Below are 144179 nucleotides of genomic sequence, written 5' to 3' on the forward strand. Positions count from 1 at the left end.
GGTGATATCATAAGTTGGGAAGACAGACACAAAGAACAGTGTTGTCGTATTATCATATGAAAAGGATTTGTACCCTTAGTAAGCATCGAGGGGGTCAGTGTGGAGTTTACTCCCCATGTTTAATTTTTTTTCATGTACATGTACAGAAATTTAAACCTTATAAGTGTAAAATTACATTGATCGAGTTCTAATAAAAGCTCAATTAAATTTTATTTCATAATACATATTATAGACACAGGATGTTTTAGAGTGAGTGAGTGAGTTTAGTTTTACACCACACTCAGCAATATTCCAGCTATATGGTGGCGGTCTGTAAATAATTGAGTCTGGACCAGACAATCCTGTGATCAACAGCATGAGCATGGATCTGTGCAATTGGGAACCGATGACATGTGTCAACCAAGTCAGCGAGTCTGACCACCTGATCCTGTTAGTCACCTCTTACGACAAGCACAGTAGAAGGATTTCATTTACAACATTCACATAAAACATCAGCAAGAACAAGACCAAGAAGTGTAGAGCATTGTATAAGAAGTACCACAGAGCCGTCTGTCACGTGGAAGGTATGGACACAGCCCTAATGGGTTAGGTGGGGCTGGTGTCAGGCTGTTGACCACCATTGTAGCCGCACCTGTATTGCTGGAGCAACAGGATTGATGGGATTAATGCTCAATTACGTGTCCTGCAAAATACAACACAAAGCAAAGAAACATGATGAGATCAGAGTTCTAGCTGAAGCAGAGCTGAACACAGTTGATGACCATATCTCCACTGCACTCATGGATAATGAAATCTCAGAAGAGGAGTTTCATTTGGTATTGTCTGAAATAGACAAGTACAGCAACATGAAACGAGAGATCTGGTCCAAGTCTTGTAAAAGCACCGTCATCAGTGAGGAAGAGAAAAAAAAGTACATAGAACAGGGAGCACAACAAGCTTGACAAACTCTGAAAGAACTCATAGGAGATTCACATTAAATTGTTTAGCTGAGGTCACCATAACCGAGGGATACGGGAAACATGAGGATTCTCGTAATGCGGACTAATTGCTAACCCTACTATAGTGCCAAAGATGGGGTCGAGGGAAGCTAACATTTGGTTAGATACAGCCGTCGGATTAGCGAGAACCCCCATTTCCAATACTACTCCACTGCATACCACATCAACCGAAATTTGTTGTTCTTATAAAAAAAAGTTTTAGATCTTTTGCACTTACATTTTTGGGTGAAAAATGCTAGCGTACCGTTAGCAAGACTTCTTCTGAAAGGAATATGAAACCTGACATTTCGAAGATAGTCCAGTAGCCAAGAAGTAATCATTTTGAATTAAAATTTCGATCATGATAACATGTTCATGTTTAGCTACCTGTTCTGATTATTGAGGTTGAGAGGTGTTCTCAGAACATGGTGAAAACAGAAATTGTGCAGACAGCAACAGAACAATTGGAGAGTAACAGTGTCTTAACTGTTCCTGCGGCACCAGGATAAAAAGTCAACAGTTGCATATTTAAACTTGATGCTTTTTTGAAAGAGGGATGGAAAGTATTTGTGCTGAAAAGTTCAGATGAATTTTTTCAAATGCATATTCAGTCTAAGACAATTGTATTACTTAAAGGTCACATGCAACCAAAAAATCAAATATAATTCAACCACAGTTATCACTTGTTCGTAATATATATAATGCACTGGTGATAGTGAAAAAAACAACAAATAAACAAAATTATAAGCGTATAATCACAAATCATAAGTGCAATATTTTGTACTTGGGTTTACCTCCCTCAAAACGAAGCAGCCGCGATGTCGAACCCAGTCAGTGCCACTGGTTGTGCAGTCAGGTATAACGGGGCTTTTTCATTGGCCACTGGTTCATTTGCTTACGCTTACGCTTACGCTTTTTGCTTATCACAATCAACACGTTTTTTTTGTAAGTAAAGAGTAGATTATTTACTTGTTTATGTACACAACCAAGATTAGACAGCTGCTCACGACCCCATAATCCAGGCAGGCATACTGTTTCAAGCTACGCGAATCTGCTCCCTGCCCATGCGTTATGAGCGCAGAGCAGCACAGCTTTTCAAACCACTTTTTCTCCCCGCGCTGGGGGAAATTAGTGAATTGTTTGAACTTCACGGGCTATTTTCTTCGCGTTTTTTTTTCAAGTTTTTAGGTTGAATTGACATTTTTGATGGTTTGTTTCGGTAAGTGCATACCGAAAGGTATCAGAATCTGCAAAGTTGTGTTTTACGTTGCATGTGACCTTTAAGGTTATGCAGATAGCTTGATACTTACACCCTTGTGACAACTGTCTATATTCATTAGTCCTGTACATACTTAAGGTTATACAGATAGGATTGTATTTATATTTTGTGACAGCTATATACATGAATTGTCCATGTACCTACTTAAGGTTATACAGGTAGGATTGTATTTATACTTCGTGACAGCTATATACAAGAATTGTCCATGTACCTACTTAAGGTTATACAGATAGGATGATATTTATACCTGTGTGACAATTAGTGTGACAACTAGTGAATTGTTTGAACTCCGATTTCACGGGCTCTTTTTCATCGCGGTTTTCTTTCAAGTTTTTAGGTTGAATTGACATTTTTGATGATTTGCTTCGGTAAGTGCATACCGAAAGGTATCAGAATCTGCAAAGTTGTGTTTTACGTTGCATGTGACCTTTAATGACACATTTGAATGTTCTGTCAATTTTGACACTGCTGCTAGTTATGGTCTGAAGCAAAATGTAATTACACTTATGAGGCATGGAGCGGATCTGAACATGTCAACCAGGACAGGAGATACAGTCATTCTTCTTGCAGACACGCACAAACAGTGGAAGCGCTTAAAAAAGCTGGGTTGAGCGTCAGTGCAAGGAACAACATTGGTTCAAATTCAGTGTATGTGTCTGCTATGGGTAACCATGAAAGTGTAGTCAACGTCATCGTTTCTAGTGGAGCGAATACAAATGCGAGACTGAATGATGGCAAAACACCACTTCATACAGCTTTTGATACGGGCAATATAGAAATTGTCAAACACTTGATAGCACACGGCGGAGATGTCCATATTGCTGACAACAGGCTCTGGACATCTTGCCACTTTGCAGAGCAGAGCGGCCATCTGGATATACTAAAGACACTATATGCTGAAGGTGCGAACCCCGATGCAACATCTGTAGAAGGACTGACACCCCTTCATGTTGCATGCATTAGGAAAAATGAAGAGACAGCAATATCCCTTCTACAAATGCATTGTGATGTTCGGCATAAAACTGCAAAGGGTGTGACTGTTCTCCACTACGCAGCGACACTGCCCGATAGAAAGCTGTTTATGTTCCTCTTAGCACTGGACATGGATATCAACTCCACTTGTCAAAAGGAGAACACTCCACTTCATTACTCAGTTCTTTCAGGCAGTACGGATGTGGCTTGTGAGCTATTAGATCGAGGGGCTAACGCTAATGCAAGGACAGTTACCAATGAGTCTCCCCTCAGTCTAAGTACATATTTGGGCCATCCAGCGCTGGTTACACTCTGCGTCCAACGTGGTGCAGATGTGAACAATGAAAATATGAAGGGAGCAACACCTCTCCATATTGCATGTGCCATCGGGAATTCTACTATCGCGGAGATACTCATCCAGGCTGGGGCTGACGTCAACCTCAGGACTAAAGACGGGCTAACGCCATTGCATATTTCAGCCAGGAAAGGTAGAAAAGATATAGTGGAGATACTGCTAAGCGCTAACGGTAACACGACACTGCTAGATATGAGAGGTCTGCAGGCTTGGGAGTATGCTCTCTTCAGTCGACATTTTGACTTGTATCCCATGCTGACTGAAAGGGACCCAGGATTGCTACTTTTGAAGAAGCTTCCCATCACAGCAATGGGACTGTTAAAACCATAGTCCATGCCAAAATCAACACAAGATATGTGACATGTGGCATCTATATCAAGTGCATGAAGAAAAGTGACGTGAAAAGACGTTAATCTGAGTTGCTAACCTGCACACAACGTTACTCTTGACGTATTAGCACAGAAATGTGCCTACATTGTATATGATAAAGTACACATATTGTTCATGCAGGAATACCTACGCCCAAGAGCATAATTGCTGTATTTCCTGTGACTATGACAGCATGTGTCTTCAGATCAAATGAGCTAAGTGACTCCATTGATGTTATTTGATCGAAGATTAAGGTTATGCTAACAACGTTTGATTTCAGCGTGTAGATGTAGTTTCTACAATGATTGTAGGATATGAACATGACATGATATCAACTGATGGTGTTGTTGTACAGGGTGTTTACTGTTCAATTCATGTCATTATAGATACTATTAGATGAATAGTAAGTATATATGGTTTGTACTTCAAATAGTTAGTTCACAAGTGTGTCACATGTTGAAGTAGCATATCTTTTGATTATAGCACATGCTATTTTTTAATTTTTTTGTTCTTATCCCATTTAGAATTATGTCTTTGTGAACTGGTTGTATTTACATAAATGTATATGAAATCATATCTCATTTGCAAAAATGCCGTATGGCAATGAATACTAGCACGAGTGATTGTGCATCTGCACGTGCGCGTGCGTGAGTGAGTGATTGTTAGTGGGTTTGGTCCTTATCTTAGGTGTTTGTGCGTCTTTGTGTGTGTGCGCGCGACCAAGTTTTATACGTGCAGTGAATACTAAGCCCCGTGAGCAGAAAGTATAGGGCTACAAAATATCCCTGAGCGAAAACACTTACCAATATTCAAGCAGAGACTAATTAACAATCTACAACAAACCTGGAGTGTTAATTTTAATAACTTAAAATGAATTCATGATCATATGAACAATATAAATCTCTACTGACTGTTGAATACTGTACTCACTTCCAATATTGAAAGGTCAGTTGCAAGTTGTCTTAAGAGCTACTAACAGACATGTTGTATTGGTAACAAACAATTTCAACTTAAATTACATCTTTAATGTAGAGCAAATATTTTTATAGCAGCATCCCTCGCATTAAATGAACGATTTACGATTTTACAGAGAGGTACCCTTACAAATCTGAAAAGAAAATCATAGAGTCGTAAGATAATCAGTATCTTGTGTAGCCATCCCTTTGGTCAAAGACAATTTTACACTGTGACCTGACGCTTCGTATCAAGTTCATGAAAAAAGGCTTGTGGAATCTGATGCCATTCATAGATGAAGAGTCGTTGAAGCTCGTGGACAGTCCCCGGCTGATGATGTCGCCTGTAAACTCTGCTACCCAACTCGTCCCATTGAGAACATGCTGGCCAGTCCATGTGGTCAACACTTTGCTGTTGCAGATGAGCATTGACTATTCTTGCCCGGTGTGGCCTTGCATAATCATCCTGTGAAATGGGAACACTGCTGTAACACCCATGCATAGCCTGGAGGGATGGTACTGCGATGAAAATCTCATTTCGATATCACTTACCGTTGAATTACCATTGATGATGTAGAGGTCAGTGCGTCCAGTTAATGAAATCTCGGCCCAAACCATTACTGAAGCACCACCAACTCAGTTGTGGGTAGCAACAGTTACATCTGTGACACGTTCACCTCGACGACAGAAAACCCTGCGACGATTATCATTAGAGGGCAGATTAAACCTGCCTTCATCTGTGAAGAACCTGCCTTCATCTGTGAAGAACATGACTGACCCCTAACACTGGGATACCTATTTATTGCTATATAGCACCTTGAACCTTCTATAATGGAAACTAGTATATCTGAACTCTTCACTTCCATAGCGCTTAAAGGTGATTTTATAACGCTTCAGTTGCAGTAACTTTAGAATAAAAACACTGGAAGACACCAAGCTACACCATATCAAGAAAGACACTGCCCTCTGTTTATCAAAGAAAAGTATTTTATTGAAAATGAATATCATGAATATCTGCCCACTTTTTATCAAAGGAAAGTATTTTATGGGAAATGAATATCATGAATATCTTTCAATCGTAAAGTTATTATCCCGTAATTACACTTAACTGGTTCATATATCAAGTCTACCTCTGAACAGAACTTTATTTCTATTATTTTTCTCATAATTCTGGTACTTTGCATAAAACTGCAGTCTTTTATATAAAGCACAACATATAGGGAAAAGTATTATATAATATGTTTATATCATACATGCGTGCTATATAATGCTGTGGAATGTATGTGAATACATATTGGAATATGCAGGGATATTTTGTAGCCCTAAACTTTGGCAGTTTGGGCCAAAGGCTGTATACTGAATAAATCTGTCTGCGTGTCTGTCTTCCTAGTCTCCTGAGCGAATGATCGTTTTATTTTTGGCACACTAGAAGTTAATTTGAAATATGTGATGCGTGAAAGTCAGCGTATAATAAACCCGCCAGCCCGACCGCCCGGAACGGTCTATTTTCATCTCGGACTGCCTAATTTCAAAAGTAGCCTGTCCGGTGGTCTGTTTGACCGGACTGACCATGCGGACTAAGATTATGATTCAGTTCTCTCTAATTTTGACCGTGCGGCAGAAAATGCAACACATTTCTAGTCTTTAAAGAAAATCATGTAGCATTGTCTTAACGTTATGAAATAATACACACAGTATAATATTACATATTTGTTATTTTTAGATTGTTGAAAACCTTGACTTTTAAACACTGAATGACAGATAACTTCGCACCTGCAAATTGTTATTATTATACATGTTGGATGGTGTTTCTGTCCATATGACAGATACCTATTTTCATCATCCATCTACTTAAGATTATGTACAGAGGATGACATTTACACCTGCGTATCAACACTCATTAGCCCTATAGGGAGGATGACAGCTGGGAGACAGCTTACTATCCATGTCAATAGTTGAGATTATGCAGGTATGATAATAGTAAAATCTATGTGACAGCCAACTTCATTCATTATCCATGTACCTACTTAAGGTTATACCTGCGGGATGATATTTGTACCTAAGTGACAGCTTTCTTATCATAAACCATGTACGTGTAAATACTTGAGATTATCTAGATATGATTATATCTATGCCTTCATACCTTCATACCTTTAATTTGTGACAACTATATACACGAATTGTCTATGTACCTACTTAAGGTTATACAGATAGGATTATATTTATACCTTTGTGACAGCTATATACAAGAATTGTCCATGTACCTACTTAAGGTTATACAGAGAGGATTATATTTATGTCTTTGTGACAGCTATATACAAGAATTGTCCATGTACCTACTTAAGGTTATACAGGTAGGATGAAAAATGTACCTAAGTGACAGCTTTCTTATCATAAACCATGTACATGTAAACACTTGAGATTATACAGATATGATTATACCTATGCCAGTGTGACAATTCTCTACGTTCAATATCCATGTAAATACTTAAGGTTATGCAGATAGCTTGATATTTACACCCATGTGACAACTGTCTATATGCTTTAGCCTTGTACCTATTGTGGTTATACAGATAGGATTATATTTATACCTTTGTGACAGCTATATACATAAATTGTCCATGTACCTTCTTAAGGTTATACAGGTAGGATTATATTTATACCTTTGTGACAGCTATATACCTAAATTGTCCATGTACCTTCTTAAGGTTATACAGGTAGGATTATATTTATACCTTTGTGACAGCTATATACGTAAATTGTCCATGTACCTTCTTAAGGTTATACAGGTAGGATTATATTTATACCTTTGTGACAGCTATATACATAAATTGTCCATGTACCTTCTTAAGGTTATACAGGTAGGATTATATTTATACCTTTGTGACAGCTATATACCTAAATTGTCCATGTACCTTCTTAAGGTTATACAGGTAGGATTATATTTATACCTTTGTGACAGCTATATACGTAAATTGTCCATGTACCTTCTTAAGGTTATACAGGTAGGATTATATTTATACCTTTGTGACAGCTATATACATAAATTGTCCATGTACCTTCTTAAGGTTATACAGGTAGGATTATATTTATACCTTTGTGACAGCTATATACATAAATTGTCCATGTACCTTCTTAAGGTTATACAGGTAGGATTATATTTATACCTTTGTGACAGCTATATACATAAATTGTCCATGTACCTTCTTAAGGTTATACAGGTAGGATTATATTTATACCTTTGTGACAGCTATATACATAAATTGTCCATGTACCTTCTTAAGGTTATACAGGTAGGATTATATTTATACCTTTGTGACAGCTATATACATAAATTGTCCATGTACCTTCTTAAGGTTATACAGGTAGGATTATATTTATACCTTTGTGACAGCTATATACATAAATTGTCCATGTACCTTCTTAAGGTTATACAGGTAGGATTATATTTATACCTTTGTGACAGCTATATACATAAATTGTCCATGTACCTTCTTAAGGTTATACAGGTAGGATTATATTTATACCTTTGTGACAGCTATATACATAAATTGTCCATGTACCTACTTAAGGTTATACAGGTAGGATTATATTTATACCTTTGTGACAGCTATATACATAAATTGTCCATGTACCTTCTTAAGGTTATACAGGTAGGATTATATTTATACCTTTGTGACAGCTATATACATAAATTGTCCATGTACCTTCTTAAGGTTATACAGGTAGGATTATATTTATACCTTTGTGACAGCTATATACATAAATTGTCCATGTACCTTCTTAAGGTTATACAGGTAGGATTATATTTATACCTTTGTGACAGCTATATACATAAATTGTCCATGTACCTTCTTAAGGTTATACAGGTAGGATTATATTTATACCTTTGTGACAGCTATATACATAAATTGTCCATGTACCTTCTTAAGGTTATACAGGTAGGATTATATTTATACCTTTGTGACAGCTATATACATAAATTGTCCATGTACCTTCTTAAGGTTATACAGGTAGGATTATATTTATACCTTTGTGACAGCTATATACATAAATTGTCCATGTACCTTCTTAAGGTTATACAGGTAGGATTATATTTATACCTTTGTGACAGCTATATACATAAATTGTCCATGTACCTTCTTAAGGTTATACAGGTAGGATTATATTTATACCTTTGTGACAGCTATATACATAAATTGTCCATGTACCTTCTTAAGGTTTTACAGGTAGGATTATATTTATACCTTTGTGACAGCTATATACATAAATTGTCCATGTACCTTCTTAAGGTTATACAGGTAGGATTATATTTATACCTTTGTGACAGCTATATACATAAATTGTCCATGTACCTTCTTAAGGTTATACAGATATGATTATATTCATACCTTTGTATCAGCTAAATACATGAATTAACCATGTACGTACTTAAGGTTATGCAGGTAGGAAAGTATATATTTTGTACTTGGGTTTACCTCCCTCGAAACGAAGCAACCTCGATACCGAACCCAGTCAGGGCCGGTGGATGTACACTCATGTGTAACGACGCTCTGTCATTGGCCACTGGTTCATTAGCCGATACACTTAGTCGGCTGGTTGTTTGTGGCTTATAAGCCCTATAGGTGTTAATTTCAAATAGCAAATGGTCGGTAATGGAACTTATACATTGCATACTGTCACTAGCAGACAGGCAACAGACATACAGAGAACCTCACCAAATCCCATTTTTTACATTATAAGTTCCAAAACATATTTGTTACAGTTCTGATGACAGCAATCTCAGAATTAGGTTGCAAATTCATTGATACTATTTTCCATTTTTATACAGTTCATAGTATTACAATATGCAGTTTTGCCATTGAATAACGAAGGAAAACATCTGTTGTGAATACAAATATGTGTATGTTTTAACTGATCCTATGAAGATGGTCACAAAAACTGCGTATATGTTCTTTACCCAATATACCGGTTCTCAGGAGAAATATTGCAGTACATGTCGCTTGAAAAGCGTATTACGATATACTGGTATAGTCACCTCTTACGCCACGCATTGATTTTTGAAGATCAGTTCTAAACGTCACGGGTAAGAGGTAAAATCTGTGTTGGTGATATAACTAAAGCTAATACTGTTTCGTTTATGTTGTACTTGAAATGATAGCATAATGACCTCTATGTGTTATATTTGGAATGATAGAATAATGTTTCCTTTGTAAATATATTGAATGTTATAATCACGTTATGATCTTTGAAACACGATAATATCTCCGTTGTCTAGCAAATGTATATATTTGTTGTTGTTTTTTTCAAATGCAAGCATGTCAGTTATAGACTCATGATCTCACCTAATACTTTATAGAAATATAAAGTTCGGGTACGGTAACTTACTATTTAGCATGGGAATGAAGAAGCGAATTAAGGGTTAAGTCATTGTGTTAGTTTGGGAATCAACAAGTCAGTTATGGGTTAACCAACTGTAATGATAATAGGCTAACTTGAAATTAGCTTGTTGATTCCTAAACTGAAACAAAGTTAACCCGAAATTTACATGTTGATTCCTAAACTGAAACAAAGTTAACCCGAAATTTACATGTTGATTCCTAAACTGAAACAAAGTTAACCCGAAATTTACATGTTGATTCCTAAACTGAAACAACCCAAAATCTCTTCCATAAGTGACTCGGCGTGAAAACAGAAACAACAAAGAAATGGGATACACTTCAAACTTGTATTGTTAAGTTAAGTAAAGTTAACAATTCTATACAAATCACTTCGAGGGAATTTGGTGAATGGAATGTTAGGTCATTTGAACATGCTAATACCTTTCGCATACTGGATCGAATCGTGTTTTTGCTGATATTCCAGCTTTGCAGTAAGTATGTAATGAGCTTAGGCCACTTGTGTTTCAATTTCGTGTACCATTTAAGGCTGATATATAAATTGTGGTATGCACTGTATAGTATAGGGATACCTACCCAGAAAATAGTGTTTATATCCATGTGACAGCTGTCTACATTCATTAGCCTTGTATATGCTTAAGGTTATACAGTTATGGTGACATTTATGGGTATCTTACTTCTCATTATCTTTATAAATACTTATAAATACTTTATCTTTATAAATATTTTTATACAGGGGAGATGGTATTTATACGTGTGTGACAGCCACCTACATTCATTATCCATGTCAATACTTCATGTTATACAGTTGGGATGATATTTGTACTTATGTGTCATCTTACTATTTATCTTCATTCTACATGCTTAAAGTTAAACAGGTAGGATGATATTATTACCTAATGTGACATCTTAATGCTCATTATCCTTATGAATACTTAAGACAATACAGTCAAGATGATATTTATACCTACTACATTATTACATATATGTACGTACTTAAGGTTATAAAGGTTAGATGGTACTTATACCAACGTGGTAGTCATTGCCCTTGTAAATGTTCAGGAGAATATGTTTACTAAGGACTAGAATTGAAAGTCCGTGATATGAATGTATGAAGTCACATATCTTTAGTCTGAAGTGAAGCCATCCCCCACCCCCATCCCCCACCCCCACACCTGTTATTTTGCTGGAGGCGGCGGGTTAGCCTAGTGGTTAAGGCGTTCGCTCGTCACAATGTATGAAGCTCATTTCTGATGCTGGAATATTGCTAAAAGCGGCGTAAAACTAAACTCCTTCACTATTATTCTGCTGAAAATTCCAACGATGAACTGCAGTCTGTCGCCAGATGAAATATATGTGTTGCCTTTCCATCAATGACACAGTGAACGTTCCATCAATGATGGTATACCAGCAGTTCATATTGTGGTTAAAGCTTGTTCATTTAACACTAACTGGGTGGACGGTAACAATATACACAATGGGAAAACGCGTAGTTTATGCGTGGCGATTTTTTATTTGTAAATATTTACTTATGTTATTATTACACACGTTGCTTATTTCAATTTAGTTTGCGATATTGTAATGATTTAGTTTGTAGTATTGAGATTTGTTTCTGATATTGAAATGCGAACAGCATATGCGATGAAACGTTATCATAGTATGTATGAAGTGATTTTATGTTTGTAAATAGTTACTTACTCTATCAAAGTTGTTTTTCCATTTTCTCTTTGTGTGAAGTAATATGTATGACAGATGAATTAGTCATCTGCATGTATTTTCTGGTAGCTGGATAGATAAAGTTTCCGATATTGGATGCAGATGCTAACGCTATAATTACGAGCATTATGAGTGAGTAGAGTTTCTTTAAACCGTCTATAAACCAGTGAGCACTCACCAATGCAAATGGGAACCGATGTCGTATCAACGTGTCAAAGTCATCGACACTGACCACCCGATCCCGTTAGTCGCCTCTCACAACAACACTTGGGTTTTTGAAGATCAATTCTAAACCTCACGGGTACGAAGTATCATCGACACTGACCACCCGATCCCGTTAGTCGCCTCTCACAACAACACTTGGGTTTTTGAAGATCAATTCTAAACCTCACGGGTACGAAGTATCATCGATGCTGATCATGCATTACAAAAGCTGATAGCATTTTATTTGTGTTATATTTGGAATGATAGGATAATGTTTCCTTTGTGTATATATTGAATGCTTTAATCATGTGATCTCTGAAACGTGATATCTCACTTGTCTTGCAAATGCGTATGAGTCATTCTCACAAAAAGAGACTTTTCTTGTACAACTGAAATTGCAACCATTACACAATATTTATCGGTAATACGTTTTGCAATATATCTATTACAAAAGTTTGAAATTGGTTATAATTTTTATAAAAAAAACCCCAAAACTATAAGGATAATAAACAGGAACAGTAACAGGATGTATTATATTTGGTAACAACAGAGAATATTGTGCATTAATGACATGTAATATGTAAGTGGGTCAAACGTAAGGGAAAACCAAATCATCATAGAATACGAGTCCGTGGTCAGAAAAAAGATGAACAGACAGAGATTGATGACACAGAGAACGGTAAGGAGAAACAAGATTAACAGAGATGGATGACACAGCCAGTGGTGAGAAAAAGAAGATTAACAGACAGAGACTGGTGACGCAGACAGATGACACAGAGAGTGGTAAGAAGAAACAAGATGAACCGAGAGAGGTTGATGACACAGAGAGTGGTAAGAAGAAACAAGATGAACCGAGAGAGGTTGATGACACAGAGAGTGGTAAGAAGAAACAAGATGAACCGAGAGAGGTTGATGACACAGAGAGTGGTAAGAAGAAACAAGATGAACCGAAAGAGGTTGATGACACAGAGAGTGGTAAGAAGAAACGAGATGAACCGAAAGAGGTTGATGACACAGAGAGTGGTAAGAAGAAACAAGATGAGCCGAGAGAGGCTGATGACACAGAGAGTGGTAAGAAGAAACAAGATGAACCGAGAGAGGTTGATGACACAGAGAGTGGTAAGAAGAAACAAGATGAACCGAGAGAGGCTGATGACACAGAGAGTGGACCGAGAGAGGTTGATGACACAGAGAGTGGTAAGAAGAAACAAGATGAACCGAGAGAGGTTGATGACACATAGAGTGGTAAGAAGAAACAAGATGAACCGAGAGAGGTTGATGACACAGAGAGTGGTAAGAAGAAACAAGATGAACCGAGAGAGGTTGATGACACAGAGAGTGGTAAGAAGAAACAAGATGAACCGAGAGAGGTTGATGACACAGAGAGTGGTAAGAAGAAACAAGATGAACCGAGAGAGGTTGATGACACAGAGAGTGGTAAGAAGAAACAAGATGAACCGAGAGAGGCTGATGACACAGAGAGTGGTCAGAAGAAACAAGATGAACCGAGAGAGGTTGATGACACAGAGAGCGGTCAGGAGAAACAAGATGGACAGAGAGAGATGAACAATCAGAAAACATACAGTGATCAGAAGCAAAATATTTGGACAAAAGAAAAAATATTGACCGATTTGATGGAAATTTAGGAACATACCAGACAGAGACGTAGAGGTGAACTGGATAAACCTGAGTCTTTTTTTTAGAATCAATAGAATACTTCAAATTAAATTACGGATGTATTGTTGTTGTTGTTGTTGTTGTTGTTGTTGTTGTTGTTATTGTTTTAAATGCACAATGCCCTTTAAATGTGGTTAAATGCAACAAGCTGTATTTTCATTGACAAAGTGTAAACCCTAAAATATCATATGTTTCGCAATTTGTTTTCAAGATATGCGTAACTAAAGTGCAGGGGTTGATTCAAAAAGTCCGTTTCAGTTTAACGTATTGTTTTAGCAAGTCAATTAAAGGTTGTAATAAGTTTGGAATTAGATTAGGCCATTTCCGTTTCACTTTATTGTTTAACGCTGATATATGAATTGTAATATATTTTGCATACTGCTGAAGTGCCTACTCTGAAAACATATACTGATAACAAATCTGATATATGGTATTCACTCATATTCAATTTGCAGTTCCCTTACCATGATTGTCATATATACTAATTGCTCTAATTGTCTATCAATTTGTGCCATGTTCAATAAGCTAATAAACTTGTTGGTTTTAAACCCAGGTTTTGCTCGTACTTGTGGACTGAAGTACAGAAACGGACTTCACATATGTGGGGAATCGAACTTTGACCTTCGGGGTGGCGACCAGCTCTTTAACCACTGTGCTACTCAACTGACCTCATATACAGGTCCTCATGGAGATATCTAGTGTTCCTTTCCAAGGCAATAATTTTTGGAGATTCATTGGCTGGAGTTACATTTTAATTTTCAGTCATTATTCAGCCTCTAAATGGTGACTACCGAGGTAATGAGTAACAGATGGAAGGTGTCGCAGGTGCACATGTATGGAATCATTTAAGAGAGTGAGTGAGATTTTACGGCGCTTTAAACGGGCGTTTTGCCACCAGGCTGCCCAAACGCCAGATTGTCAGACTGGCCTTTCTCCAAGATCTGTATTTTTCATGCCGCAGAGCAAAAATATTATTTTGTAAACAGGGTTACCCCATAAGTGTTTAATTTGTCACTCCATTGGTGTCCTATACCTACCTGAAGAACTGACAAAGCGGGAAGGTGACTTGTGACTAAAGGTTGAAAAGCTCCTGGCTTTGGTTGAAAATCTGATTGTTTAAAGAAACCAGTCATTGTCATAACGGTTGTTTGAGATAGTTAGTTGGTGAGTAATGTCCCTTCATTCTGATGGGTAACGTAACTGTCTAATTAGGTTCAGTATCGTTCGTTACACTGCCATACTGCCATACTGTCAAACACTGGGAAAAAGTCCCATGTAACCTATGACCGACCTATGACCGTCCCATCAAATTCGAAACGGCCGAACTGAATGAACCAATCGGAGAACGACTGAAACGCACGGAAGCGTATTAGGGCCACTTTGAAATTGTTTTAGTCTCATTATCTCCTATGTAGGAGATACTGTCTCCCACGTAGGACTTAATATCTCCTACGTAGGAGATACTAAGTCCTACGTAGGAGATACTAAGTCCTACGTAGTGGATACTAAGTCCTACGTAGGAGATACTAAGTCCTACGTAGGAGATACTAAGTCCTACGTAGGAGATAATAAGTCCTACGTAGTGGATACTAAGTCCTACGTAGGAGATACTAAGTCCTACGTAGGAGATACTAAGTCCTACGTAGTGGATACTAAGTCCTACGTAGGAGATACTAAGTCCTACGTAGGAGATACTAAGTCCTACGTAGGAGATAATAAGTCCTACGTAAAAGATACTAAGTCCTACGTAGGAGATAATAAGTCCTACGTAGGAGATAATAAGTCCTACGTAGGAGAACCACACTTCATAATCCGAACCTTTAAAAGGATATATTAAGTAATACGTGGAAGATAGTATGTCCTACGTAGGACTTGGTATCTCCTACGTAGGACATTCTATCTTCCACGTAGTACTTAATGCAGGACGAGTCATTCATTTTCGCAACAGATTTCGAGTATATGCGTTTCTTTTTTTGATAGTATATTAGCTTATATTACCTCAAAATGACATCCTGGAATATTGACAACAACACTATTTTCAGAAATTGTTTATTCACTGCTGTATACCTTGAAACGGTACGTGCGAAAGTTAACTTTGGCAATTTATAAAGCAGTGTTCTGATTGGTCAGTTCAAAACGTTAGTCTAGTGGAAGGTTGCGTCAGCTTTGTTGGACTCAGAATGGCAATGTACTTAAGCTGTACTGGTGGTGCCGGACTGGTAAAGGCAGCAAGCCGGCATGTTATTAGCGGAAATATGACTTCGGCGTTAAAAGCGCTAACGCAACTTTAACTTTGCATCTTACATCAGCGTCAGACCACAGCAACGTCGACCAACGTCTGTGACCTAACCACGGGTAGATGTGATGTTCTTGCCCACTATTAAGCATGTATATACCTTTCCTGAAGAGGTTATGACTGAATTTGACAAATATTTTAACAGATAGATTTCATACAGAGAAATGTAAAAGAAAAATACTTATACGATCTAAGGAAAAAGCGACAGAAAATTGTTCATATCCATAAGAAGAATATATCCATAATATAATATATACATATCCATAAAAAAAAAAACATCAAAAGTTTAGACTGACTTAAAACACCCACTACATGTTGAGTATGTATATATCGTTACATCGAAGATGGATGTATCCACTGACTTGGGGGACCAGCTACAAACCTTATGCAGATTATTTGCACGAGGACCATGCATCAAGTTGCTGAAAAGCATGTGCAAATGTCGTGCATGTTAACATCTGCTTTTTGTGTAACGTTTTGATACGAATTCGCCATTTTTCACCCAGTTTCATTATATTTTGAAAGGATGACAATGATCTCTTCAACGTTACGAATTAGTTTTACAATATATCAGTAAAGCAGTGTGGATTTTTTTTCAGTTTTGTGGATTTTTTTGCCAAATCTAGTTTAGAGTTTGTGACTGAAGTAACTGGCTACATTTACATTAGTGAATCTAAACTTTAGGTGGATAGTGTATATTGACGAAAAGCAGAGGCAACTGTGCGCTTTACATGAGAAAGCGTTTACAGCGTCGTCTCACAGAGATAATACCAGGTGTGCTCTAGGAGGATGCATCTATCCTGCAAAGCCGTCGATACCCGTCACAAACACATGCTACGGCAGGCCAAGTGTTTACCAATGAGTGAGTGAGTTTGTTTTTACCCCGTTTGTAGCAATATTCCAGTAATTTCACGGCGGGCGGACACCAGAAATGGGCTTCTCAGATTGTATCCATGTGGGGAATCGAACCCGGGTCTTCGGTGTGACGTATGAACCACTTTAAGATGTAGGCTACCCCACGGCCACTTACCAGACATGAAACATGTGTGCAAGTCAGAATGGTTGATTACATCTGACCACTATCTTTTCATGGGTGAATCAAATATGTACATAGCCTCCACTTGTCCATCATATAAAGATTTGAAAACTTTAATAAGACCTTAAGTGTTCTTATAGTGATCAAACACGTACGTTGTTTGACGTATGGCGTTCATCGAAATCTTCGTTCACAAGGCACTCCCAAAAATATATCACTGTGATCATAATGTCTTAATTATTCTTTACGTGGTACTGTGATTCTTTACGTTCACAATGTGTGAAACCCATTTCTGTTTTCCCAGCCTGATATTACTGGGATGTTGACGGAAACCTAAGCCCACTCAGTCACTCAACACAATACAGACATCAACGCCAGTAAATGAAAATTACGGGCCATTCGCAGAAAGGTGGTTGAGTAAAATGGCGGATGGACAGACGAATCTGCAAGTCATTTTTAAAGTGAACATGTATACAGTCAACACTGTTCCCGGAGTGTGTTACAGGAAGGTGGAGGGATGGAACATTTAAAAAACAATATTTTGATATCGAGACCTTCTTTCGTATTTCACTTGCGCACGTGCTGCTCAGTCTTGGCCTATTATGTGTACCTAAATCTAAAAATCGTATGTGCTCCCAAGGGAGTTGAGACTGATAATATCATGTGCTGTTGAGACTGACATTCAATGAAAATACCAGCGCCTTGAGAGATCACTAGTTGCTTGGATCTGAGCACTATATAAATATCCTATAAAAATAGTTAGAATAAAATAAAAATATGCCAAGTAAAGAAACATGTCTTTATGATCAAAAAGGTGAAAAACACGAAAAGACATACTATTTTTATTTTACATATTTCAATGTAATGTTAATTTCAAAACACAATATACATTGTACATATTTTCAACATACATTGCTAAACATTACTTTTGCAATTCATATCTGTGTTTATATGGTTGATACCAATGGCGCAACATATGACGGACGCTTTAGACTCAAACATTATGCTGCTGTTTACCCTTTTCCTGTGGGATTCTAACATTTTGATTTATAATATATCGCATTTGTCTGAGAGTATAGCCACTACATACCTGACATTGCATTCTGAATGCATTTTCAGTAACGGGTCATCAATAGCCTTGTATTAAATAAATTCTATCTACACATAATTCATTCATTGAAAATATGATTCACATTTATCTTGAGTCTTCAGAACACATGTTCAATCAGTTACCCCTTATCATTCAACCTTCATAAACATGTTCATATACATTTTATATTCGGGCAACTACCGACGCCTACAGCGTAATGATCTATCACACGAATTACGCTAATGCTTATGGCTGTAATACCAAATTAGCGCATTAACCGTGTTCTTGTTGCGAAAATGATTCATGTTTGAATCGGATGGTAGTTCATGTCTGAATTATGGTTCCTGTCGATGTCATCAAGCTGCGGTTGTACCTGCAGCCTTCGTGGTGGGCTGGACCGTGTTAATGTGCTCTAGGATCTCTGTTGTGTCCAAGGCTTCTCCGGGTTCCAGTACACTCTTGGTAGCGTCGTCTATACAATAGCACGTGCAGTGTGTGAACTCGCACCTGTTGCCTATACAGGAATGACTGCAGTATTGCTTCAGATCCGTAGCATTTTGGAATTCCCATTTCTCCCCTGGGTAAATTGCAGGTGGGCTAGGGTCCCCTGAAGAGGACTGACACCAAAGGTTGATCCTTGTGGGAGGACAGTTGGGAATTAAGGGATCCTGAAAGATAGAAACATATTTTGTTAAAGCACAATCTTGAACATATTTCGATAGTACACTGTTAAAGATGTTTCGAAACCACCATCTCGAAGATATTTAGAATGCTAATTGGTGAGAGAGTGAGTGAGTATGGTTTTCTGCCGCTTGGAGCAATATCCCAGCGAACGCTTTAAGCCCTAGGCTACGACATCGCCCACACTATCATTGAGTGTCAGTCAGACACACTGAAAATGACATGTGTTGAACCAACTATTTAATTTGTTTTTATGTATCTTTTTGTTTCACTGAGTCATGAATGAAGCGTACTTGTAGTCAAATTACTAGCAATACAAAACTAAAACTCAAAGCTCTTTGTTTTTATTTTCACAATTTATCATAATTATTCGCGGAGGTTTTATTTTGGCGGATAATTTTTTGCGCGAAAAGCGCGAACATTAAACCCCCGCGAATAGTAATGATTTTACAGTATGTACTTTGCTATTTGCACATGTATCAGGTGTAATTAGCGAACAACAGACATGTGTGGTCTATATGGACATGCAGAAGATTGTTGCATGAAGTCCTAATTGGATGATCACTGGATTGTCTGGTCCAGACTCGATCATTCACAGACCATCGTCATATAGCTGGACTATTGCTGAGTGCGGCATAAAACTCACGATAGTCTCACGATAATGTTTGTTTGTTTGCTGTTTTAACGCAGCAATCAGCAATATTCCAGCTATGTGACGGTGATCTGTAAACAATAACTGAGTGTGGATCATTCTTGGCATGTACACTTGTTGAAGCGGATGGCGTCAAGTGCAGTTGACTGACTGACCGACTGACTGAACGAGTGACTGATCGACCGACCGACCGACCGACCGACCGACCGACCGATCGACCGACCCACCCAGTCACCCACTCACCCACCCACTCACTCACTCACTCACCCACTCACTCATTCACTCACTAGACTGCACATGACGCCATCCGCTTCAACAGTTTACATGCCAAGAATGGTTGTGCACTTAGTCCGAAAATCTGGTACCGGAAGTAAACTTGGCCCCATCTCGCATATCGCAAGTTGCCGCGCTCAAAGAGAGCTGGAAGCCAGCTTTGTACCGGAAGTAGAGCCTCGCGATACTCACAGCCCCTAGAAGTCGCACTTACTACTGTGGTAGTGGTCGGTGCTGGAGTAGTCGTGAAGTACACCGGAACGTTCCTGCTGATGACGTCAGCAAGAGGAGACTGGAGAAGTTGATTCGCCCGGGAGCCCCCAAGAGCGACAACCTGGTGGTAGAGACTGAGGAGCTTGTTGATCGTGGCCGCTAGGAGGCTGTCCTGAGTTTGGTGGATCTTCTGTTGGAAATGGGAGTGGACGTTGTTCGGTCGACCGAACCTGTCGTACTGGATCATTTGACCTGAACTTGAACCTGAGAAAAAACAGAATAGTGAGGGAGATTATTGTGTCTCCACTTTTGCAATAGTCCTGCAACATCACTGCGGGGACATTAGAATTGGACTTAATACATTGTACCCATGTGGAGAGTCGAACCTCTGTCTGCGAGCAGACCAACAAATGCTTTAACCACCAGGCTAGCCTAACGCCTCAGAACATAACAGCACCACCGTTGCGGTTCGGTTGAAGACTTGTCTGGCAACGCTTACATAATGTAGAGCATTTGGAGTATAGTAAAGGTAACACTGCATGTACATTTCGAGAAACTTCATCTTTAACTATTTACAGTGAGTAGTTTAACTATTTACAGTGAGTAGTTTAACTATTTACAGTGAGTAGTTTAACTATTTACAGTGAGTAGTTTAACTATTTACAGTGAGTAGTTTAACTATTTACAGTGAGTAGTTTAACTATTTACAGTGAGTAGTTCCAGACAAACTGAGAAACAATCTATTGAAGCAAATCATTTGTTCAACGTATGCGAGAAACAAATATACGTCCGGTTTTACAAATTATTTGTTCGCTTGAAAAGGATATCCCAAACGTTAGCTGAGAAACAAAAGAGTAAAAGCGAGGTAAGTCTAATATTTCTGAAAAAAATAGGATTTATTCCAGAAAATGGCTAAAAAATAATTATGCTTCACTCTTGAAAAGAATCGGAAATAATGTTGAAAAGAACAAATTGACGATCTTTTTATAGAAAATCAAATTGACTGCTGATAAAAATGTAGAGTAAAGAAACAGTTAAATCAGGTTAAGGTTAATATTTTTGATAAAAAATAGAATTTACTCCAGAAATTGGCTAAAAACAGTTATGTTCACACTTGAAAAGAAATAGAAATAATTTTGAAAAGAAGACAACTATTATTATTAAAAAAAAAAAAATCAAACTGACTAATGCCTTATGACGATAAAGTAGATTTTACTGTTGATAAACACTCGCAAATAGTACTCACCACCCAGTGAGTTCATTGAAGGACCTTGTTGCGAATTGGGAGCCAGGTACTGGCTGACACTGCCAGAAGGATTGGTTGGGTACCGACTTGCTGGATACTGCTGGTCATGCTGGAACTGGGTGGTATGTGAACCGGTCACACCAGACTGAGAGACTTTTTGCACAGGATTTAGATGGCTTGATGATATATGTTGAGTAGCTGTTCCAGTTTGTTGAACACTGTTCATATAGTTTCTTGTGCTGAACGAGCCATGCGTTGGTGCCACAGTGTGTTGGGCAGTGTTGGTCTGGCTTCCAATCATTGACGTGTCAACGGCAATTGTTCCAAGGATTTGGGCAGTTTTGGTCTGCCTTCCAATCGTGGACGGGATAGACGCAGGTGCTCCTGTCTGTAGGAGAGTGTTCGTCCCCCTTCCATTCATGGATGGGGCACCCACAATTGTTTCTGTCTCTTGGGCAGTATTGGTCTGACGTGCAGTCATGGATGTGGTAGGAACAGGTGCTCTAGTTTGCTGGGCAGTGTTGGTGTAGGTTCCAATCGTGGATGGGGCAGATGCAGTTGCACCAGTTTCTTGGGCTGTTTTAGTGGAGCTTCCACTGTTGGACGGAACAGACGTAGGTGCTTCAGTTTGTTGGGCAGTATTCACGTAACTTCCAGTGTTGGACGGGGCAGATGCAGTTGCCCTAGTTTCGTGGGCATTGTTCATGTAGCTCCAAGTGTTTGACGGGGCAGACGTAGGTGCTCCAGTCTGTTGGACAGCGTTGGTGTAGCTTCCAGTGTTGTCTGGGACAGACGTAGGTTTTCCGGTTTGCTGGGTAGTGTTGATTTCAGGTTCGGCAGTCGGTCCTGTACTTTCAGATCCACCAACAGCGGTTGCAGTGGCAGTCACAGGTGTGACCTTGACACTTGTAGTAGAAGCAGTTTCAGGTGCAACCGCTGGTCCCGTACTTCTATATCCACCAACACTGGTTGCAGTATCTGACACAGACGGAGCAATCTTGACACTTGTAGTAGATGACATTTTGGGTTCGGCAGTTGGAGCTGTCGTTATGGTGGCGCCAACTGTGTCTGGAATGCTCACCGTATTAGGCGAAGAGTTAGCAGAAGTGGCAGGTGTGCCAATTCTGTTTGCAGTTACCGATGACGTTCCAACGTTGTTTCTTGAAGCAAGCCATTTCCCAGTAAAACTCATCAGTGTGCTAGTTCTCACCCCTCCGACTGAATTGGCAATAACATCGGATGCAATACGAGCTTCAGGAGTGGGAGTAATGTCCCTTGTAGCAGTCACGCCGATATTCAGAACTGTGTTGGAACCAGATGTCGCTTGCTGGGCAGTGAATGGGGTGGCATCAGCATCCAGAACAATCTTCATTGTGTTGGCTGTTGGATACTCTACTTTAGGAGTAGGAGTTCCTGCGTCAATGACAGGCCCAGAGCTGCTGGGAATAGGTGCGCCGCTAGGTACTGGATACTGTCCAGAGACCGTTGGCCCATTATTTCCAGTATCTGCTGCCGAAAAGCTGGCATCATTTGTTGTCTGTGCGTTTCCATTTACTGCATTAGCACTATTTAACCTATTGGAAGATGACTGAGTGTTTGATCCAATATTTCCAGCTGTTTCTCGTGTTGACTGAATGTAGAGAGAGCTAGCGCCTGAGCCTGGTGGAGTTCCAACTTGCACATTTGTTGCAGCTGTTGCTGTGTCTAAAAGTGTGTTACTCACCAAGACAGTATTTACGGGAGCTGTGGCGCCATTACTGCTTAAAGCAGAGGCATAGTTGGTTGTGGCCGCTTGTCGGGTTCCAGCAATGTTGGCTGCTTGTTTCGTGGAGGCAAAGTTGGTTGTTGAATCTTGTGTGGCCCCTTTACTAACAGTAACAGCTTGTGCTGTGGGAGCATAGTTGGTTATTGAAGCTTCTTGTGAGCCAGCGACCTTTATTGTTGAAGCATGTTGTGAGCCGTCAACGTTCATTGTTGTAGCATGCTGCGTGGCGTCATTACTGACAGGAGCATCTTGTTTCGTGGAAGCATAGCTGGTTGTTGAAGCTTGTGTGCCATCAACGTTCGTTGTTGAAGCTTGTTGTGTGGCATCATTACTGACAGCAGCAACTTGTTTGGTGGAAGTATACTTGGTTGTTGAAGCTTGTTGTGTGCCATCAACGTTCATTGTTGAAGCATGTTGTATGCCATCAACGTTCGTTGTTGAAGCCTGTTGTGTGGCATCATTACTGACAGCAGCAGCTTGTTTCGTGGAAGCATAGTTGGTTGTTGAAGCTTGTCCTGTACCAGCAACGTTAATTGTTGAAGCTTGTTGTGCGGCGTCACTACTTGTAGTAACAACTTGTGTCGAAGAATACTTGGTTGTTGAAGCTTGAGTGCCATCACCGCCGGTTGTTGAAGCTTGCTGTGTGGCATCAACGTTCATTGTTGAAGCTTGTTGTGTGCCATCATGGTTCATTGTTGAAGCATGTGTACCATCACTTCTGGTTGTTGAAGCTTGTTGAGAGTCATAAAAATTCATTGTTGAGACTTGTTGCGTGCCATCAACGTTCGTTGTTGAAGCTTGTTGTGTGCCATCAACGTCCGTTGTTGAGACTTGTTGTGTGGCAGCAACGTTCATTGTTGAGACTTGTTGTGTGTCAGCAATGTCCGTTGTTGAGGCTTGCTGTGTGGCGTCATTACTGACAGTAGCTTGTTTGGTGGAAGCATACTTGGTTGTTGAAGCTTGTTGTGTGCCAGCAACGTTTTTTGTTGAAGCTTGTTGTGTGGACTCATTAGTGACAGTAGCAGCTTGTTTGGTGGAAGCATACTTGGTTGTTGAAGCTTGTTGTGTGCCATCAACGGTCATTGTTGAAGCTTGTTGTCTATCAGCAACGTTTATTGTTGAAGTTTGGTGTGTGCCATCAACGGTCATTGTTGAAGCTTGTTGTGTGCCATCAACGGTCATTGTTGAACCTTGTTGTCTATCAGCAACGTTTAATGTTGAAGCTTGTTGTGTGCCAGCAACGTTCGTTGTTGAAGCTTGGTGCATGGCATCATTACTGACAGCAGCAACTTGTTTGGTGGAAGCATACTTGGTTGTTGTTGAAGCTTGTTGTGTGCCATCAACGTTCGTTGTTGAAGCTTCTTGAGTGGCGTCATTACTTGCTGTAACAACTTGTGTCGAAGGATACTTGGTTGTTGAAGCTTGAGTGCCATCACCGCCGGTTGTTGAAGCTTGGTGTGTGGCATCAGCGTTCACTGTTGAAGCTTGTTGTGTGCCATCATGGTTCATTGTTGAAGCATGTGTACCATCACTTCTGGTTGTAGAAGCTTGTTGTGTGCCATCAACGTCCGTTGTTGAGGCTTGCTGCGTGGCATCATTACTGACAGCAGCAGCTTGTTTGGTGGAAGCATACTTGGTTGTTGAAGCTTGTTGTGTGCCAGCCACGTTCATTGTTGAGACTTGTTGTCTATCAGCAACGTTTACTGTTGAAGCTTGTTGTGTGCCAGCAACGTTTTTTGTTGAAGCTTGTTGTGTGGCATCATTACTGACAGCAGCAGCTTGTTTGGTGGAAGCATACTTGGTTGTTGAAGCTTGTTGTGCACTATCAACATTCGTTGTTGAGACTTGTTGTGTACCAGCAACGTTCGTTGTTGAAGCTTGCTGCGTGGCGTCATTACTGACAGCAGCAGCTTGTTTTGTGGAACCATAGTTGGTTGTTGAAGCTTGTTGTGTGCCGTCAACGGTCATTGTTGAACCTTGTTGTCTATCAGCAACGTTTATTGTTGAAGCTTGTTGTGTGGCATCATTACTGACAGCAGCAGCTTGTTTGGTGGAAGCATACTTGATTGTTGAAGCTTGTTGTGCACTATCAACATTCGTTGTTGAGACTTGTTGTGTACCAGCAACGTTCGTTGTTGAAGCTTGCTGCGTGGCGTCATTACTGACAGCAGCAGCTTGTTTTGTGGAACCATAGTTGGTTGTTGAAGCTTGTTGTGTGCCATCAACGGTCATTGTTGAAGCTTGTTGTCTATCAGCAACGTTTATTGTTGAAGTTTGTTGTGTGGCATCATTACTGACAGCAGCAGCTTGTTTGGTGGAAGCATACTTGGTTGTTGAAGCTTGTTGTGCACTATCAACATTCGTTGTTGAGACTTGTTGTGTACCAGCAACGTTCGTTGTTGAAGCTTGCTGCGTGGCGTCATTACTGACAGCAGCAGCTTGTTTTGTGGAACCATAGTTGGTTGTTGAAGCTTGTTCTGTACCAGCAACGTTAATTGTTGAAGCTTGAGTGCCATCACCGCCGGTTGTTGAAGCTTGCTGTGTGGCATCAACGTTCATTGTTGAAGCTTGTTGTGTGCCATCATGGTTCATTGTTGAAGCATGTGTACCATCACTTCTGGTTGTTGAAGCTTGTTGAGAGCCATCAACGTCCGTTGTTGAAGCTTGTTGTGTGCCATCAACTTTCGTTGCAGAAGCTTGTTGTGTGTCAGCAACGTTCATTGTTAAAGCTTGTTGTGTGGCGTCATTACTGACAGCAGCAGCTTGTTTCTTGGAAGCATAGTTGGTTGCTGAAGCTTGTTTTGTGTCAGCAACGTTCATTGTTGAGGCTTGTGTGCCAGCAACGTCCGATGTTGAAGCTTGTTGTGTGTCAGCAACGTTCGTTGTTAAAGCTTGTTGTGTGGCGTCATTACTGACAGCAGCAGCTGGTTTCGTGGAAGCATAGTTGGTTGTTGAAGCTTGTTGTGTGCCAGCAACGTTCATTGTTGAGGCTTGTGTGCCAGCAACGTCCGATGTTGAAGCTTGTTGTGTGCCAGCAACGCTCGTTGCAGAAGCTTGTTGTGTGTCAGCAACGTTTATTGTTGAAGCTTGTTGTGTGCCATCAACGTTCGTTGTTGAAGCTTGCTGTGTACCAGCAACGTTCGTTGTTGAAGCTTGTTGTGTGCCATGAAGGTTCGTTGTTGAAGCTTGTTGTGTGCCATCAACGTTCATTGTTGAAGCTTGTTGTGTATTTTCAACGTTCGTTGTTGAAGTTTGTTGTGTGGCATCATTACTGACAGCAGCAGCTTGTTTGGTGGAAGCATACTTGGTTGTTGAAGCTTGCTGTGTGGCATCAACGTTTTTTGTTGAAGCTTGCTGTGTGCCATCAACGTTTATTTTTGATTCTTGTTGTGTACTATCAACGTTCGTTGTTGAGACTTGTGTACCAGCGACGTCCGTTGATGAAGCTTGCTGCGTGGCGTCATTACTGACTGCAGCAGCTTGTTTGGTGGAAGCATACTTGGTTGTTGAAGCTTGTTGTGTACTATCAACATTCGTTGTTGAGACTTGTTGTGTACCAGCGACGTCCGTTGTTGAAGTTTGTTGTGTGGCATCATTACTGACAGCAGCAGCTTGTTTTGTGGAACCATAGTTGGTTGTTGAAACTTGTTGTGTGCCATCAAGGTTCATTGTTGAAGCCTGTTTGCCATCAACGTTCGATGTTGAAGCTTGTATGTCGACGATGTTCGTTGCAATGTTTTGTGTAGCCTCATGACCTGTGGCAGCATGCTGAGTGGCAGTATAGTCTGTTATGGCAGTTGACTGCTTGGCGTTATAACTGCCTGCTGCAGATTGTTGTGTACTATCAAGAATAGTGGATTCAGCTTGTTGTGTGGCGTCATTACTGAAAGTAGCAGTGTGCGTGATTTCATTATTGCCTGAAGCAGCTTGCTGCGTTTCAGAGTAGTTCGGTGAAGCTCCTGGTTTCTTGACTCCATTGGCATTGACAGACGGATGTGTGGCCGTTTTTAATGCTTGTTGTGGCGAGACAGTAGAGAAAGAAGGATGAGCAGTTGATCCATCCTTTAGTACAGATGCTGCACTTGAATAAAGTAGACTGGAAATGTGACTAGTTGATGCATACACAACTCCAGGACCTTCTTGAGTATTCAAGGCGGACTCTGAAGGGTTTGTAGCTGCTGAGGTAGTATAAGACGAGAGAGGAGCATTTGTGTGACCAGATCCGCCTGCAGTTGGTCCAACCAATGCTGTGTGTGTTACAGCGACAGATCCCGAGTCCGCTTCAAAGGTAGGCATTAGGGTGATGCTAGAAGCACCGGGAGCGGTACCTGTTGATGGTTGGTTTGCATTTAAGGCGCTGCTGGATCCTAACATCCGTAAGTCCGTATGAGATGCTGATGTTTGGATATTTTGCACGCTTGACGTGATCGGCATTCCTGATGATTTTCCAAAACCTTTTTCATATTTTCCTTGCTTAACGTCCTTTAAGACAATTCCTGGGTGGATTACGTTATCTGCATTGGCACCGGAGACATCTTTGAGATTGTTGTTTTTGTCAGTTTTGGATGGTTGTGCATACACGACTTCAGAGTCACGCAGGAATGTTTGCTTTGAGCTACTTGAAACTGGTGATGAAGAGAGTGTTAAATCACTCTGTGATGACGTTGATATAAGATTGCTCTGTGAGGCTGAATCGCTCTGTGAGGTCATACCACTCTGTGATGTTGAACCACTGTGTGATGTTAACTCTCCCTGAGAGGACACAGTACGACTCTGTGATGTACTGTCGCCCTGGGAGGCCATTGAACCGCTCTGTGAGGAAGCAGTGCCGCTTTGTGATGATGTTATGCTGTTCTGTGATGAGACTGATCCACTTGCAGTTGATGTTGTACCATCGTTAGCTGTAGACGTATCAATTTGAGATGCACTTTGGTTAGAGGAATAAATTTGGCTTGCAGTTGAATGGATTGAGGCTTGCTGGTGTGTAGATGCAGATGTAGATGTTGCCGACGAAAGCGGTGTCAGGTTAGAGGCAGGGTCTTTGTTCACGTTTGGCATCATTGATAACCTGTCTGGTGTTGGTACAACGGGTATGTGAGACTTTTCTAATGCCACAGGGTGAGATGGGTTAGCTATACTATTCAACTGGGTAAGTCCTTCCATCGATACTGTATTAACCACCTTTGTGTTGGCAGCACTTTGTGGGTCTGGAACTGGAGCATTGCTTATATCATTGGAAAACACTGAAGCATCAGAGTTGTCGGGACGTCCTGCAATAATAGGCATGAACCCGAAAATAGAGTTCATATCATTCCACGGCCGATTCAAAGGACCGTTGCTTCCGCTAGACCCAACAGATGTGGAGCCTGAACTGCCAATAGTGCCTGAACCGCCAGTACTGTCTGATGTACCTATAGAACCTGCACCTGCAGTTGCAGAGACTGAACCGCTGTTAGAGCTGGATCCAGTTATGGAGGATGAACCGCTGTTAGAGCTGGACCCAGTTATGGAGGATGAACCGCTGTTAGAGCTGGATCCAGTTATGGAGGATGAACCGCTGTTAGAGCTGGATCCAGTTATGGAGGATGAACCGCTGTTAGAGCTGGGCCCAGCTATTGAGGCTGAACCGCTGTTAGAGCTGGATCCAGACGTAAAACTTGTTCCAGTTGCCGAGCCGGATCCAGATTCTGTTCCTGAATTTCTGGTAGAGCTTGAACCGCTGGTAGAGCTGCCCTGGTCTGTGGAAATTGATCCACTCACAGAGCTTGATACGCCGGTAGAACCCGAAGTGATGGATCCGGTTTCTGAGTTAGATCCAATCGATGTACCTGAACTGCTGTTTGAGCCTTCACCGGTTGTAGAGCCAGAATTGTCAGCAGAGCTGGATGCGAAATTGGTAGAGCCTGATGTGCCAGTAGAGCCTGACCTGCTGCTAGAGCTTGATTTGTTTGATGTTGAACTTGACCCAGTACCAGAACCGATCGCAGAGCTAGATGCAATCGTTGTGCCAGAACCTTTGGTGAGTTTTGATGTGGTTGTTGTGCTTGAAACGCTGGTAGGAGGTGAGACTGTGGTAGGATATGACACGGTTGATCCGCCAACGGTGACAGAACCCCTTGGTGCAGATGTTGCTTCACCTACAACAGACTTATCCGGAGAGACTTCATTCTGGGATAGATGTGACGGTAAGGCGGCCCGGGATAATTGGATAGGGATTATAGCAGATGTTGAGAAGATATTCCCAGTGTTTTGTGCCGTGCTTATGGTATCAGTCTGGAAGTGAGTGTGGGAGTGGCTGTGGGTATGTGTCTCGCGCACGGTACCACTGGAGGATGCGTGCCAGTCATTTGGACTCCAAACAACATGTTTCTGTCCAGTCAGATCAGTTACAACAGAGTTCCCACCTGTCTTGGTGTCTTCAGGTTTGTACAAGGGCGCAACAACGATCGTATTGTCAGCATTGAAACCAGCATTGTCCTTAACAGTACTTGTCATGTCAGCGGTTGTATTTGGAGGCGCTGCATAAACGTGGTTCGGGTCAGACGCTGAATCTGCGGCACCACCGGCTGATGTAGTGGAACCTTTGTGAACATTCGTTGAACTGGTTTGATCTGTCGCAACTGCATGGTTCATTGTTGACCCAAGTGTGCCTGTGTGCACTGAACTGGTTCCAGATTGTTGTGAAGAGCTGGATTGATCTGTCGAAACTGCATGGTTCATTGTTGAGCCAAGTGTGCCTGTGTGCACTGAACCTGTTCCAGATTGTGGTGAAGAGCTGGATTGATCTGTTGAAACTGCATGGTTCATTGTTGAGCCAAGTGTGCCTGTGTGCACTGAACTGGTTCCAGATTGTTGTGAAGAGCTGGATTGATCTGTCGAAACTGCATGGTTCATTGTTGAGCCAAGTGTGCCTGTGTGTACTGAACTGGTTCCAGATTGTTGTGAAGAGCTGGATTGATCTGTTGAAACTGCATGGTTCATCGTTGAGCCATGGTTCATTGTTGAGCCAAGTGTGCCTGTGTGCACTGAACTGGTTCCAGATTGTTGAGTAGAGCTGGATTGATCTGTTGAAACTGCATGGTTCATCGTTGAGCCAAGTGTGCCTGTGTGTACTGAACTGGTTCCAGATTGTTGTGGAGAACTGGATTGATCTGTTGAAACTGCATGGTTCATCGTTGAGCCATGGTTCATTGTTGAGCCAAGTGTGCCTGTGTGTACTGAACTGGTTCCAGATTGTTGTGAAGAGCTGGGTTGATCTGTCGAAACTGCATGGTTCATCGTTGAGCCAAGTGTGCCTGTGTGCACTGAACTGGTTCCAGATTGTTGAGTAGAGCTGGATTGATCTGTTGAAACTGCATGGTTCATCGTTGAGCCAAGTGTGCCTGTGTGTACTGAACTGGTTCCAGATTGTTGTGGAGAGCTGGATTGATCTGTTGAAACTGCATAGTTCATCGTTGAGCCATGGTTCATTGTTGAGCCAAGTGTGCCTGTGTGTACTGAACTGGTTCCAGATTGTTGTGAAGAGCTGGATTGATCTGTCGAAACTGCATGGTTCATCGTTGAGCCAAGTGTGCCTGTGTGCACTGAACTGGTTCCAGATTGTTGAGTAGAGCTGGATTGATCTGTTGAAACTGCATGGTTCATCGTTGAGCCAAGTGTGCCTGTGTGTACTGAACTGGTTCCAGATTGTTGTGGAGAGCTGGATTGATCTGTTGAAACTGCATGGTTCATCGTTGAGCCATGGTTCATTGTTGAGCCAAGTGTGCCTGTGTGTACTGAACTGGTTCCAGATTGTTGTGGAGAGCTGGATTGATCTGTTGAAACTGCATGGTTCATCGTTGAGCCATGGTTCATTGTTGAGCCAAGTGTGCCTGTGTGCACTGAACTGGTTCCAGATTGTTGTGAAGAGCTGGGTTGATCTGTCGAAACTGCATGGTTCATCGTTGAGCCAAGTGTGTCTGTGTGCACTGAACTGGTTCCAGATTGTTGAGTAGAGCTGGATTGATCTGTTGAAACTGCATGGTTCATCGTTGAGCCAAGTGTGCCTGTGTGTACTGAACTGGTTCCAGATTGTTGTGGAGAGCTGGATTGATCTGTTGAAACTGCATAGTTCATCGTTGAGCCATGGTTCATTGTTGAGCCAAGTGTGCCTGTGTGTACTGAACTGGTTCCAGATTGTTGTGGAGAGCTGGATTGATCTGTTGAAACTGCATGGTTCATCGTTGAGCCATGGTTCATTGTTGAGCCAAGTGTGCCTGTGTGCACTGAACTGGTTCCAGATTGTTGAGTAGAGCTGGATTGATCTGTCGAAACTGCATGGTTCATCGTTGAGCCAAGTGTGCCTGTGTGCACTGAACTGGTTCCAGATTGTTGAGTAGAGCTGGATTGATCTGTTGAAACTGCATGGTTCATCGTTGAGCCAAGTGTGCCTGTGTGTACTGAACTGGTTCCAGATTGTTGAGTAGAGCTGGATTGATCTGTCAAAACTGCATGGCCTGTGCTGGAACTGATTGAGTCCGTCTGGATTGAACTGGTTCCAGATTGTTCTGTGGAACTGGCATGAAGAGTTGAGCCTGTTAGTATTGTGGTCGAACCTGAAGAACCTGATATCCTGCCATTCGAAATGAGGTCAGTTTGCTTTGGCCCGGGAGTAAACGTTGTACCAGTGCCCTGGAACAAATGAAAAAAAACCCACTTTATTGCCGGGGTTATTTTTTAAAATCAATAAACTAAACGAAAATGTTCATTACGTATTCGAGAAAAAATATTTGATGCAAATAAAGCTAAATATCCTTAACAACATTGACTATTCGTTTTACTTCACAGGAAAACAGTAACGTTTGTATTAGTTCTACAAATACATAACTCTGTAATATCTATGTATTTATATACTGATATTTATCATAACAATTAAAAAATTGTTGTTAGAAATTAGGTAGTGAGTTTGAAAATGAACGGTGCATCACAACGAATTACACATGTAAGCAAACTGTAACAGGGAACAGTCAAGCAAGTTGATGGCAAATGTGAACACGTCTAAATCTAACATGTCAACGTAAACGCACACTCTGCCATAGCAAACAGCAATACGTGACACATGGGACCTGAACATGCAGACATATACTACTAAAATATGTTAAGAACAACCTCGACTGAAAGGCTGCTTGCTGCAAAAGCCTTCAGCCGTTATACATTGACTATGGTCACAGTAAAAATAGAGTAAGTGTCTTCTTATTTTTCTGATTTTGGTCGATAAAACCAAACTTAACCCTTGCAGAAGTGTCAAGCTGATGAATGGCTCGGACTAAACGTTTACTCCCTGACTATTCCTCATTTATCATTATTTGACGGTTACGTCGAGTCCTGGATAAGTCGAATTATTACTCTCCCGTGGAAGATACTGCAGTGTTATATTTCTTCGGCAATATTATACCAATGTAAAACCAAATACCTTTGACGTCATAATGATTCACAGTTTTGACGTCACAATGATAATGTCGCAATGGCGCTAGACCTTGCTCGAATTATTCAACTTCGACACAAACGTCTTTGACAGTGTACAACACGTAACATATAAATACAGAACATAATAGACATATGTGACATTGATAAATGAGTTAGGAATGTAGGTATACGTTACATTCAACACACTAAAATGCAAACATAACACATAAAAGAAATATACCATACCGTAAGCTTCTGCACAGTGACATAAAACAATGCATTCGTTATCCATCCATAGATACATACATATACTGAGGGAATCAAATAATGGAATAACACTGCGTGAGGAAATCTTAGAATAAATATGTCAACACTGCCTTGAATTGGTGTTCCCTTATTTGTTTGCTTCAGTATATATACACGACTTTAAACTGTACATTACACGATTTTAGATATCGATGCACAACAAATGTGAATTTCATACAGTCAGAAATATATATAATGCTATCACTATAGTAACGACGATGTAATAAAACATAAGACTATGGGTTAATTGTAGAACCCGTGAAGATCCGGGTTGAATCGATCTTCAGAAAATCATGGCGACTAACGGGATCAGGTGGACAGGCTTGACTTGGTTGACACATAACATCGTATCACATTTGAGTAGATCTATGCGGATGTTGTTGATATAGCTAGAATATTGCTGAGTGCGGCATAAAACTAAACTCACTGAAGTGTAGATGATGCACAAAAGACACAGGTATAACATTTACACAAAATGCATGCTCAACAGCATATCAACATGAATTCAGTCATTCAACAGCATAAGGTGACATGAAACGTATATCAAACTAAAGCATGCAGGAACACATTTATAACACTTGTCAATAAGTGTGGTCAACATCGTAGAACATCACATTCACACTGACATGTATCAGTCATTCAACAGCATAAGGTGACACATGAAACGTATATCAAACTAAAGCATGTAGAAACACATTTATAACACTTGGCAATAAGCGTGGTCAACATCGTAGAACATCACATTCACACTGACATGTATCAGTCATTCAACAGCATAAGGTGACACATGAAACGTATATCAAACTAAAGCATGTAGAAACACATTTATAACACTTGGCAATAAGCGTGATCAACATCGTAGAACATCATATTCACACTGATATGTATCAGTCATTCAACAGCATAAGGTGACACATGAAACGTACATGAAACCAAAGCATGCTGAAACGCTTGAGAACAAGCAAAATCAAAGCATATCACCTTGCAGTCTCCAGTGATAGTTAGCATGTCTAAAACACAGAATGACGACAAATGTGAATGTTAACCATCTGTTTCCGAAGCTGACAACCGAAACATGACGTCGTTCTAGAAGACGAAGCAGTACTCGAAACAAGCTCAGCTGTCTTTTAAACATTCCAAGCACACCATTTTTAGTTGAGACCACACTGACATTAAGCAAGCACTCGAGAAGCAGTAGCTGTCAGATAAAAAACAAACGACGTACAGTTCCAGGTGTCTGTGTTGTGACAACGATGGCTGTTGTCGTTGTGGGCGACGGTGGCGAGGGAAGCTCAGTTGTAGTCCCCTCTGTCATGGTACTGGGGCTGAGGCTATTTGAAGATTTGGTCTTGGTAGATGTTGTTTCTGTTTTGTTTATAATGCTAGCAGTGGTTGAAGTCTGGGATGAATTTGTTGATCGTGTGGTCGTGCCTGCAGAAGATGATTTCTCTGATACCTTTGTTGTGGTAATTGTAGGAAGCTGTGTTGAGATTGCTCTAGTGTCTAACGAGCTCGCTGAAGGTTGGTATTGGTCATGAGGTGAAGTTGTTGCATCTGTTATTTCGACCTGTACAGACGTTGCTGCTGTGGTTTGATCTTGGGCAGTAGTGGTTTCATCTGACAGTAAAGATGTCCCAAAATGATTGGTTGTATTTGACCTTTCGTCTTGTGCAGCAGTCGTTGTGCCTGGTGCTGAAGATGTCGTTGTCCCCGAGGCCTTAGAAGGATAAAAATAGAGAGTTGTCGTGTTTGTGCTCGATTTCTCACCTTGGGTAGCACTGGTTATGGATGGTGGTGAAGATGTTTGTGCTGATGTCTCAGGTGGAACGGGTTGGGAACCTGCAACGGTTGTGTTTGACGTTTCTCCTCCTGCAGCAACGGTTGTGCTTGAAGACTGACCTTGAGCTGCATCGATTGTGCCTAACGATACACCTGTAGTAGCAACAGTTGTGCTTGGCGATTCACTTTGAGCTGCAGTGGTTGTGCTTGGCGTTTCTCCTTCTGTAGCAATGGTTATGCTTGACGATTCACACAGAGCAGCATCGGTTGTGTTTGACGAGTTGCTTACAGCCGTAACGGTTGTATTTGCCGATACGTTTTGAGCTGCAACGGTTTCCGTTTCGTTAATCTTTAAGTGTCCACTCGTACCCGATGAAGCCTTATATTCGTCTAATTTCAAAACAGCAAGGACTAGCTCGTAGGGACAGGTTTCAACACCACCTGACAAAACTGCCCGAGCTCTTTCTAACGTCATATCTTCAAACCTACTTGCTGCTTTGGTATTGGACACCCTGGTCATCGTAGTCGAGGAGGCGGGCTGATTAGGGACGTGGACACTGGAGGGTGAAGTAACTGTGGTTTGAGTGACAGGTGTAGTGACTGTTGTTTCACCTCCAGATAAAGTTGTCAGCGGTTCTACGCTTTTCCTTGGAGGCGGTACTATTGTTTGCTTTTGTTCGAGTGAGGTTACCTGCTGATACTCGGTGGGATCTAGCGTGGTTCCACCTTGAGGTGAGTTTAGGTTTGTTTTGGTTTCATGTACACTGGATCCTTCTGTTGTTTCAGGTGTTGATGGCGATGCTGTTTCGACTTCAGGTGCATAGGATGTGACAGTTATTTCTTCGTGGTTTGCAGGTACTGTTGTTGATTGACCTTGCGTGGTCTCACTTTCTGGGGCACTGAATTCTATTGTTGTTACGTTTTGAGATGCAACGGTAGTTGGCAACGTTGTGTTTTGTACTGCGGCAGTTGCTCCTGACGTTGCGCCGTGGGCTGCAGCAGTTGTCCCTGTTGTTTTACCTTGAGCTGCATCAATTGTTTCTGTTGTTTGGCCTTGAGCTGCATCACTTGTACCTGCTGTTTGACCTTGAGTTGCAGCAGTTGTTCCTGCTGTTTGACCTTGAGTTGCAGCAGTTGTTCCTGTTGTTTGACCTTGAGGTGCAGCAGTTGTTCCTGGTGCTGCGCCATCAGCTGACTTATCACCTTGAGCGGGAACTATAGTGTCTGTGGAACTATTCACTGGAACTGGAGCCTGTGCTACCTCCAGTTCTGTTAAGTTGTACTGCCCTTCTGACACCGATTTAAGACTGTTCTGATCAGCCCCAACAATGTTTCCATAACTAAACAAGTCACTAATCAACTGCTTCATACCGTCCTTCAGTGACTCCGCTGGACTTGTGTAAATGTGATTAGATGTTGAATCAGACAATGTTTTGACATGGAGAGTGTCTTTAGCCATTTCCCATGATGCCTGATTATTTGGAAAGCCAACTGTCTGCTGTGTCGCTTTTCCCTGTGCTCCTTCTGTCGTACCAGGTGTTACTCTCATTCCATTTGGAAATGATTCAAGTGTCAATGGTTCCTGAGTAAGGTTTGACTCTGGTGTTGTATCATTAACATCATTAAAAGCTTCTGGCATAAAACCATCTACTTTCTGATTTGTCAAGTACCTCGTGGTGTTAGTGACGGTGATCGTCCTTTCTCCATTACTCGATACAGCCGTTGATGTTTCATTTGTAGTTTGATTCCCTGGTTTAGTGGCGACAACCATTTTTTCAGTTTTAGAGGCATTCCGAGTCGCCACTGTTGTTGAAGATGGGGGAGACGTCGATGTATTTAATGAAGATGCTGAAGAAGCACCTGTCTCATTTGAAGAAAGTGGTCTTGCTGGAGTAGCTGCATCAAGGATCCCGGAAACGTCTGATCCAGGCAGTGTCATCGACGTCGTGCCAACGTTATGGCTTAACGTCTTGTGCCCACTGCTGTCCACCGTTGTTGATGTTGACCGCGTCTGTTGTATTGTAGATGAATCTGAAGGTTCGTCTTTGCATGGTTTCAGTCCTGCCTCTAGCAGCAAGCGTGCCAACTGAGATGATAGTTTGGGGAAACGTGGAAACCAACTTCCAGCTTGGTTTAGGCCCTACAGTTGTAAAATATCATAATTACAACTTCAATACGGTATTAAAAGAGGCAGAATTTCTGGTTCTTTTTCACGTTTTTCATTGCGTGTTTCCTGTAGAGGGGCAAGTAGGGACATGTACCTTTACCATACAAACGTCTCTTTAAAATGGGGTCTGAAGTCCACGCCAATTCTGTCTCCCTTAAGTTTTAATTTCTTAAGAACCGCTTAAATATCACACACAAAGTATTTCATCTGAAATCACCTGTGTACACACTCTCTAGAATTTATATATATATTGAACGTGGTCACAAAATAATTTGTCAATCTTCCCGAACCTGAAATAGGAACGGATTAAATCGTGCCTACAAACAAAATGAATACAGTGATTAAAAGAATCAGTCTTCGTTGTTACTGTTTCGCCCTGAGCTGTATCAGTTGTTCCTGTTGTTTCGCCCTGAGCTGTATCAGTTGTTACTGTTGTTTCGCCCTGAGCTGTATCAGTTGTTCCTGCTCCAGGCAGGGACGAGTGAGAGGTATTCAAAATCTCTATGCATTAATATGTTGAAGATTTATTTTAAGCTTAAATATAAAGCTCCAATAATGCAATAAATTGTAATATATTTTCATGATCATGCAGACCTGTGATAAAGTGATAGGTAATTGGACGAAGCAAAGCTGAAATAATGGGCGTGTGTTGGGGGTGGGGCGGGGTGTGGTTGTGTGGAGAAAGGTGTGGGGGGTGGGGGTTGGGTGGATGGGAATCATTGATACTTCAATGGGATATAGAAGGAGTATTTACTTCAAACCTCAGCTTTGATAATACATTGTGGTAGTTTACTTTTATAGTTCCTTGGCGTTCACAATACCATTTAGTAATGCAAGTGGAATTAATTACTTAAAAGCTTAGATTGTAAACATAGATAGTAAAGTGCGGTACCTTAAGTTTACAGGTTAGAATACTTAGCCTTTATGATACAGTCTGGCAATAGGATATCAATTTTTAAAGCGAAGGGATAATAATACCATGTATAAACAAAACTTTCTACACAATAATACATGAAGCAATAGTTTACAGAGAAGCATCAGTACCACTTTTCAAATTAGGTGTATAGTTTGAAGTGAAGCCCTGCTTACGTAATTTCGCGTTAAAAACGTAAATCATATATTATAATTATCATAGGTTGTAGTAACATAGTTAAAGTTGTATGTGTACAGTGGCATATCGTGGGCAAGAATAAAAGCTCATCCAACATCTATACTGCAGTCTTATTGAGATGGTATAAGCTGATATTATCCTTACTACCGTGACTCAGAATCTTTTATACCAATCTTTCATAGCATCCTCCTCCATATATCGGTAGTTAAATGCCGACCACTTTGATATACTAGATGTGGGGTGATGGAATTTAAAATTATATGTATAATATATATACATACACACACAAAAAAACAACAACAAAAAACCAAAAAAAACCCCCAAAAAACCCAAAAAAACAAAACAAAAACAACAACAACAACAACAACAACAACAAAAAAAACCCCAAAAACTGATTAAACTATAACTAGCATAATATCAGAATCAGCATAACAGGGTCAGTTTGAATCACTTCGTTTTTTGGATATCTAAACACATGGAAGTCAATGAAAATATAGCATAGTTTGGATTATTTGTAAACGTGACGACAAAGAGATAATTGTGATCTCTTCAAGGCCTGTTAAAAGTAACACATTGTAATATAATACAAATTGTTACTACATATTATACAGGTATAAAATGAAAACAACGTGATTCAATACGGCACATAGGGCTGGAAAATAGCATCATGTCGTAATTTAACACATATTGTTAATGCATATTAGCCAGAGACGAAAGCAATTATACAATGTAATTCAATGCAAAGTGTTACAACAGATTGGGTGGGGGAAAGGCAATATTGTTACGACACATTAGGGAGGAATGAAAGCAACAAAATGTGATTCAATGCCAGTTGTTAACACATATTAGGCAGATATAAAGGCCGTACAATGTAATTCAATGCAAATTGTTACGACACACTAGAAAGGGATAAAGCAATGTGACGTCATTCTCATTGTAAATTGGCACGGGAGATTAGTCAGGAATAAAAGCAATAGAATGTAATTCAATACAAATTGGCATGACAGATAATCAGGAATAAAAGCAGTGTAATGTAATTCAATACAAACTGGCATGACAGATTAGGCAGGAATAAAAGCAACAGAATGTAATTCAATACAAATTGGCATGACAGATTAGTCAGGAATTAACAGAATGTAACAGAATGTTATTCAATACAAATAGGCGTGATAATCAGAATAAAAGCAGTGTAATGTAATTCAATGCTAACTGTTATGGCACATTAGGAAGGGACAGAAGCGATGTAATCTACTTCAATAGAATTTGTTACGACACATTAGGGAGGGCTAAAAGCGTTGTGGGTTTATCCCCCACACCCCCATAACCAGCAACATGGAGCCGCCTTCGGGATGTCATTCACCAGGGGTCAAAGGGTGTCCTCTACATTTCATGATCTACCATGACACTCCTGAAATCAACCATATCACAGTCATCGTTACATGTCCCCTGATCGAATAATGTTTCATGGCAATGGTTTAAATATCCCATGCACCCTTTTCTAAAATGTCTGGAAATCGAATCACAGTATTTATTAATATTTACTTAGTATTTATCAATACACTTACTTCTGTTAACTGTTCTAAACTAGATATTGCCAAATATTCCATACTGCTTAAAGGTACTGTTTTAACATGAACTGATGTATTGTAGAACACATTCATTACGCTGAAAAGAATATTGTCACGAGTTTAATAAGTGATGAAGCCTATAGAAAATGGGCGAATTCTTAGTAAAACTTTGCACCAAAACGCACCTGTTCACATGCATCATATTTGCAGATGCTTTTCATCAATTTGATGCATGATACGAAAACGATTATGCATAAGACATTCATCTTTGATGTAACCATGGATATGCATGTAACACACAGAGAGTGCTTAAAATAAACCTAGGATGTTGATGATATTCCGTAGATAATTAATACGGATGATTTTGGGGTTATTTGCGAAAACATATTGTGCTGGATTTGCAATATACCAGAGAAAAAAAGTTTGAAGCAATTTAAAAAAAACAAACCCAAAACACCTCAATCATCCAAAATGAAACATAGTAGTGTGCTGGACGTACAATCTACCAGAGAGCATGCGCAGTTTGAAGCGATTTCAGAAAGCGCAAAAACATCCCAATCTTCTAATACTAAATGGTAGTCCTCTGAGAGTTGTGTGAACGCAGACAATGGGGTCTCTCTGAGCACTTTTTTCAGTCCTTATCTTAAGCCGTAAAGAAATGCGCTGCCGTACGTATGCACGATACACCGAACATTCTGTGAACTAGCGCAAACCATTGGATTATACATTCTTCAAGGTGATACATCTCCGGTTATCGCCGAAACTGTGGCAACACAATGGTCTAATGGCGGCAATCCAGTATACATGATTCATAGAACTGTTTGTCGCCAAGGCCCACAGTCAAAACTCAATTTTTGTCTGTTTGCAGTGAAAACGTACAAATGAATTTCAGCGACACTAACTGTGAGATGCAAGATGATTGTCAAAATTAATGGTCTTCAGTCATTTATCGACTTTCTTTAAAACAGTTAATATCAAGAATGACACCTCACGCAAGTGCACGCTGTGGACGTGAAATTTATGCGTTGTGTTTTGGAGTGGTGATAAAGAGAAATGGTGGTGTGTTCATAACTTGTCAGTCTTTGAAAACGCTTACACTTCCTATGCAAACTGAAAGTTCAGATTCCCCTACTTTTTGGTAAGAGTATAGTTTCGTATATTCAAGAATATTAGTCATGACAATTTACAAACATTTATACAGTAAATACTTCCAATACAACGTTAGGAATTGTCCGACTTTTCAACATAACACATTAAGTGAGATATTTTGGAGAACGGCTGGTCCGTCTTTTTTGTTTGTAGAATATATAGAATAGAATCAGAGGTTTAATCCAATGCAGCCTATCTAAATTCAAAACGTTATACTTACAGTGTGCGGTGTCTGTGAAGAGGATGAGGCGGCGCTGTTGTTGGGTTCATTGGGTAGAGGTGCAGAGGCAGTAGCAGTAGGATTATCAACCGGTTGAACCGTATGGGCGTCAGTTGGTTCGGTCGTCTGGGCGTCAGTAGGTTCAGCTGTATGGGCGTCAGTTGGTTCGACCGTATGGGCGTCAGTAGGTTCAACTGTATGGGCGTCAGTTGGTTCGACCGTATGGGCGTCAGTTGGTTCAGCCGTATGGGCGACAGTTGGTTGAGAGGTATTCGCGACACTTGGTTGAGCGGTAAGAGCGTCAGTAGGTTCTATCGTATGGGCGTCAGTTGGTTCAGTCCCTTGAGCGTCAGTTGGTTCAGGCGTATGGGTGACAGTTGGTGAAGAGGTATTCGCGACAGTTGGTTGAGCGATATGGGCGTCAGTAGGTTCTGCCGCATGGACGTCTGTTGGTTCAGCCGTATGGGCGTCAGTTGGTTCAGCCGTGTGGGTGACAGTGGGTTCGGCCGTTTGTGCAACATTTGGTTGAGCTGTAGAGCCACCAGGTGACTCAAACGTAGAAGTCTCAGTTGGTTGAACAGTAGGGGCGCCAGTTGGCTGATTGGTTGGAACGCCAGTTGGTTCAGCCGTAGGAGCGCCAGTTTGTTGAACGCTAGGAGTGCTAGTTGTTCCATCAGTTGGCCCAACGGTAGCAGCGTCAGTTGGTCCTGCTGTAGCAGCGTCAGTTGGTTCAGCTGTAGCAGCGTTAGTTGGTCCAGCTGCAGCAGCGTCAGTTGGTCCAGCTGTAGAAGTGTCAGTTGGTCCAGCTGTAGAAGTGTCAGTTGGTCCTGCTGCAGCAGCGTCAGTTGGTCCAGCTGCAGCAGCGTCAGTTGGTCCAGAGGTAGCAGCGTCAGTTGGTCCAGCTGTAGAAGTGTCAGTTGGTCCAGCTGCAGCAGCGTCAGTTGGTTCAGCTGCAGCAGCGTCAGTTGGTCCAGCTGTAGAAGCGTCAGTTGGTCCAGCGGTAGAAGTGTCAGTTGGTCCAGCGGTAGTAGCGTTAGTTGGTCCAGCTGTAGAAGGGCCAGTTGGTTCAGCCGTAGAAGCGTCAGTTGGTCCTGCTGTAGAAGCGTCAGTTGGTCCAGCTGTAGAAGCGTCAGTTGGTTCAGCCGTAGAAGCGTCAGTTGGTTCAGCTGCAGCAGCGTCACTTGGTCCAGCTGCAGCAGCGTCAGTTGGTCCAGCTGTAGAAGCGTCAGTTGGTTCAGCTGCAGCAGCGTCAGTTGGTTCAGCTGCAGCAGCGTCAGTTGGTTCAGCTGCAGCAGCGTTAGTTGGTCCAGCTGTAGAAGCGTCAGTTGGTTCAGCTGCAGCAGCGTCAGTTGGTTCAGCTGCAGCAGCGTTAGTTGGTCCAGCTGTAGAAGCGTCAGTTGGTTCAGCTGCAGCAGCGTCAGTTGGTCCAGCTGTAAAAGGGCCAGTTGTTTCAGCTGCAGCAGCGTCAGTTGGTCCAGCTGTAGAAGCGTCAGTTGGTCCAGCTGCAGCAGCGTCAGTTGGTTCAGCTGCAGCAGCGTCAGTTGGTCCAGCTGTAGAAGCGTCAGTTGGTTCAGCTGCAGCAGCGTCAGTTGGTTCAGCTGCAGCAGCGTTAGTTGGTCCAGCTGTAGAAGCGTCAGTTGGTCCAGCTGCAGCAGCGTCAGTTGGTTCAGCTGCAGCAGCGTTAGTTGGTTCAGCTGCAGCAGCGTCAGTTGGTCCAGCTGTAGAAGCGTCAGTTGGTGCAGCTGCAGCAGCGTCAGGTGGTCCAGCTGCAGCAGCGTCAGTTGGTTCAGCTGCAGCAGCGTTAGTTGGTCCAGCTGTAGAAGCGTGAGTTGGTTCAGCTGCAGCAGCGTCAGTTGGTTCAGCTGTAGAAGGGCCAGTTGGTTCAGCTGCAGCAGCGTCAGTTGGTTCAGCTGCAGCAGCGTCAGTTGGTTCAGCTGCAGCAGCGTCAGTTGGTCCAGCTGTAGAAGGGCCAGTTGGTTCAGCTGCAGCAACGTCAGTTGGTTCAGCTGCAGCAGCGTCAGTTGGTTCAGCTGCAGCAGCGTCAGTTGGTCCAGCTGTAGAAGCGTCAGTTGGTCCAGCTGCAGCAGCGTCAGTTGTTTCAGCTGCAGCAGCGTCAGTTGTTTCAGCTGCAGCAGCGTCAGTTGGTCTAGCTGTAGAAGGGCCAGTTGGTTCAGCTGCAACAGCGTCAGTTGGTCCAGCTGTAGAAGGGCCAGTTGGGTCAGCCGTAGAAGCGTCAGTTGGTTGAATGGTAGCAGCGCCAGTTGGTTCAGCTGTAGAAGCGTCAGTTGGTTGAGCCGAAGAAGGGCCAGTAGGTTCAGCAGTGGGAGCACCAGTTGGTTCATGAGTAGATGCACCAGTTGGTCCAGCCGTAGAAGCACCAGTTGGACGTGCCGTAGAAGCGCCGGTCGGTTGGTCTATATGGGTGTCAGTAGGTTCAGCCGTAGGGGGATCAGTAGTTTCGGCAGTAGAAGTGCCAGTTTGTCCAGCTGTAGAAGCGTTTTCTGCTGTGGTGGAACCTGATGCTAGTGCTGTACCTTCTGCCCTGAATATGGTAGTGCCATCCACTCCCGCTGTAGAAGCACCAGAAGCATGTGCTGTTCCTGCAGCACTAACTCCCACTGCTTGAACAGCAATACCCTCCTGTTTTGCCGTCGTGACACTGGACGTATGTCCTGTTCTTGTTGAGGCTCTACCTGCTACGTGAACGTTTGTAGTACCTTCAATTTCTGCCGAAACGACACCCGATGCTTGTCCAGTAGTGGTTTGACGTCCTGAGGCTTGTGATTTCCCAGATGCTCCCGCGGCCCCTTCACCTATAGAATGTGTCATTTGAGAAGAACCTTCTTGTGTTTCTCCTGATGTAGGTGTAGCTGCTCTTTGTGCCCCACCCCCAGCTTCAACTTCAGTCGATGGCAAAGGGCTCGAGGAAGCTGCTTGCTGGACTGACAAGGATGAGGATGAATGGAGTACACGAGCTTGTGGAAGGTTAGCGCTATGTAACTTTGAGTGTATGCTGGACTCACTTACGGTATGTTGACTAGAAGTCATCTGTCCGGATGCATCTGATGTGTGAGTTGAAGTAGCTTTGGTGTGACCAAACATTTCAGGACAGGGTTGAAGGCCGGCTGCCAACAACAATCGAGCTAGCTCTGGTGTTAGTTTGGATACATGCGGAACATCTGCACTCAAAGGTTTATCAGCTTCATGGTTCACAACGTGTGTCCCAGCATTTGCAAGACTTGTCACTGACTGTTCAGATGTCACGGTCCTTTGTGTTTTTAGCTGAGCTCCTGCAATATTGGAGGGTTTCTCGATCATGTTAGTTTCAGAAGCATCAACTGCACTTTGGGCCACCTTTGACGCAGCAGTGGTATCTGCAGTTGCTGCTCTTGTAGCTGTTTTGTAGACTGCTGATGATGGTACTGTTGTTGTGTCGGCCACTCCTGACGGTACAGCAAATGTGTCTGCTACTGGGTCAGGAAGTGGAGCCGAATTTACCCGTGGTGCCGACATTTCAACTGAAGAGGCAACTGCTCTTGCTGTAGTTGTTGTAACAGCTACCGGTACTGCAGACGTGATACCAGCAGTTGCTGGTGGAACAGTTGTTGTGTCGGCAGCTACTGTTGCTGGTGAAGCTGTTGTGTCAACTACTACTGTTTTTGTCGCAGCTGTTGTGTCAGCTTCTACAGTTATTGGTGCCGCTGCTGTGTCTGTTGCTACAGGTGTTGGTACAGCTGTTGTGTCGGCAGCTACAGTTGCTGGTACAGCTGTTGTGTCGGCAGCTACAATGTTTGGTGCAGCTGTTGTGTCGGCAGCTACAGTTTTTGGTACAGCTGTTGTGTCGACAGCTGCTGTTTTTGGTGCAGCTGTTGTGTCGTCAGCTGCTGCTTTTGGTGCAGCTGTTATTTCAGCTGCTACAGTTGTTGGTACAGCTGTGTCGGGAGCTACAGTGGTTGGTGCACCTGGTGTTTTAGCTGCTACAGTGGTTGGTACAGTTGTGTCGGCAGCTACAATTGTTGGTACAGCTGTTGTGTCGGCAGCTGCTGTTTTTGGTGCAGTTGTTGTGTCGGCAGCTACAGCTGTGGGTACAGGTGTTGTGTCGGCAGCTGCTGCTTTTGGTGCAGCTGTTGTTTCAGCTGCTACAGTTGTTGGTACAGCTGTGTCGGGAGCTACAGTGGTTGGTGCAGCTGGTGTTTTAGCTGCTACAGTGGTTGGTACAGTTGTGTCGGCAGCTACTGTTGTTGGTACAGCTGTTGTGTCGGCAGCTACTGTTTCTGATACAGCTGTTGTGTCGGCAGCTACAGTGGTTGGTGCAGCCGTTGTGTCGGCAGCTACAGTGGTTGGTATAGCTGTTGTGTCGGCAGCTGCTGCTTTTGGTGTAGCTGTTGTTTCAGCTGCTACAGTTGTTGGTACGGTTGTGTTGGCAACTATAGTGGTTGGTGCAGCTGGTGTTTTAGCTGCTACAGTGGTTGGTACAGTTGTGTCGGCAGTTGCAATTGCTGGTACAGCTGTTGTGTCGGCAGGTACTCTTTTTGGTGCAGCTGGCGTGTCAGCAGCTATAGTTGTTGGTACAGCTGTTGTGTCGGCAGCTACAGTGGTTGGTGCAGCTGTTGTTTCAGCTGCTACAGTGGTTGGTACAGTTGTGTCGGCAGCTACAGTTGTTGTTATGGCTGTTGTGTCGGCAGCTGCTGTTGGTACAGCTGTCATGTGTGCAGATGATGGTGCCCCTGTGTTATCGACAGCTGATTTGGGAGCAGTGGTTGTTGGTAGAGCTGTAATGTCAGCAACTGAGTCCGGAAGAGGAGCTGAATTTGTTTTTGGAGGTGATGATTCTGCAGACACTTTGCTTGGAGCGTTGTCTTTGACGACACCAGTGCCAGCTGTGGCCAAGCTCACGTTACCATCTTGGTTGTCAACACTGACCGGCACTGACACGTGAGCGCCTATAGTCGGGACTGACGCAGCTTGTCCTGAAGGCAAGTCTTGACCAGATGTTGCTTCATTATCACGGTTACCTTGGAAACAGAAAATGAAAGTGACCCGTGTTATGCTCTACATTAATTATCATGATACTCTTTAAAAAGAATAAAAAGCAATGTATCAATTATATTTTATTTTGCATTGCTTTATATCTTTATTGCGCAAATAGTCACATTATTGCACATTCAGGTAACTGCAGCAACATAATAATAATTATATCAGCCAAACCATTTTCATAATCATAAAAACATATCTCCTAAATGCTGTAGTCTTGATGAGGCATCATCCTTTGCACGCTGTCAATCGTATCTGGAGTTTTTACTTAATCATAATAGATATGTAATGATACCAGGCGATGAGAATGGTATTATGAAGTTCTTGAGAGGGATTTAGACTGATGGTTTATTCATATCGAAAAGCATCAAACCTACATCGATCTACATTTATTGGTTTAGGAGTGTTAATAAAATGTTCAAATGTGTTTCCTAGGCATCCGTGCAGATCCGTGTTAGAACTGATCTTCAGTAACCCATGATTGTCAGGGGCGACTAACAGGATCGGGTGGTCAGACTCGCTGACGTGGTTGACAGATGTCGTATTTACATTGCGTGCTCCTGCTGTAGATCACTGGATTATCTGGTCCATACTCAGTTATTTACAAACCGCCGCCATGTAGCGCTGAATACTACTTAATGCGGTGAAAATCCCAACTCACTCACTCCAATACGTTGACAGTTAAGACAGTTTTGTGGCTGATATTTCACATACCTTGCACGGTTGTTTGTGGTGGTGATGAGGCACTCGATGTTGTGGAAGTCGTTCTCGAAACTCCGCTGTTGTTCTGTAGCAACAGACAACGTCAAACAGTAACCATGCAACAAATTTCGAACGGATCATTAAAATCACACCGGCATTACTTTAGATAATAATGTTTATGTGGAAAAACGAAAAGAACATTATTTACATAGTTTTAAACAACACATGCATTAATCTCGGTGTGAATATGTTTTAACATATATTTACCTTGGAATCATTTAAAGTCAGTATCAGGAAGTGGTGCTAGATAGTGTCAGTCGTCCAATGATATTCCGGTTTAAGACAAGCATGGTGCATCATTGTAACGGCACAAACGCCGCAAACACCTACTCAAAGACGCGCGTCGAGTTTGAATGGCTGCAATTAGTTCATTTATACAATTCATTCACTTTCGTTTTTTTCATTATAAATGTATTGATCAGTGACCAGTGGCTCTGAAAAATGACGCTGAGACATCCATCAGATGTCAAACCAGAAAATACATCAAACATTCAATATCTCGTTTCCCGTTGCTGATCTCATGGTAATTCTATTCATTGCCGTCACGTTAGTCATCATGTAATTCATTGTTTGCTTCAAAATAGAAATACCTCAAACATCTCATAGCTGAAATCACTGGATTAAGAAATCGAAAGATTCGTCACATCCATCATAGACTAGGATGACGGGGAAACATTTAAAAACATTCAGTCTTTAACGTGACAAGATAGGTCTATAAAAGTCTCTCTGGGATTAAAAATAATTCATTAATCAGTTTATTAATATCCGTTTCCCGTGATGCACCAGCGAAGAATGTAACACTGTGCTCATTGTTTTACAATGCACTAGATTAGTCAGAAGATTGACAGGTGACAGGCAAGTGGTGCTGTGTACAATGCAGCTTTCCACATTTATATCGATTTGTCACGACAATGCATCCAGAATGTCCCTTTGTGTAATAAGCGAATTGTATATAACACAAAGAGTTATGAGGGTTACACGGTTGGGTTATCTGCATTGTATATGAATCCTGTTACTTTTAACAGGTACGAATAATGAGTGAGTGAGTGAGTTTGGTTTTACGCCGCTTTTAGCAATATTCCAGGAATATCACGGCGGGGGACACCAGAAAATGGGGCTCACACATTGTACCCATGTGGGGAATCGAACCCGGGTCTTCGGCGTGACGAGCGAACGCTTTAACCACTAGGCTACCCCACCGCCTAGGTACGAATAACAATAACACAAGCACCATGAGTGTTTTAAGATTTATTCAATCATAAACGAAATATGTAAATGCATATCATATACACACTTTACATTTCAACACAGGTTCAATCAGTCAATATCATTTATGAATAACAAAATGATAAAAACATTTTGAATTGTATACGTAAACAAGTGAAATATATCCACATTGTGATTTTTTTCTTTCGTGATTCGGTGAAAATACGTTGCACAAACATCAGTACAGAAAACAATAAATAGTAAATAGATACGAACACAAAAACGATAAATAACGGCGTTGGATAAACAGTATTGGATAGACAGTATTGAAAGTGTTGATCTTTGTCTGGATCAAAACCTTTTATCCGGATAAAAAGTTCTTGTTTTGGCAATAACTTGCATTAGCTGTTTGGTATAGTTTTTGACAGACACAAACACTGAGATTGCATTTATACCTTGCTAAATATTAAATTCAGCTAAACCAGAAATAAATAAGACTCAGGGAAGGTGCAAAGTTGAATACTGCATTCTGTCTTCCACAAAGGCGATAATAAAACAGTCAGTTCCTGCCCCTAACAAATCCCCAACTCTTCACAGAGATATGGACGTACCTTGGCTGCAATTGCTTTCATCACTGGTGACATGTGTTCACTACCTGGACGATAGTTCCATGAAGCACTGGCTGTCATAGAGTCCTGAAGAGGTGGCACTGTGTGAATGTCGCTGTGTTGATGGTGTGTTGCAGATCGTGAGGCTTCTGTAGGTCGAACTGAAGGTTGAACTGCAACCGAGTTGAGCACAGGTGGCACTATAGGAAAGCCATTGTATTGATGCCGCATTGAAGAACCTCTGACCTCTGGTGGATGAGCTGATGATTGATCCGCCATCGAGTTGAGCACAGGTGGCACAGTAGGAACGTCGTTGTACTCATGGTTCACTGAAGAACCTCTGACCTCTGTAGGGTGAGCTGATGATTGATCTGCCATCGAGTTGAGCACAGGTGGAATTGTATGTACGTCGTTAAACTGATGGTACACTGAAGAACCTCTGACCTCTGTAGGGTGAGCGGATGGCTGATCTGCCATCGATTTGAGCATAGGTGGAATTGTATGTACGGCGTTGTACTGATGGTGCATTGAAGAACTTCTGGGCACTGTGGGATGAGCTGAATGTTGATCTGCCATAGAGTGGAGCACGGGTGGCACTGTATGTAAGTTGCTGTACTGATGGCGCAATGAAGGTTGAGCTGCCAGTGGTGGTACTGCAGGTGCGTCTCTATACTGGTAGTACTCCCTTGCCATGAGCTGGGCATCTGTGGGTTCTTCTGCATTTGAGTTCAGCACTGACATTTGAGATCCTTCACCATCCTGATAGTGTTTTGCTGAGCGTGTGACGTCTGTCGGTTTTTCTGCATTTGAGTTCATCACAGGTAGCATTCGGGTTCCTTCTCCATATTGATAATGCACTGCATGGCCCGTAGCTTCTGAAGGATGATATGCCAATGAGTTTCTGTCGGGTGATTTTAGATAAGTTTCTCTCCGTGGTTGATAGTTCCATTGTGCTGGCTCTGAAGGCTGGGCATACTGGACTGAAGGATTATCTTGATGTGTATTCCACTGCATGTTTCTGTTGGTGCTGCTCGACACAGATTGAGGATATCCCTGATAAAGAGCGGGCAGGAGAGTCTGTAAAATGTAATAGGCAAGCGAGAGGTCTCCGTGTTCAGGAGGTTCTGGGGCCTCAGTTGCTTCAGGGGGTGGAGGAGGCTCAGTTGTAGCTGTGGTTGTTGTTGCTGGAGTTGTTGACCCAGCTGTTGTTGTCGCTGGCGTTGTTGATTCAGGGGTCCCTGTTGTAGTTGTTCTTGTTGTTACTGTTGCCTTTGTTGTATTTGAAACTGATACTGCGCCAGCTGATGTTGTCGTCGGGCGTGTTGTTGTTTCTGACGCATTTGTGGATGTTCCAGTTGGAGCTAACACAGCAGATGGTCCTGCTGTTGCTGCTGAGGATGTCGTTGTTGGCGTTGATGATGTTGACGTCTTTTGGGACAGGGGATTGCTTGAATGTTTCAGGGGAGATCTCCGAGTGCTCACAGGTACAGATCCTACTGTAACCAGGCTGGGTGCATTTGGATAGACATGATATGAGTTAGACTGAGAGATCTGTTCATTTGGATGGGTGGTGATTTCAAGTGTTGGTGCGGCACTTGGGTATCTAGCCGTAGGAATAGATGTGACCTCAACAGGCATCTGTGCCACAACTGGTGTTGGTGAGGCTATTTGAGCATTGCGAGGATTAAATTCGGCAAGTACATGTTCACCATGATCTCTGGTGACTGGTAGAACTGTTCCTTCAGGAGCGCGTCCACCCTCTTGACTAGCACCTAGTAGGTGATTTACTACAGCAGGTGCATGTTCACCATTGTATCTGGTTACTGATATCACTGTTCCTTCAGGAGTGTGTACACCCGCTTGACTAGCAAATGGTAGGGGAGTAACTTCAGCAGGTGCATGTGCACTGTAGTCATTCGCGACTGATATGGGAGTAACGTCAGCGGGTGTGTGTGCACCGTGCTCAATGACGATTTCAGAAGGTGCGGGCGCAGCATTGGGACTGGTGTCCAGAAGGGATGCAGACCTATGTGCAGGTAGTGTTGCTGCTTCGGGATAAGCTTTGGTAGCCAGTTTGGGCGTAACTTCATCCCTGTGAGTGATGGGATGCAGTTTGGCGGTCTCATAATGAGCTTGTACAGCCTCGTGCTTGATGGCAGACTGTGTGGGTGCTTCAAGATGAGCATGTACAGGTTCTTGAGATTCCACGACATGAGCTTGACCAGACACGTGGTTGATGGTAGGCAGGGGCGTAACTTGCACATGTTTTTGTGGAACCTCCTGGGTGGTTGGAGGTAGTTTAGTTTCTTCAGTATAGGATTGTACAACCTTGGGAATGGCAACAGGTACAGACGTAACGTCAGCATAAGTTTGTACGGACTCCATGACCTGGGTGTTGGCGACAGGTAGAGATGGTGCTTGAACGGGTGCTTGGGGTACCTTTTTACTGGAGACAAGTGGCGACGATACGTCAACAGGTGCACGTACAACGTAATGACTGTTGACAGGTACTGACGGTATTTTGTCGGGTAGGTATACAACCTTCGAATCGGTGATAGGTACAGATGATGCTTCACTAGGTGCGCGTACAACGTAGTGACTGGCGACGGGAATTGAGGACATTTTAGTGGGTCCAAGTACAGCCTTTTCATTTTCTTTAGATAGATGTGACACTTCAGCAGGTGCGCGTACAATGTATTGAGTACCGACATCAATTGATGAGTTTTCAACGGGTGTGCGTACAGCCTTCTCACTGGCGGTAGAGGGAGCTGATAGATCCGTAGAAGCACGTACAACGCCGTTATTGTTACTGGAGACAATCTCAGATGTTCCTGCATTTGGTGATTGTACAGTCTTTTGACCAGACATAGATACGTATTGTACGTCAACATTTTGATGCACAACATTTTGACTATCAACATATTGGTGTGGTACTTCAGAATGTGTGTGTACAATTCTCCGACTGACGAGAGGTGACAATGCTTCCACGGGTGCAGGAGCAGCATTGTGACTGGAGGCAGGTGGAAGGTCATTTTCAGGTGCATTTGGAACGTTGTTGCTAGGCACAGCTAGTAATTCAACAGGTGCATGTTCAGCCTTGCGACTGACTACAACTGGCGATGTTTCTTTAGAAGCTTGATGGAAAACCTTGTGATTTTCAACAGGTGGTGACCATACTACAAAAGATGGCTGCCCCGGATTACTGCCACTGATGAAAGGTGATGGTGCTCTGACAGGGGCATGTCCCATCTTTTGTGTGGCAACAGGTTCTGACAATTCTTTTGCAGCCTTGTCCCCAACCATGTGATTGTCGACAGGTGGTGTCCATACAACGATATTTTGGTGTTCTACCTTGTAACTGGTGTCATAAGTTGGCGATGCGTCAGCGTGTACAACATTATGAGTGGCTGAAGGTAGTGATAATACTTCGACGGGCGGCTGTTCCCGCTTTTGACCAGCAACAGGTGCGGAAGACACTTCAGCGGGTTTGTGCACAACATTATGACTGGCTGAAGGTGGTGATAATAGTTCAACTGGTGGCCGTTTACCCTTTTGATCAGCAACAGGTGCTGAAGACACTTCAGCAGGTGCGTGTACAATGATGTTACTGGCATAATGAAGATCCGGTCCTTCAACAGGAGCCTGCACGACATTTTGACCACCAACAGATGTGGGTGGTACTTCGGCAGGTGCCTGTACAATCCTGTCACTAGCTTGTGGATATGACAATACTTCGGCAGGTTGTTCCACAATCTTTGAACCAAAAACAGATGCGGATGATACTTCGGCAGGTGTCTGTACAACCTTATCACTTGCTTGTTTAGATGACAGTGCTTGTGCCTGTACAATCTTGTCACTAGCTTGTGGATATAACAATACTTCGGCAGGTTGTTCCACAATCTTTGAACCAAAAACAGATGCGGATGATACTTCGGCAGGTGTCTGTAGAACCTTATCACTTGCTTGTTTAGATGACAGTGCTTCGGCAGGTGCCTGTACAATCTTGTCACTAGCTTGTGGATATGACAATACTTCGGCAGGTTGATGCACAATCTTTGGACCAGCAACTGGTGTAGATGATACTTCGGCAGGTGCGTGTACAACCTTATCACTTGCTTGTTTAGATGACAGTGCTTCGGCAGGTGCCTGTACAATCTTGTCACTAGCTTGTGGGTATGGCAATACTTCGGCAGGTTGCTCCACAATCTTTGGACGAAGAACAGATGCAGATGAAACTTCAGCAGGTGCCTGTACAATCTTGTCACTAGCTTGTGGATATGACAATACTTCGGCAGGTTGTCCCACAATCTTTGGACCAGCAACTGGTGTAGATGATACTTCGGCAGGTGCGTGTACAACCTTATCACTTGCTTGTTTAGATGACAGTGCTTCGGCAGGTGCCTGTACAATCTTGTCACTAGCTTGTGGATATAACAATACTTCGGCAGGTTGTTCCATAATCTTTGGACCAGCAACAGGTGTAGATGATATTTCGGCAGGTGCGTGTACAACCTTATCACTTGCTTGTTTAGATGACAGTGCTTCGGCAGGTGCCTGTACAATCTTGTCACTAGCTTGTGGATATGACAATACTTCGGCAGGTTGATGCACAATCTTTGGACCAGCAACTGGTGTAGATGATACTTCGGCTGGTGCGTGTACAACCTTATCACTTGCTTGTTTAGATGACAGTGCTTCGGCAGGTGCCTGTACAATCTTGTCACTAGCTTGTGGATATGGCAATACTTCGGCAGGTTGTTCCACAATCTTTGGACGAAGAACAGATGCAGATGAAACTTCAGCAGGTGCCTGTACAATCTTGTCACTAGCTTGTGGATATGACAATACTTCGGCAGGTTGTCCCACAATCTTTGGACCAGCAACAGGTGTAGATGATACTTCGGCTGGTGCGTGTACAACCTTATCACTTGCTTGTTTAGATGACAATACTTCGGCAGGTTGTCCCACAATCTTTGGACCAGCAACAGGTGTAGATGATACTTCGGCAGGTGCGTGTACAACCTTATCACTTGCTTGTTTAGATGACAGTGCTTCGGCAGGTGCCTGTACAATCTTGCCACTAGCTTGTGTATATGGCAATACTTCGGCAGGTTGTTCCACAATCTTTGGACCAACAACAGGTGTAGATGGTACTTCGGCAGGTGCATATACAACCTTATCACTTGCTTGTTTAGATGACAGTGCTTCGGCAGGTGCCTGTACAATCTTGTCACTAGCTTGTGGATATGACAATACTTCGGCAGGTTGATGCACAATCTTTGAACCAGCAACAGGTGTAGATGATACTTCGGCAGGTGCGTGTACAACCTTATCACTTCCTTGTGGAGATGGCAATATTTCGGAAGGTTGATGCACAATCTTTGAACCAACAACAGATGCAGATGAAACTTCGGCAGGTGCATATACAACCTTATCACTTGCTTGTTTAGATGACAGTGCTTCGGCAGGTGCCTGTACAATCTTGTCACTAGCTTGTGGATATGACAATACTTCGGCAGGTTGATGCACAATCTTTGAATCAGCAACAGGTGTAGATGATACTTCGGCAGGTGCGTGTACAACCTTGTCACTTGCTTGTGGAGATGACATTGCTTCTGCGGGTTGCTCCACAATCTTTGAACCAGCAACAGGTGCAGATAATACTTCGGCAGATGCGTGTACAACCTTGTCACTTGCTTGTGGAGATGACAATATTTCGGGAGTCTGCTGCACAATCTTTGGACCAGCAACAGATGTAGATGATGCTTCAGCAAGTGCGTGTATCACTTTAGCACTTGCTTGTGGAGATACCAATGTTTCGGCAGGCTGCTCCACAATCTTTGGACCAGCAACAGGTGCAGATAATACTTCGGCAGGTGCGTGTACAACCTTGTCACTGGCTTGTGGAGATGACATTGCTTCTGCGGGTTGCTCCACAATCTTTGGACCAGCAACAGGTGCAGATAATACTTCGGCAGGTGCGTGTACAACCTTGTCACTTGCTTGTGGAGATGGCAATATTTCGGGAGTCTGCTGCACAATCTTTGGACCAGCAACAGATGTAGATGATACTTCAGGAGGTGCGTGTATCACTTTAGCACTTGCTTGTGGAGATAACAATGTTTCGGCAGGCTGCTCCACAATCTTTGGACCAGCAACAGGTGCAGATAATACTTCGGCAGGTGCGTGTACAACCTTGTCACTTGCTTGTGGAGATGACATTGCTTCTGCGGGTTGCTCCACAATCTTTGGAGCAGCAACAGGTGCAGATAATACTTCGGCAGGTGCGTGTACAACCTTGTCACTTGCTTGTGGAGATGGCAATATTTCGGGAGTCTGCTGCACAATCTTTGGACCAGCAACAGATGTAGATGATACTTCAGGAGGTGCGTGTATCACTTTAGCACTTGCTTGTGGAGATACCAATGTTTCGGCAGGCTGCTCCACAATCTTTGGACCAGCAACAGGTGCAGATAATACTTCGGCAGGTGCGTGTACAACCTTGTCACTGGCTTGTGGAGATGACATTGCTTCTGCGGGTTGCTCCACAATCTTTGGAGCAGCAACAGGTGCAGATAATACTTCGGCAGGTGCGTGTACAACCTTGTCACTTGCTTGTGGAGATGGCAATATTTCGGGAGTCTGCTGCACAATCTTTGGACCAGCAACAGATGTAGATGATACTTCAGGAGGTGCGTGTATCACTTTAGCACTTGCTTGTGCAGATAACAATGTTTCGGCAGGCTGCTCCACAATCTTTGGACCAGCAACAGGTGCAGATAATACTTCGGCAGGTGCGTGTACAACCTTGTCACTTGCTTGTGGAGATGGCAATATTTCGGGAGTCTGCTGCACAATCTTTGGACCAGCAACAGATGTAGATGATACTTCAGGAGGTGCGTGTATCACTTTAGCACTTGCTTGTGCAGATGACAATGTTTCGACAGGCTGCTCCACAATCTTTGGACCAGCAACAGGTGCAGATAATACTTCGGCAGGTGCGTGTACAACCTTGTCACTTGCTTGTGGAGATGACAATACTTCGACGGGTTGCTCCACAATCTTTGGAGCAGCAACAGGTGCAGATAATACTTCGGCAGGTGCGTGTACAACCTTGTCACTTGCTTGTGGAGATGACAATACTTCGACGGGTTGCTCCACAATCTTTGTACCAGCAACAGGTGCAGATGATGCTTCAGCCTGTGCATGTACAACCTTATCACTTGCTTGTGGAGATGACAATGTTTCGGTAGGTCGCTCTGCAATCTTTGGAGCAGCAGCAGGTGCAGATGGTGCCTCAGCATGTATGTGTACAACGGTATTACTGGTAACCTTCTGAGATGGAACTGCAATAGGTGGTGATTTTACATCTACCAGTGCATGTAAAACAGGTTTATTGATGACAGGTGCTGATGGCACTTCAGCAGGAGTATTTACGTCATTCTGTCCAACATCAGGTGGTGATGGTACAGGTGTGTGTAGAACGGGTTTGCCGACGATCGATGCTGATGGCACTTTCACAGGTGTGTTTACAACCTCGGGACTGGTAACAGGTGGTTGTGCTTCTTTTGAAGGAGCACCAGAAAGCACTCTAGTAGGTACACTTGGATGGCCAGGAACAGAATCAGGTACTGGTGTCTGTTTCGCACTTTGAGGTTCTGGCTGCATGTGTGACATCCCTGGAAACACTGGAAGATGCCTGGTATCGTGGGCAGTACTGATAGGTTGTCTTTTAGGAGGAGGTACACCAGAGATCTCTTTTGTTTGTACAGATGGATGTCCGGAAATAGTCTCAGATACTGATGTCGGGTTTGCATGTTTGGGTTCTGGCTGCGTATGCGATATCCCTGGAAGAACTGGAAGCGGCGTGGAATTGTAGTCAGGCATAGCGCGCGTATGAGAGGGAGGCTGTTGGCCCCTTGATGGCTGAACGCCAATGAACTGCTCAATGTGTCCATCAGGAACAGGTATGCTTGTTGCGGGTTTATCTGACACGACGGACATTTGTGTCTGTGACAAAGGTGTAGCTTCTGTCCTTGAGCTGGAAAACTGACTTGGCACGCTTGGGTTTTGTAACGTTGTAGGCGTTGTTCCTTTCACAGTAGTTCCATGTTCTGATCCGGAATAGTTCAGTGTGGTCATACCACCAGTAAGACCTTCCTTAGACATCGAGTAATTAGTCAAGATGACACGGATTCTAGTGATAGAACTTGTGTTGTGATTCAAGTTAGTACCAATGTCTGTTTGAACTTGACTAACAGAAGTACTTGCCGTAGTGACGCTGGGTATCGTGGTAGTTTCTGGAGCTGTCTTCTCACGAATCTCGAGCTTAGGTCCTTGTGATGATTTACGAGCAGCGGCTCTCTTGGCTAAATAATATAAACTCCGTGCAATGGATTGGATTGTGGCGAGCGGAGCATTTGGAAACTGAGCAGACACTTGTTGAAATATTCGTTGGATTTGTCCAGAAGGAGGACTGACATAATTACTTGTGTCAACCTTTCTAGGCTTACTTCTGTTCTCAGAAACAGTGAATGGTTTTGATGGAGCTTGCACGTCATTCTGCATCTGTCTTGAACTTGGTGATTTTGATGACGCTTCCAGGTCACCATTCATCTTTCTTGGTGCCAATGGCTTTGATGGCGCTTGCACATACACGCGTGCCCTTGCAGCTGCTGTTGATGTTGGTGACTCTTTCGCATAATTATTAATCCTATTTCGTGTCGAGGTGGTCCCAGACATATCGCCGGGTAGTTTTTTACTTCTCTTGGTAAACAATGGGTTGACTGAGTTCTGGTTTGAGTTCGAAAACGTTTGTTCACCTAACAAGTCTTGTCCCTTGTTAAATAAGTTAAATTCACCCAGTTTCTGTGAATACGTCTCCGTTGGAATAACGTCCTTTCTTGCTGTCGCTTCTCTTTGTCTGTTCAGGTGCATAGTAGTCTTGGTCCTTGACTGTGGGATAACTTCTGGTAGCACTTGTCTGGAATTACCACGAGAAGTGGGGGACACGTTCCTTGTTGAAGCAGATGTTAATCCAGGTTGGGTTCGTATTTTCTTGGATGAAGAGTTCCTGACAGACACAGGTCGCCTAACAGCTGATCTCCCCAGATTTCTATTCATATTGACCTGTCCTTGATTTGTCCGTGAAATTGTCCTTGGTCCCGTGCCACGTGATTTAGAATTAGCTCGATACAATGCAGATGTACTTGATGAGCGCAAACGTCCTGTAGACTTCGTCTCAACATCAGGTGACTCTTTCTTTTCAGTTTCTGAACTTTGTGGACGCATTTTGTTCGCTGTTGGTCTACCATTAGTCCTTCTTGCTGACGGTGTAGCATTTCTAGAAGGAGTCTTCTTACCTTGATACCTCTTTAACTGACTACTCCTCAGCATGGCTCTTCTCTGTTTCTCATGTGAAGCCTGCCTGCGTCTCGATGCAACATCGCCACCAAAACGTCCACGTATGGTGGGTCTTGATGCCAAGCGACTGTTTGTTCTTGAGGCAGCTCCTTCCTTGACTCTAACTCTGTTTAAGACTTGTTCTTGACGACGTCGTTGGTTTATTCTTTGCATCGGCCTACGAATCTGTTGACGAAGTCTCTGTTTCATGATGCCGCTACGCCTATTTCCTGAATCAGACTTTTCCTTCTGTATTTGGTCGGCTCTGGTATTTTCCTTTTCCGATGTGACTCTGGCTGGTGTTACTTGAGGTAAACGAAATCTTACGTTAACAAGTCCGGGTGCTCTGTTTGGCCGTTCTTGGCCTTGCCATCTTCGTCCAGGATATTGCCCGTAGCACGTGTGTAGCACGTAAAGCACGCACGCGATAGTGCCCAGCACATGCATATTGCGCTGGTTCTGTATCCGTTGTGTCAGCAGGTATTTTAGCGCTCAGTGAATAAAGTGCCCACTTGACCACTAACTAACTCACCGAATGAACAAAGTGACCAGCGTGAACTACCACTCTAAGTACTATACCTCAGATGACCATTAATCATATTAACAATACCTGTCAGGTAAAAGAACAATACAACATAAGCCCCAAATATGAATGACGGTGCTAGCCAGTGTGACGTCATGTGATTGTACAAGGGCTAATGAGGGCATTTAGCACGTACACTGCACCTTGTTGACAGATTGGTGATGTCTTACTGATGAGACCTCTGTTATGTATAGTCGTCAGGTGCGAAATAGCTCACCTTATTTATGACGGCTACATGAGTTCAGGCGTTTATGAGCAGAGTGGTAAGATGGGAGAACTGACTAATTGTTCGCTGCATTTAAGAATACAATACACCCATGAGTGTAACTAGCACGATCTTTTTCAGTATCAAAGTTTTATTGGTATTTACTTACAATTTAATTAATGAATTTCAGTTTTAAATTGCCCCTAGCTTTTGATATTTTTCTAGAAACAGGAATTATTACTGCTGAAAAAATGAGCTGGACATTTTCCTGTTTTCATTTTGGGCGCTCATGATAAAGTAAAGCCATGGTTCTTGTCACTTCAGGCTGACAAACCCATGGCATGTTTGTTGGCAGCAAAAAACACGTTGAAGTTGCTATGCGTAATGTTTGATGTACTTTTACGGGATAATCACAATAAGCAGCTCTCGAGTGGGGATTCTTTGTTTGTTCTTTAACGTTGCCAACTTAGCAATATTAAAGCTATATGGCTGCAGTCTATAAATAATCGAATCTGGACCAGACAATCAACAGCATGCGTTTCGCTCTTCGCAACTGGGATTAGATGACATATGTCAATCAAGTCAGCGATAATGACCACCGATGAATCGATACTCCCTCTTTTGCTAATTGTGAAACATACGTGTTTTGTTCACAATGACTTCGTGCAAGTTGAAATGATGTCATGGACATATAGTCAGAGGAAAAAAGAGAGACAAATTTGGGGAGGAAAAAAGTGAGAGGAAAAATGTCATAAACTCAAAAAAATCAGAACTGATAATATATTCGTTCAACAAGTCATAATTATCATCAATAACACTGAATTTCTCTGAATCACATTTGAACCTATCTCACAAAATTAATGTAAATTATTCAAGCATAATACGCGACATCATAGAATGAATAGATAGATAGATAGATAGATAGATAGATAGATGAATAGATGAATAGATCACAACACAATCATCTACAAGAGCACAAGATCAATCCCATAATCCTTTAAGAACTAGATAACTAATAATAAGTTTATTTCTCCTGATCTGATCATTTTGTTACAGCGTCACACTGAAAGGAATAACGAACTTGAAGGTGAAATACTATAAACAAAGTAACTTGACGACGGACGTTTTTATAATTTTTTTTGTTGAATTACTCTTTGTTGACAATGAAAGTGAAATGGTATTTATGAAATACTATATAAACAAAATGTTTTTATTTCTAACGATGAAGTGAAATAGTATTCCTGAAATACCGAATACACAAAGTAATAACTGGAGAAAGGAATTATGACGACTTTTCGTCCCGATGATTTTTTCCCCCTAAGACCGTTTTCCATGACTTTTATTCCAATGACCTTTTTCCGGTCATCGACTTGTCAACCCGTTACATTGTCAAAAAAAAACACACCAAAAAATTATAATCCGCAACATCATTTTCATTTCAGACAATCATTGTGATTGATGTGGTGTTTATTTCTTACTATCAATCATAAACATACGGTGTCTATTTCAGAGACTACCAGAATTGTCTCTTATGCGAAATATTTTCGTAATAAATCAAATATGCGCCCTTTTTATAATGATTAAGTACGACGTTTAAAAAACGGCATATCCTAAAACATGCCAACTGTTGATGAATTATCTTGGAATGCATTCATTGAAATCCTACATAAAAACGAGCGATTCAAGAGCGATATAATATAATTATAAGTATACTTGAAACATTAGCATGATAAAAAAATCGGAAAATATTAATACATGCTTGATGTGGGCTCATAAGCCTACATGACTGTCCCCAATGCCCTGATCGTGCTTATTTAAGAACTGATTGAGATTGATGGGCGTGACATCTTCAGGTGTCTATTTCGTGTTTCGCCTGTCAATCAAACTTGTCACAGTTACACTTAACATGCTGAAAGGGCGTATTTGGGAAAGTTGTGCAGTCTCTTATTCCTAATTTAGGTTACATTTTTCTGAATCATGTGCTCACGTCACGAAAGAGCAACCTAAACTGACGTACAAAAAAACTTTGCACTTGCAATTTGACCCCTATGTTATGTTTCAAAATGTTACCAACTCAAAGTGGATTTAACCTGTCCAGAAAAAACCCCAAAATAACTCAATGTTTAGTTACAAGGAATAATGTAATGAATAATTTAATGAATCTGAGACATGTAATTACTCGGCGCATCATTAGGTGTCGCTGTTTTAGTGATGACATACGCAGAGCTCTGAGTTTGCGATACGACCGTTCAATGTTCAAACAGTAATTGTCAAGTCAAAAACTAACGCTCAATTAAAAAAAAAATTTTAAGATATGTTAAAATTATTCAGATACATTGATACTGACTGTGCCCGAAAATACTGTTTCAGACACATCTTAAAGTCATCCTGAAGATCCGGGGTAGAATGTTCGCCTTCAGTTCGCCCATGCTTGTCGTAAGAGGCGACAAATGGGATCGGGTGGTCAGACTCGTTCACTTGATGTCCCGTTTCCCAGTGCAGTTCAGTATTCATGCTATTTAGCACTGGGTTTTCTGGTCCAGAATCGATTATTTACCGACCGTCGCCTTATAGCTAGAATATTGAAGAATGCGGTGTAAAACTAAACTCACTCACTGAATTGCTTCTACTTTTGGTTTCATGATTTTACAAAGAAGCAACGAAGCCTTTTGTGCTGTTGTGTCAGTGAATAGAGACGATGCAGTGTGGTCGTCACGTGACACCGTCAAACAGTCTTTACCGTCGAGCCATTAAAAAACCAGAAACCATATCGTGATCTTGCGAAAGTCATATGCGTCTGAATTGGATGAAGATGTCAACGCTTTAACTCTTTCAGTGCCACAGATCCCTTCATTTAGAAAGACGCCAACTTTTGGAGTGAGAAGTCACGTAGAATGAGTGAAGCGTGAACTGCCGTTTTTTTTGCATGTGTTTGTGTCGAGTACCATCAGGATGACATTATGCGATCCTTGTCACCTTTACCAGAGTGACGTCGTATCGACGTCACTATGAATTCGTCAATAACGATAATATTTCTCCCAACACTTACCTAAACAACATATCCTTTTATGCAAGTGTTTCATAAACCTGGAATGATTTTTATCGCTTTTATGTTTGAATTTAAAGTATCAATTTATTATGCTTTGGCTATTTAGAAGCATGCTATTTATGCAGTATTTTGTATCAATCAGTTATGAATTTTTATATATAGAGATTTTTCACACCAAAATATTCATATTTTTCGTGGTATTTAAAATGGAGAATGTGTGTGCGTTCTCTGTAATCGTATATGTAACAACGCCGAAGGCAGTAGAAGTCGCCCTCATGATCACTGATCTGTCTTTAGCCTAGAGGTACAGGGAGATATTGATGTATCACACTGTTCTGTGTTGCGTGGTGACAATGGCAGCTGTCACGTGACATCGTGATTTATCACATGACCTTAAGCCATAACTGACGGCATCGCTATTACACGTTGGCAAAAATGACAGCAAAGGTTTCTTCGTAAAAAATAATAACTGAAGAAGTCAAATTTCTAATCAAATTGAAGAATGCAAAATATCAATTTAAATGATTCATACAAATCAGATTGATGTATTGATCAAGTTGTCGTGCATTGATTTAAAACTTGTTTGAAATCACGTCTACCATAAACCATTTACTATTTTCCCCGACATTACTGACATGTCGCTATTGTCGTTGCACAAACGGGTTGTTTATTTGTTTTAATGTCACATTCAACAAGGTCTGTAAATAGTCGAATCTTATGTTATAGTACAATTTACTGAAACGCACAACTATTTAGAGATCAAGTATGTGACTGAGTATTGTTTTACGCCGCTTTCGCTATAATCCAGTAATATCACGGCGGGGGACACAAGAAATGGGCTTCATACATTGTGCCCGTTTGGGGAATCGAACCCGGGCCTTTGGCATTACGGGGGAATGTTTTAAATACTAGGCTTCCCCACTGCCCAAGACAGACTTTAAGTGGTAATTTCAGCATCATCTATATATTTATCGTCCATCGACAATTCAGGATAATGCGTGAAGATAACTGTTTAACATGCCGTTGTGTGTAACATGGAAATGTTGTGTCACCTATTCTCACGTGAACCATCTATCAATGATCTGCCTCAACAAAATATCTCCTTTCACGTGCAATAGTGCGTGGTATTTCGTTAATAAAAACGGGTTTTATAAGATACCTTATCTTCTGCGACATTACTTGAACGACAGATATAGCACTATAAAACACTAACTAAAAATATCACATAAAATAAATAAAGTTACGAAGGTCATCAGACAGAGAGAGAGAGTTTCCCTTTTCCTCGTGTTATCCATATTCCCTGATTTTGGGTTACTGTATGTCGCAATATTTATTAATGTTATTAATGTTAGTGAAATATAACCTTACCGAAATTGTGTGGCTGGTGGGTTTGTTTCCCATAGCCTCTGCGAATCCACTTCCGGTTCCTGTTTGTGCATTCGCAGGATATGCAGAAGTAGTGGCATCACTTCCGGTTATCGTTCCCATATTCACTGGATATGTAGAATTTCCAGTTCCGGATGACGTTGTTTCTGTTTGGCTTCCCGTCATATAGACGGAATTAACGACATCACCTCCGGCTTTGATTGTTTCCATCTGACCTCCCACAGGGTATACCGTGTTCACAATACCGCTCCCAGCTGTCATACTTCCTGTCAGGGCTCCCATAGGATATGCAACATTCACAGTACCGCTTCCAGCTGCTATACTTCCTGTCTGACCTCCTACTGGATATGCAGCATTCGCCGTACCTGTTCCAGCTGTCTTTGTTCCTGTCTGATCTCCCACAGGATATGCTGTATTCACAGTTCCACTTCCGGCTGTCATTGGTCCTGTCTGATCTCCTACTGGATATGCTGCATTCACAGTTCCACTTCCGGCTGTCATTGGTCCTGTCTGACCTCCTACTGGATATGCTGCATTCACCGTACCTGTTCCAGCTGTCATCGTTCCTGTCTGACCTCCCACAGGATATGCAGCATTGACAGTACCACTTCCGGCTGTCATTGTTCCTGTCTGACCTCCTACTGGATATGCTGCATTCACCGTACCTGTTCCAGCTGTCTTTGTTCCTGTCTGATCTCCCACAGGATATGCTGTATTCACAGTTCCACTTCCGGCTGTCATTGGTCCTGTCTGACCTCCTACTGGATATGCTGCATTCACAGTACCACTTCCGGCTGTCATTGTTCCTGTCTGACCTCCTACTGGATATGCTGCATTCACCGTACCTGTTCCAGCTGTCATCGTTCCTGTCTGACCTCCCACAGGATATGCAGCATTGACAGTACCACTTCCGGCTGTCATTGTTCCTGTCTGACCTCCTACTGGATATGCTGCATTCACCGTACCTGTTTCAGCTGTCTTTGTTCCTGTCTGATCTCCTACTGGATATGCTGCATTCACAGTACCCCTTCCGGCTGTCATTGTTCCTGTCTGACCTCCTACTGGATATGCTGCATTCACCGTACCTGTTTCAGCTGTCTTTGTTCCTGTCTGATCTCCTACTGGATATGCTGCATTCACAGTACCGCTTCCGGCTGTCATTGGTCCTGTCTGACCTCCTACTGGATATGCTGCATTCACAGTACCACTTCCGGCTGTCATTGGTCTTGTCTGATCTCCCATAGGATATGCAGCATTGACAGTACCGGTTCCAGCTGTCATTGTTCCAGTCTGACCTCTCGTGGGATATGCAGCATTGACTGTACCACTTCCGGCTGTCATTGTTCTTGTCTGACCTCCCGTAGTATATACTGTATTCACGGTCCCGCTTCCGGCTCTCATCGTTCCTGTCTGACCTCCCGTTGGATAAGCAGCATTGACAGTACCGCTTCCGGCTGTCATTGTTCGTGTCTGACCTCTCGTGGGATATGCAGTACTCACAGTACCGCTTCCAACTGTCATTGTTCCTGTCTGACCTCCAACAAGATATGCAGGATTGACAGTGCCTGTTCCAGCTGTCATACTTCCTGTCTGACCTCCCACAGGATATACAGCATGGACAGTACCACTTCCGGTTGTCATTGTTCCTGTCTGACCTCCTACTGGATATGCTGCATTCACAGTTCCACTTCCGGCTGTCATTGGTCCTGTCTGACCTCCTACTGGATATGCTGCATTCACAGTACCACTTCCGGCTGTCATTGGTCCTGTCTGATCTCCCACAGGATATGCAGCATTGACAGTACCGGTTCCAGCTGTCATTGTTCCAGTCTGACCTCTCGTGGGATATGCAGCATTGACAGTACCGCTTCTGGCTGTCATTGTTCCAGTCTGACCTCCCGTAGTATATACTGTATTCACGGTCCCGCTTCCGGCTCTCATCGTTCCTGTCTGACCTCCCGTTGGATAAGCAGCATTGAGAATACCGCTTCCGGCTGTCATTGGTCCTGTCTGACCTCCAGCAGGATATGCAGGATTGACAGTACCGGTTCCAGCTGTCATTGTTCCTGTCTGACCTCCCACAGGATGTGCAAGATTGACAGTGCCGGTTCCAGCTGTCATTGTTCCAGTCTGACCTCTCGTGGGATATGCTGCATTCACAGTACCGCTTCCGACTGTCATTGTTCTTGTCTGACCTCCTGTAGTATATACTGTATTCACGGTCCCGCTTCCGGCTCTCATCGTTCCTGCCAGACCTCCCGTAGGATATGCAGCATTGAGAATACCGCTTCCAGGTGTCATGCGTCCTGTTTGACCTCCCACAGGATATGCAGTATTCACAGGACCACTTCCGGGTGTCATTGTTCCTGTCTGACCTCCCATAGGATACGCAGCATTGATAATACCGCTTCCGGTTGTCATTGTTCCTGTCAGATCTCCCATGGGATAAGCAGCATTCACAGTGCCGCTTGTGACTGTCATTGTTCCTGTCTGACCTCCCGTATTATATACAGAATTCACAGTAGCGCTTACAGGTGTCATACTTCCTGTCTGACCTCCCGAAGGATATCCAACATTCACAGTTCCACTTCCGGCTGTCATTGGTCCTGTCTGACCTCCCACAGGATATGCAGTATTCACAGTACCGGTTCCAGCTGTCATTGTTCCAGTCTGACCTCTCGTGGGATATGCAGTATTCACTGTACCGGTTCCAGCTGTCATTGTTCCAGTCTGACCTCTCGTGGGATATGCAGCATTCACAGTACCGGTTCCGGCTGTCATTGTTCCTGTCTGACCTCTCGTGGGATATGCTCCATTCACAGTACCGCTTCCAGCTGTCATTGTTCCTGTCTGGCCTCCCGTAGTATATACTGTATTCACGGTCCCGCTTCCGGCTGTCATACGTCCTGTCTGACCTCCCATAGGATAAGCAGCATTGAGAATACCGCTTCCGACTCTCATTGTTCCTGTCAGACCTCCCGTAGGATATGCAGCACTGACAGTCCCGCTTCCATCTGTCATTGTTCCCGTTTGACCTCCCATAGGATAAGCAGCATTCACAGTGCCGCTTCTGACTGCCACTGTTCCTGTCTGACCTCTCGTGGGAGAAGCAGTATTCACAGGACCACTTCCGGCTGTCATTGTCCCTGTCTGACCTCCCGTACTATATACAGAATTCACAGTACCGCTTCCAGGTGTCATACTTCCTGTCCCACCTTCCATAGGATAAGCTGCATTCACAGTTCCACTTCCGGCTGTCACTGGTCCTGTCTGACCTCCAGTAGGATATCCAACATTCACAGTACCACTTCCGTCTGTCATTGTTCCTATCTGACCTCCCGTAGTATATGCGGCATTAACAGTACCGCTTCCGGCTCTCGTCGTTCCTGTCTGACCTCCCATAGGATATGCAGTATTTACAGGACCACTTCCGGGTGTCATTGTTCCAGTCTGACCCATCGTAGGATATGCAGTATTGACAATATTGGTTCCGTCTGTCATATGTCCTGTAAGACCTCCCGTAGGGTATGCTACATTCACAGTTCCGGTTCCAGCTGTCATACTTCCTGTCTGCGCTCCCGTAGGGTATGTAGCATTCACAATACCGCTTTCGGCTGTCATTGTTCCTCTCTGACTTCCCGTGTTAAAGGCACTATTCACGGTACCGCTTCCGGTTGTCATTGTTCCTGTCTGACCTCCCATAGGATATGCAGCATTGACAGTACCACTTCCGGCTGTCATTGTTCCTGTCTGACCTCCCATAGGATATGCAGCATTGACAGTACCGCTTCCGGCTGTCATTGGTCCTGTCTGACGTCCCATAGGATATGCAGTATTTACGCTGCCGCTTCCGGGTGTCATAGTTCCTGTCTGACCCCCGGCAATATATGCCGCGTTCACGATGCCACTTCCGGCGGTCATCGTTCCACTTTCGGCACTTGCTGGATACAGAGAATTCACTGTTCCGGCCCCACCTGTCATCGATCCTCCACGCACTGTCTGTGATTGTAGGTCATAAAGTCTACCTACGTTATTTAGAATCCCATTCCCGGTCACAGTAGAACCGAATCCTGCCTGAGGGTACTCTGACCCTCCTGTGTATCCTGTTGATCTGCCTGTGATGGCTGTGTCTGCTGCGGTTGTGTCTCTAGCGGTCCCGTGTTCAGCTGTTGTTCTTGTATGGTTGGTTCCCGTGGCTGCTGATGTACCAACGTCTGTGTTTTCCCTGGAAGACACCACTGACGTTCTTCCACTCTCGCTGTTATCCATTGAACTGACTCCATTTTGTTCGGGGAATGAATTAGATAAAACACCACCAGCGACGTTTGCTGAAGCGAAAGTTCCCAAATCTTTTGAAGATGTTGATGCCGTTTTTGACGTTGATGAGGCAGCAACTGAGTTAGAAGGCGATCCTGTGTCCGTGGTATTCTCAAGCAGTGTTGCATTGTCCCCTCCCGTCGGTATCTCCTCAACAAGGTTCCCAGGATCTACGAAAGCTTGTGGAACAAGAAAGTTGATATTCTCCTCGACGCTGGTGACCTCTTTTTTATTCTGACCCGTAGACAATTGTTCAACGTTTGATTTCAAACCAGACTCAGATACGATAGAATTGTCTCCATTAACTCCATGGCCTTGTGTCTGTGAAGCATAAGAACCAGGACCAGCTGCAGCAGCGGCAGCAAGACCTGTTACAGGTACCCGTACCCCGTTCACAATCTTGTACTCAATGTGATTTAATATTTGAGTATTGGCCATATTTTGTCTAAGTTGTCCATTCGAAACATCATGCTGGCCATTGGGTACAAGATGGTCGATACCACCAAAAGTAAAGGCTCCAGGAGGATGGTTTGCAGGGGATGGTGGATATCCCGGAGGTGGTATATGTCCCGGGGGTGGTAGCCCAGGGTGGGGCAGGTGGACAGGAACGTGTACAAGCGGGACAGGGGCAAGATATCCAGCCACACTGTACAAAAAACAGGCAAGAATCACTATCGTCCGCATGTCCTTTGTTAGGCTGATTCTTCTCTTGCCCTGGCGTTTCCACTGCCCGCCTAAGTCAGTTCTAACACTATCAATCAGACTTGAATTGTTTTATTGGTAAACCCCTGACCTACTCTTTCCGGATGACGTTTCAAATATCATGCATTGATCGTTACCCATCACGATAAAAATACATCATTGTGACAGGTGGTGTCTCGCGTGAAGGTAAAGCGATCATTTCCTTTCTATAACAGAATCGGGATTTTTTATGTCACCAGTGTCTCTCCATACCTCGAGGCAAGTAAGGTGCAGCTCAGACGGCACTGCGACCAGATCCACATATTATAAAGCATTCCCCTTAACGTGCCACTCTGTCAGCAAGTGTCTATCGATCATTGGTTCTTCAAAGCATTTTTTACAGTTATGGTAACAGTTTATGTGGATTATTATGAGGTCACGTGTTCTCGGGTATGATTAATATGTTACATGATGCTATTACAAAACAGGTTTTTATTACAAAACAGGTTTTCGATTATGAAGGAACAGTTACATCACGAAATTGTTTGTTTTTTGTAAACTCTGACACATTATGATAAAACGAGCAGTTAAACAGCGGTTCGATTGAGTTCGTCAGATGTCCTTTAATACTATTTATCGTATTTACCCTTTTGCCACATCTCACCCATCTCGCTATTTATTGACGCGATTTTATATCACCAACATCAACATCACCATCAACCCTGATACTACGAATTTATTAGCTTCATTAACATTAAAGATCACATATACTCTTTTAGACTATGTATGTATATTTTAGATATGTATAACATGTGACACATAAATAAACATTTTTTCTCTTTCTCTCTGTACTAATTAAAGGTCGCATATACTCTAGTAGGGTACAAATGCAAAATCAATTGCTGACATCGATATAAATGAAACCCCGCCGTTAAAACTACTCATTTCGACCTTTAACTTAAATCGACTTTTTTGTCAACAGTGCACAATTCTCAGCCGCAAACGAAGTTTCAACCAATCAGAGCGGCGGGTCTCCGTGACGTAATTGTAGGTATAGAAATGAGGATCTGTGCAGTATTCATCTACATTTCAGGGGTTAAACTATTTCGTTTACAGGTTTGTAGAAACCTGAAATCGCGAAAGCTGTTGAGAAAAATGAAAGCTATATGTTCTCACAATCTACTATGACTTAGTTTTGTCTCCAGCTTTGCCTACTTTTCGAGTTACAACCCTTGTTTTCATAGACGATTCTGTCAAAATCACTTGGTGTCGCTAGGTTGTAATCCGTGTTAGGTGGTATAGATCAATGCGTTATTTGTAATCATTCACTTGCTGCTCTGTTAATGAATTTATAACTAATTTAGTGGTAATGCCACTTAGATTACCCGACAAAGGCCCCCATTTGGCATTTCTTTTGTCTGGATCGATCAAAGGATTAACCGATAACACGCGGATTAATTAGTTTTATGCGAATTTAAATGGGGATTTGTCAAAAGGTAGTGTTTATGTATGTACATTTACTAATCTATGCTGAATACACTCTGTCGTGTCTGTGTTTATGTAAAAACAACACACCTCTTTCAAAGGATTAACAGCCAATACATTGATTGATTTCTCATTAATGGCTAACTAAATAACTTTTTTTAAAGAATGACGCACATTGTGCAATCAGTTGCCAGGTGTGCTGTCTTGCGTAACCAATGAGACTATACAGCAATGTGAAAAACCTGAAACGATGCATCACGTTTTCGTATATTAGACTGTTAAGAGAGACATCACCTGGGAAATCTGCTGATAAATTATATATCACTGCTTTTTGTGGATATTGATGGATACATTGATGGATACATTCCAGGTAAGAGCCTGACATTGCTCCTATAACTTTAATTTGTTTTTATTTTAATATTTGCTTTTTGTTTTTATTAAGTTGTCGTAACTTTCAACAGAATCATTGTTTTCATTGAAGTTGTAATGATACAGACGACATACACTAGGGCGTGCTTGCGAATTATGATTCATATAGGCAAACCATAAAATGTCTAGATATTACATTCCTGTTACACATTCGCACATCGCTTCTTTTTATTAAGTTTCAAAATCCATACAAGGATGATTATAAAGTAATTAGGATCATGAGACCAAATGTAAAGACTTATATTGACAAGTGTCTACATACTGGTGAGTGAACGTTTACAAACCAAGTAATTTTAGCAAGTGTAGAAATTTATCGCGCAGTATGTTCACTTCGACCCCGACCTGGCTTATGTTATGTTACAGGTTGTGTCATGCAAACTCCTTTTGGTCATGATTCAAATACATATTTAACTACTAATACAAAGTAGTTTCGATTTTCTAACTTGATGAAAACAAACCATAATCTCATTAATTCAAATGGACTTTAGTCCGTCACTTCTCGATTTTCAAAAATGGCGGCGCCCTGTCTGAGAATGAATGCTATTTAAGTTTGTTTTCATCGACTTACAAAATCAAAAGTACTTTCTACTGGTAGTAAAATATGTATTTTATTGATGGACATTAGGAGTTTTCATGACATTGCTCATAACATAACAATTTCACTCTTGGAATCGAGGCGGGGGCCGATATAATATTATTTACGATAATATTGGCACTTCGACCACAACCTCGCGTCCAAGGAAGAAAGCGTTATATCCATGCAAAATCCTTTTGGTCAGCAATGTGTAGTAAGCAGTCTATTTTATAAAATCGATGAAACTTGAACTCCCATTTTCTATCCTGGAAGCCTGGTAGGGAGCGAACCATCCGATTTACTATATACCACAGGCTTCCACAACGCTCACTTCGCACACACTAACAACCAATTTAAGCACAAATTACGGGGTCCGTTGGATATCTGTGCATTGTGACACCATCACCCGATCCCAAGGAGCAGTTGACGGAAACACAACAATTCGGCATGTCTTTGGTGACGTCGAGAAGCAGGCAAAATGACGAGTTTCCTACACATTTTTTTATACAACTAACTGGAAATCGTTCCTTCTATTACGTCACTTCCGGTTCTCTGGCGACAGTGTTACGTAACCATGTCTGTGGTTTTGCAGGCGAGAGAGAAGCAGACGCCTTTTCATCATTTTTGTTTTTAAAATGGTGTTCCGTTTATGACTAACCAGAAGTCTTTCATATGTAGTGATAAAAAGAGTAGCAAAAAACTGAGTTTAGTTGTTCTTACAGATAATTTACAGATGAATGTAAACAAAACCAGACACGGCGCCCACCGAAATGACCTTTACGCGCAGTCCAGAATGTGGCTTCTCCCAGGCTGCGCTAACTGGTTCATCAACATCAACATCAACATCATCATAATCATCATCAGCTACCCGTGAAGGTCCGGGGTAGAACAGCGACCTATTCTTGCCACAAAAGGTGATTATGCTTGGCGTAAGAGGCAACTAACGGGATCGGGTGGTCAGACTCGCTGACTTGGTTGACACATGTCATCGGTTCCCAAATGTGCAGATCGATGCTCATGTTGTTGATAACTGGATTGTCCGGCCCAGACCCGATTATTTACAGACCGCCGCCATATCGCCGGAATATTGCTGATTGCGGCGTAAAACTAAACTCACTCACCCACTGATGATGATCATCATCCCACGTCGCATTTCACGTCGGTTAAACCAGTAAATGAGTATGGTCTTACGTCGCTTTTAGCAATATTCCAGCAATATCAAGACGAACACCACACCTATGTGAGGAACTGACCTTCAGTATTCGGCGTAACTGATGACGCTTTCACCCCTTGGCGCCCAGACCGCCCAGTGTCACGTAATCAAATAGGCAAACGCCCCGTTAATCCCTGCAGGAGCTGCAGTTTGCTGTGGTCAGAAAACTCACAATAACCTGTGACACATGTGAGTGAGTGAGTTTAAGCCGCTTTTAGCCATATTCCAGTAATAAGTAAGACTTCCACCCGAAAACAATCAATGAACTCATTTCAGTGCTGGAAGGACCGTGGGGCAAATTTACTGTGCGAAAAGAAGGGGGTTACGGGCGGAAGTCTTACCCAGTAATATCACGGCGAGGGACACCAGAAGTGGGCTTCACCCAATGTACCCATCAGGGGAATCGAACCCGAGTCTTCGGCGCGACGGACAAGCGCCTTAGTAACTAGGCTGCCTGACCACCCGGCCGCCAGCGGCACAGCCTGCGACACGGCATTTCGGGTGTATGTTCATATTTTAGAAAGGATCGACAACAGTCAAGTTCAAAGCTTCGAGCCACGTGTCAAAATGAAGAAAACAATGTAAAAAAACTAATCAAACTAAAAACTTTGAACCTAATTATGGGTAATCAATCACTGAAAGGAAACGTCATCGTGCAGTAAATAGCTCCATGCAAAAATGTACTTTGTCACACTTTTAAAAGGGGTAGAGCGAACATTATTTCTAAAATATAAGAGAATGTAAACTGTTTGTCCTTCGAGGAATTGTGAAAACATAAATTAGAAAATTAGCAAATTAAAAGTGTTTTACGGTGTGAACGGGTAGTCCAAAAGATTTTTTTAGCGCAGTATGAAAGTTTAACAGAACAAATATTCGTTCCATTACGGAGAGAGGGAGAGATCGCATGTCTTACACCTAGAAGAGTGCACCGAGTAGGCTGTTTAGTAGGCGGGGTTAGGGGTTGTCCCTATATGCGAATTCTCGTCAGTTTCGGTCGTAAGCGACAGAATATGTATCACTTCCTCGAGTCATTATAGCCACTAGTGTCAAACAGTGCGACAAAGAGATCGCTGTTAAGGTGATATCTCCAACATATGCCAATCCTTTCGTGAATGAGTGTACACAAGACAAATGCTCATACGTCACCACTCACATACCAGTATTCCATACCATCTGTTTCCAGTGTCTAAAGCGCTCATGCAAAACACACTAACAATATTTTGATATTCTTGGGCAAATCCTTCTTATTCAGATTCCTGATTTGGGGGACGGATTCTAGGTAAATTAGACATATCGCAATGGATGAAAATATATCAGTTGTCTCCATGGGTTCTTTTTGTTGTTTTTGTTTTGTTTTGCTTTGTTTTCTTTCGGTTTCATTATTTTTGTCGTTGTTGCTGTTGTATATTTATTTGTTGACGTTTTTTTTGTGTTATAGTGTTTTAAGTTGTTTAAGTCCATATAGAGATTGACCCAGGTGACACACCCTCCACCAGTTGTCCATGCATATAGACATGTTTTTTTGTGTTTTGTTTAATTCTTTCTTGCCTGAAATGTATCGTACAAATATTCATAACATCAGCGATAATCAGTTTTGAATATCAACTGGAAAACAATCAACACCACTTGTAAATATGTTATATTTGGGATTACACGCAGGCGCCTAGCCCGCTCAGTCAACGGCTTCTAAGTACCTGACTCTGAGGGTATGGGATCGGATCCCGGATGGGACTCACACTAAGAAAAGTATTGGGATCTGTACTTTGTACTCTATGTAATCTAAAGTATAACGTTTTACATCTGATAATTTTCTAAATGCCATTGAGTATTCTTAACACCACTTACCAAAAGTTTCTGACCAATTTGACTGCCGGAGATATGGTTCCTATTTCCAATGGTTGTTTCCGATTCCGTCTGTTTCTTTGGCACCGTAGGTGCCATAACTTCCGTAATTCTGGATTTTCCGAGTAAATCAGGAAGAACATTGGCACCATTGCCGCCATTGGTCAAACCGGCGTCCGAAACCGTACCCGACTGAGTCGGGTAATCAAAACCTTTGTTGTCATTTGTCCAAGGCACCATATGACCGCTGTCAGCTTGATTCAATAACAAGGTTCTGGCCATGTTCTGCGTCAGATCGCCAGTCCACACGGAATTCGGTGAAGCGAAGTCTGTTTTTCCAGAACCAGTTCCTCCAAGAGTGACCACCCCCGGGGAAGGGTACACCTTGTCAGGAGTGGGGGACCCGTCCGTCTGACCAGTGGGCAAGTCCACGGAGCCACGGCCAAATACGAAAGGAACGACACGGCCCAGAGCACCTTGTATCAAACAGGCAAAAATCACGGAATTCCACATTCTGCTCGTGCCTGTGTAACTTGTCTTGAGAAACGGTCTCCGTGGCCTGCCGTTCTGGTTCTAAAGGCAGTTAATATAATCTTACTCTTTTATGAAGGTGTGTCAGTGGACGGATCATGTGTCAACGCAAACGTCGTGCAATCAAGAAGTGACGTAAAGTTGAGTTAACCAATCACAACCAAAATATACTTTTTTGACAGTTAAACATCACGCAACCCCGTATAAAAGTGCAGTTCAATTGTCTAACCACCTTGTCTTACTCCAATCTCCCCATCAACGTCAACCTTTTAAATCTTCAAAGTCTGCTATTTCGAGAAGATACTTTTTTAAACCAATGACATTTTTTGTATAGACGTTTAACATGCACAGGTTGATTAGATATACTTTGATATTTGCGAAGTATATATCTCATATGAACAAAAACTATTTTAAGATTTATGGATCCATCACGATACAAGATTGTTAGAAGCATGGGGCCCAGCAGGTAATTAATGATTGTTAGAAAAATATGCACCTGTCTAGTTTTAACACTTCTAAAATTACACGGGTTCACCGAATTAAGCTCGCGATTAATCTGAATAGAGAGAACGCTGTCAGGAAGAGGTCGATTGCGGGCAGCTTTTTGATGAATGCTTTAAAACACTGAGCAATGGAATTCTCTTATATGTAAGTATACTCACTAACAATTGACACGTGTTACATTGAATCTGACAGTGGAAGCAATGAGGGCATTTATTATAAAAATAAACGTGATTTTTGTTTGTTGTTGCATTTACATTATCCAAGCTATGTACAGACAAGCAAGTGATTAACATCATGAGCATCGAAGAGCATCGATTTCATGATAGGACGTCATGTGTCGCCTTGTACAAGAAGCATGGGATGGTAATGACAAATCCTCACCCGAGTATGTTCATGTTACTAACATCACACAGATGATGAAAAGTGAACTGAGGCAATATTTTGTTGAAATAAAAACGTACAATGTTCTATTGTCCTAAACAAGACGTAGGAACTCATAAATATAGTGAACAGAAAAATAAACGCCTCTTTTCCAAGTTTTTAAATAGAAGACATAAACATAAACGCTTACTTTCATGATATTTCATTTTCTCGAAACTTGCGTTTCTTTTGCTGTTCAGTACAGAAGAAATCAATGACACTAACACACTAACACACACACTAACACACTCACACACACACACACTGAGACACTCACACACACTAACACACACAATAAAACACACCCACACTAACAGTAACACCCACACACACAAACACACATATTAACCCAAGCACTAACAAACACAAACTAATATATACACAAACACACACTAACACAGCCACTAACACACACACACACACACACACACACTAACACTAACACTAAAACAAACACACACTAACAGACACGTTAACACACACACTAAGACAGAAAAACACACACTGAAGCACACAAACACTAACACACACACAAACACACACACTAACACAGAGAAACAAACACACACACACTCCAACACACACTAACACAAACACTAAGACACCCAATCACCAACACACACAAATACACACTCTAAAACATAAAAACACACACATACTCACACTACCACAGACAAAGACACACTCTAACACATACACACACAGTAACACAAACACTAGCAGACACACCAACAAAGAAACCAACACATACACTAACACACATACCAACAAACACACACACACTAAGAGACACACACACACTAACATACAAAGATATACACACACACACTAATGCACACTAACGGACAAAACAGATACTAACACACACATACACTAACATTATTAAACTACTCATTACTACTACTCAAACTACTCATTATTAAACACACAGACTAAGACACACACAAGAACACACACATTAACAAAAACATTTAAGTCACAAACTGTAACACACTAACACACACATCCACACAAACTAACATTATCACATACTAACACACTAAGACACACTAACACAAACACAAACGCCAACACACACTAACACACACACTGACACTAACACAGACACACTAACACAAACACACTAACAAACAAACTAACACGCACACCCCTCCTAACACACACTGACACACACACACAAACACACACACCAACAAACACTAAGACACTAAGAGACAAACACACAAGAAAACAAACAAACACATGCAAAAACACTAACACATATACACTAACACACACGCTAACACTAAACACACACACAAACATACTAACACGCACGATAACACACACTAATACAGGCAAACACGCACTAAAGCACACACACAAACACATACACTAACAAACAAACACACACTAACACGTACAAAGTCTCCTAACACACACACACTAGCACAAAAGAACTGAAACTAACACACACACTAACAAAGAGAAATACACACTCTAAAACACACTAACACACACAATAAGGTAAACTTACTCACCCTAACACACATACTAACACAGATAAACACACACTGTAACACACACACTAACACAAACACACACACCAACACACTAAGAAACAAACACAAAAAATAACAGGTAAACTAACAAGCACACCAATCCTAACAAAGAGTAACACACACACTAACAAACACACTCGAAAACATACAATAATACTAACATATACACACACACTATAACACACTAAGACACACAATAAGACAGACACACACACTGACACACACTAACACACGCACACTCTAACAAACACACACAGTGACACACACACCCCGTTCTAACACACAGACACTAACACACACTAACAGAAACAAACTCACACTAACACACACTAACGAACAGACTAATGCTTGCACAATAGCAAACAGACTAACACACACACTAACACACACACTAACGCACATATACACTCACACATACAAAGACACACACATTAATACACACTAACACACACCTACACTCTAAGACACACACTAAAGGAAACAACCACTAAGACACACAAACCCTAACACATTAACACACACTGACACACACAAACACTAACAAATTAACACACTGACACACACTAACACACAGACACACTAACACACACAATATCACAGACAAACACACACTAACACACTAACACATACAAAAGCAATCACACTAACACAGAGACACTCTAGCACACCCAATAATACAGACAGACACACACAATACCACACACCAACACAAGCACTAAGACAGAAGCACTAACACAAACACACTAACAAACACTAACAGAGACACTAACACATACAAACACACACACACATACACAATAAGACATACACATACACACACTAGCATACATACTAACAGACACACCAACACACACTAAGAGAGACACACACACAATAAGCGACACACACACAAACACACACGAACACATTCACAAACACTAACACACACAAAACACTAACACTCTAACACACACGGAAACACACTAACATACACACACACACCAACACACGCACTAACAGACAAACTCACACACTAAGACGCACACACCCCTAACACACACACTGGGTCCTGGGTCCAAGGAAGGTCTTCTTGGCAGTCGTCCTGCCTCTGGGGGACCTCAGGGTCCATTTCCGCCCCCAGGACGATTGCATCCACGCCATGGTAAAATGGTAAAATGAATATAGTTTACATTATTGGCACTTACTGTGTGTGTAAATGCAAGATATATGCCTGCCTACTCGCGAAAAAGCTCAAACCTGAAACTCAAATTGTAACTTTGCAGTAGACGTCATATTAAACAAGCATGCATTTCATTTTATGTTTTCTTCAAATAATTGCTTGAAAGGAACAGTTGCTTGCATAAGCGACGGTTCTACTAAAAAAGGGCAAAATAACCAACACTTTACATAATGACTGCGTGAGTGTAGATTTTACACTGCTTTTAGCAATATTCCAGCTATACCACGGCTAGAAAAAACAAACATAGGCTTCACACATCGCACCCATATGAGAAATCGAATTAGGCTTGTTTGGAGCGTCATGAACGAACGCTTTAACCATTGAGTTATTCGACGATCCCCATAGATTTAAACGCAAAACAAATATGGTGGGTCGTGAAAAACAAGATTTAATCTAAATATTAAACTGAAATATTGAAATATTTTACCAGCAGGGGGTCGCGCAGTCGACCAGCACACTGACCACTCAAGTGACCATCCGGGACCAGTTTTTTCTGCAAACTACCTACTGAAGGACGGAATGGTGGGTTAACACTAAGTTATGCCATCTATAGATAGCATCATGCAGGGCATGCACGAGGGGGCCCTATCTACACTACCACCTACATCTACCAGTCAAGTGCAGTCAGCATTGGGCCTACTGGGGATGCTGAGAAAGACTGGGGCCACAAAGTGTGCCAACCCTAAACTAGCTGGGTTGTTGTAACAACCATCCTGACTGTACAATCAGGCCCTAGCACCAAACCCCTTCCATGTACAGTCGGCGAGGGGCTGCACGGAGAGCGGACGTACTATGGAGCCACCATCAGACAAAAGCTCATCCCATCGGTCTCTCAAAGGCAGTGTACTGAAGTCCGTGAAGAAGGTGGTGAAGGGACAACAATAAAATCCAGAATGTGCCGGGGTTCCTGCGTCTGAAAGAAATGAGTCTTGTATAAGCATCAGCAATCACATTTCTCACGTATGTAGATTGATTTTACAACAGCGAGTAAGTGTGGTTTTATGCCGCTTTTGGCAATATTCCAACGACGGGCATCAGAGGTGTGAGACATAGTATTTAAGTGGTAACTCGAACACAGGAACTCAACTAGGCTACACTACTATTCCGCTTACATGCAGAAACCAGAATAAACCTTTCCCGTCTATACCTAAATGGTTGTATGCTATGAGAGAATGAGTGTGCACTGTATATTGAACAAACATATTTTCTTTCAAATAGAGTTGGAAACACCTACCTGTCTGGTCCTCTGTCGCCTTCCAAACAGTCTTCCTTCAGAAGAGTCCTTGGTCCGCTTCTGTCCATGGCATGTCTTCTTGGCAGTCGACCTGCTTCTGGGGGACTTCAGGCTCCATTTCCGCCCAGAGGATGACCGTGTCCACGGTCCTAATAGTAAAGGTACAGGATAATTGAACGTTTCGCATCAATGATACTACGTCGATAATGAATGCCAGGTATATATACTGTAAACTGACACACAGGTTGTAACTTGCAGATCATGTCTTGGTGAACAAGAGTGTTTTAAGTTCCCTGTCAGGTTACACAGGGTCCGTGGGTGGGAAATTGTCAATTTCGCTGCGCCTGTCACTGCTCATCGCATTCGTGGCCCACTCATGTTATTCTGGGACTGTCTCAAAACCTATTTATTTTGGCGAATGAACACCAGCACTACATCAAACAAGTACAATAAAAACAGAGACTGAAACGCCCGAAAAAAAAACAGCCGGCTTGAAACAATAATAATGATGCTGATGATTTGTTGAAAACATACTCTAACCAGCTTTGCTATTCACTATTTACTGTCCAACATCTATTTCTAAAACCGTTTAAAGAATCACAAAATGATTTCCCCTTGAAATGGCAACTAAAATAACATTCTATTTCAGCTGTAATAACTCTGAATAGATGCACACAACTATCTTAAAACAAAGTTTAAACTGGAAGTTCATCGAGGGTCTTCTTGTGGAGATTACGGAAAAGGGCGAGTGATGTCGAATGCGCTCGTCGCAGATTTTCCGTATTCAGACATTTCAGTGATTTAGATATGAGACCGCCAGAAGCAGTTTGTGAGTTTTCAATGTCATCTTAGTGACTATTGCTTGTATGTTTGTTACAGGTCTATACGCCTTTTAATTTACTTCAAAAATATGTTTTAAATTGGCAAAAGTGCTAACAAATTAGTTTAAGTCCCAGTTTAAAAACTGTGAGACACTATTTAGCCTTCTTGTGGAGATTACGGAAAAGGGCGAGTGATGTCGAATGCGCTCGTCGCAGATTTTCCGTATTCAGACATTTCAGTGATTTAGATATGAGACCGCCAGAAGCAGTTTGTGAGTTTTCAATGTCATCTTAGTGACTATTGCTTGTATGTTTGTTACGGGTCTATACGCTTTTTAATTTACTTCAAAAATATGTTTTAAATTGGCAAAAGTGCTAACAAATTAGTTTAAGTCCCAGTTTAAAAACTGTTAAAGACTGTGTGTAAATGACAGCAACGGAGCTGCAGTGCAAGAGCTACCAATTTGACAATTACAAACTGGTAAAATTTGTATGGAGAAAATCGTGAATATCGAGAATATCTTCAGGGATTTCGTCAAAAGAAGAGGTGATAGTAGCATTTGCATCAAACGTCTTAAATGAGTAAATAAATATATGAATGAATAAATAAATAAATAAATAAATAAATAAATAAATAAATAAATAAATAAATAAATAAATAAATAAATAAATAAATAAATAAATAAATAAATAAATAACAAGCACCATCACTACATGGAACACCATCACCATATCAAACAATACAGCGGACACCACAAGTGTCAACACTACATGGAACACCACCACCATACCAACCACTACAGGGGACACCACAAATACCAACACTACATGGAACACCACCAACATATCAACCACTACGGGGGACACCACAAGTATCAACACGACATGGGTCACCACCACTATATCAACCCCAACATGAAACACCACCACCTCTACATGAGATACCACTGACACATCTAGTGCTATATCGAACGGCACCGCCAACACGTGGACCACAAAACATTGGACACCACCACATCTACTTCAACACGGGACACCACAGCCATATCCACCACTGAATGGGACACCAACATCACCCTATTCATGGCACACCATCACAACATAAACCAATACATGGGATAGGGCAATCACTACATTGGACGCCACAACCACATCCCCAATATAGGACAGCAGCACCACTACACAAGGCACATGAACCACTACATGGTAGACCACAACCACATCCATTACAAAACCACACCAAAACCACAGACACTACATGAGACACAACCACTATTGATACTATATGGAACACTATCACATCCACAACTACATGGGACGTCACACCTACCACCACATAGAACACTACAACTACATCCACAACTACATGGGACGGCACACCTACATCCACAACTACATGGGACGTCACACTTACACCACATAGAACACTACAACTACATCCACAACTACATGGGACACCACACCTACATCCACAACTACATGGGACACCACACCTACCACCATATAGAACACAACAACTACATCCACAACTACATGGGACACCACACCTACCACCACATAGAACACTACAACTACATCCACAACTACATGGGACACCACACCTACATCCACAACTACATGGGACACCACACCTACCACCATATAGAACACAACAACTACATCCACAACTACATGGGACACCACACCTACCACCACATAGAACACTACAACTACATCCACAACTACATGGGACACCACACCTACATCCACAACTACATGGGACACCACACCTACCACCATATAGAACACAACAACTACATCCACAACTACATGGGACACCACACCTACCACCACATAGAACACTACAACTACATCCACAACTACATGGGACACCACACCTACATCCACAACTACATGGGACACCACACCTACCACCATATAGAACACAACAACTACATCCACAACTACATGGGACACCACACCTACCACCACATAGAACACTACAACTACATCCACAACTACATGGGACACCACACCTACATCCTCAACTACATGGGACGTCACACCTACCACTACATAGAACACTACAACTACATCCACAACTACATGGGACACCACACCTACATCCACAACTACATGGGACACCACACCTACCACCATATAGAATACAACAACTACATCCACAACTACATGGGACACCACACCTACCACCACATAGAACACTACAACTACATCCACAACTACATGGAACGCCACCACCACATCCACAACTACATGGGACGCCACCATTACCACCACATAGAACACTACAACTACATCCACAACTACTTGGGACACCACCATTACCACCACATTGTACACGATAACAACAACAACCACTACATGGGATTCCACAACCACCACCACTACACGGGACACGACAACCACGTCTATGACCAGACATGACATCAATCCTCCCAATCCTCTCCCAGCTCGGGTTCCGCTTCAGTAGTTCGATCAGCGTCTTTTTCCCGCATGTTTGTTTTTTAAAAGGTGACAGAAGGAACTGCGGTGGGTTCTTAAATGTGCCGCGACTGTGCTTGTCGTATGAGGCGACTAACGGGATCGGGTGGTCAGGCTCGCTCACTTGGTTGACACATGTCATCGGTTCCCAATTGTTTCAAGAGAGAAACTACTAGAAACGATCGATGCTCATGATCACTGGATTGTCTGGTCAAGACTCGATTATTTACAGACAGCCGCCATCTAGCTGGAATATTGCTGAGTGCGGCGTAAAACTAAACTCACTCACTCTCTCACTCTTAAATGTGCCCTATCCCTACCGGTCTAACAACAAGACGCTTGGGAATTTTATGAAGATTCCATAATCTGTTGTCCCCGTAGACAGTAGACAGTCCCCGTAAACAATCACCTGACGACTTTGACGATCAGTCTCATGATAGTGTGGCCATGCCATATTGATTGCTTACGTGGTGTAGAACATAATCGGGTATTGTTGCGACAAATTCGTTTTATCGTCAACAGATTGAATCTTTAGTGAGGAAGCATTTTAGTTCAATATCCAAACAATAATTGTATAATTATTAAGAAGGATTAATTTATAAAATATTAATTATTAATAAGGATTAATAATTACAAAGTCGATGTACATGTACGTACAATCTGTTTTCAGCAGCATTAGGCATTTGGGTTGTGAAAGTATCAGCCATTGCAAAATTATGTCCATTCGGGGTTTTGGTTTAGTTTGGTTTGAGATAATTAATTTTTACGCGATTTGGGTATGTAGTCCTTTGTGGAAAGTTTGCTTAGCTGAAGATCAGCTTTCAGATAAGGGTGGAGTTGTGGAGTGATTCGTCTTTGTCGTCGTCTATGAGTTGAATGTGTGTGTCTAGCTGAGACAGTGTATTTAGAGAACCGATGACTTGTAAGCCCTGCGCATTAAAATCGTCGAGTCTGTCTGTATTCGGTTATTACAATAATTCTGTTGCGTACACCACAAAATGAGAAGACAACTGGAAAACGATTCAGCAAAAGGCAGACGATGCATCAGATATGAATGTGTGGCTGTCTGTACGTAATTGTAAGAATACAACTATTTTAGAATGTTTTGTCAGTGTTCGATGTTTGGGTCTGGTCTCGGATGATCTAAGGATAACAATGGACTTCTGTTAGGTCAGCCGGCCTTTTTCAATCGTTCTGTTTAAAAGCAAAACAAATCCTAACAGCAAAAATGGCAAGAAGATAAACGTTCCAGTTCCAAGGGATTCTATTATCAATGCTTAAAAAAACACTGTCCTTTGAAAAATATCTTTTATTTCCAAAATCGATACATATCCCTATTTTGAAATTTAGACCGTTAAATCTAAACCTTCCGATCGAAACTGGCAGATGGCAGAACAGACCGAGAGAAGAAAGAATATGTAGAGAATGCAACTGGAACTAACTAAGGGACGAATTACATTATCTTTTTAAATGTATGTCACTTGATTCTTACAGAAAATCATTCATCCCCCCACCCCCCACCCCCCACTCCAAACAAAATATCACAGTTGGGCCAGTTTATCATCTCTTAGCAAGGTTATCTCGCCTGCCAACTTTAAACTTACCAAAGGTTTATCACTTTTTATTTCTCACTTGTATGAATTGTTACGTAAATGACACATCATCATGACGCATGTTTATATTTATATTGTTAATATTGTCTATTCTTTGCTCTTGTACCACCAATGGTGGTTTTTATGAGAATAAAAGAAGTTGAAGTTGAAGTTGAAGTTGAAGGCAATATTATATTTTAAACGTTTTCTAGTCGGCAACCATCCCCCACATTTTGGGGTTCAGCATGGACTGGTGTTGCCATGTTTGATCTATCCGTCCTAATTCGATCTCTTATACACGAATAATTACGCCCCGGAAGGTCTCGGTGCAATTTCGTTTTGCCGTACAACAGCAAACTGAAAGTTAACTTTTATTTTTAGTGGTAATTATTCCATAACTGAAGAAAGTAATACTTACTCATGTCAAACCTTTGCACTGATCGTTTACGATAATCGGGATCATCATTGCAGCCTGTCTGTGCAGGCAATGTAGGGAAAGGTATAATCATCCTTTCGACTTTTCCTTTGTGGTTCTTTGTTTGTACAGACATAATATCATAATCAGTTTAAAATATATTCAATTGATTCCATATACTTTACAATCTAGGTAAATTACAGCCTGTCAATTTAGAAGCAACGTCTGTGATCAAATTTGATCCAGTCTTGAAATACGAGTGTTCTAGCACGTTATGACAAAACAATAGAAAGGTAAAGGAATGTTGACGTTGCGATGCATTTATTTTTTGTAGTATTTTCACAAAAGTCTCATCTGGAGCTCTGGGCTCCAGTATCTCACTTATATAAGATGAAACAAAACGAAGCTCTCAAAAGACAGACCTCCCATAAGACAGACTCACTGAATAGACTAATTAGCTCAGCCATGCTCTCCACCCCTATTCAGTTAATTTACAATCTAGGTAAATTACAGGCTGTCAATTTAGAAGCTACGTCTGTGAATCAAATTTCAACGACTGATTTGTTTTCTCTTATGTTACCAACCCCAAACTACATGTATGTACATATTTCAAATCGGATTTGGATAATGATTATGGAACGCTGAATATAAGTTGTTACTCATTAACCTTCATCGGGACACGGGTCAAGACTATTTATCGGTTTACCTGAGGTCCGGATGGGCCCCAACTCCATTTTGCGTAACTTTTACATCTATTTTCAATTTCAGTGGAATACTTCCCTGAATTTTATATGAACAACCTTAAACAGTTACAAGGTTATGGTATACGAAATAATTCATTTTCGAGGCAATAAGAACAAGTTAAAGGACATAAGACTTTTTTAGTTTTCGCATAAAACTGCATTACTTTCAAGTCCTGAAATACGAGTGTTCTGGCACTTTATTATGACAAAACAATAGAAAAAGGTAAAGAAAAGTTAACGTTGCTAAGCATTTTTTCTTTTAGTATTATTACAAAAGTCTCATCTGGAGCTCTGGGCTCCAGTACCCCATTTATATAAGTTGAAGCAAAAAGAAGCCCCCAAAAGACAGACCACCCATAAGACAGACTGAATAGCTAATTAGCTCAACCATGCTCTTCACCCCTATTCACTTAATGGGCTCACCCGGAGTCAGTACAGAGTACAGTGAGTAAGATCAGTTAGTACATTCTTGGCATTCAAGTAATACTCAATCATCAAAACGATTTCATTACTCAATGTGTAAAAATGCACTGAACCTTATCTTAAATTAACCTTTTTGTGTAACTTTAGTAGAATTTCACTAACAAAATTTAGGACAACAAATCAAATAGATTACCAGTGGAAAGAGGGTGCTGGCTGAATGTTTTGAAAGAAAACCGACTTTGCAATCTCTGTAGTCAAGTCATACGCATTCCATGTTTTACTAATATGCCCTCCACTTGTTGAACAACCAATATCATTTTTAAGAAAATATTTCTGTCTGAATCCCTTTATCTGTACATGTATTTTTCTCACTCTCAAATTTTCCAAATATATGAAACACTGTGCATTTTCAAATGATATCATGTAAATATTTTACTTATATTTACGTATATACACCTGCATGTTCTATGTGTCACCTTTTGTGTTTTGACTTTTTTTAAACAGAACAAAACTTCTGTTCACTGCAGAAGTCACTGCAGAATACAGTAACAACACATTTCCATCTCTTTTGGTTTACTAGTGAATAGAGTGAAATGTAGTCGAGAACTCAAATGTTTGAGAAGTTGAGAATGTTCTCAAGCACTTTACTTTGTATCTTTGGTGTCATATAAAAATCATAATTCATTACATGTATTAAAAAAAGTATAGTTTATACTTTTTATATCTGGGCACATACTATCATTATCAGCTTAATTAAGCCTTATTCAGCCAACCTGAAAATGTGTTGTTTTAAGCGGTCTGGCTTATGGGAAGATACCATGGTTGCAAGGATATGCAACCTCTCTTTTCAACAGAAATTTTGTTTTATAAATGTTGAAACTCGGGTGAAAAAGAAGTCTGCACCCCCACCCCTCCACACACACACACACACACACACACACACACACACACACACACACACACACACACACACACACACACACACACACACACACACACACACACACACACACACACACACACACACACACACACACACACACACACACACACACACACACACACACACACACACACACACACACACACACACGTGGGGTGGGGTGGGGGTAGGGGGGTGCGGGAATAATTAATCGGGGGGTGGGGAATAATTAATCGGAGGAACAACGAAAACGATTGAGATATTGAGTAAACACTCAAAATTGCAAGTTTTTCAAAGCAACTTGGATTAGCGAGAAAATACTCGAAGTAACGAGAAAATACTCGAAGTAACGAGAAAATACCCAAAGCAACGAGAAAATACTTGAAAACTAGAAAATACTTGAAATTGCAAGTATTTGTTTTCACACCGAAGCAACGAAAAAAATAATTATAGTAACGAGAAAATATTCGAAGCAGTGAGTAAATACTTGAAGCAACGAGGAAATAGTTGAAGCAACAAGAAAATTTTCGAAGCAAAGAGAATTATTTTGAAAAAATATTTTATGCGACAAAAGTGGCAGCATTAGGCTTTCGTAGCAATCTGATGGTAAACTAAATGCATTCAATTTGTGTTTTCACGTGCTAGGGAACCCAATGAGCTAAATTTCTATGAATAGGGGTTTAATAAGTAGTCTTATAGATGTCAGCTTAAGAATTGTGGGAAGCAGTATTTTAATACTCTTAACATGCACCCAATTAATCAAATTCAGCTTGTTTATCTATCACCCAGAGACACTCCGTGACTCCTGTCACAGAACCTGCACCTGTCCCTCATAGCAATCTTCTTGCTGGCGCTTAATAACTGCTGCGTTTTGGCGAACTGTTCGTTGCATAAAGTGCATTGTGTGGGCTGTTTATTTTTACGTCGTTTTTAGCAATATTCCAGCAATATCACGGCGGGAGATACCAGAAATGGGTTTCACCAATCGTACCCATGTGAGGAATCAAACCCGGGTCTTTAGCGTGACGAGTGAACGCTTTAACCACTAGGCTACGCCAGTAGTCCACAAAAAGTGAGTGAGTGTGATTTTACGTCGCTTGTAGCAATATTTCAGCAATATCACGGCGGGATACTCCTGAAATGGGCTTCACCAATCGTACCCATGTGAGGAATCAAACCCGGGTCTTTAGCGTGACGAGTGAACGCTTTATTCATACTTTTAATACGCTGCCCCACTGCACCTCCACTACAGATGCATTTCTTTACATGTTTCTCATCTCCAGCGATAAATAAATAAATAAATAAATAAATAAATAAATAAATAAATAAATAAATAAATAAATAAATAAAAAAAAAATTTAGAACACTTCGTGACAATCTTCAAATTAATATATTATATAGATCATGTCGCCGATCTTCAATGACATATTTAAATATGATTATATTGAATATGATTAAACTAATGTGTTTTTAATGAGCGAGAAAGTGAGTAGGTTTCATCGCGTGAGGGCATAAAGTTCAACAGTGACTGTAAAATTGAGAAACTCCATTTAACGTCTTAATGTAAATTCAGGGCGGGCCTGAGATGAGAAACACACGCACGCACACACACACAAAAAACTCCAATACGGACAGGTTTACAACCGAGAATCATAGGCAGAATGTCACATTGTCATACACAAAATGAATTTATTAAATTTCTTGACAACTTGCACACGGTTTCCGTCAAAGTAAATCAGAGAAGCCTAGAAATTGTGATCTCTGTATGACGTCATCGCTATGAAATCTCTTCGTAATAACGGTGTACAACACCATTACTTTTGGAATGTGCTTGTTCTAAAGTGGGATAAATGCAAAGTTTTGTTAAATAATACATCCAAAAGTAAAAACGTCAATAATAGCTGGGGGGCACCTGAAGTTTATTGGGTTTGTTTTTAATTTTACTGAATTTTGAGGGAACTGTTGTCAGTTTGAATATATCTAACTATCACTCATTCTGCTTATCGTTTTTGAAAGGAAATCTGTGTGTGGATAATAATTTCGAAGTTTTTAATTTAATAAGTAATAAGTTCAAGCATAAATTGATTATGGGGAATGAAATGAACGTGCAAGCACAAAGCGCTTACATGTTCAAAAAGTAAATATGTGCAAACAAATATAGCAAATTTATCGATTTTCATTTTAAGATGTCTACAATGCCTATTAGTTCTGCAATACTGAACTTAGTTTGGAGGTTTTCCTCAATCCAATTAATTTTTTTAAAATTACCGAAGAAATATTGTGTGAGTGCTAAACACGAAAAGTTCACTTTTCTAATATGATATCGTTTCTAATGTGATATCGTTTCTAATATGATAGATTCAATTAACAATCAAAGATGATAAAATCAAATTTTGTTTCTTTAGCTCCTACGTTTAGTCATAACTTACGGCTGATCTTCCTTCCGTATATACCGGTGAAGATCCGGGCTAGAACAGATCTTCAGTAAGCCATACATGCGGTGGTCAGGCAGATTTGGTTGACACATGTCCCAGTACCGTAGATCGATGCTCATGCTGTTCATCATTGGATTGGCTGGTACAGATTTGACTACTTACAGACCGTCGCCATAAACAACAGTCGAACCAAACCAAATCTTTCCCAGGGCTGCTTAAGCTGCTAAAAGATGACTTTCATTATCACGCCAGGTTTGACCCACTGGTGTTCCTTTGCATGTTCGTAGTAAGTGAGGATGGATATATACGTCCCTTTCAGTCATCTTCAAGCAACATTACGACACAGGATAACGTATTACCAACAGAATTTTGTTGTTTTTCAACAAGTGTCTCTCGTAGGCCGACCTGCCCATTTCATCAGATCCGTTGGTCACAATTCTTAACTAGTTTCCCCCATCGAATTTTGTTTGAAAGAAAACACATTTCTGAAGATATTCTCTTTTGAAAAAAGTAACTTCTTGAACAGCTGACAAAAACAAAACAAGTAAAAAGTGAGAAAAAAAATGTGAAGATGAAGTGGAATAATTTATGGAATAAACCATGGATAAGATGATTTCTCTCTTCCTGGGTTCTGTTTGGTAAAAGTAGGTATTAATCTTGAAACATTGACATTTGGAAGGAATTGTGTTAGAGAAAAAAACATGTACACAAAGATGGGAGGGATTTATCTTTTTTTTCTCTTTTTCAGTTAAGTGCTTCAGCCGGGAATGTTCACAATCAGTCCATGTATACTTGGGAAGTACTTTATATTCAACACAACTAAATGCGTGATTTGGGAAAATTAAATTATTATTTTTAAGGAAACGCATTGAATGATACCTTCTTGGATAAAATAAAATGGGCATTTTTTTTATCATTATTCAATTCTTTGTAACAATTGGTTAACAAAATTCAAAGTCGAACATGATGATTGAGAACTTAAATATTATATTTGTATATTAAACATTATTACTACGTATCTCAATGACAAGACTCTTTTATGAGAGCCTCGTGGCAGAAATGAAACAAAACTCTAGCCCAGTAAGCGTAAATCTTGAAATGCAAGTAAATTTTGACACGTAATCACTTGTTCTTGGGTGTGTCAAGGCGATACTGACAAAAGCACATGGTGCAATAAGTCTTTGCTCCTGTCTCCGCACCCCCCACTTCCCATCACCCTATCCCTCTCCCCCACTCCCTCTCTCTCACAGTGTATCAATAGTCACGACTTGAGTAGAGTGTGTCGCGATATAGCTGGAATAATGCTTGGTGAGACAAACTGACAGAAACGTACTTTAATAAGATGCTCGTTAAACTTTAATTGGTTAAAATTAAAACAAAAACAAAAAGAAATAAACACAATTATCATTTATCTAATTAAGACTAATTATCCAATTAACTGCAAAAGGGTAGATACATTCAATATATTTAGTATTAAATGGAATATAGAGTGTGGAAAGATTATAGTTTGTTATAATTTAATGTGACAGGATCTATGTACACATTAGCGATCTTAGGCGGCAGTCAGTTAAGGTGCTGGGACCGACCCCACTTGTGACCGGGTGTGAGAACCTTGGAGAACACTTTGTATGCAGTGTTGTCACAACCCCTAGTGCACAGTACACAACCCTCACGAATCCGTTGGTAGGTAACCAGAAGGTGTCAAAATTAATATGTGCAAACATCTAGTTGCGGGTACAGCACGTGCAATACACGTGGACAAAGTACTGCGACTATGTGTCCCAGTCCACCCAGCTGTGAATGGGTACCCCATAAGGATGGGAAAGCCGTATTAATTGCTAGCTGCAAGGGTTGTATATCCCCGAGGGAGTTGAGATTAAAGATACGATTGAGACATCCAATCTCCGAGGGAAAACAAAGCGTTTTCAACAAAATGTAAATGGACTGGACTATAGCGGTATATGAATACGCATGCAATTTGTCAATACCAAGTCTAGATTACACAACGCCAAGTTGGTGTGATCTATTAACTATTAACATTTTGTTTGTTTAAGGTTACCTTTATATTCTTCCACTGAGGTTGTTGTTTTGCCGTTTTCTCAGTAATGTTTAAGGCGTCGGTCTACGGATAATCAAGACTGGACCAGACAATCCAGTGACTGGTAACATGAACATTGATCTACACAACTTGGATACGATGACATGTGTCAAGCGTCTATCTGAGACGCCTCTTGCAACAAGCATGAAATCTAACCCGGATCTTCACAGAGTACGACAATCAGGCTTTATTGAAGATCTATTCTAACCCGGACCTTCACAGAGTATGATAAGCAGGCTTTATTGAAGATCTATTTTAACCCGTACCTTCACAGAGTGTCACAAGGGGTGTTGCTGAAGATCTATTCTAACCCGGATCATCACATAGTGCGACAAGTAGGTGTTGCTGAAGATCTATTTTAACCTTCACAAGGTACGACCTGCATGGTTTGCTTGAAGATCTGTTCTACCCCGGATCTTCATAGAGTACAAGCAGGGGTTGTCGAAAATCACATCGAACCCGGATCGTCTCGACCTGTGAACCGACTCACTCACTCACTCGGTCTTTCGCTCACTCACTCACTCACTCACTACCTGCGTGGAGACGTTGCAATCCTTAACCTGTAATAAAAAAATGTTACCCATCCCTACCATAATATACATATGGAAATTAATTAAGCAAGACCAAATTCAAAGACACATAAAAACTTAACAAAGTTTAACGAAGTAATTTTGATGATTGATTATTCAATTTTGATGTATTGACATACAGCATGAGCTTTTCATGGGTTGATATGACGCGCGTGAAGCTTGCACAGCGCACGTGCATTGCTTTAACCTCAACTTTCGAAAAATGCACTTTTTCCCTGGGGTGTTTACAAGCGCAGGTTGTCGATTGCATTCGGTTTTTCATTCATTTCAATGTCATGGCACGTAGGAAATTATCAGAGGCCACTCGTTGGCAAATAATCGGCATGAGGAATGCTGGTATGTCTCTAAGACAAATCGGGACTCAAATCGGACGACATCATTCCATAATTTCAAAACTTTTGAAAAAATACCGGGCCACTAATGAAGTTAAAGACCTGCCTAGACCAGGAAGACCCAGGAAGACCACAGTCCGGGAGGACAGAGCTTTACTGAGACTTGTACGGCGCAGGTCCTTCGACTCGAGCTCTCGGTTGAGACAGGAGTGGCTTCCAGGGAGACCCATCTCGAACAGGACTGTTCGGAATCGTCTGAAAGCTGCAGGATACCGGGCAAGGAGGCCAATCAAGCGACCCAGACTGTCTCCAGCCCATAAGGCAGCCCGACTGGCCTGGTGTAATGACCGTTTGCACTGGAACATTGCCTCTTGGAGGAAGGTCCATTTCTCAGATGAGAGCCGGTTCTTGCTGCACATGGTGGACGGTCGTACTCGGGTCTGGAGGCAGAGGAACACAGCAATGGCTCCACGGAACATCCAGGAGACTGTGGCCTTTGGGGGAGGTTCCGTTATGGTATGGGGGTGCATTTCCATGAACTGCAAGTTGGATATCATTACCATCCGTGGCAACCTTAACGGTGTTCGTTACCAACAGGAGGTTCTTGACAGGGCTGTGGTACCTCATTTTGAGAACCATCCTCTGGCAACGAGACCCATATTTATGGACGACAATGCTAGACCTCACAGGGCGCATGCTGTAAATGATTTTTTGCGGCAAAATGCAATTGACAGAATTCCATGGCCTGCCATGAGCCCTGACCTCAACCCCATTGAACATTTGTGGGACTTTATTGGCCGTCGTGTGAGGCAGAGAGACCCACCAGTCCATAATCTCAACGAATTGACGGCTGCCCTGCATGAGGAGTGGAACAGGATCCCCCAGAATCAGATCCGGAGACTCATCCAAGGAATGAGGAGGCGTCTGGAATCGGTGGTGCGTGCGCAGGGAGGACACACTAGATATTGATGAAAGTCGGTGTGCAGACTCTCAGATGACTGTTCTTTCTTTCCATGTGACATTTGTGTTAATACACCTGACAACAACGTCTGTGGATGAATAGTAAATTGTGTCCATTTTTTCATGAATTTAAGACAGTTTTAAGAATTTGGATTTCGTTGCAATAAAGCAAAGTCTTGATACTTTTTCCCTTTAAGTTGTTTGTCAGAGATCGTCTGTTGAATAAAAAAGTGTCAAACTATATCAACCCGGCATATTTTGATTGTCAGAACACTTCAAAGTTGCTCCAATAGAAAAAATTGGGGTGTTGCTTGATTAATTTCCAGGTGTATACATTAACATTATTCTGATAAAATGTCCTCTAAGGTAATGCTTTCGTTCAATTTTCAAGACCCTGTAAGGAGTCTACGTTACACTTGAATTAGTGTTAGATAAGTCAAAATGTGGTGATATTTCATTACAATTTTATTTCTTGTCATGTGTCATTTGTCACTCGTGTACAATTTATTTCCGGAACATGTCGCTCACACGCACGAATACCTGTTGCAGAAACCAATGACAATCTGTCAGGATCTTGTGATTGACAGGTGTTATCCATACTTCATATGACAACAACTGTGAACGTCTTAATCATAAGTACAAGGATGTCGTGACGTAGACGGTGATACATCTACGATATTTAAACTGAAAATATTATTTTTATGTATATGGCATCCTTCCAATAGCGCTGTGTGGTAAGTGTCAATAATTCTTGATTAATCACGGGCCTCTTGGTGCATTTAATATTACGATCTCAGACGAAACTTGAGATTGATTAAAGCTGAAAAGGTGTCAAAACTGAATAACAGAGACCGTATATTGGAGAGTTGGGGAAATTGTTATATAAAGCACTTCTAAAGGTTTAAACACGAATATTATCTAGGTTTTTGACCACTAATAAATAAATGCATTTACAAAATGCTCAGGATAATGGATTGCATGTATTTTTTGTATCAAATTGTTTATAATGTTAAAACTTTTGAAAGATTTCATATTTATTCCGAAGACGTGTGCAACATTTTATTTATAATAAAGGAACTTGCTTGTGGAACTGATGAACAGAAGTTTGTTAGAAAACATTTTATCCAATATTTAATTAACGGACAATTTTCAACAGGTTCTAGAACGAATGTTTGACATTTGCTATGAATATTCTCCAGTTTCCATAGCATCTTAAAAACACAACCATCCGTGCGCCTTAAAAACATAATCGTACTTGCAAAAGTGTTAAAATATATTGATGAAGTCTTTTCATACAAACATACGAATTCCAGATGAAGCAATGGCTGTGTTAAAGATTACGTCATCCTATGTGGGCTTTAAGTGCTGCAGTGTTATACTAGACAAGCCAGCAGGTGCACAAAGTTACCGGGGTGGCGGGGTAGCTGGGTGGCGGGGTGGCCTGTTGGTTACAGCGACTGCTCGTCACGCCAAAGACCCAGGTTCGATTCCTTACATTGGCTCAAGGTGTCAAGTTCACTTATTTAAACAGGCAGGTCTATGAGAGAAGAACTGTGGATTTTCCCATAGAACCCTTTTTCAAAATTTTATTTTTCTAGTTGACAATGATTGACTAGTTCCATCGAAAAACATTCCAAGATGACAAAACTTCTTTATTACAGACAAGACATTAATGATGTAAAAATCTCAGATTTCCATTTCAATTTTTTATATAGTATTACCTATATCAAAAAGGCGCTTTTTAAAAATGAACCTTCCACAGTGTCTCGTGCAGCATTTGTAAAGATGACGAGGAAAACTTGTGCCATGTTTTATGAGAATGAAACTAAGAAGTTTTGGAATTATCTTCAAATATAAATGTAAATATATATAAATATAAATATATATTTGTACGTCAGATGTTTTCACAATATGCAACATGATATGTTAGATGTGACACATTATACAACGTGATAGATCAGATGTGCTGCAATATATGGCATTGCATGTCAGGTGTAATGCTATATACTTTATGTCGGATATGACGCTATATACAACACTGCATGTTGCGCGAGATAACACATGATACTAGTAAGTTGAAAGTGACACTACATACAACACTGCATACACCTTGATATTTCGGAGGTCAAACTACGTTACTTCTAGGTGTGTTGGATAGTTGATTAAGTTCAGGTGTTTGTATATGTCAATATGTTATCACTGTTATTATGGAAGAATAAACAAACAAACAAACAAATAAATTTTATTTTCACAATAAAGACGTATCGTTATAGATTCTTTTACCGTTTTCAACTATTAGTAGGGGAATGATGGGGTACACCGGTCTATATACAAAATGTATGTACATATTGTTATCATTTACAATGATAAATTTTCTATCATTCTCCAAAATGCTTGAAAACGGTATGCCGAAACACCGCTGTTGTGACAATAGATACGTTTTGTCATTTCTATACCGCCATCTTTAGAATGCCACTCGAACAAAAAACGCTGTTGTCTCCAACATGTATTTGGTGACGGGGCGATGACAGACCATCCCTGAAGCTCCCATCTGTCAATCAGGACACCGCCATGTAACTCACCATTAATAGATGACGTCACCGCCAGGCAAAGCCACGGCGACCGCCGGTGGCAGCTTAGTCATCACTTTCACGTCATCAAAAACGCGTCATCATAAACGTAAGTCTACTCAATGACTCCTTTTAACGCATTCTCATCATAAATTCTCTGAATGTAACGGGTTAGTCTAATGGTTAAAATGTTCGCTCGTCACGCCTAAGAGCTGGGTTCGATTCCCCACATGGATGCAACGTGTGAAGCCTATTTCTGACTCACTCTGAGCTCTGCATCTATCATATTACAGGTACGGTAGTGGTTGTAACACCGCTTTGAAAAGTATTTGATATATATTCCATTATAGTTAAAATGGATAGAATTATCATTATCATTTCGTATGTTATCCGAAATGAGCGGGCCACTATAACTTGATAATGCCAACAAAATGCTTGATGATTGGCCATCATAAATATATTTATTAGCGCTTCAAAAGTAAGAATAAAGCACACTGGACCTAGATTTTCGAAGCTCTTTTAGCGTTAAAGTAGTTGTAAGTGCCATACATTAACATTAACTTACGTCTGTCTTAGCGCTAAGAACTTCGAAAATCTGGGCCCTTGTCTCCATTAGTCTGCCGCTCCATTAGGCTGTACAGACTATACTTACCATTACATCCAATACTGCTTCCCTGCTATTCCCGCTACACTACACTACTGCAAACACAATACATATAATACTAGTGGAACACGCAAACCACTATCTCTTACACTGTCCCTTTTATGACGATATCCGTACTTTTTATTTTAAAAACATATTCTATAATTCTTCTTTAGATATTACCATTTTAAATAACTTACCACTTTAGGGAGCATGTGCTTCAAAATTTTTACTCGATGGAAATGATTTTATGTATAATTAGCAATAGACTTAATAGTTTATCCTTAATTTGTATTTCATCATTTAAGATGCGGCTTTAATATTGTGCATATATTTATAAGAATATGTAACGTTTTATCTCGTTTTACATAGCTATGAAGTGCACTAATGTTATAAAATGTAGTCTCCCATAACCCTGCTGGGTGTTATTTGTACTTTTACCTTTTAAATATTGAAAATGTTGTATTTAACTCTTGCTATACAGATGGTGAGACTTAAATAGACTATATTGCATTGCATTGCATTGCGTTACGTTACGTTGCTTTGCATTGCATTGCATTGCATTGCGTTACGTTGCATTGCATTGCATTGCATTGCATTGCATTGCATTGCATTGCATTGCATTGCATTGCTCACTTGCTCATGCTTGACATCATCACGAGCATCAGTGTAGGCAAATGGTATACCATGACAAAAATCAACTAGATCAGCAGAGCAGTATCATATGTTTAGAAGACTAATACAAAGACAGAGGAAAATTGACAGTGGAAGGTTGTAATACACAAAGTGTATAGAAGGAGGAGTACTCGTATTATGATACCCCTCCACGAGCATGACACGTTTTATTCCTGATGTTTGTTTGTTTGTTCGTTTGTTTGTTGCACTCAGCAATATTCCAGCACTTGTATGGCAGTTGTGTGGTATGGTATGGTGTTGTGTTTCAAAGTCTTGTCGCCCATGTCAGGGTGACCCCAATCCTCGTATAACCCGGAAGTGGTTTCTAAAAGGGAAATAGAGTGTTTGAAATGCGTCTCAGTGATAGATGTCAAGTTTCCTGAGTTATGACTTTAACAGTTTTTATCAAGGAGTAATCTGCACTGCGTGTTTGATATGTAAAACAGAGAGGCTATAAACTTACAATGGACTCGGGGGACATCCGACTGGGCGGCTGGGTAGCCGAGTGGTTATAGCGGATTTGGTTGACACATGTCATCGGTTCCCAATTGCGCAAATCGATGCTCATGTTGTTGATCACTGGATTGTCTGGTCCATAATCGATTATTTACAGACCGCCGCCATATAGCTGGAATATTGCTGAGCACGGAGTAAAATTAAACTCACTCACTCACTTTATCTTTTACATTTCCTGTTATTTACCAGGAAATAGTTAAGCATGAATCTATTGTTGCAAACGAGGTATGGTACTGTATGGTACTGTTTGGGTAGTAGTCAAGCTAGGAGACATTGAATTATCCGACTTTCTGTATGATCCGACATTTTTCCCCGGTCCCAGTAAGTGTCGGATAAATCGATTATACAGCTTCTAGTGTATGTTATCTGTGACGCAGATGGCAAAATATGTTGCATACTGTCTTGAAATCCATGTTTAAAAATGAATTATATCAAGTCTGTCTTGGGTTTGCGTTTGATATATGTATTATATATTAACTTTGGTTGGTTGACTGGTAGGTTGGCTGGTTAAAAGCCTCTCTCAGTTATATTGACAGCGTTCTGTAAAAACTCGAGTGTGGACCAGACAATCCAGTGATCAACGCAAATGAAATACGATGACGTGTGTCAACCAGTTCAGCAGGTCTGGGCACCCAATCCCGTTCGACACCTCGCCCGACAAGCTTGGGTTAGTGAAGACTTTGGTAACTGTTATTGTGTTCAAAGGGAAACGCGCCGTGGGCGATCCGTGGTATAGGATTAACTTTTCCGGATCTTACATGTTGGAGATAGAACTAGGCGATTATGAAAAAAGAAGATCAATTGAGTTGGAGGAATTTGTACAGTGATGTTTATAAGCCGAGCAGGCGTGAGTCAGGGTGACTAGGCTAGACGTCGACTGTTTCCAGTTCTGTGAACTTTTAGTATTTAAAATATCCAAAATGCACATCTTGTCCATATACACAAAAACTTTAGAAAAACAGAGATACTGCTTTTTAATCTTCCTTTTCTTTCCCATTTCCTTTCTTCTCTTTTCTATCCACAGATGTATTGTTTAGTTAATTTTGAGACGCTAGCTCTCCACATTACTGCTACAGAAAACCTTAGCGCTACAGTTACGTGAAGTCCTTAAGATTGCGATCTTAGGATTAGGGCACAAACGCCATCTACTTGCACAAAGCGATTGTAGGCTAAGGTCATTGTACGCTACAATCGGAACCTACAACTGGTACAGACCAATCTGTAGAAGCTAATATCTCTGTAGTCGGTGACAAAATGTCCTTCAAGTCAAGGTCTGTTTCACAACATACGTTTTACGTTTGAATATTACTTTTTCATTTTGTTAAAACTGTACTGAATGTTTCGCCTCGGCACTTCAACGGCACGAAGAACGCACCGCCGAATTAACGTTAGAAACACCTTTTTGCGGCTGTGGACTATTCGACATCTAAAAGTTTTATTCCAAGCCTATTCACTGTTGGGGGTGCTATCACAAGGTCACAAGGTCACAAGGGCAGATAAGCTTAGTTTATACGTAGGATGGGAGTGGTTTCCTTTTGCATATTACGCCGATGCCCAGAGTTTAAAATTCAACTTTTCATCCGCTTAACTTTACATATACGGCCATCATTTGGGGTCTTCAGGTCACAGCCTCGAAAGTACAAACGAGCACAGTCTTTCTTTGCAGCATTTGTCATTTGGGCTGGATGTGTATGTATGTCAGGGGCGTATTTTGAAGTTGGTTGGGTTTGGGGTTACGGAGGTGTTGTTTGTTTTGGTGTTGAGTTTGATCGCGACTCGTGAAAGATAATACAACAAATCGTATTGACTATATGGGTAAAAGAAATTACAGTCAGTCAGTGCTGTCTCGACATTAAAGAACAACACAACACTAAGCACGACAACCGAATCAAACACATCACCAACGCATATACTGCATGTGTACACTGTCTTTCGACTGATAGTTTATTAATAAATTGACAAACGATTTGCTCGACGGATTTAGGTAATCGATTATTCAGACAAGGGCATTAACCCCTTCAACTCGATCACTAAATATTTCACATCCATTGTGAACCGACATAGCGATGATAGTTATCGTTGAAAAGTGCAAAACAACAAGACACCAAAAACCTCATTTTTTTAACTGAACTACAAACTACACGTTGAACTGGCCCTAGAAGCAGACGTAAAATACCTGTGAATCATCAAAATGACATTGTTCGGTCTTGCCCGTCTTCAGCCATGTCATCATGGTCATGTATGCCAAACCGTTTTTACATTGTGTAATTATCCGTATTAGTGAGAATGGGTGGACTGAAGTATGGGATTAGAATTAATGTTCGGCAATCCATGCTTGACGTTAACGACGACTAACGCGTTCACGTCATCGTACCCCGCTTGCGTAGAACGATGCGTGTGATGTTGGTCACTGGATTGTCTTGTTCAGACTCGATTATGTACAATAAAAAAAAAGTTGGAATATTGCTGGTTGCGGCGTATAACAACCAACCAGTGGCGCCAGAACAAGCAGGCATGCAAGCAGGCATACTAGAAGGCATACAAGATGCACGTCTCTATCCAAGTGGAACATTTATAAACGCTAGTTACGTCGCCCCACCCCACCCCAATAAAATTTATGGTCTAGAATTAAGTTCAGTTCTCAGGGAAGCTTATTTTTAATTTGAATTTTAATCGGTTACCTCCCTAAATATCACATAACATCAGCAGCCACAAGCATTTTCATTTTCCAAGACGAACACCTCATCAAAGTTCTTCAATTACAGAAAATTAACAATGTGATGATATAACAGTGAAGAGATATTTTTCCCTGCTCTAAAATTAAAGAAGTTGTCATCCATGTATAATTGTTCTGTATAAAAATTATAAATAAATAAATAAATAAATAAATAAATAAATAAATAAATAAATAAATAAATAAATAAATAAATAAATAAATAAAAAAAGTTAATTAATTAATTACATGGTATCTTCGTTGTTGAAGATGAATATCCGTGATACATATTCTCATATCAGAAATAAGTACATATCAAAATATTTTTGATACTACAGACTAAAATATTAATTTCATCAAGGATGTATGTCTAGTTTTATACCATGTTGACAAGAAACACAAATCTAAATGATCGTATGCGCTCTAATCATCCATCAATTTATGTTTGTGTATTTTTGGCCGGAGGCTTGTTAGTGAAATATATTTCGTTATGTTCTGTTTGAAATAATTATGCATACGACGTAATGTTAACAATGCTTCTTCAGAGGTTTCAGAGGAATCTATACTTTAAGAAAGCTTCTGTGCTCGGCATAACAACACATTTTTAGCTTCACGTAATTGGTCATTTCAATGATAGGCCTATTTTCTCTTCTTGTAATTGCTCGTTGACCAAAATTGCCTCTGTGTTCAGTCAGGTATGTTGATATAATTGTACTCCAGTTTACGTTCCAAAAGAATAGTTAATTCCTGTTTAATGTTGGTCGTTATAAAAGCACTCACGTGTCAGCGAGCGTTGAGTAATTACTGACAGTACTGTTGGAGATGTGCAATGCGTGAACGATGGTATCACAAGAGTTCTCTCCCTTTGTCTGTAACGTGCGTTCTGAAACATTCATTCACGTTGTTTCTCGTTGCATGGACTTGTGAAGTCGCTGTGTCGTGGCATAAAGCATAAAATGTTGTTTTTGACAGACGTGGTTGTAAGTCTACTTTTATCAAACTTCTCTTTTGCATATATTGCAAAAGTATTTATACGAAAAACTACCTGAAGGGCTTTGAAGATATCATGTTTCCAGAAATGCACACCCTCAAAGAACACTATCCAACAAAAAAAAATGTTTCAGCTTGCTGTCTAATAATCAGATAATCCAGTGATCGATGTTGGAGGTGGTTTGGCTGATTCCTGATCTACCAATCCATTTTATCACCTCTTAGGCCATCCGTATGTTCTTAAGTGTTTCTCAATAACTGTGTAAACGCTTTTGCTGCGTCCTTTTCATGTGCGCACTTACCCTGTTCAGCATATATGTAGGTGTTCAATGTCCAGTACGCATGTTCAGTGAAAGTGTTCCGTATCATCATAACGTGTGTACGTACCAGGTAAACTTACGGGCGTACTTTTCTTGTTCGACACGAGCGTGCGTACGTCGTAGCCATGTTTGTTAGATGCGATAGTCATATCCGTATTGTGGTAGCCTAGTAGATAATCGTACCGTGTGGTGGTAGCCTAGTAGATAATCGTACAGTGTGGGGGTAGCATAGTAGATAATCGTACCGTGTGGTGGTAGCCTAGTAGATACTCGTACAGTGTGGTGGTAGCCTAGTAGATACTCGTACAGTGTGGTGGTAGCCTAGTAGATAATCATACCGTGTGGTGGTAGCCTAGTAGATAATCGTACCGTGTGGTGGTAGCCTAGTAGATAATCGCACCGTGTGGTGGTAGCCTAGTAGATAATCGGACCGTGTGGTGGTAGTCTAGTAGATAATCGTACCGTATTGTGGTACTCTAGTAGATGATCGTACCGTATGGTGGTAGCCTAGTAGATAATCGTACCGTGTGGTGGTAGCCTAGTAGATAATCGTACCGTATTCTGGTACTCTAGTAGACAATCGCACAGTGTGGTGGTAGTCTAGTAGATAATCGTACCGTGTGGTGGTAGCCTAGTAGATAATCGTACAGAGTGGTGGTAGTCTAGTAGATAATCGTACCGTGTGGTGGTAGTCTAGTAGATAATCGTACCGTGTGGTGGTAGCCTAGTAGACAATCGCACAGTGTGGTGGTAGTCTAGTAGATAATCGTACCGTGTGGTGGTAGCCTAGTAGATAATCGTACAGAGTGGTGGTAGTCTAGTAGATAATCGTACCGTGTGGTGGTAGTCTAGTAGATAATCGTACAGTGTGGTGGTAGCCTAGTAGATAATCGCACAGTGTGGTGGTAGTCTAGTAGATAATCGTACCGTGTGGTGGTAGCCTAGTAGACAATCGCACAGTGTGGTGGTAGTCTAGTAGATAATCGTACCGTGTGGTGGTAGCCTAGTAGATAATCGTACAGAGTGGTGGTAGTCTAGTAGATAATCGTACCGTGTGGTGGTAGTCTAGTAGATAATCGTACCGTGTGGTGGTAGCCTAGTAGATAATCATACCGTGTGGTGGTAGCCTAGTAGATAATCGCACCATGTGGTGGTAGTCTAGTAGATAATCGTACCGTGTGGTGGTAGCCTAGTAGATAATCGTACCGTCTGGTGGTAGTCTAGTAGATAATCGTACCGTGTGGTGCTAGTCTAGTAGATAATCGTACCGTGTGGTGGTAGTCTAGTAGATAATCGTACCGTGTGGTGGTAGCCTAGTAGATAATCATACCGTGTGGTGGTAGCCTAGTAGATAATCGCACCATGTGGTGGTAGTCTAGTAGATAATCGTACCGTGTGGTGGTAGCCTAGTAGATAATCGTACCGTCTGGTGGTAGTCTAGTAGATAATCGTACCGTGTGGTGCTAGTCTAGTAGATAATCGTACCGTGTGGTGCTAGTCTAGTAGATAATCGTACCGTGTGGTGGTAGCCTAGTGGATAATCGGACAGTGTGGTGGTAGTCTAGTAGATAATCGTACCGTGTGGTGGTAGTCTAGTAGATAATCGTACCGTGTGGTGGTAGTCTAGTAGATACTCGTACAGTGTGGTGGTAGTCTAGTAGATAATCGTACCGTGTGGTGGTAGTCTAGTAGATACTCGTACAGTGTGGTGGTAGTCTAGTAGATAATCGTACCGTGTGGTGGTAGTCTAGTAGATAATCGTACCGTGTGGTGGTAGCCTAGTAGATAATCGTACCGTGTGGTGGTAGTCTAGTAGATAATCGTACCGTGTGGTGGTAGTCTAGTAGATAATCGTACAGTGTGGTGGTAGCCTAGTAGATAATCGTACCGTGTGGTGGTAGTCTAGTAGATAATCGTACCTGGTGGTGGTAGCCTAGTAGATAATCGTACCGTGTGGTGGTAGCCTAGTAGATAATCGTACCGTGTGGTGGTAGCCTAGTAGATAATCGTACCGTGTGGTGGTAGTCTAGTAGATAATCGTACCGTGTGGTGGTAGCCTAGTGGATAATCGTACCGTGTGGTGGTAGTCTAGTAGACAATCGTACCGTGTGGTGGTAGTCTAGTAGATAATCGTACTGTGTGGTGGTAGTCTAGTAGATAATCGTACCGTGTGGTGGTAGTCTAGTAGATAATCGTACAGTGTGGTGGTAGCCTAGTAGATAATCGTACCGTGTGGTGGTAGTCTAGTAGATAATCGTACCGTGTGGTGGTAGTCTAGTAGACAATCGTACCGTGTGGTGGTAGTCTAGTAGATAATCGTACCGTGTGGTGGTAGTCTAGTAGATAATCGTACCGTGTGGTGGTAGTCTAGTAGATAATCGTACAGTGTGGTGGTAGCCTAGTAGATAATCGTACCGTGTGGTGGTAGCCTAGTAGATAATCGTACCGTGTGGTGGTAGTCTAGTAGACAATCGTACCGTGTGGTGGTAGTCTAGTAGATACTCGTACAGTGTGGTGGTAGTCTAGTAGATAATCGTACCGTGTGGTGGTAGTCTAGTAGATAATCGTACCGTGTGGTGGTAGCCTAGTAGATAATCGTACCGTGTGGTGGTAGTCTAGTAGATAATCGTACTGTGTGGTGGTAGTCTAGTAGATAATCGTACCGTGTGGTGGTAGCCTAGTGGATAATCGTACCGTGTGGTGGTAGTCTAGTAGACAATCGTACCGTGTGGTGGTAGTCTAGTAGATAATCGTACTGTGTGGTGGTAGTCTAGTAGATAATCGTACCGTGTGGTGGTAGTCTAGTAGATAATCGTACAGTGTGGTGGTAGCCTAGTAGATAATCGTACCGTGTGGTGGTAGTCTAGTAGATAATCGTACCGTGTGGTGGTAGTCTAGTAGACAATCGTACCGTGTGGTGGTAGTCTAGTAGATAATCGTACTGTGTGGTGGTAGTCTAGTAGATAATCGTACCGTGTGGTGGTAGTCTAGTAGATAATCGTACAGTGTGGTGGTAGCCTAGTAGATAATCGTACCGTGTGGTGGTAGCCTAGTAGATAATCGTACCGTGTGGTGGTAGTCTAGTAGACAATCGTACCGTGTGGTGGTAGTCTAGTAGATACTCGTACAGTGTGGTGGTAGTCTAGTAGATAATCGTACCGTGTGGTGGTAGTCTAGTAGATAATCGTACCGTGTGGTGGTAGCCTAGTAGATAATCGTACCGTGTGGTGGTAGTCTAGTAGATAATCGTACCGTGTGGTGGTAGTCTAGTAGATAATCGTACAGTGTGGTGGTAGCCTAGTAGATAATCGTACCGTGTGGTGGTAGTCTAGTAGATAATCGTACCTGGTGGTGGTAGCCTAGTAGATAATCGTACCGTGTGGTGGTAGCCTAGTAGATAATCGTACCGTGTGGTGGTAGCCTAGTAGATAATCGTACCGTGTGGTGGTAGTCTAGTAGATAATCGTACCGTGTGGTGGTAGCCTAGTGGATAATCGTACCGTGTAGTGGTAGTCTAGTAGACAATCGTACCGTGTGGTGGTAGTCTAGTAGATAATCGTACTGTGTGGTGGTAGTCTAGTAGACAATCGTACTGTGTGGTGGTAGTCTAGTAGAAAATCGCACTGTGTTGTGGTAGTCTAGTAGATAATCGTACAGTGTGGTGGTAGTCTAGTAGATAATCGTACTGTGTAGTGGTAGTCTAGTAGATAATCGTACAGAGTTGTGGTAGTCTAGTAGATAGTCGTACAGTGTGGTGGTAGTCTAGTAGATACTCGTACAGTGTGGTGGTAGCCTAGTAGATAATCGTACCGTATTGTGGTACTCCAGTACATAATAATACAGTGTGGTGGTAGTCTAGTAGATAATCGCACAGTGTGGTGGTAGCCTAGTAGATAATCGTACAGTGTGGTGGTACTCTAGTAGATAATCGCACTGTGTAGTGGTAGCCTAGTAAATAATCGTACCGTGTGGTAGTAGTCTAGTAGATAATCGTACTGTGTAGTGGTAACCTAGTAGATAATCGTACCGTGTGGTGGTAGTCTAGTAGATAATCGTACCGTATTGTGGTACTCCAGTAGAAAATCGTACAGTGTAGTGGTAGTCTAGTAGATAATCGTACAGTGTTGTGGTAGTCTAGTAGATAATCGTACAGTGTGGTGGTACTCTAGTAGATAATCGTACAGTGTGGTGGAAGCCTAGTAAATAATCGTACCGTGTGGTGGTAGTCTAGTAGATAATCGTACTGTGTTGTGGTAGTCTAGTAAATAATCGTACCGTGTGGTGGTAGTCTAGTAAATAATCGTACCGTGTGGTGGTAGTCTAGTAGATAATCGTACTGTGTGGTGGTAGTCTAGTAGATAATCGTACTGTGTGGTGGTAGTCTAGTAGATAATCGTACAGTGTTGTGGTAGTCTAGTAGATAATCGTACAGTGTGGTGGTAGTCTAGTAGATAATCGTACCGTGTGGTGGTAGTCTAGTAGATAATCGTACAGTGTGGTGGTAGCCTAGTAGATAATCGTACAGTGTGGTGGTAGTCTAGTAGACAATCGTACCGTGTGGTGGTAGTCTAGTAGATAATCGTACTGTGTGGTGGTAGTCTAGTAGACAATCGTACTGTGTGGTGGTAGTCTAGTAGAAAATCGCACTGTGTTGTGGTAGTCTAGTAGATAATCGTACAGTGTGGTGGTAGTCTACTAGATAATCGTACTGTGTAGTGGTAGTCTAGTAGATAATCGTACAGAGTTGTGGGAGTCTAGTAGATAATCGTACAGTGTGGTGGTAGTCTAGTAGATAATCGTACAGTGTTGTGGTTGTCTAGTAGATAATCGTACTGTGTAGTGGTAGAGTAGTAGATAATCGTACAGTGTTGTGGTAGTCTAGTAGATAATCGTACAGTGTGGTGGTAGTCTAGTAGAAAATCGTACAGTGTTGTGGTAGTCTAGTAGATAATCGTACTGTGTAGTGGTAACCTAGTAGATAATCGTACAGTGTTGTGGTAGTCTAGTAGATAATCGTACAGTGTTGTGGTAGTCTAGTAGATAATCGTACAGTGTGGTGGTAGTCTAGTAGATAATCGTACCGTATTGTGGTACTCTAGTAGATAATCGTACTGTGTAGTGGTAACCTAGTAGATAATCGTACAGTGTTGTGGTAGTCTAGTAGATAATCGTACAGTGTTGTGGTGGTCTAGTAGATAATCGTACAGTGTTGTGGTAGTCTAGTAGATAATCGTACAGTGTTGTGGTAGTCTAGTAGATTATCGTACAGTGTTTTGGTAGTCTAGTAGATAATTGCACTGTGTTGTGGTAGTCTAGTAGATAATCGTGCAGTGTGGTGGTAGTCTAGTAGATAATCGTACAGTGTTGTGGTAGTCTAGTAGATAATCGCACTGTGTTGTGGTAGTCTAGTAAATAATCGTACCGTGTTGTGGTGGTCTAGTAGATAATCGTACAGTGTTGTGGTAGTCTAGTAGATAATTGCACTGTGTTGTGCTAGTCTAGTAGATAATCGTGCAGTGTGGTGGTAGTCTAGTAGATAATCGTACCGTGTTGTGGTAGTCTAGTAGATAATCGCACTGTGTTGTGGTAGTCTAGTAAATAATCGTACCGTGTTGTGGTGGTCTAGTAGATAATCGTACAGTGTTGTGGTAGTCTAGTAGATAATCGTACAGTGTGGTGGTAGTCTAGTAGATAATCATACAGTGTTGTGGTGGTCTAGCAGATAATCGTACAGTGTTGTGGTAGTCTAGTAGATAATCGTACTGTGTAGTGGTAGTCTAGTAGATAATCGTACCGTGTTGTGGTAGTCTAGTAGATAATCGCACTGTGTTGTGGTAGTCTAGTAAATAATCGTACCGTGTTGTGGTGGTCTAGTAGATAATCGTACAGTGTTGTGGTAGTCTAGTAGATAATCGTACAGTGTGGTGGTAGTCTAGTAGATAATCATACAGTGTTGTGGTGGTCTAGTAGATTATCGTACAGTGTTGTGGTAGTCTAGTAGATAATTGCACTGTGTTGTGGTAGTCTAGTAGATAATCGTGCAGTGTGGTGGTAGTCTAGTAGATAATCGTACCGTGTTGTGGTAGTCTAGTAGATAATCGCACTGTGTTGTGGTAGTGTAGTAAATAATCGTACCGTGTTGTGGTGGTCTAGTAGATAATCGTACAGTGTTGTGGTAGTCTAGTAGATAATCGTACAGTGTGCTGGTAGTCTAGTAAATAATCGTACCGTGTTGTGGTGGTCTAGTAGATAATCGTACAGTGTTGTGGTAGTCTAGTAGATAATCGTACAGTGTGGTGGTAGTCTAGTAGATAATCATACAGTGTTGTGGTGGTCTAGCAGATAATCGTACAGTGTTGTGGTAGTCTAGTAGATAATCGTACTGTGTAGTGGTAGTCTAGTAGATAATCGTACCGTGTTGTGGTTGTCTAGTAGATAATCGCACTGTGTTGTGGTAGTCTAGTAAATAATCGTACCGTGTTGTGGTGGTCTAGTAGATAATCGTACAGTGTTGTGGTAGTCTAGTAGATAATCGTACAGTGTGGTGGTAGTCTAGTAGATAATCATACAGTGTTGTGGTGGTCTAGTAGATTATCGTACAGTGTTGTGGTAGTCTAGTAGATAATTGCACTGTGTTGTGGTAGTCTAGTAGATAATCGTGCAGTGTGGTGGTAGTCTAGTAGATAATCGTACCGTGTTGTGGTAGTCTAGTAGATAATCGCACTGTGTTGTGGTAGTGTAGTAAATAATCGTACCGTGTTGTGGTGGTCTAGTAGATAATCGTACAGTGTTGTGGTAGTCTAGTAGATAATCGTACAGTGTGCTGGTAGTATAGTAGATAATCATACAGTGTTGTGGTGGTCTAGTAGATAATCGTACAGTGTTGTGGTAGTCTAGTAGATAATCGTACTGTGTAGTGGTAGCCTAGTAGATAATCGTACCGTATTGTGGTACTCCAGTACATAATAATACAGTGTGGTGGTAGTCTAGTAGATAATCGCACAGTGTGGTGGTAGCCTAGTAGATAATCGTACAGTGTGGTGGTACTCTAGTAGATAATCGCACTGTGTAGTGGTAGCCTAGTAAATAATCGTACCGTGTGGTAGTAGTCTAGTAGATAATCGTACTGTGTAGTGGTAACCTAGTAGATAATCGTACCGTGTGGTGGTAGTCTAGTAGATAATCGTACCGTATTGTGGTACTCCAGTAGAAAATCGTACAGTGTAGTGGTAGTCTAGTAGATAATCGTACAGTGTTGTGGTAGTCTAGTAGATAATCGTACAGTGTGGTGGTAGTCTAGTAGATAATCGTACAGTGTGGTGGAAGCCTAGTAAATAATCGTACCGTGTGGTGGTAGTCTAGTAGATAATCGTACTGTGTTGTGGTAGTCTAGTAAATAATCGTACCGTGTGGTGGTAGTCTAGTAAATAATCGTACCGTGTGGTGGTAGTCTAGTAGATAATCGTACTGTGTGGTGGTAGTCTAGTAGATAATCGTACTGTGTGGTGGTAGTCTAGTAGATAATCGTACAGTGTTGTGGTAGTCTAGTAGATAATCGTACAGTGTGGTGGTAGTCTAGTAGATAATCGTACCGTGTGGTGGTAGTCTAGTAGATAATCGTACAGTGTGGTGGTAGCCTAGTAGATAATCGTACCGTGTGGTGGTAGTCTAGTAGATAATCGTACTGTGTGGTGGTAGTCTAGTAGACAATCGTACTGTGTGGTGGTAGTCTAGTAGAAAATCGCACTGTGTTGTGGTAGTCTAGTAGATAATCGTACAGTGTGGTGGTAGTCTAGTAGATAATCGTACAGAGTTGTGGTAGTCTAGTAGATAGTCGTACAGTGTGGTGGTAGTCTAGTAGATAATCGTACAGTGTTGTGGTTGTCTAGTAGATAATCGTACTGTGTAGTGGTAGAGTAGTAGATAATCGTACAGTGTTGTGGTAGTCTAGTAGATAATCGTACCGTGTGGTGGTAGTCTAGTAGATAATCGTACTGTGTAGTGGTAGTCTAGTAGATAATCGTACAGAGTTGTGGTAGTCTAGTAGATAGTCGTACAGTGTGGTGGTAGTCTAGTAGATAATCGTACAGTGTTGTGGTTGTCTAGTAGATAATCGTACTGTGTAGTGGTAGAGTAGTAGATAATCGTACAGTGTTGTGGTAGTCTAGTAGATAATCGTACAGTGTGGTGGTAGTCTAGTAGATAATCGTACAGTGTTGTGGTAGTCTAGTAGATAATCGTACTGTATAGTGGTAACCTAGTAGATAATCGTACAGTGTTGTGGTAGTCTAGTAGATATTCGTACAGTGTGGTGGTAGTCTAGTAGATAATCGTACAGTGTGGTGGTAGTCTAGTAGATAATCGTACCGTATTGTGGTACTCTAGTAGATAATCGTACTGTGTAGTGGTAACCTAGTAGATAATCGTACAGTGTTGTGGTAGTCTAGTAGATAATCGTACAGTGTTGTGGTGGTCTAGTAGATAATCGTACAGTGTTGTGGTAGTCTAGTAGATAATCGTACAGTGTTGTGGTAGTCTAGTAGATTATCGTACAGTGTTGTGGTAGTCTAGTAGATAATTGCACTGTGTTGTGGTAGTCTAGTAGATAATCGTGCAGTGTGGTGGTAGTCTAGTAGATAATCGTACAGTGTTGTGGTAGTCTAGTAGATAATCGCACTGTGTTGTGGTAGTCTAGTAAATAATCGTACCGTGTTGTGGTGGTCTAGTAGATAATCGTACAGTGTTGTGGTAGTCTAGTAGATAATTGCACTGTGTTGTGCTAGTCTAGTAGATAATCGTGCAGTGTGATGGTAGTCTAGTAGATAATCGTACCGTGTTGTGGTAGTCTAGTAGATAATCGCACTGTGTTGGTGTAGTCTAGTAAATAATCGTACCGTGTTGTGGTGGTCTAGTAGATAATCGTACAGTGTTGTGGTAGTCTAGTAGATAATCGTACAGTGTGGTGGTAGTCTAGTAGATAATCATACAGTGTTGTGGTGGTCTAGTAGATAATCGTACAGTGTTGTGGTAGTCTAGTAGATAATCGTACTGTGTAGTGGTAGTCTAGTAGATAATCGTACCGTGTTGTGGTAGTCTAGTAGATAATCGCACTGTGTTGTGGTAGTCTAGTAAATAATCGTACCGTGTTGTGGTGGTCTAGTAGATAATCGTACAGTGTTGTGGTAGTCTAGTAGATAATCGTACAGTGTGGTGGTAGTCTAGTAGATAATCATACAGTGTTGTGGTGGTCTAGTAGATTATCGTACAGTGTTGTGGTAGTCTAGTAGATAATTGCACTGTGTTGTGGTAGTCTAGTAGATAATCGTGCAGTGTGGTGGTAGTCTAGTAGATAATCGTACCGTGTTGTGGTAGTCTAGTAGATAATCGCACTGTGTTGTGGTAGTGTAGTAAATAATCGTACCGTGTTGTGGTGGTCTAGTAGATAATCGTACAGTGTTGTGGTAGTCTAGTAGATAATCGTACAGTGTGGTGGTAGTCTAGTAGATAATCATACAGTGTTGTGGTGGTCTAGTAGATAATCGTACAGTGTTGTGGTAGTCTAGTAGATAATCGTACTGTGTAGTGGTAGTCTAGTAGATAATCGTACAGTGTTGTGGTACTCTAGTAGAAAATCGTACAGTGTTGTGGTGGTCTAGTAGATAATCGTACAGTGTTGTGGTAGTCTAGTAGATAATCGTACAGTGTTGTGGTAGTCTAGTAGATAATCGTACAGTGTGGTGGTAGTCTAGTAGATAATCGTACAGTGTTGTGGTAGTCTAGTAGATAATCGTACAGTGTTGTGGTAGTCTAGTAGATAATCGTACAGTGTTGTGGTAGTGTAGTAGATAATCGCACCGTGTGGTGGTAGTCTAGAAGATAATCGTACAGTGTTGTGGTAGTCTAGTAGATAATCGCACTGTGTAGTGGTAACCTAGTAGATAATCGTACAGTGTGGTGGTAGTCTAGTAGATAATCGTACCGTATTGTGGTACTCTAGTAGATAATCGTACAGTGTTGTGGTAGTCTAGTAGATAATCGTACAGTGTCGTGGTGGTCTAGTAGATAATCGTACTGTGTGGTGGTAGTCTAGTAGATAATCGTACAGTGTTGTGGTAGTCTAGTAGATAATCGTACAGTGTTGTGGTAGTCTAGTAGAAAATCGCACTGTGTTGTGGTAGTCTAGTAGATAATCGTACAGTGCGGTGGTAGTCTAGTAGATAGTCGTACTGTGTAGTGGTAGTCTAGTAGATAATCGTACAGTGTTGTGGTAGTCTAGTAGATAGTCGTACAGTGTGGTGGTAGTCTAGTAGATAATCGTACAGTGTTGTGGTAGTCTAGTAGATAATCGTACTGTGTGGTGGTAGCCTAGTAGATAATCGTACAGTGTTGTGGTAGTCTAGCAGATAATCGCACTGTGTTGTGGTAGTCTAGTAGATAATCGTACAGTGTGGTGGTAGTCTAGTAGATAATCGTACAGTGTTGTGGTAGTCTAGTAGATAATCGTACAGTGTTGTGGTAGTCTAGTAGATAATCGTACAGTGTTGTGGTAGTCTAGTAGATAATCGCACCGTGTGGTGGTAGTCTAGTAGATAATCGTACAGTGTTGTGGTAGTCTAGTAGATAATCGCACTGTGTAGTGGTAACCTAGTAGATAATCGTACAGTGTTGTGGTAGTCTAGTAGATAATCGCACCGTGTGGTGGTAGTCTAGTAGATAATCGTACAGTGTTGTGGTAGTCTAGTAGATAATCGCAAAGTGTGGTGGTAGTCTAGTAGATAATCGTACAGTGTTGTGGTAGTCTAGTAGATAATCGCACTGTGTAGTGGTAACCTAGTAGATAATCGTACAGTGTTGTGGTAGTCTAGTAGATAATCGTACAGTGTCGTGGTGGTCTAGTAGATAATCGTACTGTGTGGTGGTAGTCTAGTAGATAATCGTACAGTGTTGTGGTAGTCTAGTAGATAATCGTACAGTGTTGTGGTAGTCTAGTAGAAAATCGCACTGTGTTGTGGTAGTCTAGTAGATAATCGTACAGTGTGGTGGTAGTCTAGTAGATAGTCGTACTGTGTAGTGGTAGTCTAGTAGATAATCGTACAGTGTTGTGGTAGTCTAGTAGATAGTCGTACCGTGTGGTGGTAGTCTAGTAGATAATCGTACAGTGTTGTGGTAGTCTAGTAGATAATCGCACTGTGTGGTGGTAGCCTAGTAGATAATCGTACAGTGTTGTGGTAGTCTAGTAGATAATCGTACAGTGTGGTGGTAGTCTAGTAGATAATCGTACAGTGTTGTGGTAGTCTAGTAGATAATCGTACTGTGTTGTGGTAACCTAGTAGATAATCGTACAGTGTTGTGGTAGTCTAGTAGATAATCGTACAGTGTGGTGGTAGTCTAGTAGATAATCATACCGTATTGTGGTACTCTAGTAGATAATCGTACAGTGTTGTGGTAGTCTAGTAGATAATCGTACTGTGTAGTGGTAGTCTAGTAGATAATCGTACAGTGTTGTGGTAGTCTAGTAGATAATCGTACAGTGTTGTGGTAGTCTAGTAGATAATCGTACAGTGTTGTGGTGGTCTAGTAGATTGTCGTACAGTGTTGTGGTAGTCTAGTAGATAATCGTACAGTGTTGTGGTAGTCTAGTAGATTATCGTACAGTGCTGTGGTAGTCTAGTAGATAATCGCACTGTGTTGTGGTAGTCTAGTAGATAATCGTACAGTGTTGTGGTAGTCTAGTAGATAATCGTACAGTGTTGTGGTAGTCTAGTAAATAATCGTACCGTGTGGTGGTAGTCTAGTAAATAATCGTACCGTGTAGTGGTAGTCTAGTAGATAATCGCACAGTGTAGTGGTAGCCTAGTAAATAATCGTACAGTGTGGTGGTAGTCTAGTAGATAATCGTACCGTGTGGTGGTAGTCTAGTAGATAATCGTAGAGTGTGGTGGTAGTCTAGTAGATAATCGTACTGTGTAGTGGTAGTCTAGTAGATAATCGTACAGTGTTGTGGTAGTCTAGTAGATAATCGTACTGTGTAGTGGTAGTCTAGTAGATAATCGTACAGTGTGGTGGTAGTCTAGTAGATAATCGTACAGTGTGGTGGTAGTCTAGGAGATAATCGTACAGTGTGGTGGTAGTCTAGCAGATAATCGTACAGTGTGGTGGTAGTCTAGTAGATAATCGTACAGTGTGGTGGTAGTCTAGTAGATAATCGTACAGTGTAGTGGTAGTCTAGTAGATAATCGTACAGTGTAGTGGTAGTCTAGTAGATAATCGTACAGTGTGGTGGTAGTCTAGCAGATAATCGTACAGTGTGGTGGTAGTCTAGTAGATAATCGTACAGTGTGGTGGTAGTCTAGTAGATAATCGTACAGTGTAGTGGTAGTCTAGTAGATAATCGTACAGTGTAGTGGTAGTCTAGTAGATAATCGTACAGTGTGGTGGTAGTCTAGTAGATAATCGTACAGTGTGGTGGTAGTCTAGTAGATAATCGTACTGTGTAGTGGTAGTCTAGTAGATAATCGTACAGTGTGGTGGTAGTCTAGTAGATAATCGTACAGTGTTGTGGTAGTCTAGTAGATAGTCGTACAGTGTGGTGGTAGTCTAGTAGATAATCGTACAGTGTTGTGGTAGTCTAGTAGATAATCGTACTGTGTGGTGGTAGCCTAGTAGATAATCGTACAGTGTTGTGGTAGTCTAGTAGATAATCGTACAGTGTGGTGGTAGTCTAGTAGATAATCGTACAGTGTTGTGGTAGTCTAGTAGATAATCGTACTGTGTAGTGGTAACCTAGTAGATAATCGTACAGTGTTGTGGTAGTCTAGTAGATAATCGTACAGTGTGGTGGTAGTCTAGTAGATAATCGTACCGTATTGTGGTACTCTAGTAGATAATCGTACAGTGTTGTGGTAGTCTAGTAGATAATCGTACTGTGTACTGGTAGTCTAGTAGATAATCGTACCGTGTGGTGGTAGTCTAGTAGATAATCGTAGAGTGTGGTGGTAGTCTAGTAGATAATCGTACTGTGTAGTGGTAGTCTAGTAGATAATCGTACAGTGTGGTGGTAGTCTAGTAGATAATCGTACTGTGTAGTGGTAGTCTAGTAGATAATCGTACAGTGTGGTGGTAGTCTAGTAGATAATCGTACAGTGTGGTGGTAGTCTAGTAGATAATCGTACAGTGTGGTGGTAGTCTAGTAGATAATCGTACAGTGTGGTGGTAGTCTAGTAGATAATCGTACAGTGTGGTGGTAGTCTAGTAGATAATCGTACAGTGTAGTGGTAGTCTAGTAGATAATCGTACAGTGTAGTGGTAGTCTAGTAGATAATCGTACAGTGTGGTGGTAGTCTAGTAGATAATCGTACTGTGTAGTGGTAGTCTAGTAGATAATCGTACAGTGTTGTGGTACTCTAGTAGAAAATCGTACAGTGTTGTGGTGGTCTAGTAGATAATCGTACAGTGTTGTGGTAGTCTAGTAGATAATCGTACAGTGTTGTGGTAGTCTAGTAGATAATCGTACAGTGTGGTGGTAGTCTAGTAGATAATCGCACAGTGTTGTGGTAGTCTAGTAGATAATCGTACAGTGTTGTGGTAGTCTAGTAGATAATCGTACAGTGTTGTGGTAGTCTAGTAGATAATCGTACTGTGTAGTGGTAGTCTAGTAGATAATCGTACAGTGTTGTGGTAGTCTAGTAGATAATCGCACTGTGTAGTGGTAACCTAGTAGATAATCGTACAGTGTTGTGGTAGTCTAGTAGATAATCGTACCGTATTGTGGTACTCTAGTAGATAATCGTACAGTGTTGTGGTAGTCTAGTAGATAATCGTACAGTGTCGTGGTGGTCTAGTAGATAATCGTACTGTGTGGTGGTAGTCTAGTAGATAATCGTACAGTGTTGTGGTAGTCTAGTAGATAATCGTACAGTGTTGTGGTAGTCTAGTAGAAAATCGCACTGTGTTGTGGTAGTCTAGTAGATAATCGTACAGTGTGGTGGTAGTCTAGTAGATAGTCGTACTGTGTAGTGGTAGTCTAGTAGATAATCGTACAGTGTTGTGGTTGTCTAGTAGATAGTCGTACAGTGTGGTGGTAGTCTAGTAGATAATCGTACAGTGTTGTGGTAGTCTAGTGGATAATCGTACTGTGTGGTGGTAGCCTAGTAGATAATCGTACAGTGTTGTGGTAGTCTAGTAGATAATCGTACAGTGTGGTGGTAGTCTAGTAGATAATCGTACAGTGTAGTGGTAACCTAGTAGATAATCGTACTGTGTAGTGGTAACCTAGTAGATAATCGTACAGTGTTGTGGTAGTCTAGTAGATAATCGTACAGTGTGGTGGTAGTCTAGTAGATAATCGTACCGTATTGTGGTACTCTAGTAGATAATCGTACAGTGTTGTGGTAGTCTAGTAGATAATCGTACTGTGTTGTGGTAGTCTAGTAGATAATCGTACAGTGTTGTGGTAGTCTAGTAGATAATCGTACAGTGTTGTGGTAGTCTAGTAGATAATCGTACAGTGTTGTGGTGGTCTAGTAGATTATCGTACAGTGTTGTGGTAGTCTAGTAGATAATCGTACAGTGTTGTGGTAGTCTAGTAGATTATCGTACAGTGCTGTGGTAGTCTAGTAGATATTCGCACTGTGTTGTGGTAGTCTAGTAGATAATCGTACAGTGTTGTGGTAGTCTAGTAGATAATCGTACAGTGTTGTGGTAGTCTAGTAAATAATCGTACCGTGTGGTGGTAGTCTAGTAAATAGTCGTACCGTGTAGTGGTAGTCTAGTAGATAATCGCACTGTGTAGTGGTAGCCTAGTAAATAATCGTACAGTGTGGTGGTAGTCTAGTAGATAATCGTACCGTGTGGTGGTAGTCTAGTAGATAATCGTACTGTGTAGTGGTAGTCTAGTAGATAATCGTACAGTGTGGTGGTAGTCTAGTAGATAATCGTACTGTGTAGTGGTAGTCTAGTAGATAATCGTACAGTGTGGTGGTAGTCTAGTAGATAATCGTACAGTGTGGTGGTCGTCTAGTAGATAATCGCACTGTGTTGTGGTAGTCTAGTAGATAATCGTACAGTGTGGTGGTAGTCTAGTAGATAATCGTACAGTGTGGTGGTAGTCTAGTAGATAATCGTACAGTGTAGTGGTAGTCTAGTAGATAATCGTACAGTGTAGTGGTAGTCTAGTAGATAATCGTACAGTGTGGTGGTAGTCTAGTAGATAATCGTACAGTGTGGTGGTAGTCTAGTAGATAATCGTACAGTGTAGTGGTAGTCTAGTAGATAATCGTACAGTGTAGTGGTAGTCTAGTAGATAATCGTACAGTGTGGTGGTAGTCTAGTAGATAATCGTACAGTGTGGTGGTAGTCTAGTAGATAGTCGTACGGTGTGGTGGTAGTCTAGTAGATAATCGTACAGTGTGGTGGTAGTCTAGTAAATAATCGTACAGTGTGGTGGTAGTCTAGTAAATAATCGTACCGTGTAGTGGTAGTCTAGTAGATAATCGTACAGTGTAGTGGTAGCCTAGTAGATAATCGTACTGTGTGGTGGTAGTCTAGTAGATAATCGTACCGTGTGGTGGTAGTCTAGTAGATATTCGTACAGTGTGGTGGTAGTCTAGTAGATAATCGTACAGTGTAGTGGTAGTCTAGTAGATAATCGTACAGTGTAGTGGTAGTCTAGTAGATAATCGTACAGTGTAGTGGTAGTCTAGTAGATAATCGTACAGTGTGGTGGTAGTCTAGTAGATAATCGTACAGTGTGGTGGTAGTCTAGTAGATAATCGTACAGTGTAGTGGTAGTCTAGTAGATAATCGTACAGTGTAGTGGTAGTCTAGTAGATAATCGTACAGTGTGGTGGTAGTCTAGTAGATAATCGTACAGTGTGGTGGTAGTCTAGTAGATAGTCGTACGGTGTGGTGGTAGTCTAGTAGATAATCGTACAGTGTGGTGGTAGCCTAGTAAATAATCGTACAGTGTGGTGGTAGTCTAGTAGATAATCGTACCGTGTGGTGGTAGTCTAGTAGATAATCGTACAGTGTGGTGGTAGTCTAGTAGATAGTCGTACTGTGTAGTGGTAGTCTAGTAGATAATCGTACAGTGTGGTGGTAGTCTAGTAGATAATCGTACTGTGTAGTGGTAGTCTAGTAGATAATCGTACAGTGTGGTGGTACTCTAGTAGATAATCGTACAGTGTGGTGGTAGTCTAGTAGATAATCGTACAGTGTTGTGGTAGTCTAGTAGATAATCGTACAGTGTGGTGATAGTCTAGTAGATAATCGTACAGTGTGGTGGTAGTCTAGTAAATAATCGTACCGTGTGGTGGTAGTCTAGTAAATAATCGTACTGTGTGGTGGTAGCCTAGTAGATAATCGTACAGTGTGGTGGTAGTCTAGTAAATAATCGTACAGTGTGGTGGTAGTCTAGTAGATAATCGTACAGTGTGGTGGTAGTCTAGTAAATAATCGTACAGTGTGGTGGTAGTCTAGTAAATAATCGTACCGTGTGGTGGTAGTCTAGTAAATAATCGTACTGTGTGGTGGTAGCCTAGTAGATAATCGTACAGTGTGGTGGTAGTCTAGTAAATAATCGTACAGTGTTGTGGTAGTCTAGTAGATAATTGCACTGTGTTGTGGTAGTCTAGTAAATAATCGTACCGTGTGGTGGTAGTCTAGTAGATAATCGCACTGTGTACTGGTAGCCTAGTAAATAATCGTACAGTGTGGTGGTAGTCTAGTAGATAATCGTACCGTGTGGTGGTAGTCTAGTAGATAATCGTACAGTGTGGTGGTAGTCTAGTAGATAATCGTACTGTGTAGTGGTAGTCTAGTAGATAATCGTACAGTGTGGTGGTAGTCTAGTAGATAGTCGTACTGTGTAGTGGTAGTCTAGTAGATAATCGTACAGTGTGGTGGTAGTCTAGTAGATAATCGTACAGTGTGGTGGTAGTCTAGTAGATAATCGTACAGTGTGGTGGTAGTCTAGTAGATAATCGTACAGTGTGGTGGTAGTCTAGTAGATAATCGTACAGTGTGGTGGTAGTCTAGTAGATAATCGTACAGTGTGGTGGTAGTCTAGTAGATAATCGTACAGTGTGGTGGTAGTCTAGTAGATAGTCGTACAGTGTGGTGGTAGTCTAGTAGATAATCGTACTGTGTAGTGGTAGTCTAGTAGATAATCGTACCGTGTGGTGGTAGTCTAGTAGATAATCGTACAGTGTGGTGGTAGTCTAGTAGATAATCGTACTGTGTAGTGGTAGTCTAGTAGATAATCGTACTGTGTAGTGGTAGTCTAGTAGATAATCGTACAGTGTGGTGGTAGTCTAGTAAATAATCGTACTGTGTAGTGGTAGTCTAGTAGATAATCGTACAGTGTTGTGGTAATCTAGTAGATAATCGTACAGTGTGGTGGTAGCCTAGTAGATAATCGTACAGTGTGGTGGTAGTCTAGTAGATAATCGTACAGTGTGGTGGTAGCGTAGTAGATACTCGTACAGTGTGGTGGTAGTCTAGTAGATAATCGTACAGTGTGGTGGTAGTCTAGTAGATATTTCTTTTTCGTTATATTTTATGATCACAATTTAGCAACAGTTTATCTTTAAAATATGCATATTTCAGAGACTAGATGTTAATCTCCACTTTTGTTTGGAAGTACAATAAGTCTGACATTATGACGTTAAAGAACGAGGCTGTCACGTGATGCCGCCTGAGTCACGTGATGTGATACATCACACTGTGTTAGGTAGAAGGTTCAGCCAATGTTAGGTAAACAAACAACGCTCAAGTCTCTTGAGACAACACTGTAGTTCACACATTCCAGTCTTGCGCACACACTGGGGCCATTTAAAACCTTTGACACCACATCCCCACCCTGCCAGGGTCTCAATAGCAATCCACAACGCGTATGTCCGAATCCACCCTCTCAAATCACAGTCAGGTATTACAAAACCGTTAACCCGAGTTAAATCACTTCTAACTAACAGACCCGCGAAGATCCGGTTTAGACTCTTCAGTAACCCACGCTTATCGTAAGAGGCCAGTAAGGGGATCGAGTAGTCACTAGGCTGACACATATGTCTTCGTATCCAAGTTGTGTAGATTGATGTTCTTGCTGTTGATTACTCGATTGTCTGGTCCAGATCCGATTATTTACAGACAGCCGCCATATAGCTGGAACATTGGAATAGTGCGGCGTAAAACTAAACTTACTCACTCTAACGTCGACACACTATCCCACCGTCCTTAAAACCCAAACTTCAAGGTTCATCACCACCGGCATCATCATCACCTCCAAAAACCACCGTCATCATCTTGCCACCACTATCACCATCATCACCTTCACCACCACCGTCATCATCTTGCCACCACTATCACCATCACGACCTTCACCACCACCGTCATCATCTTGCCATCACTAACACCATCATCATCTTCACCACCACCGTCATCATCTTGCCATCACTACCACCATCATCACCTTCACCACCACCGTCATCATCTTGCCACCACCATCACCATCATCACCTTCACCACCACCGTCATCATCTTGCCATCACTACCACCATCATCATCTTCACCACCACCGTCATCATCTTGCCATCACTACCACCATCATCATCTTCACCACCACCGTCATCATCTTGCCATCACTACCACCATCATCACCTTCACCACCACCGTCATCATCTTGCCATCACCATCACCATCATCACCTTCACCACCACCGTCATCATCTTGCCATCACTACCACCATCATCATCTTCACCACCACCGTCATCATCTTGCCACCACTATCACCATCATCATCTTCACCACCACCGTCATCATCTTGCCACCACTATCACCATCATCACCTTCACCACCACCGTCATCATCTTGCCACCACTATCACCATCATCATCTTCATCACCACCGTCATCATCTTGCCACCACTATCACCATCATCACCTTCACCACCACCGTCATCATGTTGCCACCACTACCACCATCATCACCTTCACCACCACCGTCATCATCTTGCCACCACTACCACCATCATCACCTTCACCACCACCGTCATCATCTTGCCACCACTATCACCATCATCACCTTCACCACCACCGTCATCATCTTGCCATCACTACCACCATCATCATCTTCACACCACCACCGTCATCATCTTGCCACCACTATCACCATCATCACCTTCACCACCACCGTCATCATCTTGCCACCACTATCACCATCATCACCTTCACCACCACCGTCATCATCTTGCCACCACTATCACCATCATCACCTTCAGCACCACCGTCATCATCTTGCCATCACTACCACCATCATCACCTTCACCACCACCGTCATCATCTTGCCACCACTATCACCACCATCACCTTCACCACCACCGTCATCATCTTGCCACCACTATCACCATCATCATCTTCACCACCACCGTCATCATCTTGCCACCACTATCACCATCATCACCTTCACCACCACCGTCATCATCTTGCCACCACTATCACCATCATCACCTTCACCACCACCGTCATCATCTTGCCACCACTATCACTATCATCACCTTCAACACTACCGTCATCATCTTGCCACCACTATCACCATCATCACCTTCACCACCATCGTCATCTTCTTGCCACCACTATCACCATCATCACCTTCACCACCACCGTCATCATCTTGCCACCACTATCACCATCACGACCTTCACCACCATCGTCATCATCTTGCCACCACTATCACCATCATCACCTTCACCACCACCGTCATCATCTTGCCATCACTACCACCATCATCACCTTCACCACCACCGTCATCATCTTGCCATCACTACCACCATCATCATCTTCACACCACCACCGTCATCATCTTGCCACCACTATCACCATCATCACCTTCACCACCACCGTCATCATCTTGCCACCACTACCACCATCATCACCTTCACCACCACCGTCATCATCTTGCCACCACTATCACCGTCATCACCTTCAGCACCACCGTCATCATCTTGCCATCACTACCACCATCATCACCTTCACCACCACCGTTATCATCTTGCCACCACTATCACCATCATCATCTTCACCACCACCGTCATCATCTTGCCACCACTATCACCATCATCACCTTCACCACCACCGTCATCATCTTGCCACCACTATCACCATCATCACCTTCACCACCACCGTCATCATCTTGCCACCACTATCACCATCATCACCTTCACCACCACCGTCATCATCTTGCCATCACTATCACCATCATCACCTTCACCACCACCGTCATCATCTTGCCATCACTACCACCATCATCACCTTCACACCACCACCGTCATCATCTTGCCACCACTATCACCATCATCACCTTCACCACCACCGTCATCATCTTGCCACCACTACCACCATCATCACCTTCACCACCACCGTAACTACATCGCCTTCACTGTCATCACTACCACGCCCATCGCCATCATCTCGCTTCACCATCGCCACAATCATCATCACCGTCACCACTTTGTCATCAACATCTGCACCATCACCAACACCATCAGACTAACAACTAGTCCTTAAAATGAGCATGTGTTATAGGAAAAACAGTTCATAGTAAATAGGATATAAAATAAGAAGGAGCCTTGAATCTGTGGAAATCTAGACGTGTATGGACTTTCTTGAGAAGATTTGCTTTCAATGTCTGTATGACATACGACAACACCATCACCAACACCATCATCATATCGCTATCACCAATATCACTGCAACCAGTATCAAAGCCATCACCGGAATCATCACAGCTATCACCCCATCAGCACTTTCATCACTATCAGCATTACCACTATCACCCTCATCTCACTCTTTATCACCATCACCATTACCATTATCACCTCATCACCACTGCCACTATCACCCTCATTACCATCTTCATCACCATTACTATCATCCTATTATCACCTTCATCACTATTACTATCATCCCATCACCACCTTCATCAGCATCATCACTATTACTATCATCCCATCACCACCTTCATCACTATTACTATCATCCCATCACTACCACCATCACTGGTATCTATGCCCCCCCCCCCACCCAATCGACACCCTAGTGTCTCAACAACAAAAAATATCCAGTATGGTTTTACGCCACTTAAGCAATATTCCAGCAACAACAAGCAGGGGACGCAAGAAATGGGCTTTACACATTGAACCCATGCGCAGTATCGACGCCGGACTTCTGGCGTGAGGAGCGAAAGCTTTAACCACTAGGCTACCCCAGCCATCGTCCTGTGAAATATACCAACAAAACAAAACAAAACAAAACAAACAAAAAAAACAAAAAACAAAAAACAAATCAATAACTCTTCACCGTACTGCTTAGTTTTCCACTCAAACACAAGATCCCCCCGTAGCTGCATGTTATCTAAATGTGCGGGCCACACCCTCTACCCTCTGCATCGCAGTTCACACACTCACCGGTAAAACCTCTCCCCTGCCAACAAACAAAATTAGCCTCACCACACATTATTTGAGTACAAAACTAAAATGCCATCTACAAAAATATATCGTGGATTATCATATCTGTTGGTGTCAGTCCCGACTGTCGTACAACCTGATGCACTTTAAAACTCACAGTACATCTGTCTGTGGCTTTTGTTACAAAACAATACAATGAACAGAATGTGCAGTTTTATTTAGGAAACAATCCCAGATAAATTGATATTCTGTGCTACCAACCATATTAGAACTGTAATGGAAGAGCGACAACACGGTACAACAGTGCAGCGGCCATCATTCGTTGCGTAGCAATCGATTTTATTCCTCTTTTTCATCCCGAAATCTCAAATTTCACATCTGCAAAATCGCATTCTAAACACTCGCTGTGCTGTCAGCTCGCTTGGGTATCCATTGCAGGGTAAGCAGCGGGTGACCTTGAGACAAGTGGCGGTCCTTCACCTTGCAATCACGTGGTACTACAATGGTCTCGACAGCGAAACGAGAAGCGCGAGGAGTGCTGTATTGACTGTGAGAGTGATTGTGTTTGGTGGTGGAGGATTTTGTTCATATTGAATGCCTGGATATCCAATATTTACACGGCTTGGAAGTAAAAGGGGTAGTTTATGTATCCAATATACTCAGACCACTGAATAGGATTGAATAGATACACTACGTTTATCACGAAAAAGAAATACGCTTGTGCCGAATTAACGGATATATCGAACTGGTTGTACAGGATGTGTTTAGTGCAAATCCCTGAGACCAAATAATGGATTATATGGTCTCTGAAAATGCTTATAATAAAATACGGTTGTCACGAAATAAAATATGTGTAATAACCTTAGGTTAGTCCCCACATGCAGGCGCGTAGCAAGCCATTTTTTCATGTAAACCAGGCAGGTTGCGAGGCTTAAAATTCAGATAGTTTTGTGTAACTTCCATGGTGATCTGTAACAAAGATTATGAGTAAGCCCATTTTTCATAATGGTAGGTACGCCCTTCACACACACACACACACACACACACACACACACACACACACAAGAACGCAAACACAAGAACGCAAACACACGCGTACACAATTGATATGACGCGCTTTCAGTTGCTCGAAATAAATACTAGGTTCCTGCGTATTCTCCTAGAAATAGGGAAGTTGTTTGTCAAGATTGTATTTCTCAGCTTCGTAAATACCACTCAGAATGCGGCGTAAAAATAACTCACTCACTCCAGAGTGCGGCGTTTCGATGCATATTCTTGTATCGCGGTTTTCAACATGAGAGAAATCAGCAATGCCAAGTTTGTAGATTTTACCCATCTCTGTGATACTGATAAAGTAGGTGTTACATGCTCCTATAGTCGGTCGTCTTACACACTGCTGCCCAAGCTTGCCTTGTTATTTTATACAAGCGTTCTACTATCTTATATAAATGATGACTTTTTACATAATGTATACATGTTTTAATGCTTTAATCTATTAGCCATTAATTTTAAAATTTATTTGAAACAGTTTTTTTTTACCTAAGTTGTTTTGGTTTTTTTATGTGCAATGTTATCTTCATAACCCCATGGGATGGCTCGATATATTTTACTTGCATATTTTATTAACGTATCTGATCAATGTTGACACGTATCTAGATGAGACTTAAATAAAAAAAAATCTATCCCGTTTGTCTGTCAAGCGCGAATGTAACATAGAGTAGAGGCAAAGCACAGATACTGAATGTAAGCAGATATGCAGATAAGCAGATAAGACGTATGCAGTAAGCAATAAGCAATAAGCAATAAGCTGATAAGCAGATAGGCAGTAAGCAGATAAAACAGTTGACGAGAAAAAGGGAAAACGTTCAATTTTAAGAAAAATGTTTGTTTTGCTTGAAAACTAATGCTGTTATGTGCTTTAATTTAGAAAGACAAGGGCCATGGGGCAGTTAGCTCGTTGGATAAAAAGGTGCCATAGATTCATGGATAATGGTCCATTATTAATTCTAAACAAAAATGGCTTGATTTAATTGTCAAAGTTGTTTTATCCAATCCCTGTATGTGAATGATCTGTCTTCATTCTCCGGCCTCAAAAAGTGTTTAAAAATGTGAAAACCCTTTTTCGACTGGACTTCGTCAGGCCCTTGTGCCCATTTTCATCTAACTCACTGGTATAGTTTTTAGATTGGCAGCTATGGCGATATAGAAATCAACGGGGTGGTTTATAAAGGGGAAGATGTATTGTACCGTTCATCGGTAGTGAGGATAGAATGAAGTGTCCTTGGACCCTGGTGTGATTGGTGCGACTTGGATTTGGGTTGATCAGTGTGTCATACAGGCTCTGAAACAAATATACCCAAGAAAGCCCATGCAAGTCTAGAATATATGGCAAGTCTAGATTTCCACAGTCTGATGAAGAAAATATCAGGGCTCTTTTAATTTGTTATTTTCTATGATCTATTTTGGCTGTTAATTGTGTCTATTTCAGAGACAGGGTGTTAGTCTAGCGTTTGATTAGACCAACATCTAATCACTGAATTCAAAATTAACATATTTTGCAGGAAACAGTTGGTTCTAAATTTGTTTATAATATACTGTCAGACTGAAACTGGTAATCAACACTTTCTACGCATTCAGGACTTGAATGGACTGTATTAATCTGTAGTACAGACCCTGAAGCAAATATATTCAAGAAAGCCCAAGCAAGTCTCGATTTCCTTCGAGAAAGAAAGTCTCAGTGCTCGATTTCATTATATTATTGTATGTTTACTATGAACCTTTTTCAGTAAAGTATGCTCATTTCAGAGACTAGGTCTTAGTCTAGGACTGTATCGGGTATGCTTGTTTCTTGGCCGGTATGGCGGAGTCTTTGGTGTGAATATGAGTCGTGCTATTAGCTATATCACTGTGGTGGACATCAGACATGGTCTTCGCACACTGTCCCAGTGTGGAGAATGGAACCCGGATCTTCGGCATGACGAGCGAACGGTTATTCCACTAGGCTACCCTACATCCCCTGTGTGTGGCTTCGGCGAGTTTTCGTTTGGTGAAGTCCACCTGGTTTTTGGCCACAAGGGTGATGTCAGTCCATTCTATACTCTTCAAAAAGTAGGGGAACCGGAACTGTGAAGTCTGATAGAAAGAAAACCCCTTGAGGAACGTTACAATGATGTTCTTCTTGTGTATGTAGCATCATTTCACGTTATCACCACACACAAACACAGTGCATGGGAAGCACGTGCATGGGGTGTCATTAATCTTGACGTTTTTAAGGCAGGTCGATAAATCACTGTAGACCATTTTTTCTGATAATTTTCTTGCATCAGTGCATGATCAGGGTTTTCAAGGTCAAATCACACACTGCCTACTGAAAACTGTAAATTTTCATGTCATACTCCAGTCACCTGACAAGGGAACTGAACGAACAGCTTTGCTTTGAATGAAATCCGTGTATTATTGTATCAACATTGATTCAGTCCCATATATCTCCCAGTTTCGACAATCGTACATTGAAAGTACAGTTCCCCTACTTTTTTAAAGAGTTAATGGGTGGTTTGGGTTTGATTTGATGATATCAGGGACAGGTGATTACTATAGGAATTGGTAACGGAAGACTTTCATTCTTTCGGAAAGAGATCCTTTCGTTCCAGTTCTTTCTTCCGCATATTAACATAGGTAATGCAACGCGAGCCCCTATATATTGTATTTAAATTTGGGGGCTTTTGGTTATTTTTGTGAGTTCTCTATTAACTGTGTTAGGTTCTGCTAATAATTTTAGTATACATCAAATTATAAATATTATACGGGATGGGGAAAGGGGATTCTTTCTTAGCGTCACATGGAACACCCATCATTATGCAACTCAGCAATATGGCGTCGTCGTAGGGTACAATGTGTGGAGCCCATTTTTGGTGTTTCCGGCCATGACATGGCTGGAATGTTGCTAAATGTGGCGTAAAACTTAACTCACTCACTCGTTGCGTCGCATTTCAACCAAATCACAATTCAGTCCTTGTTTCTGTATATACTTGTTTTGAACACAATCCTCTGCATCATGGAGGATGATTCGTCTTTTATAATGTATCTTCTTGGGTTTGCAAGAACATTATACATTTTTCTGTAACAACGTTTGTCACAAAATGCGGGCAATAATTACAAACTGGCGTTGTAAAATTAGCCCAAACCCTGACAAGGAAGGGGCGAAGCCGTTGGATAAGACGGGCTGGCTTTGCCTGTATACAGATCTTGATTTACTACAGCTCTCCAACAGACATTATAGAAGACAGCAACAGGAGACTTGTCTGTATCCCAGCTATAGCTGACGGACAGAGTAAGGCCTGACCACGGCGTTGTAAATCGCCTACAGCTGGTATTAGGTTCGGTCCGTTAACATGGTCCCTTCACCGCATGTGCACTAAAAATACTGAGTATAGTGTTATCGTGAACACTCGCTCATGAAACACAGGCGGTACATCGGGTTTGGGGTAGATCAGCTGTTGTATGTTACAAGGAACACACTCGTTCTTGGAACACGAGCTGTTCACGAGTACACAATTTTTGGTGGAGATCCCCACCACCCCCACCCCGACCACCCCCTCCCAATTCTCACTCTTTCCTAACTCTCTCTTTCACTTTGACTGAGATCAGCTGTTGTATAAGGATACATTAAGGAACACGCTCAGTCTTGAAACACGAGCTGGTCGATCTCGATCTCTCTCTCTCTCTCTCTCTCTCTCTCTTACACACACACTTTGGCCCCCTCCCTGTCTCAGTCTGTCGCTCCCACTTTCTCTCTCCTCCACCCTCTCGTTCTCCTCATTTTCTCTCTTCCCCTTTTCTCCTCTCTCTCACATTGACTGCCCCCATCCCCCTCTCTCTCTGTCTCTCTCTTTCTGTAACAAACAATCCAGTGAATGACATCATGAGCATTGGTAGAAGGTACAAACGGTCAGCGAGTCTGACCACCTGATTCACGCCGTCGCCTGTCACGACCTTGGACTGCAGCATGGAGAATGATATCCCTATGTAATCAATAACCAATCAATATCTCGATGAGCTTTTATGTATTACAGGTCACATTCTTCAAATATGGGACAAGAAATTAATCGCAAATACACACACACACACACATATATATATATATATACATACATACATACATACATATATATATTCTTCAAAAGCAATATATATGGTGTACACTTCCTCACAGAACCAAGGATTAGAGGAATGTTCCTCAAAATTAAATATCATTTAATGTTTATCTTGACAGTAATTGAAAATACATCAGGAAAAAAAGGTTTATGAAAAATTAAAATATGTTAACCAAACTGTACTTTAAGTTGGCTGTGTGTGAGCCCAGTCGAGGATTTCAACTTCCGCATATTTGGTTTCCGAAGGAATTGTCAGTTTCCGCAAGCGAATGTCAAGCAGACTCGCCTCCCGCATGTAATGCAGCACGCCAAGGCTATACACTAGGCTCCCGTCTATACAGTGTGGCGTTATCGACTGTAGGGGCGTAAACCCTTCCCTCAAATAATCAAAGAACCAGAGTAAAAGCCGGTCATTGACTCCATTCATTCAAGGCATTAGACTTGCTTCACGGCTCAAGGTTGTTCATTAAAGTAAAATTGTAAACAGCCTATTTCAGTTTCCGTGCCTATCACCACTGCTTATCACAGGGACACATTTTTGTATGCATGGTGTCTGTGTCGGATTACCTCGGGTGCGTCGGGTCGGGTTTTGTAAACTTTTAACGCTTGATAAAATCTAAGTCTTACAGTGACGAGTCACTGACGCAAAAAGCACCTCGGATCACCCCCAACCCCCTGTACTTGCACCGACTGAAAACGTCGATTTTAAATACAGCGGTCTTTTAACTGAACGTTTTTTGTTTCATTAAACAGGTTTGGTTGCTAACTGGTAACACTTGAGTTCGACATAAAGCTGCGTTTAAGGGTGAATAAAAAATACTTCTATTAATGAACGAATGGGGGTTTTGTAAAAAAAAATCCTAAAAAAAACTAGATTCAGTTCTAAGAGGACGACGGGAAGTGTATGTGATGCTAGGTCTCAGAATGGGTGTGAGCGTAATGCTAGATCTCAGAAGGGATGTAGGTGGGATGCCAGATCTCAGAAGGGATGTAGGTGGGATGCCAGATCTCAGAAGGGATGTAGGTGGGATGCCAGATCTCAGAAGGGATGTGGGTGGGATGCCAGATCTCAGAAGGGATGTAGGTGGGATGCCAGATCTCAGAAGGGATGTAGGTGGGATGCCAGATCTCAGAAGGGATGTGGGTGGGATGCCAGATTTCAGAAGGGATGTGGGTGGGATGCCAGATCTCAGAAGGGATGTAGGTGGGATGCCAGATCTCAGAAGGGATGTAGGTAGGATGCCAGATCTCAGAAGGGATGTAGGTGGGATGCCAGATCTCAGAAGGGATGTGGGTGGGATGCCAGATCTCAGAAGGGATGTAGGTGGGATGCCAGATCTCAGAAGGGATGTAGGTGGGATGCCAGATCTCAGAAGGGATGTGGGTGGGATGCCAGATCTCAGAAGGGATGTAGGTGGGATGCCAGATCTCAGAAGGGATGTGGGTGGGATGCCAGATCTCAGAAGGGATGTAGGTGGGATGAAGGATCTCAGAAGGGATGTGGGTGGGATGCCAGATCTCAGAAGGGATGTAGGTGGGATGCCAGATCTCAGAAGGGATGTAGGTGGGATGCCAGATCTCAGAAGGGATGTGGGTGGGATGCCAGATCTCAGAAGGGATGTAGGTGGGATGTAGGTGGGATGCCAGATCTCAGAAGGGATGTGGATGGGATGCTAGATGTCAGAAAGGATGTGATGCCAGAGTGGTGAAGTTCGTTTGTGTGATTGTTGTTTGACGCCAAACACAGCACTAGTCCATCTATATATAGCGCCTTTGAGCTGCCAGCACGAGCAGGAGTGAAATGGGCCGATTGTTTATAAACTTTACGCTGAAAAAAGGCGGTTATGTTCTAGTCTCTGATGCTTGGGAACCCAACCGAGGAGACAGTTGTAGTGAAAAGCATGTCACGTGTTGGGAGATAAGACCCTTTAAGTTTATCATATCGTGAGATAATGCCAACTGGCTTCCAGACAGTATAACTCATTGCCCTAAAAGAAAGAAGCTATTTTATAAAGACTGTATAAAATTACGGCGGTTTTTCAAATAGCTAACGTGACACCTTCAAGTAGAACCGAATGACATACAGTTTAATGACACGAATATGTAACTGAAAGAGTTGAGGTTTATAAAAAAATAATAATAAAAAGAAATATAAAAAAAAATAATTCATTAAATAAATAAATAAATTAATTAATTAATTAATTAATTAATAAATAAATAAATAAATAAATAAATAAATAAATAAATAAATAAATAAATAAATAAATAAATAAATAAATAAATAAATAAATAAATAAATGAACACGCATTTTTTTATTCAGGCTGAAATTAAATAAACAAGATATTTTTGGTGTGTAGTTTAGGGTATTTAGTTGTCTTTTCGACAATTTTGCAGTGTTTGGGCGACATTTGTGCCATCGTAATGTTTTCTTTCTATTTGTATTGTTTTGTTCAAATCCAATTTCCTAGTATATAGTTGAGTTTGTCCGACCGTTTAGGTTTAAATTATGTCTGTTATACCTTTTATTTCTGTCCTCTAAAATATAGCTGTGCGTCTGTGGTTCAGGTTACGTCCGAGTCATTCCGTGCGGGACTGTTGCGTCCCTGCAAAGGGAGACAACCATCGCTGGTTGCTGAGCTACAATCTACGAACTGAGTACGGTTTCTAACCAGCTTTTGATAGCATTGTTGCAATATCACGACTCATATTACGAAGCATTGCACCATGTATCGTAGACTATCGTGTAGTCTCTTAAAATAACATATTTTACAGAAAAGAATTCTGCTGCTGTTTTTTTTATAATTATAATCATAAAATATATGATGAAAAGGTGACCAGAGAGTTTCTTCATTTTCTGAAACTGGTCATCTAGAATTGCATGGGTTTTCTTTGATATGTTTGTTTCAGGATCTGTATTGTACGCTACATTTGAGGAATCGAACCAGTGTCTTCAGAGTGAAGAGCTAACGCTTTACCCACTAGGCTAACCTGTAGCTTCACTGCAGTGGACTCATCATTGTACCACTAAATCTTCTAGTCGAGGCTGGAATAATATCTGGCCGCACAATTCGTCGGGGGACTAGACCGGAAGCGGGTAGTTGGATTGTCGTTTACAACATTTCAAATGGAGAGTTATCGCCCTTCGGAACAAGACGATCACGCCCATACTCCGACGCAGCGATGACTTGGCATAACATCACTGCCACAAGCTAATTTGCATATCACGTGATCTTGTTTGTAAACAAACGCGCATATTCATAAATAAGCACAGACTGGCATAAAGCAAGCGATTCGGAGCGGTTTTCACGCTGTTTAACTGTTGCGTAATTCTGCTACAACTGCGACAGTAAGGTTTGTAACAATAGATACTTATATTTCAAATTGGCTGAATCGTTTGCTCTCCATAAGGCTTCGGTGACAGCACGTGGAGCCGTACAACACTTGTAAACAAAGGAATGGTGTTACTGAAATTAAACCAGTTTAACAACGATGTTTAATTGCATGTATTGAATCATCAAAAATAAAAGAGTTAAGAAATGTGTACATTATATTGAATGGACTGTGTAACATGACACGAATCCTCAAGTCTGTTTGGCCTGTGGCAGAGGTACTGTGCTGCCTGACGGCATGGAACTCTGGGTAGGAGAGTTGACCAGACCGGAAGCGGGTAGTTAGACTATTAATACATAGGGTGCGTTGCAAGCCGAAAATCGCTTAGAGTAAGCAAAGAGTAAGCAAATAAGCTTATTCCGGGCTTGCAACGGTTCGAAGCGTTTATTGTTCTTTGAAAAATGGCGGCTGCATGAAACTTAGCGCTCCGGCCTCTGTCAGGTCAATCGCTGTACATCGCTTGTAAGCGACTGGTTGTTTGCAACGCACCATCATTTCAAAAGGAGAGCTGACGCCCATTTGAATCTAGCTTGGAAAACTACGGCCTTCACCTAACACAGTTGAACTAACTGATATATAGTTTTTCCATTCTTTCTCCAGTCAGACTCCGCGTCGTGGAAGACTAACGCTTTGTCTCTGACGATATATAATTCTGACTGTAATAAGTGATTCCATTTAAATTGATCACAGGTGAGAAGGGAGATTCAGAACCTGAGGAAATCTAGACTTGTTTCATTTAAAGCTTTAACAATCCAGAGAGGACTAGGCAGCAGGGAGAATAAGGTACTGTGCGGCAAACTACACTGGAGGATGCTTCTTGAAGCACGGATTTTAAATTTTCTGACCGATGCTGGGTTACAGTGTACTTTTAAGCCACACAATTAGTCGTGAGCTAGACTTGAAGCGAGAAGTTTGTCCTGACATCATTTCAGTGAGTGAGTGAGTGAGTGAGTTAAGTTTTACGCCGCACTCAGCAATATTCCAGCTATATGGCGGCGGTCTGTAAATAATCGAGTCTGGACCAGACAATCCAGTGATCAACAACATGAGCATCGATCTGCGCAATTGGGAACCGATGACATGTGTCAACCAAGTCAGCGAGCCTGACCACCCGATCCCGTTAGTCGCCTCTTACGACAAGCTGAGTCGCCTTTTATGGCAAGCATGGGTTGCTGAAGGCCTATTCTACCCCGGGACCTTCACGGGTCGACACCATTTCAAAAAAATAGTTATCGCGCTTCAGAACAAAAAGAAATATCCGTGTATGATCTCTTCCACGTCAGTCTGTCTGCCTATCAGCTAACTTTATTTTTTTAATTCAGTAATTTTTAATTCATTCTTCAATCAGACGTGGATGACCGTGCTGAAGTCAATTGGTTACGGCGCATGTTAAACTAAACCCAAAAATTCGAATCCCAGCTTCATGGATGTTTTTTGTCCTGTGACAGTATTTTCTTTTTAAAAGAGCTGAACAAACAACAAACAAACAAACAACTTCTTTATTCTCCTTCAACCACTCAGCGGTGGTACAAGAGTACAGAAAATCGGACTGCATAGACAAATTGCAAGATGGGGCATAGTTAATGTTTAAAGTGTGACAGTATATAATTAATAAATATCGACAGCTTTTTCAATTCTGCAGTTTTTTTGTACACATTAATTGGCGGAAGGTAGCCAAGTTTTTCCATTTGAGGTATCGTGGAGGGATATATTTTAGTCTAATGTCATTAAAGTAAATACATCGCAGTAAGTAATGAAGTTCATCGCCTATTGCTGGGGAGTCGCATAGCTTACATGTTCTATGTTCTCTAGTTATACCCTCCCAGCGGCCGGTCTCAGTGGGTAGATGGTGGTTAGTTGTCCTGAATTTCAAAATTGGCATAAAAACATTGATTGGAAGAAAAAGGTAACGTTCAAATATTAGGGAGTCTTTTATAGATCTATAATAAAGAGTCTTGGAGCTTTTATTCATCAAAGACATCCAACGCTGAGTAAACTGATCTTTTAAAACTAGGTCTACCTTTAAGGCCAGCCATTCGGTGTTAATACATTCTGGGTTTCTGAAAATGTTACTAACACCTAGCTGATTCAATGTACATTCAACAAAATTTAGCCACCTATCTTGATAGCCATGGTGCTTTTTTGTAGAGTAACAAAGTTGTGTAAACTGTGGGATAATTTAACGCTTAATATTTTAGGTACTGCAAGGGTGTGCAAATATTTAATCAATCGTTTTACCATCTTAATTCTCAGAGGGTACCTTCCCGTTTCTCCATAAACCATGTAAGTTGGGGTAGACACTTTAAGGTTACAGATGATTTTCAGAAACTTCAGATGAACTTTTTCAATAATGTCCAATGATTCATATCCCCAGATTACGCACCCATAACAGAGAATGGGGACAACCATTACATCAAAAGCCCGGATTAAACAGTCTATCGGAAGATTAATATTTCTGGCCTGTTTCAAGAGACAAAACACAGCCTTAGTTCCTGAGTCCACTAATGTTTTGATGGCGTGTATCAACCTACCGGATCTATGTAATTTTAAACCCAAATAAGTATAAAAGTTAACTATTGCGGGATTATGGTTAGAGGGGCGTGTGTCATATTCTGTCATGTATACACAGTGTGCCTGTCTCATACTCTTCAGGTAACCCTCGGCAGTTTATCCGTCTCCCGCTGGGCACGTGGTCAGTCGGTACGAGATCACATGACCAGCGGCCATCTTGAAGGCGGTGGCGCATGAAATCCAGACTGAGACTGAGTGCCTGTCTTTCACTGTACAGATGAGCTTCTACCTGTGCGTTGGGGATTGTGTTTAATCTGTTCCCGAGTAGAACCTTGACGGAGACAAACGAGACACACATTATCCTCAAACAAGACAACTTCTGTCAGTATGGCGTCAGATGAATCAGCGCTGGCTCAGTAGTACAAAATTAATGTGTATGAGTGCTGTTATCTACCACGATAATTCAGGTGGACTGGTAATGTGCGTGCGTACGTGCGTACGTGCGTACGTGCACACGTGCATACGTGCGCACGTGCGTATGTGCGTGTGATTAGTGTCTTGTGGTAGCATATACTTTACATCTAAAACCTTCGTTGGTCTATCAAAAGCTTGGGTTCGATTTCCCTCCCGGGTACAATGTGTGAAACCTACTTATGGTGTCCCCCGTTGCGATGGTACTGGAATGAAACTAAAACGGCTTAAAACAATACTCACACTTTCATTCTCTCTCAGACCGAATCCAGGGCATAGCACTATGAACATGTATATATCACCTTAGCGTCATGCTTCAGACCGTCAACTACTGTAAATCATGAAATTTACAGTATATAGAGGCTTAGTATCAGACCGTCAACTATATATAGGCTTAACGTCAGACCGTCAACTATATAGAGAATTAGCTTCAGACCGTCAACTATATATAGACTTAGCTTCAGACCGTCAACTATATAGAGAATTAGCTTCAGACCGTCAACTGTATATAGACTTAGCTTCAGACCGTCAACTATATAGAGGCTTAGTATCAGACCGTCAACTATATATAGACTTAGCTTCAGACCGCCAACTATATAGAGACTTAGCTTCAGACCGTCAGCTATATATAGACTTAGCTTCAGACGGTCAACTATATAGAGAATTAGCTTCAGACCGTCAACTATATAGAGAATTAGCTTCAGACCGTCAACTATATAGAGACTTAGCTTCAGACCGTCAACTATATATAGAGAATAAGCTACTGACCGTCAGCTATATAGAGAATTAGCTTCAGACCGTCAACTATATGTAGGCTTAGCTTCAGACCGTCAACTATATATAGGCTTAGCTTCAGATCGTCAGCTATGTAGAGGATTAACTTCAGACCGTCAGCCATATAGAGGATTAGCTTCACACCGTCAACTATATAGAGAATTAGCTTCAGACCGTCAACTATATATAGGCTTAGCTTCAGACCGTCAACTATATAGAGAATAAGCTTCAGATCGTCAAGTATATAGAGGATTAGCTTCAGACCGTGAACTATATAGAGGCTTAGCTTCAGACTGTCAACTGTATATAGACGATTAGCTTCAGACCGTCAACTATATAGAGGATTAGTTTCAGACTGTGAATTTACTGTAACGTTAACACTGGGGATATCACATGAGCGGGGATACAGACTAGTTTAAAGCTTATTTCCTGAATATATATTGTTTTGATAGTAAACCCTTTTCAACTGAAAAAGAGCCCCTGTCATTTGGGATATTCAGGCTGGACCTTCGGGAGCAAAATAACGCGGTTCAAGGACTGACAGACAGACTAGCGGAGATATTATTGCAATAAAACCATACTCACAAACGTACATTCAATCCCTGAAACGCTAAGTCGAGCACCGTTGTTTCGATATTCGAGTTGTCCGAACTTCGAGACATCCTACCGGGGCATATCATCACATCACAAAGAAAACTAAAGGTATATTTCACGTATATTTATGCGTATACGCATTTTACTCACTATATTTGAGATTACTTGTCGTTGAATGGACTGTACAAATGGGTGGTGAAATTGCTCTTAACGCTTGATACAAAGGTGTCACTATGACCAGGAGAGTTAAAGTTTGACCCTAGGCAGCTTGCAACAGAAAGATCCGACTATCATGCACCACTGTGGCTTACATCGGCAACAACGCCAAATATAGCTATTTCTGTTTCATTCACATCTTGACACAGATCTCATTCCGGACTTCAAGGGAATGCCCCGCGGAAGCGCTATTGCGGGGCATTATGGGATTGATTGCTTCCAGCTCTTGACCACGACGTATCAGGGATCAAGCAATCACTCCGGCCTGTGTGAGGACAATCGTCTTACAGCTGCCTCGCCTGGAATTGGATATTTGTAGGAGTCCCACCGATAACTATATCAACAGTTCAACACCCCGACAGTACGACGCTGAAGATACATGAACAGATTTGTCTTTGTGTCAAGTGAGTCTCTCAAGTGACGGGTACAAAGGGAATGCGTTTCCGACACTGTACACGTCTGGAGGATCGAACTCGGATCTTTGAACCACGCTCTACACTACTCTCACCCCCACGTCCCTGTGTATCAAGACCTGCTCGAGTCTTTTTATGAAACGAACACTAACAGGTAGTTACAGTTCTGTTTCGTGGACTATTTCGCTGGGAGAGGAGCAAGGAACAAGGCAGTTTTTAACGCATTGTTTTCTTGAAAATCAGCATGTACTAACTAACTAACTAACTGACTAACTAACTAACTAACTAACTAACTAACTAACTAACTATCTAACTAAGTTCGTACGTGTGTGCCTACAAACATGCATGCATGCATGCACGCACGCACGCACGCACGCACGCACACACACATACATACATACATACTGTATGACTAATAGAAGCCCTCGGTGCCTCGCCGGAAATATAAGCAAAATTCGCCCATGCACGTCTATAATAGGTGGCAGATCGTACATGCAATCAAACTAAAATCCCATACACTTAAACCAAGTCTATAATATAAGGCAAATGTAGATTACTGTCATACAGATAGTGAAACTAATATGTCTCCAATAGTGAAACCAAATCTATCATTATAGGCAAATTATTATTACTGTCCTACAGAATATGAAACGAATACCCAAACAAGTCTTCAATCATTGGCAAGCCTAGACTGACGCGATTTCTCCAAATCTGAAAATAGAGTGAGTGAGTGATTGAGTTTAGTTTTACGCCGCTTTTAACAGTATTCCAGCAATATCACGGCGGAGGACACCAGAAAATGGGCTTCACACATTGAACCCATGTGGGAAATCGAACCCGGATCTTCGGCGTGACGAGCGAACGCGTTAACCACTAGGCTACCCCACCGCCCCTTGAAAATAGAAAGCCTCTGAGCTCCATATAATGTATTGAATTAAGACATCATAACAACAATATTTCTGTAAAGTCCGTTGATTTTAAAGACTGTATCCTAATCTACATCTCACCAAGAGTTTCATTTGCTCGGTCGGACTCCAACAGATAAGAAAGCCCATGTTTCTTTATATAAAATTGAGGGCCAAAAGATAGGATACACCCATGTTTGATGGCGTCTCAGATGAAAACAAACGAGAACTTTTATTCGATGGTGGTGTGTTTGATATTGAGTCCTAGACGATATATCATGCATTATGAGGCGGTAGGACAGTGGTTAAAGCGTTCGCTTGCCACGAGTTCGATTCCCCACATGGGTACCACGTGCGCAACACATTCCTGGAGTTCCCAGTCGTGATAGTGATCGAATATTACAAGAGCGGCGTAAAACCACACTCACTCACTCACACATGTATTATATGAATGAGTGTCTTACGGCAGGTTAAGGTAGTGGTAGTCAAGTGGTTAAAGTGTTCGCTTGTCATGGCGAAGGCTTGGGTTCCATTTAGCACATGGGTGCACTCTGTGAACTTCTGGTGTCCTTTATTGTGATACTGATGAAGTATTTTTAACGGCGGCTTAAACAGAAACTCACTCACAACACGTGTCATTTCACGGGTTCCAGGAACACACTGTACGTTGGGGTAGCTGAATGGATATTTGCCAAAGTGTTCAAACAACCGATTTAAAAGTGAGTGGGTGAATTCAGTTTTACGCCGCACTCAGCAATATTCCAGTTACACGGTAGCGGTCTGTATTTAATCAAATCTTGACCAGACACTTCAGTGATCAACAGCATGAACATTGATCTGCCCAATTTTGATACGATTACAGTCAGGTCAGCGAGCCTGACCACCCGATCCTGTTAGTCGCCTCTTACGACAAGCTAGGGTTGCTGAAGACCAAATCTAACCCGGATCTTCATGGATCTGCCGTTTAGAGAAGCACAGGGGTCCCAGTGTCACAATCCACAATAAGGAAGCAGAGAGATACATATATTTTGCCCAGCAATATGACTAGCACTTTTCACATTTGTTAGGAAATTATTTATGCCTTGAATTCTTTTAAACCAAATCGGTATTATATTTGATTATAATTCGATTAATAACTTATCAGCAAATAGATGAAGAGATCTTCCATTGATTACTGATGTCCATAAAAGAATTGCTGATATCTTAAAATATTACACTGTTCAAATAAAGTAACTGCGGATTTTTGGAAAGTGTTTTTAATGGAAAAGGGTAATGAAAGAGTGTTTTCCTTAATCATTGTTTGTTGACAGGGTAATATCGAAATCGGCATTACTTGCATCAGATTACGTCTCTGTCCTTCAGTGAACGGCTATACGTGAGTCTGGTCTCAACCCTCTATCACAGATCTGTCAGGCTGGCATTGACAATAACAAGTTGTGTCCAACCATGAAACGTGATGCTCCCCCACACCATAGCGCTTTCTCGTACAAAACGGCCGACGTTGAACAACGCACGCGTCGCCGTGCCGTTCACATCGCCATCTGTACACTCTTGCCGTGCCATCTGAGAAATCTCGACTGATCGGTTAACGAAACACCACCTCAGTCTTGTCTGTTGTACCGTAGATGCTGTCTGCGCCATGCACGATGTACCTGTCGGTGACGTTGGAACAACATTGGACGTATTGCAGACCCTCGGCACCGGATGCTGTGCACCCTCAGGCGGTTCCATACAGTTAAGGAACTGACTGGACGTAAGCCAGGAATGGTCCCTGCAGTCATACTTGCAGTCTGGAATCGATTCCATAGATGGTTCAGCCGAATGTGGTTATCCTGCTGATGTGACGTGTTGACGTCAGATCTGGGGCAAATCTCTCGTGTTCCATTTATGTTGAAGGCGTCTCCATAGAGATGACATCGTCTTTCGATGGACAACAAAATGAATGGCCACCTCATTTCGACCATCCAAATCGCCTGCATACCCACGGTACGGAGACGCTGAATTTCTGCTATTTTATGGAATTGTATGTTCTGCACAGTTACTTTTTCCATAAGTATATTTCGTGATATTTGTAAATGTGTTGATAAAAGACATTTTGAAATAATTTATACATATCACCAAAAGCAACAGAGATAGCACTAAATCATTTAAAGGGACCTTAAATTCAGTAAGACATTGCTTTTCAAAAGGAGACTTGTCGGCCTTTTGAATAAAATCACCCATTCAAGGTATCAATGAATAAATTATATCCGTATTTTAATTGCAAGATGTCATGAATTAAATATAATTTATTCACTTCCTGATAAATGCATTCTAAGGCACATGTAAATGATTATCTGCATTTGAGATATCTTACAGTTAATCTTTTTAGGAAATCTCCAAATCAATCCAAGTTATATCTAAATTAATTCAAGTTATCTTGGAAACAATTGAAGATAACAAAATATTTCTCTTAACATACGCAAGTTTATGAATGCAACTGTCGTTGTAAACTAAGATAGAAAGATGAAGAAATAGAAGCTGATTTGAACCTAACACAGGCATTTCCTCAACTCTAAAGAAACAAAACAAAACTGCGTTGAAAGGAGTTAGACACCCGTCGGTAATTTTACACTTTCCTCACGTTGGGCTTCTGTTTTACAGAAACAGAAGGGTTGAAGGGAAAATAATATGGTTCAGGGACTGTGAAACACAGGAGAGTGAGCTTAGTTTAACGCCAGGTTTAAAAATATTGCAGCAGTATCACGACTCCAGAAATAGACTTCACATACTGAACATAGTGGGGAATCGAACTCGTTCTTCAGTGTGAGAAGCAAACGCTTTAACCACTAAGCTACCCCACAGCCCATTGACGAAGGGTCAGTTAACATTTTAAGTCACATCGGGAATTTTTCAGGCAAATCGTGACGTGAAATAATCTTATATTATATAGATCAATAACATTGGAAAAACAAGTTGACCGAAAAACAGTAAAACTAAGTCGCGAGCCTGACCACACGATCCCGTTAGTCGCCTCTTACGACTGGCATAGTCGCATGGGTGGCTGAATGCCTATTCCACCCCAGAACTTCACGGGGCGAACCTGATCGTCAGTGAGACAAGTGAGCGCTCCGACAACCGAGCTAATCTTGCAGTAAACCGTGTGCGGTAGATACATCCTGGTACTCTACAACATTGATCATTCAACTGGGAGTGTCAGGCACGGCCCAACAGTATCACTGAAGAAGTGGCAGAATTATATTACCGGATTTACAACAAGAACAACGCCTCCCGACCTTTCTATATCTTCGTCTGTCCATCTATTTTCGTACTTTGTACATACTTTTTGGTTACTTTAAAGCTTTTCTCCTTAGCACATAAAGACAATAAGTGAGATATGCACATCAAATAAAAAAGCACGGTGCTATTTATTAAATTGTATGAAAGATGTTACCGAATATAATATAATATTTGAAGGTTCAACATGATGTTCAGAAATCGGGCGGTAGCCTAGTGGATAAAGAGTCCGCTCGTCACGCCGACAACCAGGGCTCGATTCCCTACATGGGTACAACGGGTGAAGCCCATTTCTGCCGCCTACGGCGGCGTAAAGCCCAACTCATTCACTCGTTCAAAAATCTGGGTCCCTTTCCTCGAAGCGATCGTAACACTACGATGACCGTAACTCCCATACTTTAACACAGATTTACGACAGTCATAGCACTATGGTGACCGTAACTCCCAATAGCGATTAACACAGATTTACGACAGTCGTAGCACTACGATGACCGTAATTCCCATACTTTAACACAGATTTACGACAGTCGTAGCACTACGGTGACCGTAACTCCCATTAGCGATTAACACAGATTTACGACAGTCGTAACGATACGATCTCTTTGAGGAACGGGGCCCTGGTGAGGTATTCACAAAATGTTCGTAGCCCTACGAACCTCTTAAGCCCATTCTTAACACACTGGCTACGATCGAAATTAAGAATTCTTAAGGCTACGAACGTTTCGATAATAAAGGCCCTAGTCATGTGTGTCACGTTTAGATAAAAAGTACAGTACCGTTGTCACATCAGGACATGCAAAGCAAACGTGTTCTCACTTTTTGACAAAAAAGCTGTAATTTCTGACAAGAGGGGGGCCCTGAATCCGGGGTCCAGACAATCAAGTGGCGCATCGATCCACGCAGGTGGGGAGTAACCTGACCGTTCAGTCTCCAGAACCAGTTCTAATCCATTGTACGGCAGTAAATGAGTCATAATCGGAACGACGTTAAATTCCCTGCATGACCGAGGATGGGTCCAGGTTAATTTTCATAATGGTGGTGGAGATAAACATTGAGTAAATGAAGATGGATCCGGGATATAAGTATATTACTGTAATTTCAACTCACATGAATATTATTTTTTCAGGTCCTTCATGCCTGTGAGCATCTGGGTATATAGCAATTATGTCATTCACAGTAGAAACTGTTTACATACATTTTTGATGATATCCAGTCGTCCTGTTTCCTCCATCCTCGATATCTCCAGGCTATACGTTCTAATAAATCTCCACTATACCCGGATGCATCTTCCGGTCACAGCAGCCAATCAGCTAAGTCGCCGTTACAACCGAGCTTGCAGTGTCAAACAAAGATGGGGGTTGCAGCTGCGAGGGTTTATTCGCACTGCGGCTCAGATTTTGGGAAAATTATGCATACAAATTGAAAGGTCCAAAACTTTACAAAAATATACATAAGAATTCCTTCTACCTCTTTCGGAGTACCCCAGCAGGATTTGTGTTGTTTATGTTTAATAATTTAGATAATTTAAGAAGCGAAAGTGAGTTGTGACTGGTACGCTCAACGTGCCAGCGTAGACACCTGATTGGATAAAAAGCCAGCCAAGGGAGGTAATGAATTCATCTGTCCGACCCGAAGATGCAGCCAGGGTATGGTGGAGATTTATCGATTTCTCGGAACGTCTACTCTTGGACTGTCGAGAATGAGGATGGGAAGACACCGACGGGATGGGTCCAGGCAAAGAAATTCATAACAGAATGAAGACATGCGCTGAATAACTGAGAATAAATCCTGGTAGTCATTTATAACAATATGGACGCATTTAATCCACTGGATGGCCGAGGATGGATGCGCGTTTTGGTCCTTGAAAATATATAATTTTGGAAGAACCAATAATTCCATTTAAGTTGAAAAAAGTAAGACACCCGTCGGTAATTTACACTTTCCTCACGTTGGGCTTCTGTTTTACAGAAACGGAAGGGTTGCAGGGAAAATAATATGGTTCAGGGACTGTGAAACCGTCGAGGAGAGTGAGTTTAGTTTAACGCCACGTTTAAAAATATTGCATGAGTATCGCGGTGGTGGACTCCAGAATCAGGATTCACACACTGACCATAGTGGGGAATCGAACTCGTTCTTCAGTGTGAGAAGCAAACGCTTTAACCACTAGGCTACCCCACAGCCCATTGACGAAGGGTCAGTTAACATTTTAAGTCACATCGGGACTTTTACAGGCAAATGGTGACGAGAAAAAATAATCTTATATTATATAGATCAGTAACATTGGAAAAACAAGTTGACCGAAAAACAGTAAAACTTAAGTCGTGCGCACTGACAAGGGGAGCGTTTATTAAGGAAGATACTGTAAGACACTTGGGCCAGTTGGCAAACTCTGATATCGCAATCTTCGAGTTCCGTATGACAGTCCAAGTCTTTCCCAGTGTTTATGGCAGCTCTCCAACGCGGGGACACGATGAAGTGGTTTTATTGATCCGCACACATCAAACGCTGCGATGAAATATGATTATAGCCATGGCGTTCTCTTCTCAGGCCAGTCCAACAACGAAACGGTCTCTTCGGGTCCGTACCCCGCCACGCTCAAAAGCTACCCTCACCCCCACCCAATATGCCCAGTCCTAAACGCTGGTCCAAACCATTGAGGCAATCTATTTACAGCTACACCGTCTTCGCTCATCTCGCCAGGTGCGTTGTTTGCATGGCAGATTACGAGATAAAACGTGATAATCACGCCGCTCAGCGGTAACCTCCCTTTGTATGAACAGTAACGTTTTTGTGTTTATGTAACAAGTAGCAGTTACCTCCCTTGCATTATCCCTCCCCAAAAGGATCCTCGCGCTCAGAAGAGCAATACAATATGTTTTCTTCCCGACACGGGCTGTGGTTTCAGGGATCGTCTTTCATTCTTGAGTAAATAAATCTGGGATTAGAAAACTTTCTGAGGACTAGATACGATTAGGACAGAACGCGCCCAAATATAGCCATGATACCATCGTGAGGAGAGGCTCGCTGTGGCTTAGAATTTGAGCGTGTGCGTGCGTACGTGTGTGCGTGCATGCGTGAGTAAGTGTAGTTTTACGGCGCTGTTAGCGAAATATCCCAACGGGGTACACATGGGTAGGCACTGTGTCCATAAGGGGAATCGACCCCGGGTCTTCGGCGTGACGAGTGAACGCTTTGACCTTTCAGCTACATGTCCTCCCTCTACCCTTTGATGTGTTTCATTTCATTTGCATTCATGGTTATGATATTCAGTTTGCAAGACTTTACGACTGTACATATCTACATAAATATCCCTTCCTTTTCTTGTTGTGTAACGCCACACTAGTTCAGTAAAGGACATGTACCGGTCTGTAAACATTCGAGTCTGGTCGACTGGCTACCCAAACGCTAACATTAGCATCGATCTGCGCAGTTAGGACACTAGCTGCAACAACCATCACTTCCAGATCCTATTAGTCGTCTCTTACTACACATATGGTATAATGAAGACAGGTTTTAACCCGGATCTTCACATGTGTAAATAAATATTCAATAGTTTTCCCGATCTCAAAATTAAGAAATATCTGCGGTGTATTTAGTTTTTAAATATTTCGCATATAGCCAAACGTACGCTAGTTGAGTGTTTTCTTAACGCCGCAATAT

At 41.7% G+C, this 144179-nt stretch overlaps 5 protein-coding genes across 5 annotated transcripts; 2 read left to right on the plus strand and 3 right to left on the minus strand.

Moving 5' to 3' along the window:
- The first annotated feature begins 2917 nt into the window (after window positions 1-2917).
- LOC137259508 (ankyrin repeat and death domain-containing protein 1A-like) lies at window positions 2918-3913 on the plus strand. The gene has a single exon (XM_067797146.1). It carries the CDS (start codon window positions 2918-2920, stop codon window positions 3911-3913), a length of 996 nt encoding a protein of 331 aa, XP_067653247.1.
- Window positions 3914-12498: 8585 nt separating this feature from the next.
- Window positions 12499-13759, plus strand: LOC137259853 (high mobility group nucleosome-binding domain-containing protein 5-like). The gene has a single exon (XM_067797481.1). It carries the CDS (start codon window positions 12929-12931, stop codon window positions 13463-13465), a length of 537 nt encoding a protein of 178 aa, XP_067653582.1. The 5' UTR covers window positions 12499-12928; the 3' UTR covers window positions 13466-13759.
- A 4300-nt stretch (window positions 13760-18059) lies between these two features.
- On the minus strand, window positions 18060-74232 carry LOC137259509 (pneumococcal serine-rich repeat protein-like). Its single transcript, XM_067797147.1, has 7 exons — window positions 73677-74232; window positions 46646-46718; window positions 40898-45912; window positions 34129-36822; window positions 21389-31823; window positions 20144-20406; window positions 18060-18991 (listed from the first exon to the last, which is right to left on the minus strand). Exons 1-7 carry the CDS (start codon window positions 74184-74186, stop codon window positions 18680-18682), a joined length of 19302 nt encoding a protein of 6433 aa, XP_067653248.1. The 5' UTR covers window positions 74187-74232; the 3' UTR covers window positions 18060-18679.
- Window positions 48472-67887, minus strand: LOC137260288 (pneumococcal serine-rich repeat protein-like). The gene is made up of 2 exons (XM_067797976.1): window positions 63321-67887; window positions 48472-58214 (listed from the first exon to the last, which is right to left on the minus strand). The coding sequence occupies exons 1-2, from the start codon at window positions 67885-67887 to the stop codon at window positions 48472-48474; spliced, it is 14310 nt and encodes a 4769-aa protein (XP_067654077.1).
- A 47495-nt stretch (window positions 74233-121727) lies between the features above and the next one.
- Window positions 121728-134228, minus strand: LOC137259510 (protein mono-ADP-ribosyltransferase PARP4-like). Its single transcript, XM_067797148.1, has 5 exons — window positions 134064-134228; window positions 128942-129641; window positions 127667-127707; window positions 125827-125947; window positions 121728-121873 (listed from the first exon to the last, which is right to left on the minus strand). Exons 1-5 carry the CDS (start codon window positions 134226-134228, stop codon window positions 121728-121730), a joined length of 1173 nt encoding a protein of 390 aa, XP_067653249.1.
- Between the last annotated feature and the right edge of the window lie 9951 nt (window positions 134229-144179).

This window comes from Haliotis asinina, chromosome 13, assembly GCF_037392515.1.
Source record: "Haliotis asinina isolate JCU_RB_2024 chromosome 13, JCU_Hal_asi_v2, whole genome shotgun sequence".
Taxonomy (NCBI): domain Eukaryota; kingdom Metazoa; phylum Mollusca; class Gastropoda; order Lepetellida; family Haliotidae; genus Haliotis; species Haliotis asinina.

Excerpts from the sequence above, each read along its gene's own strand:
- LOC137259509 (XM_067797147.1), bottom strand. The coding sequence starts at position 74,186 with ATGTGGAATTCCGTGATTTTTGCCTGTTTGATACAAGGTGCTCTGGGC. Across the intron at positions 45,913-46,645 it reads ACCACAAACAACCGTGCAAG|GTAACCGTGATAATGAAGCA; the intron begins GTATGTGAAATA and ends TCTGTTTCCAAG. Across the intron at positions 36,823-40,897 it reads CTTCACAGACACCGCACACT|GGCCTAAACCAAGCTGGAAG; the intron begins GTAAGTATAACG and ends TTACAACTGTAG.
- LOC137259508 (XM_067797146.1), top strand. The coding sequence starts at position 2,918 with ATGGGTAACCATGAAAGTGTAGTCAACGTCATCGTTTCTAGTGGAGCG.
- LOC137260288 (XM_067797976.1), bottom strand. The coding sequence starts at position 67,887 with ATGGCCAATACTCAAATATTAAATCACATTGAGTACAAGATTGTGAAC. Across the intron at positions 58,215-63,320 it reads GGAAACAATCAAAGCCGGAG|TAACACCAGCCAGAGTCACA; the intron begins GTGATGTCGTTA and ends GTTTACCTCAAG.
- LOC137259853 (XM_067797481.1), top strand. The coding sequence starts at position 12,929 with ATGGATGACACAGCCAGTGGTGAGAAAAAGAAGATTAACAGACAGAGA.
- LOC137259510 (XM_067797148.1), bottom strand. The coding sequence starts at position 134,228 with ATGTGTGTCTCGTTTGTCTCCGTCAAGGTTCTACTCGGGAACAGATTA. Across the intron at positions 129,642-134,063 it reads GCCGCTGGTCATGTGATCTC|CATCCCATCCACATCCCTTC; the intron begins GTACCGACTGAC and ends TCTGACATCTAG. Across the intron at positions 121,874-125,826 it reads CGAAGCCACACACAGGGGAT|ATGTTGATGACAAAGTGGTG; the intron begins GTAGGGTAGCCT and ends GTGATGGTGCAG.